The sequence below is a fragment of the Loxodonta africana genome, chromosome 2, assembly GCF_030014295.1.
Source record: "Loxodonta africana isolate mLoxAfr1 chromosome 2, mLoxAfr1.hap2, whole genome shotgun sequence".
NCBI lineage: Eukaryota > Metazoa > Chordata > Mammalia > Proboscidea > Elephantidae > Loxodonta > Loxodonta africana.
Genome location: NC_087343.1, coordinates 58,518,643 through 58,643,633, shown reverse-complemented (window position 1 = coordinate 58,643,633; position 124,991 = coordinate 58,518,643). Strand labels below are relative to the sequence as shown.

At 40.1% G+C, this 124,991-nt stretch overlaps 3 protein-coding genes and 1 pseudogene across 3 annotated transcripts; 1 reads left to right on the top strand and 3 right to left on the bottom strand.

The window, feature by feature from the left end:
- The first annotated feature begins 31,863 nt into the window (after positions 1-31,863).
- CDC20B (cell division cycle 20B) lies at positions 31,864-104,466 on the top strand. Its single transcript, XM_023545456.2, has 12 exons — positions 31,864-32,195; positions 32,474-32,536; positions 64,251-64,479; positions 66,792-66,922; positions 68,805-68,898; positions 70,690-70,806; positions 71,867-72,060; positions 73,685-73,779; positions 76,653-76,878; positions 80,404-80,529; positions 81,031-81,136; positions 103,686-104,466. The coding sequence occupies exons 1-12, from the start codon at positions 32,133-32,135 to the stop codon at positions 103,784-103,786; spliced, it is 1,545 nt and encodes a 514-aa protein (XP_023401224.2). The 5' UTR covers positions 31,864-32,132; the 3' UTR covers positions 103,787-104,466.
- GPX8 (glutathione peroxidase 8 (putative)) lies at positions 37,173-48,087 on the bottom strand. Its single transcript, XM_003408035.4, has 3 exons — positions 47,653-48,087; positions 46,800-47,061; positions 37,173-40,305 (listed from the first exon to the last, which is right to left on the bottom strand). Exons 1-3 carry the CDS (start codon positions 47,854-47,856, stop codon positions 40,142-40,144), a joined length of 630 nt encoding a protein of 209 aa, XP_003408083.1. The 5' UTR covers positions 47,857-48,087; the 3' UTR covers positions 37,173-40,141.
- A 6,389-nt stretch (positions 104,467-110,855) lies between the features above and the next one.
- On the bottom strand, positions 110,856-119,875 carry LOC100676692 (granzyme A). Its single transcript, XM_023545454.2, has 5 exons — positions 119,732-119,875; positions 116,394-116,532; positions 114,414-114,549; positions 113,950-114,222; positions 110,856-111,438 (listed from the first exon to the last, which is right to left on the bottom strand). Exons 1-5 carry the CDS (start codon positions 119,829-119,831, stop codon positions 111,277-111,279), a joined length of 810 nt encoding a protein of 269 aa, XP_023401222.2. The 5' UTR covers positions 119,832-119,875; the 3' UTR covers positions 110,856-111,276.
- Positions 116,573-119,686, bottom strand: LOC111749962 (small ribosomal subunit protein eS1-like; annotated as a pseudogene).
- Positions 119,876-124,991: the final 5,116 nt, after the last annotated feature.

Sequence of the window (124,991 nt, the reverse complement as noted above, 5' to 3'; positions counted from 1 at the left end):
GACGTGTTTGCATTTAAGTTTGGAACGTTTTGCTGATACCTATTCTTAAAAGTAAACACTCCATAGCAAGTGGCTTCACCATGATGTGTGTATACCGGGAATGAAGAGCTCTGCTAAGTAGGGAGAATGGTAAGGAAAGAATAAATGAAGACGGAGCTTGGCAGGAAGAGAGGGGTTGAGGAAATGGATCTATTTGTTAAATTTGCTTTTATGGGAATTTTTAAATCAATTCAAAATTTTAAAGGAACAATGAAGTGTGCTATCCTGTAGAAAAATTTTATGGAGTGGTAGAAAGAAATTGTGAAACTTGGAAAAGCCACATCCATAACAAGAGGAGGGCATTATTATCTGTGGTTAGTGTAGAAAATTTTTTACCCAAGAAATATTTTATCTTCTGAGCCAGGTATATAAAGTGACCCTAAAGCTAGCAACATGATGGCCCAAAATGATTTATATTAGAGGGGACATTTTTTTTTTAGCTAGATTTAAAAACCATCAACTAAATGGTACTAAATTAAATCAGAATGACAAATTAAAACCAAGAATACATTGGAACCACACTGTCAAAATGTGAAAATGTAAACTAGTTTTTGTTATACAAACAATAAAGCCCTTATTCTATTAAATGCATTACAGACATTTTGGTTATACACTTTTTGTCAGACTAGTTTATTATATAGTATTGGCAAGCGATTTTCAGTTAGTCAGTGCAACAGTGGCATCTTAAGAGATCTAACAATCTCTTAGCCTAGGTTTGTTTTTACTTAATTAGTTTTTGCAGATACCGTTACAACTGGCAGATTTTGGTTCAGTCTAAGATCTTGCCCAGAATAGTATCTATGAATTTTGTTGATTCTACCCATTTCACATTCTTCTCCTTAAAAATGTTTTAATGGACTCCTTAATTTGAGGCATGATAAAGAAAACAGATTGACCAAAGAGAATCTTCCTCCCATGGAATAAATCATGCATAACTTACAAGTAAGTATATGCAAGTATACAGCAGATGACGAGGGGCGTGCAGCCTCCGTGCATGTATGCAGATAACAACCAGTCATTTCCCACGAGGGTGATGGTGAAACACTGGGCCAGAAGAGCTTCATATATAACCTGTCTTTGATCTATCATTTTTGTTATAAAATTTTCCTCTGTTGTATCATTCTCTGGCCCGCTTCTCTATTTCCTGATAGTCTACACTGGTCCATGTCAAACTGATTAATTCTTTGTTGCTATGCAAATTGCAGGATTTGCAGTCTGTTTACAGTTGCTCTAAAGTTCAGCCTTAATACAGACTTTCTGCCTCAACCCGGGAGACTCCATTGATTATACTCTGGTGCTAGCTGCTTCTGTTCTCATTTTCTATAAGGGAAATTGATGTGATGTACGCTACCTAAATTTCCTAAAAAGAAAAAAAATTTTTTTTTTTAGGAAATTTAGGTAGCGTGATGTTTCTTTAAATGTATTCTACCTGAAAATGCTTATTAATCCTTCCGCACACCTACTGTAAAATGATCCCTAGTACAGTACTACTGGCTGCAATGAAGGAGATTTTATAAACTGCCTTGACTTTTGTTGAGGAGGGGAAAAGTCTTTAAGGCTGAATGTTGCCTTAAAAAAATTATATATATATAAAAAACATATATATATATATATATGTATATACACACACATATATATTTAAATTTAAGAGATGATGTACTTGGAAAACTACTTCTTTGGGTTTATTTATCTGAAAAGAAGTGTTTATGTTAGTATATAGTGTATCTTTCTATAAGGAGCCTTGGTGGTGCAATGGTTAAAGCGCTTGACTACTAACTGAAGGGTTAGTGGCTCAAGCCCACCAGCTGCTCTGCCAGAGAAAGATGTGGCAGTCTGCTTCTGTAAAGACTACGGCCTTGGAAACCACATGGGGCAGTTCTACTCTGTCCTATAGGGTCGCTATGAGTCAGAATTGACTCAGCGATAATGGGTTTGGATTTTGATAGGTACATTTATATGCATTAAAAAAATTAAAGAAATACTTCTGGATACACTGAGACATCTTTAACATAATAATACAATAATAATAATGCTTTGATGTACGTCGATGGCAAAGCAGTGCCTGTTATTACGAACCATAGTACATACTTTCCAATTTTTAATATAGTAGGCTTTACGGGGGTTGGGCCCACGGGATGTTGCCCCAACAGATGTTATATGGCACAGGACTGTAGAGAAAATCTGTATATTATTGCTATATTCCAGAGAGCCTTCAACTTATGAAATGTTTTTATGTTGGGGAAACATGTGGATGTTTTAGGTTCAGAAATAGAGTTGGGGGAAAAGCAGAGTTAGTTTAGGAGAGTTAACCCCATGCTAGGGAAGGCCTCCTGTCTGGTCCCAATATATCACCCCTAAATCTTTTCAAGGAGGCCTGGTGGTGCAGTGTTTAAAGCACTCATCTGCTAACTGAAAGATGAGGGGTTTGAACCTACCAGCCACTCCTCAAAAGACAAATATGGCAGTCTGCTTCCTTAAATATTACAGCCTTGAAACCCTATGGGGCAGTTCTACTCTGTCCTATAGGGTTACCATGAGTCAGAATTGACTTGACGGCATCAGGTTTGGCTTTTTTGTTTGTTTGTTTTGATTTATTAAGCTACTTACACTAAAAAAATAAGATTCCGAAATTTGCTGTAAATTCTGAGAATTGTTCTCACTATGGAATGCAGCATCATCTTAGTTACCTACTGCTGCTGTAACAGAAATACCACAAGTGGGTGGCTTTAACAAACAGAACTTTATTTTCTCAGGTTTAAGATGGCAAGACTTCGTGTCAGGTACTTTGGACATGTTGTTAGGAGGGACCAGTACCTGGAGAAGGATATCATGCTTGGTAAAGGGTCAGCAAAAAAGAAGAAAACCCTCAACAAGATGGATTGACACAGTGGCTGCAACAATGGGTTCAAGCATAGTAGCTATTATGAGGATGGTAAAGTACTGTGCAGTGTTTCATTCTGTTGGTCATAGGGCTGCTATCAGTCAGAAGAGACTTGATGGCACGTAACAACAACATAGGAGGCCAGCTCTAGGGGAAGGGTTTCTCTCTCTGTCGTCTCTGGGGGAAGGTCCTTGTCTCTTCTGAGTTTCTGCTCCTGGGCGATCTCCATGTGGCTTGGCATGTGTCTTCCCCCATCTCTGCTTCTCTCACATGCTTGTTTAATCTCTTATAACTCAAAAGAGATTGACTCAAGACACACCCTACACTAATCCCATCTCATTAACATAACAAAGACAACCCACTCCCAAATGGGATTACTACCACAGGCATAGAGGTTAGAATTCGCAATCCATATTTTTGGGGGACACAGTTCAATCCATATCAAGCATTTTATTAAATTTTCTCGTGTTATAAAATCAATGACTGCAAGCAAAAAGGGTAACATAAAACACCCATCCTCCTCCCAATTAGATGAATATCCTCCCAGAGTCATATCTATATGCATTCAAGCACATGTTTAAAAGAAAGAATCACACACTATTGTGTACCTAGTGTTTCTCCTGCTTAACCATGCCTATGATTCTTTTATAATTTTTATTTCTGAAATATTTGAATGAGTTCATTTCATTATATAGATGTGGAATAATTTATTCAGTCATCACCCTCTGGTTGGACATTTAACAAATCTGCCCTGAATCATTACTCTTTTCTACCAGTCGCTGTTAAGTCGATTCTGACTCCTAGTGACCCCATGTGTGTCAGACTAGAGCTGTGCTCCACAGGGGTTTCAATGGCTGACTTTTTGACAGTAGCTCATCAGGATTTTCTTCTGAGCTCTTTCTGGGTGGACTCAAACATCCAACCTTTCATTTAGCAGCCAAGCGTGTTAACCATTTGTACCACCCAGGAACTCCAAAACATTATTTCAAAAGTGAACAAAATGATAAGAAATTAAAGGAAGTAAGGCATTTCTCCCAAAAGTCAGTCTTTTGGGTCTTTATAAGTTCTATAATCTAAGATAAATATTGAAATTTGAAGACTCAGAGGACAGGAAACAAAGCATTGAGAAATAGGAAATGAAATTATTTAACCTAAAGGAAAGAAAGCTTAAAGATGACTACCTTTATATTTGTATAAAAAGAATATCCCACAGCGCCTTGTATTTTCATTCCATCGGTTGCACAGTCTGTCCCTTTTAGTTATTGTAGTGTATATCCTGTCTTTCCTCCTAGTCTGAGAGCTCCCAGAAGGCAGAGATTATCTTATTTATCTATTTTTCCCATAGTCGGTGCTTTTTGAGGAGTAAATGTCTGTTGCACTGAAGTTGAACATACTATGACATCTCAGATGAAGAGAGAACAGTTTAGCTCTGCCTGTAGCCACTATGCTAATTTTAATAAACTTCTAAAAGAATTGCCAGGCACGTGACTCTGTAAATACTGCTAGTATGCTGTTTATTTTCTATTCCCCTGAAGAAGAATTTAAGAGCTTTTCCTCTGTTTTACTCTAGTAAAACCGGTCCTTGTGTATAATATTACTGAAATGTAAACATAATCGTGTTGAAATTTTGACCCGTTTGCTAATTTGAACTGTCCTAAGTGTTAACTAAACACTTCTGTATTTACACAGGTATGTTTGCTTACTGAATAAGCATAATTGACAAAGTGTTTCACTTAAGTCTGATGAACTGACAATCTTGTGCAGCTGAGTTTTTCGCAGTAGTGATACAATTCAAGTTTTCTCACTAAATATCTAGGAAATAATGCTGTGGAACCTCTACAGAAAAATTAAGAATGGTATTGCCTGTGACACACACCAAATCCATTTATTCATATTTTACTGTCTCAAGCTTTGATGTTCATTGTAACATTTAACTGGCCTCTTGAGGTAACTATAAATTTTTAGGTTGCTTGAATCGGAACTTTCCACGTTTGATGACAAAATAATTTAGGTACGTTGCTAACCTAGATCTGATTCTGGTGAGGGTTGGTGGTTGTTTGTTCACAGAAAACAGAAAATGTTCTTGATTGGATCTTCATTTTTTGGTAGCAGGTAACAAAATAAAGGCTCTTATTTAGTCGGTTGTACAATTAATAAAGGCAAGCCTGTTATATCTTCTTACATGTTGTCTCGGGAAAAAAAAAGCAGAGAAGTTTATAAGCTCTGAATTTCCTTATCAATATCAAGTAAGCTGGAGTTGCGGGACTCAAATACTGTTTTTAAATAGCTCCTTTCTTTATTCCACCACTGAAGTTTGTATAAAAGTGCTCTAATATATTTAAAGTGCTTAGTAGAGTGGCTGACACATGGTTAACCCAGTAACTCGGTTGTCGTGGAATTGATTCCAACTCATGGCAACCCCAGGTGTGTCAGCCTATAAACCGTTCTTCACAGGGCTTTCAATGGCTGATTTTTCAGAAGTAGATCACCAGGCTTTTCTTCTGAGGTGCCTCTGGGTAAGCTGAAACTGCCGATCTTTACCATTCAATAAGCTTTACCTACTAGTTTTTCCCCAGCTGAGGTCTATTATTATTTTTAAAATTTTTATTGTGGTGAAATATATGTAACAAAAATTTGTCATTTCCATCATTTTTATGTGTACAATTCAGTGACATTAATTATATTCATTATGTTGTGCAACCATCACCACTATCTGTTTCCAAATTTTTTCATTACCCTTAACAGGCTATTAGCTTTTTGTCAGAGGACATTTTATGAATAGAAAAACTTACTCAAAAAGTTCATGGGTTGAGTTACAGTAAACTCCATTACCATCAAGTTGCTTCCCTATAGGATATAGTAGAACTGCCCCATAGAGTTTCCAAGGAGGATTCGAACTGCTGTCCTTTTGGTTAGCAGCTGATCTCTTAACTACTGCATCACCAGGGCTCCTGTAGCTAGAAAGGACGAAAAATAGCAGCTACGATTACCAAAGGCATTGGAATAACAGGTGCATATTATGTTGCTTAAAAAAAAAATCTATTAAGATAGTCCTACCAGGGAAAAAAAGTCCTGGAGATCTGCTTCTGTTAAGATTTAAGGCAAGAAAACGCTATGGTGCAGTTCTACTCTGTACCACATGGGGTTGTCATGTGTTGGCATCAACTTGACAGTGACTAACAACAACATAGCTCCTTAGTTAGTAAACAGAGCGAATTACTTTTTCATGTTCACAGTGCCACCTTCAGGAAAGGGAAATGTTTCTTTTAATTTAGTGCAAATGGTTTCTTATTAGAGAGAGCCGAGTCAAGTACCTAAAAATCCGGTGTAATAAAGACATTGTCTTAGTTGACTGATTGTCATGGGAATGCCCACTCTCATTTTTCTGCCTGATCGTGTTCTATCCAGAAGACAATCTGTGAGCTTTTAAATTTTGAAGTGGAGCATTAAAAAAAAAAAAAAAAGATCAGATATGAAATGCATATAGTTTCTAACTTATTTTCTTGTCTTTTGGAGGACCATATTTAGATCAACATATATAGATGATTGGAGCCCTGGTGGCTCAGTGGTTAAAGAGCTTGGCTGCTAACCAAAAGGATGACAGTTCAAATCCACCAGTCACTCCTTGGAAACCTTATGGGGCAGTTCTGCTCTGTCCTATAGGACTGCTATGAGTCGAAATCGACTCGACAGCAACGAGTAACAGGTACATAGATGATTATGCAAATTTTCTGTAACTCCAAGAGATTTAACAGTCTTCCTTGATAATTTGTTCCTTGAACCAGTCTCATTAGGAAATTTTCTATTATATTCAATAAAAAATGTAATTAAGCAGTTAGTCACTTACCTAGTTCTTAAGATAGGACCTAGTAGATGAGCAATTGGTTGAGGAGGCCAAAGTGTGTCAGATTAAATAAGCTGGAGAGGGAAGGGGAAGAGCTACTAGAGAATGTTGTCCAATATGATAGTCACCAGCCACATGTGGCTACTGACAGTTGAAATATTAAAAAAAAAAAAAAATTTTTTTTTTATAGTTGAAATATAGATAGTAAAAATTGAGATGTAAGTGTAAAATACATACAGGGCTTTGAAGACTTAATGTAAAAAAAGATTATAAAGTGTTTCGTTAATATTTTTTATATTGATTACATGTGTAAATAACATCTTGAATATATTAGATTAAATAAAATATATTATTTAAATTAAGTTCACCTATTTATTTTTACTTTTCGTAAAGTGGCTTCTAGAAAATTTAACATTACCTATGTGGCTTGCATTATATTTCTATTGGGCAGCACTGCTCTAGGGCATGTTTATCTCCTTCAGTCATACAAATTAATAATAGGGGCAGCAGCACACACAATATACCCTCTCCTCACTTATTGGCATGGTTAGTTTCCAGAGGCCAGGTCATTATACAAGATCGGAGTTATCTGAAAATGGAGAATGACTACATCAGATAACAAAATGGTGGATGACTACATCATTACACAATACCAAATTATATCATTACGTAACTGCCAAATTACATCATTGCATAACTGCCAAACCACTGAGAACCATGGACCAGCCAAGCTGACATATAACCTTAAAAGCCCGGGTTACTTTCACTTTGTACCTTGGCGTTTGTCATGGATTGAATTATGTCTCCCCAAAAATGTGTGTGTCGGTTTGTCTGGGGCATGATTCCCGGTATTGTGTGATTTTTCTGCATGTCGTAAACCCTGCCTCTATGATGTTAATGAGGGGGGCTGGGTGACAGTTGTGTTGGTGAGTTATGACTCAATCTACAAGATTGGATTGTGTCTTGAGGGAATTTCTTTTGAGATATAAAAGAGAGAAGCTTAGCAGAGAGACGGGGGACCTCATACCAACAAGAAAGCAGTGCCAGGAGCAGAGCATGTCCTTTGGATCCAGGGTCCCAGTGTGGAGAATCTCCTAGTCCAGGGAAAGTTTGATGAGAAGGCCAACAGAGAGGAAAAGCCTTCCCCTGGAGCTGATGCCCTGGATTTGGACTTCTGACCTACTTTACTATGAGGAAATAAACTTCTCTTTGTTAAAGCCATCTACTTGTGGTATTTCTGTTACAGCAGCACTAGATAACTAAGACAGCATTCATTACTGCCAGATGCACAAGATAGTCAGATAGTAGATTTTTTTTTTACTATTGTTGTAACTGCTGAATGTTGGAAAATAAGATAGTAAATGAGAAGGTGTAATGATGATAGATTTACTGAACACATACCATGTGCCTAGCACTGTGCTAAGTGCTGACAAGAAAGCACTTAGCTTTCAAGTTCCATGATTACTCCTGTTTTACCTGGAAAGTGAACCTGAGAGATTAAATAACTGCCCAACATAACCCAGCTAAATCTAAATCTGACTTCAGAGCCCACTTTCTTAATATCTATACCACACCGTCTCCTGAAATAACTTTTACTTGGAATCATAGAAATCAGGGTAATATAGAGAAGGTGTAAGGGGGATGGGGAGAGCTTGCACTTGGGAGGAGGAAGAGACAGGGGGTGGTGACATTCCTCAATAAGATGGTCCCTACATAGTTAAACATTAAGCCAAGGAAGTGGTCCCTATAGGGGTCCCTAACTTGATAGGGTCCCTAACTTGGTAATTAAATGATAAGCCAAGGAAATAATCTCTACGGGATCCCTGACTTGGCTGTTAAACACTAACAGAGAGAGATAAGAGAAAAAGGGTATAAAGCCCTAGGAAAAAGACTACTGGGGCTCTCAGACTGTCCCTCTGAGCAGCCTGCTTGATGCTCTCTTGTCAAGTGCACTTTCACTATTAACCCTCTCCTAACTAATAAAACCCCTTGCTTGCTTGGCTCTCTTTGTCTCAGTGTTTGAATACTTTCCTACACCGAAGACAAGAACCAAGGCTATTCTCCGGTAACAAAGGTAGAGATTTTAATTCAAACTTTCAGTTCTATAGTTGGAAAAAATGAGGCCAAGGGAAATTAAGTGACTTGTTCAAGTTCTCATGTAGTTGAGTCTCATATATCTCACAACCTCATTTGAGATAGGGTGAATTATGATAAATCCTAAGCAGTAGAAGAAGGGAGTCCTATGAGAGCAAACAATTGGAGGGATATGGTCTGAAAAGTCAAGAAAGGAAATGATGTTTGAATTGTGGATGTTTGAGATAAGAACCAGGTCAAGGGAGAGGGTGATAGGAGGAACAAAATACAGTATACAAAGATCCCGAGGAGAAGAGAATATGTCTCCTTTAAATACGTAAATAGAATGCAAAGGTTTGTGGGGTCCCAGGTAAGGCTGAAGAGTTAGGTAGGGGGACAGATCATACAGGGACGTTTAAGCCTTGTGAAGATTTTTCGTCTTTAGGAAGCCACGGAAGGGCTTTATGCAGAGGAGTGACATAATCTGGCTTATTTAAAAAAAAAGATCACTTTGGCGTCTGGGGTCTTAAAAGCTTGCGAGTGGCCATCTAAGATACATCAATTCATCCTATTCCACTTGGGGCAAAGAAGAATGAAGAAAACTGAAGACACTGGGAAAATGTTAGCCCAAGGGACTAAATGACCACATGAACCAGAGACTCCACCAGTCTGAGACCAGAGAAACTAGATGGTGCCCAGCTACCACCTGTGATCACCCTGACAAGGAACACAACAGAGTCACTGACACCATGGACAAGGTTGAGATTACCTAAAGAGAGTATAGAGCGAGAAGAAAATCTTCAGTAATGAGCTGGAGTTGGCTGTTAAAAATGATCAAAATTTGAACATAAGATTTATTCTGAGGAGTTATTCTATATGCATATTAAAAAAAAAAAAAAAAAAACAGAAAACCAAACCCGTTGTAGTCAAATTGATTCTGACTCATAGTGACCCTACAGGACAGAGTAGAACTGCCCCACAGAGTTTCCAAGGAGCACCTGGTGGATTCAAACTGCAGACGTTTTGGTTGGCAGCTATAGCTTTTAACCACTAATCCACCAGGGTTTCCATATGCATCCAGGGAGGCCATTTTGATTCCAGAAAAAGCAAATGGCTGGGAGAAGCTAGGTACAATGGGGCTTATAAAAAGAAGAGGAGAGAGAAATATAGAAGATCAACCATTGGTTAATCTTAACATGATTGATTGAACCCTGCCTTCCCCCTCGCCCCTTAACTGAGATCAACTGCAATCAGTTTAATTCTGACCTGACTGCTAATAATTTGGCTTTCCACCCACCTGGAGCCATGAGGTTTTTTTCAGAGGCAATAGGTGACAACTACTCTTTTCTAGCAGGGTAAGATGAATTTACATTGCTATAGAGCACCTTCTGGCAGGCTTTTGCAGTTTGGGTCAGGCTTTTTATGGTTAATATTTGGTTTCATGGGTAAGAAAAACCTTAAAATCAAAGAAAGACATCTGTTATTAATTTTCCTAGTCAACAGGCCCAGACTGGCCGATACACCGATCCGCACTTTTCCCAACTTTGCCTTCAGTGATGTCCGACTGTTGGTAGCTTAGAAATTGCCCATAAGGGCATTGTTTATACCACAGAAATTCACAAATGCTTCAAATCTGATCTCCTTCTCCTGTCACACTCCTAAGCTGGATTTATCAGCACACCACCAATAACACCAGTAAGAAGGATAAACAAGTATTGATTGTTAAGAAGAAGGGAAACCAGGAATGTGTAGTGTTGATGAAAAAAAAAAAGGAAAGTTGTCAAGCAGGAGGAGTAGTGATTAATCCCAAATATTACTGTAACATCAAGTAAGATGAAAAGTGAATCTTTCAAATTGCTGGTAGCAGCAAGGAAGCAATAGTGACAGGGTTGAAGAGTGAGCTGGAGGTAGGCAACTGAGACAGTGAGTGTAGACAAAGCTGCTGGGAAGTTTTACTTTGGGGGAGGGTAGGCTAGAACAACAGCTGGAGACTTGAACACATTTGAATGTTTATTGAAAGGACCCAAGAGAGAGGGAGAGTTGTAGATGAGGAGGGGGAAGGGATAACTAAACCCGTTGCCTTCCAGTTGGTTCCAACTGATAGCTACCCCATAGGACTGAGTGGAACTGCCCTTTAGAGTTTCCAAGGCTGTAATCTTGATAAAAGCAGAATGTCACATTTTTCTCCTATGGCGCAGCTGGTGGGTTCAAACCAACCACTGAAGTTTTGTTTAGCAGCCAAACACTTTAACCATTCGCCACCAGGGCTCCTGAAGGATTAACTACGACAGCACAAATCCTGGGAAGATAGTAAAGTTTCTGTAAAATTAACTTTAGGAGAAGAGATACTTTATGGCATAGAAGGGGAAGGAAGAAAGGATGGTGTCACATATTGGTTGCCCAGGACTCAGACTTGGATTTACTTTCCTCAAATTTACCTTTGAGTTTTTTTTTTTCCTGACATAATTTTTAGATACTTCAATGTGCTTGTGGGATTTCTGTGGATGTGACTCAGTTTTTCTTTTCTTTTCTTTTTTTTTAATTTTTATTGTGCTTTGAGTGAAAGTTTACAAATCAAGTCAGGCTCTCATACAAATAGTCCACTCCAATCCCTGTCTGAAGAGTTGGCTTTGGGAATGGCACCTGTCTTGGGCTAACAGAAGGTCTAGGAACCATGACCTCCAGGGCCGTTCTAGACTCAGTCAGACCATTAAGTCTGGTCTTTTTACGAGAATTTGAGGTCTGCATCTCACTGCTCTCCTGCTCTCTCAGGGGTTGCTGTTGTGTTCCCTGTCAGGACAGCCATCAGTTGTAGCCAGGAACCATCTAGCTCTTCTGGTCTCAGGCTTTCTGCCTCTTGGGCTCATAATTACCTTGTGTCTTTGGTGTTCTTCATTCTCCTTTGCTCCAGGTGGGTTGAGACCAATTGATGCATCTTAGATGGCTGCTTGCTAGTGTTTAAGACCCCAGACACCACTCTTCAAAGTGGAGTGCAGAATGTTTTCTTAATAGATTTTGTTATGCCAATTGACTTAGATGTCTCCTGACCTCTCCTGTATTGTGTGTTGTCTTTCCCTTCACTGAAAATAGTTCTTATCTACTATCTTATTAGTGAAAACCCCTTTCCCTCCCCCTTCTCGTAACCATCAAAGAATATTCTCTTCTCTGTTTAAACTATTTCTCCAGTTCTTATAATAGTGGTCTTATACAATGTTTGTTCTTTTGCAGCTGACTAATTTCACTCAGCATAATGGCTTCCAGTTTCCTCCATGTTATGAGATGCTTCACAGATTCCTCACTGTAGTATTCCGTTGTGTGAATATACCATAATTTATTTATCCATTTATCTGTTGATGGGCACCTTGGTTGTGTCCATCTTTTTGCTATTGTAAACAGTGCTGCAATAAACATGGGCGTGCATATATCTGTTTGTATAAAGGCTCTTATTTCTCTAGGATATATTCCAAGGAGTGGGATTGCAGGATTGTATGGTAGTTCTATTTCTAGTTTTTTAAGGAAGCGCCAGATCGATTTCCGAAGTGGTTGTACCATTTCACATTCCTACCAGCAGTGTATAAGTGTTCCAGTCTCTCCACAACCTCTCCAACATTTATTATTTTGTGTTTTTTGCATTAATGCGAGCCTTGCTGGAGTGAGATGGAATCTCATTGTAGTTTTGATTTGCATTTCTCTAATGGTTAATAATTGTGAGCATTTCCTCATGTATCTGTTAGCTACCTGAATGTCTTCTTTAGTGAAGTATCTGTTCCTATCCTTTGCCCATTTTTTAATTGGGTTATTGTCTTTTTGTAGTTGAGTTTTTGCAGTATCATACAGATTTTAGAGATCAGATGCTGATTGGAAATGTCATAGCTAAAAACTTTTTCCCAGTCTCTAAGTAATCTTTTCACTCTTTTTTGGTGAAGTCTTTGGATGAGCATAGGTGTTTGATTTTTAGGAGCTCCCAGTTATCTGGTTTCTCTTCTGCATTGTTAGTAATGTTTTGTATACTGTTTATGCCATGTATTAGGGCTCCTAGCATTGCCCCTAGTTTTTCTTCCATGATGTTTATCGTTTTATATTTTATATTTAGGTCTTTGATCCATTTTGAGTTAGTTTTTGTGCATGGTGTGAGGTATGGGTCTTGTTTCACTTTTTGCGGATGGATACCCAGTTATGCCAGCACCGTTTGTTAAAAAGACTGTCTTTTCTCCATTTAACTGATTTTGGGCCTTTGTAAGATATCAACTGCTCATATGTGAATGGGTTTGTGTCTGGATTCTCAATTCTGTTCCATTGATCTTTCATTGTAGCAGTACCAGGCTGTTTTGACTACTGTGGAAGTATAATAGGTTCTAAAGTCAGGTAGAGTGAAGCCTTCCACTTTGTTCTTTTTCAGTAATGCTTTACTTATCCAGGGCCTCTTTCCCTTCCATACGAAGTTGGTAATTTGTTTCTCTATCTCATTAAAAAATGTCTTTGGAATTTGGTTTGGAATTGCATTGTATCTATAGATCGCTTCTGGTAGAACAGACATTTTTACAATGTTAAGTCTTCCTATTCACGAGCAAGGTATGTTTTTCCACTTATGTAGGTCTCTTTTGGTTTCTTGCAGTAGTGTCTTGTAGTTTTCTATGTATAGGTCTTTTACATCTCTGGTAAGATTTATTCCTAAGTATTTTATCTTCTTGGGGTCTACTGTAAATGGTATTGATTTGGTGACTTCCTCTTCGATGTAGTTTTTGTTGGTGTAGGGGAATCCAACTGATTTCTGTATGTTTATCTTATATCCTGATACTCTGCTTAACTATTAATTTCAGTAGTTTCCCTGAGGATTCTTTAGGGTTTTCTGTGTGTAAGATCATGTCATCTGCAAATAGAGATACTTTTACTTCTTCCTTACCATTTGAATGCCCTTTATTTCTTTATCTAGCTTAATTGCTCTGGCTAGGACCTCCGGCACAATGTTCAGTTTTTCGATATCCATTTTGAGATGTAATACTCAGGTGTGGTATCTGCAGATAGGATCTGCCTAGTACAAAGGAGAGGGTAGCATTTCTCTGCTGATGACAGTATATTTCTATTATTAGAACTTAAACTTTTTTCACAGCCACATCAACATCATACTGTTAACTCATACTGCCTTGTAGTCAACTAAAACCCTGAAGTCTTTATTACATGGCGGTGCTTTTACTTTTCTTATTCTGGAGTCTCTGGGTGGTGCGAATGGTTAACGCACTAGGTGGCTAACTGAAAGGTTGGTGGTTTGAGTCCACCCAGAGGTGCCTTAGGAGAAAGGCGATCTACTTCTGAAAAATCAGCCATTGAAAACCTTATAGAGCGCGGTTCTACTCTGACACACATGGGGTTGCCCTGAATTGGAATTAACTCAATGGCAAGTGGATACAACTGGGTCTCCTCTTCCACTACAACATACTTTACTTGGAAGAGTATGGGTTTTGCCAGTTTATGAGCTTTTTTTTTTTTTTAAGTAAAAGTATGCATTTTACATTTAGCCTAAAGAAATATCACTTTGGTAGCTTCAGCACATTGGTACAAACTGTAGAGTTAATTTCTGCTGAATTAATGAATGCTACAACATTTTTTTTTTCCACACAACATATTGAGTGTTTTCAAATCTTACGAGCATTTTGGATGATTGAAAAATAACTTAAAAACAACCAACACAATTATAAACACAAATGATAAGCCCGTAAGTCTTCCTTTATAGCTAATGAGTTAGTGAAAAAAGTAATAGATGACTCATTATAATATCCTGCCTTTAATTTTTCAAAGGTAAAATTTGGGACATTGATTATCCCAAGTACCTCCTTTGATCTCAAATAATAAGAGGGCTTTTATGAGTGCTTAAGATGTTTAGTGCTTTAATAATTTTTACATGAAACGAAGTCATGATTAAATGATGCTGTGTTTCACACATAAGTATTTGAATGAACATTTATTTATTTATTTTTACCAAGCATGATGTATGGATTTAAGTTAAAAAAAAAAACTGATTTTTTTTTCATATTCAAAATAAATATTTTAAAGGTAACTTTATAGTTTTTAATAATAATTTCAAGTTTTAAAAGTATGACAACTAAAAAGAAATAAGAAGAATGGCTAATGTCCTCATGACGGAAAAACTTATTTAAATAATCAAGAGATGGGTATATTAAAAAAAGAAAGAAAAAAGGATAAAACACAAAATCTGTTCTGACATTTGTAGTTCTTAGTACCGAGAACTGTTAAGACTGAAGATCAGGTTACAGTAAAACAAATTGGAAGTGAAATGAGGTGAGAATGAATTAGTGTAGCTCTCAAGTGTCATTAGAGATGGATCAGCCTGGATTTCAGAGAGGGATGTCTTCTTCCTTCATTGAACAAAGACTAAGCCTCCCTCTTTTACTGCCTCCACATCGCCACACTCCATAGATTAATTATTAAAAGGATAAAAAAGACCAAACTTTTGTCTTTCAAATGCCGTAAGTTTTCCAGTGAGATAATGCAGAATTTAAAGCAAAAACAAATCAAGCCTTTGTTGAATATGACTTCACTGTTTCATTAGTGCTAAAATACACGTAATGAAGAGATGAAATTTAAGTGAAAATGAAAGTTTTTAGTCAGAAAATACGGAGCATTATAGATCGTTTTTGGTCCCTTGAACACCACCTTCTTTCAGTTAGTGATAAGAGAATATAATGTTTTAAATGGAATTACATTGAAAACTTCAGTCGTGAGACAGGTTTCACCTGTCTAGAATGCAAATTTTTAATGCATTTTATTGGGCTTTTTGATTCTGTTACATCTGAATTAACTGACTTTTAATGAAGGCACCCAAATAATTTCAAAATAAATCCAATAAGGTAAATGAATAATGCAAAGATTAAAGTAATAGTTTTGATCCTGTTAATATCATACTAACTCCTTGAGGCTAAATTTCTAGCCATCTTGAAATCAGACTGTGAAAGTGATACGAGAGGGAAAGTATTAAAAAATCTGATGGTTATATATATGGGACTCAGTTCCCTGCTCTTTTACTCCCTCACGAATTTTGTCACCAAAAAAAACACCAAAACCAAAACCGTTGCCGTCAAGTCGATTCTGACTCATAGTGACCCTATAAGACAGAGTAGAACTGCCCCATAGAGTTTTCCAAGGAGCGCCTGGTGGATTAGAACCGCCAACCTTTTGGTTAGCAGCCGTAGCACTTACCCACTACACCACCAGGGTTTCCAAAAGGTCATTGCTGTGTAGTCAATTCTGACTCATAGCAACCCTATAGAACAGAGTAGAATTGCCCCATAGAATTTCCAAAGAGCTCCTGGTGGATTTGAACTGCCGACCTTTTGGTTAGCAGCCATAGCACTTAACCATTATGCCACCAGGGTTTCCCCTTTTGTCACCCAGGGACATGGAAATAATATTCATGACTAGAGAGGGAAAAATGCTTATCAGTTTTCTGGATTGCATCTGGGGTTTCTGGTACTGCTACTGAAATCTGATTAGATTTAAAGAAATGAATGACTATTTCCAGTGGTAAAGATGGCACTGATAGTCCATGGCGTGATGTGGCAATAGAGATACCCAAAGTATCACCATTGGATATTCCTAATCTTATAAGAGACAAGGTTCTGGATGGCCATGTATTAGATACCTTAGAACATTTTTGTCAGACTAATGAGTATGAGATTGGCTGGTTGCTCCTAATTGTGCTAGATAAAGTGGGAAAGAAAAGGATGAACTCAGGGCTTCCCAGCACTGGTGCCACATAAGTGACCTGAAAGCTACTATGTCTACCCTGAAAGAAACTCTTTTTTAAAATCGTGCTTTAGGTGAAAGCTTACAGCTCAAGTTAATTTTTCATTCAAAAATTTATACATGTATTGTTTTAGACATTGATTGCAATCCCCGCAATGTGACAGCATGCTCCCCACTTCCTCCCCAGGTTTCCTGTGCCCATCCTTCTAGTTCCTGTCCCTTCCTGCCTTCTTGTCCTGCTTTGGGACGGGAGCTGCCCATTTGATCTAGTATATTTGGTTGAATTAAGAAGCGCATGTGTTATTTTTTGTTTTACAGACCTGTCTAATCTTGTCTGAAAAGTGGGCTTCAGGAATGGTTTCAGTTCTGGGTTAGCAGAGTGTCCGGGGGCCATTGTTTTGGGGGTTCCTCCAGTCTCTGTCAGACCGGTAAGTCTGGTTTTTTTGGTGAATCTCAATTCTGTTCTACATTTTTCTCCTGCTCTGTCTGGGACTCTTCGTTGTGAAACTCTTATCTCCTGAAGCTGCAGAGCTGAGATTTCTGAATACCAAATCCAGAGTCTCATCCTGCGAGTGGCTGGGTTACAATGCAAATCAAATACCCAACCTTACAGGTTGTCTGATGTCAAAGTGAAGGCATTGATTGGGAAGGAATGGGATCCTGAAATTTGAAATGGGGACATATGGGTCGATACTGCTGAAGCTGGGGATACAGAAACCCTAAATCCTCCCAGGCTTCTTTGCCAATAGAAGCAGCCCTTCTACCTTCTTCTGAGGAGATTAATCCTTCTTTGCCTGGGGAACCTATCATAGTCTCCCCTGAGGTGGTGGCCTTGCAAGACACTGCTGATTCTCCTCAGGACCCACCACCATTACCTGTCTTTGCTTCTAGACTCTAGTCCCAGCAGACCTCGAAGTGTGAGGTACAAAGTGTGACCCAAGAGCTACAGTCCAAAAGAACTATATGATTTTTCCAATTTATTCAGACATAAATCTGGGGAATATGCGTGAAAATGTATTGTGTGGGATAAAAAGGGAAAGAACATAAACTTTGATCAGGTCAAATTTATTGATAGAAGCCTACTAAGTGAATGTTCTGGATTCAATATTGTAGCTGAAGGGGTTAGAAAAGCCTCTAACTTGTTGACTGGCTAAAACATATCCAAAAGGTAGCCTGTACTAAATGAAGTTGAAATGTCAGAACTGTCTTGGTATACTATAGAAGAAGGTATCCAAGAGCTTAGGGAAATTGGAATGTTAGAGTAGATTTATCATGTAAAACCTGCTCGTCTACCCTGGGAGGGGCCAGAGAACACACCTTTCACAACAGCTGTGAGGAATAAATTTGTGAGGGGAGTCCCAACATACTAGAAGAGCTCTGTGATTGCTCTTCTCTGTAGGTCAGATTTTACAGTGGGAACTGCTGACACTGAATGAGATCTTAAATGCAGTGGGGATAATTGGGTCCCATGGTGGCACAGGCCAAATTACGGCACTTAATTGCCAAAGACAATATGGGTGTGGTTACCATAATGGACAGCAGAGTCCAAAACAGTAATTGGAACAGTCTGACTCAAAGACCTACGGCATTGCCTAATTGGTCATGTTATTTCTAGAAGTAAAATAGATGGGAAGTGTACTAACTTCTTACATGATCTGCATAAGCAGAAGAGTTCTAGGTCAGGTGAACATAAGACTAACTCAAATCACTAAAACAGAGTCATGACACCTCAGTCAATTCTTAGACTTGAGCCAGTTTAGAGACACAAAACCCTTAAACGAAGGGGAGGTTAGGTCTCCTCGAGGGAAAATGCTGCTATAATGCCAGACACTTAAAATATTAATATTCCTTTCAGCTTCCAAAGTGACCTCTGGTCTTTTTCTAGGTTGACTTAACATTCGGGAAAAGAAAATAGACTTTTGGGGGATTACTGAACACTGGCTCTGATCTGACACTAATCCCAGGAGACCCAAAATGTCACTGTGGCTCACCAGTCAGGGTAGGGGCTTAAGGATGCCAGTGATCCATGATGTTTTAGCTCAGGTTTGTCTCACTGTGGGTCTAGTGGATCCCCCAGCCCATCCTGTGGTTAATTCCCCTGTTCTGGGATGCATAACTATAACAGACATGCTCAGTAACTGGCAGAATCCCCACACTATTTCCCTGACCTGTAGAGTGAAAGCTATCATGGCAGGAAAGGCCAGAAGGAAGCCACTAGAACTGCCTTTACCTAGCAAAATAGTAAACCAAAACCAATGCCACATTCGTGGAGGGATTGCAGATACTAGTGCTGCCATCAATGACTTGAAGGATGCAGGAGTGGTGATTCCCACCACTTCCTCATTCAGCTTTCCTATTTGTCCTGTGCAGAAAATAGATGGGGCTTGGAGAATGACAGTGGATTATCTTAAACTTAACCTGTTGGTGACTTCAATTGCAGCTGCTCTTCCAGATGTGGTTTCATTGCTTGAGTGAGCTAAAACATCCTCTGGTATGAGGTATGCAGCTATTGATCTGGCAAATACTTTATCTCAATACTTGTTAGTAAGTATCACCAGAAGCAGTTTGCTGTCAGCTGGCAAGACCAACAATATACCTTCACTGTCCTACTTCAGAGATATATCAACTCTTCAGCCCTATATATCATAATTTAGTCTGCAGGGACCTTGATCACATTTCCTTTCCACAAGACGTCATACTGGTCCATTACATTGATGACGTTATGCTGATTGAAGCCTGTAAGCAAGAAGCAGCAACTACTGTAGATTTATAGTTAAAATATTTGCATGCTAGAAGGTGAGAAATAAATCTAACAAAAATTCAGGGGCCTTCTACCTCAGTGAAATTTATAAGGGTCTAGTGCTGTGGGGCATGTCAAGATAAGGTGAAGGCTAAGTTGTTGCATCTGGCCCTTCCTACAACCAAAAAAGAGACAGTGCTTACTGGGTCTTTTTGGATTTTGAAGGCAACATATTCCTCATTTGAGTGTGTTACTCCAGTCCATTTATCAAGTGACTCAAAAAGATGCTAGTTTTTGGTTGGGCCCAGAACAAGAGAAGACTGTGCAACAGGTCCAGGCTGTCATGCAAGCTGCTCTGCCACTTGGGCTATATGATCCAGCAGATCCAATTGAAGTTCAGTGGCAGATAGAGATGCTGTTTGGAGTCTTTGGAAGGTTCCTATAGGTGAAACACAGAGCAGACCACTAGGGTTTTGGGGCAAAGCCCTACCATCCTCTGCAGATAACTACTCTCCTCTTGAGAAACAGCTTTTGGCTTGCTACTGGGCCTGAGTAGAAATTGAATGTTTAACCATGAACCACTAAGTTACCATGTAAACTAGCTACCCATCATGAACTGGATGTTGTCTGACCCGTGGAGACATAAAGTTGGGCATGCACAACAGGACTCCATCATCAAATGGAAATGGTATCTATGAGATCAGGCTTGAGCAGGTCCTGAAGGCACAAGTAATTTACATGAGGAAGTGGCTCAAATGTTCATGGTCCTTACTCCTGCCACACTACATTTTCTCTCTCAGGCTGTACCTATGGCCTCATGAAGATTTCCCTATGATACAGTGAGGTTGGCAGTTCAGATCCACCAGCTGCTCCTTGGAAACCCTATGGGGCAGTTCTACTCTGTCCTATAGGGTTGCTATGAATTGGAATTGACTCTACAGCAAGAGTTTTTGGTACGATCGGTTGACTGTGGAAGAGAAAACTCGTGCTGGTTTACAGATTGTTCTGTGCAACATGCAGGTACCACCTGAAAGTAAACAGCTGCAGCTCTATGGTCCCTTTCTGGGAAATCTCTGAAGGACAGTGGTGAAGGGAAACCCTCCCAGTGGGCAATACTTTGAACAGTTGTTCATTTTGCTTGAAAGGAGAAATGGCATGAGATATGAGTATAACAATGCATTGAGCTGTAGTTTGGCCGGATGATCAAAGACTTGGAAGAAATATATTTGAAAAATTGGTGTCTAGGAGGTCTGAGGAAGAGACACATGGATAGACATCTCTGAATGGGCAAAAAATACGAATTCTTAACAATAGGTGACCTCAGCAGAGGATTTTAATAATTAAGTCCACAGGACGACCTGTTCTATGGATGGCAGCTAGCCTCTTTCCCTAGCCACTCCTGCCATTTCCTAATGGACTCATGAAAGAGGTGGCATGGTAGCAGGGATAGAGGTTTATTCACGGGCTCAGCAATATGGACTTCCACTCACCAAGGCCCACCAGGCAATAGCCACTGGTCCATTATGTTGATAAGACATTTGCATACCAGAGGGTACCCTGTCTGCCAGCACCAGAGACCAACACTGAGTCCCTAGTAGGGTACCATTTCCTAGGGTGATTATCCAGCTCCCCGTTGGCAGGTTGACTACACTGTCCTGCTTTCATCAAGGAAGGAGCAGTGTTTTGTTCTTACAGGAATAGACACTTATTGTGAATATGGAACTGCCGTCCCTGCACACAATGATTTTGCCAAATTTACCATCTGTGGGCTTACAGAATGCCTTATCCACCATCATGGTATTCTACACAGCATTGCCTCTGATCAAGGAACTCACTTCACAGAAAATGAAGCGCAGTAATAGGCCTATGCTTGTGGAATTCACTGGTCTTATCATGTTTCCCATCATTCTGAAGCAGCTTGCTTGATAGAATGATGGAACAGCCTTTTGAAAACTCAATTATAGTGCCAGCTAAGTGTCAATGCCTTGCAGGCTGGGGCTATGTTCTCCCGGAGGCTGTAGATGCTCTAAATTAGTATCTCATATATGGTACTGTTTCTCCCATAGCAAGAATTCATGGGCCAGGAATCAAGGGGTGGAAATGGGAGTGGCACCACTCACTATTACCCCTTGTTTTCCACTAGCAAAGTTTTTCCTTCCTGTTCCTGAGACCTTTTAAACGCTGCTGTACTAGAGGTCTTAGTTCCTCTAGAACGCTCCTACCAAGAGATGTAACAATGATTTCATTGAACTGAAAGTTAAGGCTGCCACCAGCCACTTTGAGCTCCTCTTGCCTCTGAATCGACAGGCGAAGAGTTACTATACTGACTGTGGTGATTGATCCCACTTACCAAGGGGAAATTGGAACGCTATTATATAACGGAGGTAAGGAAGATTGTGTCTGGAATACGGCGATTTCTAAGTACTACCATGCCCTATGATTAAAGTCTGGAAAACTACAACAACCCAATTCAGGCAGGACTACTAATGGCCCAGACCCTTCAGGATTGAGGGTTTGCGCCACCTCATTCGTCAAAGAACCACAGAAAATCCAGGTGCTTGCTGAGGGTAAAAGGAATACGGAATAGATTGTGGAAGAAGGTAGTTATAAATACTAGCTATGACCACATGACCAATAACAGAAATGAGAACTGTAATTCTGTAATTGTTACGAGTATTTCTTTATTTCATTATGAATATGCTTGTGTATGTGAGTGTATATAATCTTATTTCCCCTCTTATACCCCCTTATCATAAAACATGAGTTGTATTAACTTTACATCATATTTTAGTATTAATGGCTTTACATTCATAGTATCTACGTTATAGGACATCAAGGAGAAGCGTGAACATCACCCAACGGCTTTGCATTCTCTTAGTACATTTTGGAAACCCTGGTGGCGTAGAGGTTAAGAGCTTTGGCTGCTAACCAAAAGGTCAGCAGTTTGCATCCACCAGGTGCTCCTTGGAAACCCTATGGGCCAGTTCTACTCTGTTCTTTAGGGTCATGATGAGTCGGAACCAACTCCACGGCAATGGGTTAGTATATTTTAGGTTGTACACGGGATAGTTGTACACAGGATGTTAGGTGGGAAGTATGACGTTGTTACTGTCTTTATTTGGAGATTAAGTATGGTTTAAGGAAGTGTGTATGGGTGCTAAGTTGACAAGGGGTAGTCTGTGATGGTTAATTTTTTGTGTAAAGTTGGCTAGGCTCTGGTGCCCAGTTGTTTGGTCACTTCTGTAGATATTGCTGTGGAGGTATTTTGTAGATATGATTGACATTTACAATTCAGTTAAATTTAAATAAAGGAAATTACTCTTCACAATGTGGGGAACCTCATCCAATGAGTTGAAGGCCTTAAGAGCAAAAATTGAAGATTCATGATTGTAACATAAAAATCCTTCTGAGTTTACAGCTTGCTGGGCTGCCTTAGGATTTCAGAGTTGCCAGCCCCTCACAACTGAGTGAGCCAAATCTTTAAAAAATATATATATATGTATATAATATAAAGTATTATGTATATACCTATACATATCTCCTATTGGTTCTGCTGCTCTGGAGAATTCTAATGTTAGTAAAAGAAAAAATACAAGATTTGTGAGAATCTCTGAAGTATGTTTTTCTTAGAAAAGTGCTCTATTTAAAGACAACTGAAAGGATAGCACACAGTAACATTTTCAATTCAAAGGGAAGTTATAGAAAGAGAAGTAAGGTATCGGGCCAACACAGATTTTAAACTTTAAGTGTTCTCACTAGAGTAACTTTTTAATTACCTGTGGGTTTATATATTATGAGCTATATGCAGACTGAGGCACCCTGGTGGTGCAGTCGTTAAGCACTTGGCTGCTAACTGAAAGTTGGTGGTTTGAACCCACAAGCACTCTGTAGGAGAAAGATGTGGCAGTCTGCTCCCATAAAGATTACAGCCTTGGAAACCCTATGGGGCAGTTCTTCTCTGTCCTATAGGGTCACTATGGATGGGAATTGACTCAATGGCAGTGGGTTATATACAGACTCTGCTTCTCTTTCTGTTTTGGTTCCTCCTTTTTGGTGTTTCACAGCAACTTGGTCTATACAAAAAATGATGAGCAAGGAAAGAGGCAAAGAAAAGTGGAGACAAAGCTTACGTCAACTGCACTTGGAACTCTAACAAATGATGATAGGGTGATAATGGCTGAAACTATTGCTTAAAATGAGATTTTAAAAATGGAAGCATAATTTACATAGAGTAAAATATACTTTTTTAAGTGAACTGTTCTGTAAGTGCATACAGTCCTATAGCCACCACCACGATCAAGATACGGAAGAGTCCCATCATCTCAAAAAATCCCCCTTTGCTGCTTTGTAGTCAGCTCCTCCTCCCATCTCCAGCCACTGGCGACCACTGGTCTATTTTCTGTCCCTATAGTTTTGTCTATTCGAGAATGTCATATAAATGGAATTCTATGGTATGTAGCCTTTTGAGTCTGGCTTCTTTCAGTTAGCATAGTGTATTTGAGATTTGTCCATGATGTTGTATGGATCAATAGTTTGTTTCTACGTATTGCTGAGTCAAGTGTGTGAATTTACCACAGTTTATTCGTTAACCAGATGAAAGGCATTTGAGTTGATTTGGGTTGTTTTCAGGTTTTGGTTGGCTGGCTCTTACTGTTTCTCTCTCTCTACATATATATTTTTAAAATTTTTATTGTGCTGTAAGTGAAAGCTTACAAATCAAGTCAGTCTCTCACACAAAAACTTATATACATCTTGCTACATACTCCCAATTGCTCTCCCCCACTCAATTTTTTTTTCATTTGATCTTCATAACAATCTGCAAAGTAGATATTATTATTATTACTATGTTGGTGAGGAAGCTGAGGCTCTGGAGGGAAGTGTTCAATGACTTGATCAAGTTCACACAGCTAGTGAAAAGAAAAGCTAGGATTCCAAACACAGGTCTTCTGGCTCCAAAGCCTGTGTTCTCTCCACAGCTCCCTGCTACAAAGGAGGGAACGGGCAAGACAGTACATATTCCATGTCATTCTGAATTTAAAGGAGATAATAAAATTCAATAAAAATAAAATTCATTGGGGTAGAAATGGTAACATCTGTTTTGGAAGGCATTCCTTCATGAATTCCTACATGTCTTGCTGGATATGACAAGATCTTGACTGATCTTTATCTGAGCCATTTCTCAGAACTGTTTAGCAGCAAGAAACTTTGAGGAATGAGGTAATGTCTCCACCTGAGACAGAGAGCAAGGTTGCTTCTGCTTACTATAAAAGCAGTGGATTCCCCAAGTTAAGCATTCCTTTTTTTTTAATGCAACCCATCGTGTGTGCAGGCATCAGTTTGGGCCCTTAACATTTGGGGCAAGGTGAACTGATGAAGACATGATGTTCATGTTGCTTGGCCTGTGAGTAATAAAATTGTCTTTGACCCAGGAGTTTTGTATCTTCAGCCAACATCCATGAAACAGTAAGTAGGGTAAAATAAAATCCTAGACCCAAAAGTTTATATCTAAGGTATCAGTAGTTCCTAGAAAACTTGGAAAAAGAAAAAAAAATGTATAAGAGAAATCAACCATAAAATAGGTAAGAAACAACAAGTACAGGTTTTTAAGTTAATCAACTTTTTAAAACTGCCCCTCAAACACTTTACCCTCTCATTTGATAAAAAGCCATGGTGTTATGGATTGAACTGTGACCCCCAAAGTATGTGTGTCAGTTTGGCTGGGCTGTGATTCCTGTATTGTGTGACTGTTCACCATTTTGTCATCTGATGTGATTTTTCCTATGTGTTGTAAATCCTACTCTAATGATGTTGATTAGGTGGGATTAGCAGCAGTTACGGTAATGAGGCAGGACTCAATCTACAAGAATTGATTGTGTCTTGAGCCAATCTCTTTTGAGAAATAACAGAAGTGAGCAGAGAGAGGTGGGGACCTCATAACACCATGAAAGAAGCACTGGAAGCATAGCGCATCCTTCGTACCTGGGATCCCTGCAATGAGAAGGTCTAGTCCAGAGGAGGACTGATGACAAGGACCTTCCTCAGAGCCCACAGAAAAAGAAAACCTTCCCTTGGAATTGGTGCCCTGAATTTGGACTTCTAGCCTACTAGACTGTGAGAGAATAAACTCCTATTTAAAGCCATTTCTGTTATAGCAGCACTAGATAACTAAGACACATGGGTTCAGAGGCTAAGGCTCCAAATTGCTGCTTGCATGCTTCCTTGCATGCTAAGCTCTAGAACATTTTTTCATGTGTTAGATGGGTAGTATTTCAGTGGGTTTAGTGTTGTGATGATCAAACATGTTGAGAGAATGACTGGCTATTTCAGGCAAAGCTTCTCAGTTGGGTAGTACCAAACTGACGTCACTTTGGCTGGGAATTCTTGAACTGTATTGATGATATGGAAACTCTGGTGGTATAGTGGTTAAGTGCTACGGCTGATAACCAAAGGGTCGGCAGTTCAAATCCACCAGGTGCTCCTTGGAAACTATGAGGCAGCTCTACTCTGTCCTACAGGGTCGCTATGAGTCGGAATCAACTCTATGGCACTGGGTTTTGGTTTTTTGGTATTTATGGTACAGAGCTGGAAAGAATGTTAGCGCTCCCTCAGTCTACTCATTTTATATATGATCACACTTTTGAGAAAGGAGTAACTTGGCCAAAATCACATTGCAAGTTAATGGTAAATCAAGAGTCCAAGGCACTGAGTCATCTGATTCCCACTACACTGTTCTATTCTACTTCTTTAGAACTATTCTGGTTTATAGTAATTAGTCTCTGGGGTACTGTCTTACATCAATCAACTCTAAATCAGGTGGATAAATCAGAATCTAATTTATTTACAATTGGAGATACATAACTGGATAGAGTAGAAGTACTTCCCTTCCAGGGGTTGAGTCTCCCCAGACTTCAGCTTAAGTCATAAATCAAAAGGTTGCATGGTGAGCACTGAATTGGAAGACATTTAAATGTGTCCTCTCCATTGACATGGAGCCCTGGTGACACAGTGGTTAAGAGCTATGGCTGCTAGCCAAAAGGTTGGCAGTTTGAATCCACTAGCTGCTCCTTGGGAACCCTATGGGGCCGTTCTACTCTGTCCTATGGGATTGCTATGAGTCAGAATAGATTTGGTGGCAACAGGTTTGGTTCGCCATTGACATAACTCTCAAACTAGAGTAGCCATAAGGATTCTTCTTCAATTTAGCATTCCTCTTCAATTTAGTATATTTCTGTTTAAAAAACTGGGTTGGAAATATAGAATTCATTCACTCATCTAATATTTATTGACCACCTACTACGTGTCAGGAAACCCTGGTGGTGTAGTGGTTAAGAGTTCGACTGCTAACCAAGAGGTCGCAGTTCGAATCCACCAGGCACTCCTTGGAAACTCTGTGGGGCAGTTCTACTCTGTCCTATAGGGTTGCTATGAGTCAGAATCGACTAGACGACAATGGGTTTGGTTTTTGGGTCTCCGGTTTTGTGCCTTTGACAGCGTACAATCTTACCATTTTTGTATCACTCATTTTAGTCGAAAATATCTGAGTTTTCCTTCTCTGCCAGGTTTCTGCCTTACACAGGTTCCAGTTTTTGCAGGTTTTATTATATATGTAAGGAAAGTCCTTTGAGGGATTTTGGGCAGGGGATAAATACGATTGAGATAATGCTTTCTGCCTTATAATATAGCTTTATCATTGGATCTCTTGCTTTGCACAGTGTGTAACACTCACTAGACTGGAGGTTGGGTGATCAGTTAGGTTATTGTGAGTTTTTGTTGGGGAGTATCATCTTCATATGCCTGATCACATCCATTTTTAAATACAGATTTGTCCTAATTTCAATTTGATATTTTCCTTACATTGCCTTAAAATGATAGGAAATTACCTTATTTGGGTAGTGTCTGTGCCAAGGGCCACCCCAAGGAGAAAGAAAAAAAAAAAAACAGACTAAAGGAAATAAGTGGTTGGAGGTGATCTTCTGATTTTCATGCTTTGAGCTGGGCCTTCTTTACCCTCCATCTTCATTAATTGGGGTGTGGAGGTAGAAAGAATTTTTAACGACAGACCCTGTTAACTTAGAAATCAAGCAGTTATAGAAAATATGCATAGACATGAACTACTTATAATTGAAAAAATAATAAGCCGTGTAACCAGAGACCACATGCTAGTTTATTGATTACTTTTCTTTTTGATTGAGGCGTTTAACCTTTGCAAGTTAAGTTTCTAGAGCCCTGCAAATAGTCGGAACTATCAGGGATTCATTCATTTATCCCTACACTCTGTTCTGAGCAGAAGCGCTCAGAGAGTTTATCGGTTCAGGACTCGACGGTTTCCTTCCCTTTCTTTTCCCTCCACAGCTAACTTCGTCACTTCACCACAAAGGAGATACCCCGAACTCTCCCCTTCTTATTTTCCCCCTATCTAACGGAAGAGCCTTTCGGGTCGGAGTCAGGGCTCACTCTCTTCTCTCCGCCAGCGCATCTCCTCCCAGTCACTCCCAGCGAGTTTTCCCTTAGATTCCTCCAGCTCCCGCTCCTCCAAGTTCCCAACTGGCGGGGGCACGTGCCCCAAGGACCGTTGAAACAAACACCAACCGTCCCTTTGTCCAGTAGACGCGCGCGCAGGGGCGGGCGGGCTGGCGTGGGACAGGCGGGGAGCGGCGGTGGCGAACGGTGGCGGAGGGGCGCGTGGGGGGTGGGGCGCGCGGGCGGTGGGGCGCGGCCGTGGCGGACGGTGGCGGACGGTGGCGGACGGTGGCGGTGGGGCGCGCGGGAGGTGGGAACGCAGCCGCGGCGGACGGTGGCTGAAGGGCGCGCGGGCGGTGGGGCGCGGGCGGGCCGGGCGGCGCGCCGGAGCTGGGGCGCGGGAGGAGCCGCGGGACCGAGGGCGCGCGGATCGGTGGTTAGAGTTGCGGATGGGAAGAGCTCCGGTTTGGCTTTCTGGAAAAGCAGTTGAATACAGTGAAGTAGAAAAATCAAGTTGCAAAACGATAAGTATGATAAGATCTCGTGTCTGTGGAAAGATTGGCAGGGCCAAACTATGTCTGTGTACAAGTATGTAGGTCTGACGATGCTCTGGAGTAGGGAGCAGTTTGAGAGATCGGGTGAAGGGGGTTTTACCTTGTAGTTCGTATATTTCTGAGATATTTAACATTTTATGTAGAACGAGAGTGTAGTTATGTAATTGAAGGGGGTTGGGGAACTTGGATATTCTCTTGCTTCCTATCTGTAGGGGCTGGCTCAGACTCAGCCCCGGGAAGATTTGAGAGTCAAGAAAAGCTTTTCTACACTCGCCCTTGACCCTTCTTCCCTTCTTCACCTTGGCTTCCCCTCACCATCCCCACTCGTAATCCTTCCAGTATACCTTAGCCAAGGAGTCTTCCTCGTGTGCCTTCTCATTATCACACCCCTTATCTGCAAAACCTACTCTGAAAAAGGAACATTTTGAAGATAGTAAATTACTCACGGGCGCATGAACATTTGAATTAGGCATTATTCCTAAACCATATTTGATTAAAAAATTAAGATAAAATGTGCAACCAAAAGAAAATTTAGAGGGTGTCTCAGTCTTCCCAAACACAGTATACCATATTTTTTACTTAAACATTTTTTTAAAACTTTTTATTTTGAAATAATTTCAACTTTAGAACAAAGTTACAAAAAATAGTACAAAGAATTTCAATATATCCTTCATCCAGCTTCCTCAAATATTACTTTACATAACCACAGTACAAAGATCAAAACCAGGAAATGAACATTACTACTTTTCTATCAACTAATCTACATATAGTTTTTTTTAATCTACAGATATTCAAATTTCTACAATTTTCCAACTAATATTCCTTTTTTTCTGGTCCAGGATTCGATCCAGGATCTCACATTGCATTTATTCGTCACCTCTACTTCGTTTCTTCTAATCTGTGACTGTTTCTCAGCCTTCCCCCCCCCATGACCAGCAGTGGATTACCCAATATACAGGATAAGCACGGACTTACTCGTGCTTACTTAGTAATCTGTAGTTAACAGTTTCACATTTTTTCACCCCATCAAAGATTCTGCTTCTAGACATGACTGATATCTGTCTCTCTCCCAACCCCTGAGCACCTTCCTACAGAATCGAAGCCTCTTTTCAAATTTATAACCCTGACAGGGCTGGATTACCCAATAAACAAGGTAAGCACGGGTTTACTTGTGTTTACTTACTAAACAGTCGTGTAACCACCATGACATGATCCATGACCATGCTATTTTTGAAGCAGTACTAGTCAATTATTTTGTAGAATGTTCTCTAATTTGAGTTTTAATATTTCCTCATAATTAAATTCAGATTGTGCATTTCCGAGTGCATCACATCAGGAGACACATGATGTTAATATGTCTCACTAACGGTGATGTTCTCGGTGATTTCTTGGTTCAGGTTGTGTCTGCCAGGTTTCGCCAATAAAAAGTTGTGACTTTTCCTTTTCTGTTTCATCTTAGGGGCAAATATCCTCCTTATTTGCACACTAATTTTAGCACCCATGATTCTTGACTGCAACAGTTCTTACTGTGGTGTTTGCCAAAGGCTGATTTTTTTAAAATTGCCACCCTTCTGATGCTAAGTTTTAATCTGAATATCAAATGCATAATGACTTTTTAAAGGGAAGTATTTGACTAGTACTTTTCTTCTTTCTCCTTTACACTGGAAAAACGCATTTGGAGGCTGTGTGATATGCCTGGGATTAGTGGCTAAAATGGAACTTGCACATGCATTATTTACCAATAATTGCATTCTAAGTGAGTAATTCATTATTATTAACATTTGCAAGGACTTGGATCCCGAAAAATCCCAATTTTCACAGTTTTACAAGTTCATTAACAAAATTGAATTTTTAAACAAATGGTAAAAAAACATAAATGGCATGTGTAAAATAGCATTTAAAAAATAGAACAGAAGTTTAAAGTCTTGAATATTATTCCCGATGTATTGCTGAATTTGGCATTTACAGAACTGACCATTTAAATTAACAATACACTTGGCTCTTATCCAATGCTAGTTCACTTTATTTAGCCTCAGTGTTTGCTAAAGGGATTTACTGAAAGTTGGAAGGAGCACTCCCTTGAATGTACTGCAAAGAAAATAGATTTCTTGTGGGTGAAACTTAGAGATCTTTTCATCAATGGTTTATTTGACTATCAAGCATTTTGATAAATTTCATTTGAAGATTAAATTACTCCGTGCAGCAGATTTTCCCTAACCTTTATGATTTTACAGGGAAAACTGGTTTGAGATTGGGTCTTAGTCTTGATGTCAATTTTTCTTGCTCCCAATGTGGAAAAAAAAAAAAGCAGTAGAATGAGTTTTTGGCTTTTTGGGGATCACTGATTTTTTGGGGTAATATCTATGAACTCCCCCCCAAATGCACAAATTTATATAATGCATTAGAGCAAAATACAATCCAATATCAAATTGGAGGAGTTGATGGGGGGTGGGTGTACGTTGCGGGGGAAATGGGCTGCCTGGGTTGTCGAAAGTTTCCCAGGCAGTTTACCCTCCTGTCATATGGCACAACTCGCCTCTTTTGGCAGTTCAGGTGGGCCGCTAGGGCTGCACAGCCCATCTGGCACCTTGTCATTTTCCCCCAAATGTCATTTCTCCCCAAGCCCCTTCCCCTTCCTCTAATCCCCATATTATCCTCTCCTCCATTATCACTTAGTCTGCCTGGCTCCCTTGCTGGCTCTCCTCTCTTTACCAGGGCCTTCTGTCACTGGCTCTTTCTTGCAGCTCCTTCACCAACCACCTGTTTAGGGAGATTGCTCAGAAGCTCAAGTGAGAGAACCTGACCACTTCTAAAAAGCAGGGAAGAAACACGCCAGTGCTCTTCCTTTTCAGCAGCATAGAAACCCTGCCACGTTTTCCCTGCGTGCTTGAAGAAGAGCTGATGAAATGTTAGGGAAACAGGTCTAAAATCAACACACACACGATGATCGCTACCAGTGAAGAGAAAGCTGGAAAGTTACGGCACCCTTCCGATCTCTCAGAGGTAGGATGGAGATGGAAAGGGGAAATGGGGGCTCAGGAGAGGGAACCAGCACCGGGTGTAACGAAACATCTCTGTTTCCTGAATATGGAAAGGATGTGAGCTTGCAGAGCCCGCTTCTTCGCCCGCCGGCTCTCTAGCGTCCTCCCGCCCGGCCCAGCCTCGCGCCCGCCACGGCTCGCGGCAAAGCTTGGCGCTGCAGTGCGCGCCTCCGCCACACAGAGCCGGCGGCCGCGGAGGGGCGGGGCAGCGGCGCGCCGCGGGGAGCCATCCCAGGCTCTGACGTCACCAGAGCGCCGGCCAATGAGGAGCCGGGGAGGGAGATTCCAGCTCCCTAGCGTCCTGCCGCTGGCCCAGCCCTCCCGCCCGGCCCAGCCTCGCGCCCGCCACGGCTCGCGGCAAAGCTTGGCGCTGAAGTGCGCGCCTCAGCCACACAGAGCCGGCGGCCGCGGAGGGGCGGGGCCGCGGCGCGCTGGGGGAGCCCTCCCCCGGGCTCTGACGTCACCAGAGCGCCGGCCAATGAGGAGCCGGGGAGGAGGATTCCCGCTCCCGCGGCCGCCCAGCCGGCTTTTTAAACTGGACTCTGGGGACCGCTGTCCAGGAGCACGCGGAGGAGTGGAGGAGAGTGGAGGCTGGGGGTAGAATAGGAGAGCCCTAAGGGAAGGGACTCTAGGGGCTTGACGATTCAGTGTCAAGGCTGGCTTAGATCAGGGACGGGAAAACCCAGAGGCGGTGGAGGAGACACCAAGCTCCAGGCAGGCCGAACGAAGTGCGCGGAAGATGGAGTGGAAACTGGAGCGCACCGCCCCGCGGAGGGTCCGCACCGAAGAAGAGATGCTGTGGGTGAGGACGCCCTTTCCCTTACTCACCCGACTCCTTAATGGGACTGCTTGCCGCAGCCACGGTTTGTAATACCTGTTTAGGACCGGGAGGTGGGGTGAAACTCTAGACTCCGATCTTAACTTTGAGTTGTGTAAATTTAGTTACATTCTAGGTGGTGCCTGGTTGCTTTAAAAAAGTGAGTGTAGTTTAACAAGCTCAGCATCTAGAAACCTTCCACAGCTAACATGCTGATTTTCCTAAATAGTTTCTCCCTCAACATGTTATCTATGTTTTCAAAGGAGAATGTCATGCGAGTGCTCGCCAAAGACCTGAAGCAGAAGAGAAGTCAAGGTTCCTCTCAGGTGAGCATCCGGTGCTTGCTCTTGTTCTGTTTTACTTCCATCGTGAACAAACTAATCCTTGCCAAAGGAGGTATTTGTAGGGAGTATAGACTGGTCTGAAAATATGAGGATTAGAAAAAAAAAGTGCTCTCCTGTAATATCACTAATTGTGATTTCCTCCAAATATTGAAAAACATACAAATTTAAAAAAATTTTGTTTTTGAATTTGATTCCAACTCATGGTGACCTCGTGTGTGCAGAGTAGAACTACTCCATAGAGTTTTCAAGGCTTTGACCTTTCAGAAGCAGATTGCCAGGCCTTGTCTTCCGAGGCGCTTGTGGGTAGGTTCCAACCTTCAGCTAGTAGTCAAGCCCTAACTGTTTGGGCCGCCTGGGGACAATTCACAGTTTCTAATTGTACTCCAAGGTCAGCAGTTCGAATCTACCAGACGCTCCTTGGAAACCCTATGGGGCAGTTCTACTGTCTGCTACAGGGTCGCTTTGAATCCAAATCAACTCTCCGGCTGTTGGGTTTGGTCTGTTGCATTCGTAGCATTTCCCCAAAAGAAATGGAAATGGTGCCATCTTGTGGACAATGCTTAGAAGTGGAATAATCTAGGGATTTTAGTTTAGCTATTTAAAAGTTGATTCTATGTGGTATTTTTTTTCCTTGACACCAAAACCCAAGGCCTTTACCTTCTCTTGTAATCAGTGTAAAAATGAAAGAAATTTAAATGATCTTTTTTCTTAAATTTTTTTTGCATAAACAGAATTCATATGCTTTAAGTTATTATCACGATTCATCTTACCCCTCTTTAGGCTAAGTAGTCCACATTCCTTCAACTTTTATTCATAGACTCTAGTTTCAAATACATCACCATTTTTATAGCCTTTTCTAGATCTTCTCTAATTTTTTATATATTCAAGTAGTGACCTTTTAAATTGAATACATAACTGCACCTTTAGAACACAATGACTAATGCCATTTTTAGTGGGGAAAAACTAATGACATTAGTTGTTGTTAGGTGTCGTCTAGTGGATTTCAACTCATAGCAGCCCCATGTGACACTAGATTTGCACCATAGAGTTTTCTAGGCTGTAATCTTTACAGGAGCAAATCACCAGGTCTTTCTTCCACCGTGGCACTGGATGGGTTTGAACTGACACCCTTTGGTTATCAGCCGAGAGCTTAACTATTGTGCCACCAGGACTCCTTCAATGACATTTAAGTCCTTTAAATTCCCTAAATACTTTAGTATTGATTTCTTTCCAACACATTATTTCAGTTTTGTCTCATGTCCAGTTTATGTATTACCACGACACCTAGATATTTACTACCAAATACAGACAGCTGATCTTTTGGTTAGTAAATAGAAGCAACTTGAAGAGGTACAATTTATTTAACTAAGTTTGTTAAGTCATTTGTACTGCTACAACATATTTTTATTATCCAAGCTTTGAAATTGGAAAATGGAAGGGTAAGTATTCTGAAAGCTTGTAGGTTTTGATTAAAGCAAATACTGATTTTATTTCACTCAATAGTTTTGGAGGGATCAGTTTTGTTTATAACTTGTCTTTAATGTGATTATTAAGATTAAAGTTCTGGCACTATGTCTCACGTTAGAAATTTAGCCTCAGTGACTTCATACACCATGAAAAGGAGCGATGACCTGAATCAGGTAGGCAGTGTATTGTTAGCTGGCTGCTTTGGGTCAATTCAGCAGCCACGACTACGCTGCCACTTGCTTCCGGATAAATTCATCTTGTTACTGAAGAGCATTGGTTACCTGTGTGTGATGGGTTGGCAGTGTATTGTTAGCTGGTCGAATTGATAAGTGGCATCAGCTAACATGCAGCTGCTAACTTATTGCATATGCTGTGAACATCAGAGTACAATTAAATGTGCAATTTATATAAATAGATACTTTTTGCTATGAACCAGGGCACTATTTACCGTGATAGTTGTGACTGGTATTCCTGTTACCCAATTATAATGTAATGGACAGCTTTATAATGGTGAAGAAACTACTCCAATTATTTTTAGATTTTCCAAATAATAGTTTTGGGTAGATATTAAAGTATTTGTGAAATTATATATTTATTTTTTAATTTAAAATTTAGAAAATAATGACAATTTGGAATGGAAAGCCTAAAATGTTTCCTCAGATTTTCTACTGTCTTTAATATTCTTTCTGGGCTATTGGCTTCCTAATATGGCATTAGAATAGGTCTGTATAACCATGTGTGTATACCAGCTGAAGAGAAAATTGAGGTAACTTTCTACATGAGTCAGTCAGCTAAAACATTTTCCCTTGAAATATCAAGAAAATTGGGGATTTTTTTTTTTTTTTTTTGTGGGTGTGGGGCTGAATTGTTTGGAAGATTTGCTTTAATTCATTTTCTGTAAAATCATAGGCTCATCAAATGTTTGGAAGGGAGCATATTTAACTTGTGAAGTGGGAAGAACTGACCATACAACATGATTTTAAACATCTTCTCGTTTACTTGGAGGCCATTTTGGTGGTGTCACATGCGTGCTGGGTCCCAGCCATACAGCGCGCTCATGTGGACATTTGCAGTTGGCTAGTGTAACTGACTCTGATGTCTGGTCAATTAGTTGCACCCTGACTGGGGTATAGAAACCCTGGTGACATAGTGGTTAAGAGATACGGCTGCTAACCAAAAGGTCAGCAGCCTGAATCCACCAGGTGCTCCTTGGAAACTCTATGGGGGCAGTTCTACTCTGTTCTATAGGGTCACTATGAGTCAGAATTGACTTGACGACAGTGGGTTTGGTTTTTTTTGAAGTGGGGTGTGAAAACTTATCATACTATCTACCGTACTGGGTGAGAAGTTATTGGTAAAATAAGTTTTATTCTTCCCTATTTAAACACATTTCTAGAACTTGGGTTAAACAGATACTTATAGTTTGACTCTTCGTCATTTGACTATTTTTAAAACTCATCTTTGTTATTGTTGCTCTTGACCAATATCATTCCAGTTTCAGGATCATTGTGCTTAAGTGTCCCTTCTATGTAAATATTATTTTCATCTTTTTAAAAAATTTTTTTTAAAGGTTAAATTTCAACATGTTATTTTTTGTAGAATGTATTCTGTTGATAAAAAAGAAATAAAACCTACTTAATATAGAAGGCTTGGCCTTTGTGTTTAAATTTCTTTTTAAAATTAAAAATACACCAACATCCATACTCAAAGAACAAATCAAATACTGAAAGCTGCTCTTCAGCTCCATATTGTTATTGCTGTGTGCCGTCGACTCAATTTCTATTCAGACCGACCCTAAAGGATGGAGCAGAACTGCCCCATAGGGCTTCCAAGGAGCAGCTGGCAGATTTGAACTGCCAACCTTTTGGTTAGCAGCTTGAGCTCTTAACCACTTCACCACCAGGCCTCCTCCATATTATTAAGAAACGAGAAAGGGAGGCAAAGAATAGAATGAAATAAAGACAAGTTAAAGAGATCAGTGGGTAAGGAGGAAAACAAAGATATAAAAGAATCTGTTCCCATGGGAGTGGGAGGGAAAGAGAGGGGCACACATCTGGGAATTCAATAGAAAAGCAGAGAGGAAAGGGAGTTAAAAAAGACAGGGAAGAGGCTCAGCTGGTTGTGAAGCATCTGGATCCCAGGTGGTTTCTGGTGGGGCAGCCGCTGTGCTGTTCACTGGGCCTGGGCACGTAGTGCTTCCCATCACTGAGCCCTGAAAGGCTTCCAAATTCCTTCCTGTCCTTTGTACCCCCTAAAAGATAATGCCTCACTCTGCAAGGTATGGCCCATGTTTGCCTGGGGAAGGGGAAGGGAAGAGACAGGTGTTCGTTTCTAGGTGTAATGGTTATTAGACTTTTATTATTGGAAAGAGGAAATCAAGCTGAGGGCTAAGTATGGATAGAGTGTCCCCTTATCAGCTCCGCCCAAATGCATCATTTTTCTTGTGAAGGAGCACCACTAATTAACATGGTATTTTGTACATGGACCACGTGACACTTTTCAGCTAATGAAAGGCAGTATTTTGAAACATGGTTAATGTTTTTAAAGAAACTAATTTTCAGAGAAATATAATTTTTGTTTTTCTTCATGGATTTTGTTTACACGTCTTTTTTTCTTAAGTATTTTCCTGTTTGAGATCATCCGCAAATAACTGAGTTAGGTCATGAGATTTTAGTGTGATTAGGCAGTATACTGCCAGTGGCTTTTCATTACTCAGCAACTGTATATACTTATACATTTTTACATAACCTTCCATCAAAATAGTATACAGTAAAAATAAAGAGTGTGTATTTTGTTCTAGATTTTTCTCTCTGGAGATCCTTATGATAACTTGATCAAGTCTGATTTTTCCAAGAATTCTGGTGTGCTGGAGCCAGCTCGTACTGATTTGTGAGAACTGACATAAATTTTAAAAAATTTTGCAAGTCAGTTGTTAAACCACTGCAGCTGGAAACTGGCTATGTGAGAGCATTTACACCACTGAAATTGGCAAATGCAGCAAGTCAGGGCTCCCCGCCCAGAGTTGGTTGTTAAACATTTATTGGCCAAACCCAACCCACCCTGTTGCCATGGAGTCGATTCCGGCTCACATATGGTATATACACTATAATTATAAAGCATTTCAGAAATGAAGTACAACTTTCAAGGTATATTTCAGGCAAATGCATATTTATTCCAACCTGACAATCTCTACTGTGACATCTACCATGAGATGATGACCAGGAGTCAGAATGAAGTACTCCCCTCCACCCTCAAATCAAAACAAAACAAACTTCAAGTCAGTAAATTATTTGCCACAATTAAAATGCACATGATTTTATTGTTTTCCTTTGTCATGAGGACAACAGCTGAATACCCTTTTATGTGACTGACCCTTGGTATTTTTCTGTCATACCCCTCAGTTCAGGCAGCCTGTAGCAGTTTATGTCTCAGACTTTTTGATGTGGCGACAGGGAAGTCATTATGCTCAATTCAAGAAAGATGCATTTTTTTCTCAGTGTGCATTTGCCTGATGGTACTCATCTGAGACACTGAAGTTGCGGAGGCAGCGTGTCAGCAAATTGCTCCATTCCCTGCTTCAGCTGACATAGCCTAATTGTTACAGAACATGCAAATTTCCTTTCCCTCAGGCCAATACATGGGCACACTTTGAAAACCTCATCTGCTTGCCTCGTATACACAGAGGGCAAGCGAGGAGAACCAAGCACAGATGAGAGCAGGGATTCTCAGTTGAATAAGGGAACCATGATTGTGACATATAAGTGAAGAAATCCACTTAATACGGCTTTGGCGAGAACTCATGACTTTAGGCAGGATGTCCATATGAATTTTGTCCACTGGACAGTCCTGGTTGGCTCCAGGGCAGCTCCATTACGTCTGTCTGGCAGTGAGGAGACTACATTCCCTGTGCAGTGCTGGCACATACAGGTCTGCTCACACACCTAATGTAAGCATATACAAATACCCCCCCACCCCCACCCCCCAGCACTGGGATGAGCTCTTGGAACAGTGCTCTGGAAGCAATACTTGGAGGCAGTTGCCCTGGGACAAAATTTTGCTTAGAGGCCCAGAATTCAAATTGCTAATAGTTTCTCAGGGCAAAATTGCCAAGGATAGATAGGTTTGTTAGGTGGCTTCTGATAATTCACTAACAATCTAGGTTAGTCCTCAGATTTTCTCCCCTGATTACTTAAAACACTTTGGTATTTCCATTGACTTTTAGAGCTGCAAGGAGCTTTTCAATTTGACCCCCTTAACTGTACAGGTGAGGAAACTGAAGTTAAAGAAAGTTAAGTGGAAAAAAAAATGTAATAAAAATAAAAGCAGTTAAGTGACATGCCCAAAGTCATGCAGCTGGTTAGAGGTAGCACCAGGGTTGTTGACATACTGTATCATCCTTGAGGCTATTCACGGTAGGACAGAGAAGAACTGCCCCATAGGGTTTCCAAGGAGCAACTGGTAGATCTGAACTGCCAGCCTTTCAGTTAGCAGCCGTAGCTCTTAACCACTGCACCACCGGCGCTCTGTGCTACATCCCTGTAAATTCTTTGGGGCATTTCAAATATCTTGACCTCTGATTGAAACTGTCCTCCCACCCCTACCACATATCTTATTAAATAAATTCATAGCTGGGTAGCTGGACATTTCAAAGCAAATTGCTTCAGGAAATATTTTTTGTTTCTCTTAAGAGCTACAAAGCAATTACGTAGAACTGTACACTGAAGTGGTGTTAACGGAATTCACCATAAAAAAGCATCTTCACTTTCACCAATCAGATGAAAATTTGGAACCAAGTCACAGGTATTTTAAATTGGGTCTTCCTTCTTAGCCGCATTTTACATGACTGTATTGTCACATATATATTTTTTTGCTCCAGACCTATTTCATTTATGCAGTGAATATTTTGTGGGGTAACAAAGTCCCTGCACCAATTTGGCACAATTGCTTTGTTAGCCAATAACTATAAGGCTGACAAAATATAAAGGTCATGACGTTGAGAGAAAAAGTATATCGTGACTCTCCCTGAGGATGCTCAGTGATTGTCAATTTACACTGCAGGAGTCTATAATTGCAGTCATCCTCTTTTTGCATTAGAGTTTTGACTGTTTGACTCTTATGATTTCAGCCATCAGAATGATGGCAGCACTGAATTCTTTCCAGATGGCTAATCTAATCTGAATATACTAACAAAAATCAACCCATAATGACTGAATAAAGGTAAGTGATATTATTCCCAAGGCCTTTTTCCTACACTTGGGATTTTCACACAGAAATAAAGACTGTGACTCAACTGTTAATATTCCACTTGTGGAATCTGAGTTGCTTCTGGAAAATAATAGGGAGGGAAATAATGAAATTGATGAAACCAAAAAAAAAAAACCAAACCCAGTTGCCATCGAGTCGATTCCGACTCATAGCGACCCTATAGGACAGAGTTGAACTGCACCATAGAGTTGCCAAGGAGTGCCTGGTAGATTTGAACTGCTGACCCTTTGGTTAGCAGCCGTAGCACTTAATCACTATGCCACCAGGGTGAAACTGGTGAAGGCCTTTTCAAATATTAAGTGTCATTTAAAAATGATGATTTGGCCAAATGTAGTAAAATGCACTAGGAAACTCTACCAAAACAAAACAAAACTCTACATGAATCTGTAATAGATGTTTTAAATTTTTAATATTTTGTGTTCATCAAAATAGCCATTTTGTGTTTATCAAAATAGCCATTAACAGTTAGTTACTTCAAAAATTCAGTCATGTGCAGTGTTCCTGAATCCCAATAGTGGTTTAGTGTGTTAGCATTGCCATCAAGTGGAATCCTAGAAAGTGTTAAGTTGAACAATAGGGTATTGAAGCCCATTGGTGACTGTGTATCCTGAATTTTTTAGTGATCAGATGAAGTACTTAATATAATTCATTTTGAATTTTTGCCTACCCTTTATTTTTGCTTTGAGTAACATCTATATCCTGGGGACATTTATCACCACTGATGAGCAGAAGATAATTAAAACAAAACAAAACAAAACAAAACAAAACCTTCAGTGCCACATTTAACTGTCAGACCAAACCCTCATGGAGACATTTCTATTCTGACTATTGCATTAGAATGGTTCAAGGGCATTTTCATAGATCCTCCTTCTTTTTTATGATCATTTGTCTAACCAGAGCTGCTATGTCAGGCCTGATGGCTTCAATGGGCTCCTCTGGCCTCCAGAACTTCACAACTTGGCCCTCTGGGTTGACCAGATACTTCCAAAAATTCCACCTTGGTTCCTTCTTTGAAGAATCTAAAATATCAGAACATATTTTCATGAGCATAACTTTATTCTTTGTCAAGATTTTCATTTCTGTTAGCATCTCCATAAATAATACCGTTAGAGTCAAACTCGACGACTGTCATAATGTCAAGTATAAAACAAAACAAAACACCCAAATGAAGCAAAACTCAAAGTTTGAGTAACCAAATCTTGATATACTGGGTAACGTCACTGATGATTCTACTGATCTAGAATCATGAAATGAAACAAAGTTGTTTATTTTGGATTTGCTGATCTAAACAACAAAAATTCTACCTTGTCACCAGCTCAAAACTTTCGGTTTAAAAAATTTCTTTTAGAGAAAATGATGCTCTAAAATGTCCTTGGTAACAGAAATATATAGATCACTTTTCATATTAAATATATTGATATTTTTCATACTGTTTGGTAATAAAAATGTATGGATTACTTTTTATATTAAATATATTGGTTTTCTCTGTATTGTTACATATTACATAGCTGAAAACTAAGGAATTCTAAATTATCTTATTTTGAGAAATTATGATATCCTTTGGTAAATTTATGCAAGAATTATAGATTTTTTTAATCACTTATATCATATAGGACTTATGTTCACATTCTTCACTAACATGAGACTATATATGTAAATATGTGTATAAATATAAATAATATAGCTAAAATTTATCAAGTGCTTACTATGTGCCTAGTAATGTGTCCAGTGCTTTCAATGGATCCTCTTATTTAAACTTTACATCAATCTTATGAGGTTGGTATTTTTATTATCCTCATTTTGCAGATGAGAAAATGAAGGCCTAGACTCAAGGTCATATGATTAATGAGTGGTAGCTCCAGGGTAGTATCTAGGCTTTCCTACTCCAGAGCTCATGCTCTTAACCTCTAGGCTGTACTTCTTCCCCAAGGAACATGGCAGAGCAAGCAGATTTTAGGAGGAAGATGACAGATTCATTTTTGTACACGATGGGGTTCAGATTTCTCTGGGGGCACCCAAATCAGAGCAGACATCTGGGTATATGGCTTTGGAGCTTAGGAGAGCGCTCACTCAAAGAGGGTGGAATAAGAAGAGCCCAAGTGGATTATGGGAAAATTTTGTCCTGGGGATCAGCAGAGTTAAGGGTTGATGGAAAAAGAGGAACCTGCAAAGGAGAATGAAAAGGGGCCAGAAAAGAAGTCATTGGGACCCTTGCCAGCCAGGTTCAGGGGAACTGTGGAATGAAAAGCCAAATATAGGGGTCCAAGAAGGAAATGGATTCAGGGAAGCCAAGATAGCAAGTGTTAAAAACTCTTTAAAAAATAGTGATGAAGTAGGCAGAAGGAACACGCTACTTGGAGTTTTTAAAGCTGGTGATACTTTGCTTTGTAACGGGAAAAAAGCCAATAAGGAAGTATAGGTTAAAGATAATAACTAAAATAAAAAGTAGCCATTATTATATCTGCTTTACTTTGGGTATTGTGAACATTTAAATTTGTTATTTCATTACTAGAAAGTAGTACTGCTGATTTTTTTCCTAATTTTTCTAATTAGAAAAAAAAATCAAAGCCTCAACATGAGCGTCATATTATTACATTAAAGCTTTCTTAAAATCATTTTGAAAAATAGCCAATTTTTTCTACAATGGGAACTATCTTCCTAAAAATAATGCCTATTCTGGGCAGGGCTCTTTCTAGCTGATGTGACATCTTTGAGTAAATCAGAAGATGCTTCTCCAGATGGGCACATCCTCACAGCACACACCTTGGCAAGTGCAACTCGACAAGGTTTCAGGTCCCCTTTGCCTCCTCACCTGGATGCCCGTGGCTAGTGAACAACCTGCACACCTGTACATACACGGTGGTCCTGTTCGCAGCCAAATGAGCAGTTACTGTCCATTTTGGCCAGTTTTAAAAGATCTAATTTTCATTTGGCCATGGTTTCACAGTCTTTCACTCTAGAGCTCCATCTTAACTTCAGTGAAAGCTTAAATCACTATTAGTTTTTGGATTCCCCCACGTGTCTGTCAGTTTGTCTCACTGTGGGGGCTTGTGTGTTGCTGTGATGCTGGAAGCTATGCCACTGGTATTCAGATACCAGCAGGGCCACCCATGGAGGACAGGTTTCAGCTGAGCTTCCAGACTAAGACAGACTAGGAAGAAGGACCCAACAGTCTACTTCTGAAAAGCATTAGCCAGTGAAAACCTTATGAATAGCAGCGGAACACTGTCTGATATAGCGCTGGAAGATGAGCCCCCCAGGTTGGAAGGCACTCAAAGGACCGGGGAAGAGCTGCCTCCTCAAAGTAGAGTCGACCTTAATGACATGGGTGGAGTAAAGCTTTCGGGACCTTTATTTGTTGATGTGTTGCAACTCAAAGTGAGAAGAAACAGCTGCAAACATCCATTAATAATCGGAACCTGGAATGTACAAAGTATGAATCTAGGAAAACCGGAAATCGTTGAAAACGAGATGGAATGCATAAACATCGATATCCTAGGCATTAGTGAGCTGAAATGGACTGATATTGGCCATTTTGAATTGGACAATCTTATAGTCTACTATACTGAGAATGACAACTTGAAGAGCAATGGTGTTGCGTTCATCGTCAAAAAAATTTTCAAGATCTATCCTGAAGTACAATGCTGTCAGTGATAGGATAATATCCATATGCCTACAAGGAAGACAAGTTAATTCGATTATTATTCGAATTTACGCACCAACCACTAGGGCCAAAGATGAAGAAGTAGAAGATTTTTATCAGCTGCTGCAGTCTGAAATTGAATCAAACATGCAGTCAAGATGCATTGATAACTACTGGTGATTGGAACGCGAAAGTTGGAAACAAAGAAGGATCAGTAGTTGGAAAATATGGCCTTGGTGATAGAAACAATGCTGGAGATCGAATGATAGAATTTTGCAAGACCAACGACTTCTCCTTTGCAAATACCTTCTTTCACCAACATAAACGGCGACTATACACATGGACCTCACCCGATGGAACACACAGAAATCGGATTGACTACATCTGTGGAAAGAGATAATGGAAAAGCTCAATACCATCAGTCAGAACACGGCTAGGGGCCGACTGTGGAACAGACCATCAATTGCTCATATGCAAGTTCAAGCTGAAACTGAAGAAAATCGGAGCAAGTCCACGAGAGCCAAAATATGACCTTGAGTATATCCCACCTGAATTTAGAGACCATCTGAAGACTAAATTTGACGCACTGAACACTAGTGACCGAAGACCAGACGAGTTGTGGAATAATATCAAGGACATCATACATGAAGAAAGCAAGAAGTCATTGAAAAGACAGGAAAGAAATAAAAGACCAAGATAGATGTCAGAGGAGACTCTGAAACTTGCTCTCGAACATCGGGCAACTAAAGCAAAAGGAAGAAGTGATGAAGTAAAAGAACTGAACAGAAGATATCAAAAGGCGTCTTGAGAAGACAAAGTAAAGTATTATAATGATATGTGCAAAGAGCTGGAGATGGAAAACCAAAAGGGAAAAACATGCTCAGTGTTTCTCAAGCTGAAAGAACTGAAGAAAAAATTCAAGCCCTGAGTTGCAATAGTGAAGGATTCTATGGGGAAAATATTAAGCAATGCAGGAAGCATCAAAAGAAGATGGAAGGAATACACAGAGTCATTATACCAAAAAGAATTAGTCGATGTTCAACCATTTCAAGAGGTGGCACATGATAAGGAACCAATAGTACTGAAGGAAAAAGTTCAAGCTGCTCTGTAAGGCATTGGCGAAAACAAGGCTCCAGGAATTGATGGAATATCAATTGAGATGTTTCAACAAACAGATGCAGCGCTGGAGGTGCTCGCTTGTCTATGCCAGGAAATATGGAAGACAGCTTCCTGGCCAACTGACTGGAAGAGATCCATATTTATGCCTATTCCCAAGAAAGGTGATCCAGCCAAATATGGAAATTATAAAACAATACAACATCACATGCATGCAAAATTCTGCTGAAGATTGTTCAAAAGCAGCTACAGCAGTATATCGACAGGGAACTGCCAGAAATTGAGGCTGGTTTCAGAAGAGGACGTGGAACCAGGGATATCATTGCTGAGGTCAGATGGATCCTGGCTGAAAGCAGAGAATACCAGAAGGATGTTTATCTGTGTTTTACTGACTGTGCAAAGGGATTCCACTGTGTGGATCATAACAAATTATGGATAACGTTGCGAAGAATGGGAATTCCAGAACACTTAATTGTGCTCGTGAGGAACCTTTATATAGATCAAGAGGCAGTTGTTCGGACAGAACAAAGGGATACTGATTGGTTAAAATTCAGGAAAGGTGTGCGTCAGGGTTGTATTCTTTCACCATACCTATTCAATCTGTATGCTGAGCAAATAATCTGAGAAGGTGGACTATATGAAAAACAGGGCATCAGGATTGGAGGAAGACTCATTAACAACCTGTGTTATGCAGATGACACAACCTTCCTTGCTGAAAGTGGAAAGGACTTGAAGGACTTACTAATGAAGATCAAAGACCACAGCCTTCAGTATGGATTGCACCTCAGCATAAAGAAAACAAAAATCCTCACAACTGGACCAAATAGCAACATCACGATAAACGGAGAAATGATTGAAGTTGTCAAGGATTTCATTTTACTTGGATTCACAATCAACACCCATAGAAGCAGCAGTCAAGAAATTAAAAGATGCATTGCACTGGGTAAATCTGCTGCAAAGAACCTCTTTAAAATGTTGGAAAGCAAAGATGTCACCTTGAAGACTAAGGTGCGCCTGACCCAAGCCACGGTATTTCCAATCGCATCATATGCATGTGAAAGCTGGACAATGAATAAGGGAGACCGAAGAAGAATTGATGGCTGTGAATTGTGGTGTTGGCGTAGAATATCGAATATACCATGGACTGCCAAAAGAACAAACAAATCTGTCTTAGAAGAAGTACAGCCAGAATGGTCCTTAAAGGCAAGGATGGCGAGACTGGGTCTTACATACTTTGGACATGTTGTCAGGAGGGATCAGTCCCTGGAGAAGGATATCATGCTTGGCAGAGTACAGGGTCAGTGGAAAAGAGGAAGACCCTCAGTGAGGTGGACTGACACAGTGGCTGCAACAATGAGCCCAAGCATAACCATTGTAAGGATGGCTTAGGGCCGGGCAGTGTTTCGTTCTGTTGTGCACAGGGTCACTATGAGTCGGAACCGACTTGATGGCACCTAACAAGAACAAGAACAACAGGTTTGGACTACACAGGGTAAGTGGGATTTCAGAAGTTTTTTAGTGACAAAGTAGAGGAGCCTAGGAGTTCTAGTGCACGTACTCTGGCTTTTCTTTCCTCAGTGCACCCCGGAAATAAAAGGCGTGAAAACATCACTTCCATTCATGGTGTTAGGTGTTGCACGTCGGTTTTCCCTAGAAATTAAATACAATGTTTCTAGGAAGTTCTCAGCTCCTATTTTAATGAAGTATTGTTGAGCATCATAATCTGGCTGGATTGGAAACTTGATTGCCTAAAATTTTTCTTTTGGGGGTCAAAACTCAGATTATCTACAGTGAAAATAGGACTGAGAATATCAGAATAAGTTGGGAACGGGGACATTAGCTGAAGGTCTTTTAACACAGTGCCTGGCACAATAAGCAGTATATAAATACGTGACTTTTGGTATTTAATTTTAACACGGGTCTGGGTTTTTTAATTACTTTTACTATTTAATTTTAACACATTTAATTCTCCAAACAATTTTAGGAGATGGATACTGTTGGTATGCTCATTTTACAAATGAAGAAGCAGGCATGGGAAGTTAAGTAATGTGCCTAAAGCCACACAGCAAAAGCGACAGAACAGGGGTTTGAACCCAGGCAGTCTGGGGCAAAGACCTATGATCTTAACCGCTATATAACACCGCTGTTCTGCTGATTAACCTTGGAAAGTCTTAAATAGGTATCTGTAGCTAGCCTAATTGTAGACACTGCCTAACAGTGCCCCCATTGGGGAAAAAAAAAAGAGTTATATTCTGTTTCGAAATTTAGCAAAAATCTGGTAAATCTAGATATTATTCATCCTCGACGATAGTATCTCAGATGAGTAAGGCAACATAAAATTAACCACAAAGATATGCTTAACTAGTACTGTTCAGCAATATTCATGAGATGTACAGATTTAATTATGAGGAGGGACATTTCCCCAGAAGCTACTTAAATGGAGAAGACTGAGATATTTATGAAAATAGCCATAAGCACATTTCAAGTAAATTATTCAGGATGACGGTCATAAGGGATAAAACACATTGGAGTAGATTTCTTTTGACACCCAAGAAGTTAAAATATTAATTCCAGGGGTGCATGACGTCTGGAAAGTTAGTTACACAGGATAAGATTCTGGGTCTTGGATAGTTTTATAAAACTTTCCCAACAAAACATTTCAAATGGAATAGGAAAGTATGGTCCCCGTACCTTTGTTTTAAAAACGAAAAGCAACTAAAAACATTATATTGGTGAGGCAAGGTAGATATTTACCAACAAGAAATCTAAATGCAGGTTCTGCTTCAGATCCTAGAATCTTAATCTTGTGGAAGATGGGGAATGTTACTCCGTAGTTACTTCTTGCAAAAGATTCTACTTCCTTGCTTGGGCGTGGTTCCGAGTCTCCAAACTGATTGCACGGAAAAGCCAAGACGCTGAAGTGGAACGGTCCAAATTCTCTGTGCAGTTCCTGCAGTGCTAAGTAATTTCTGTCTGTGAGTTTGCAGTCACTAGCCACGTTTACAACTAGTGAAACCTCCCGGAAAAAGAAAAAAAATCCAACCGGAAAGTGAAGCAAAAGATTAAAAAAAAAAAAAAAAAAAAGTCCTGCAAGTAGTTAAAAACCTAAACCACTTTGAGAATGCAACTTCTGATGGTGATTTTATATTTTTAGGCATGGCCAATTTTATTAAAAATCATAACCAGATGCCTGAGTTAGGACCCTGAAGGATCACTGCCATAAAAAAACATCAAGTACTCATGGAAGTTTTTAAAATAAGACATAATTATATGATCATCGATAATATGCTTTTTAAAAATGTTGTTAGATTACGCAATTAATACGTTTGTTAATAAGGGCCTCCATATACACATTACTAACTATAAGCGTTTTCTAAACATATTAAAGTATTAATTCAACACACGGTAAAACACTTCAAAGAAAACAAATGAATAGTCAGTTTATCAGAAGTACATAAACTATCAGAGCTCTAAAAACTAAAGTGATATATTAGCAATATTACTCTGAAGGCTAAATTCTAATACGACCACTTAATAGCTAAAATCGATTGTATTAAGCGAATATAGAACATGGAAAAACGATAGAACAATCAGAAGATGCACTTACTTTTCCTTTAAACTTTTCCAGAGAAACGGCTCTTCCTTTTGCATCCTTCACTTCAAAAGTATAAAAGCTGTTGATTCTAGGTTTTAGGAATTTTAGTTGTAGAAGAAATAGCAATACTGTGCACAGAACCATAGACAAAAAGACTGCAAATACCTTTGCTTTGGGGCCCGAACATTTTAAAGGATATGCCGTAAGAGGCTCCATTTTGGATGATTCTAGAGGGAAGACTCAGCGAGCTGGAATTTCCAAGGAGGAGCTGAAACTTGAAACCGGTGCATTTTAACGGAAAACCAGGACGGACAGACTAGCCCTTGTCACTGCTAAGGACTAAATAGGCTCTTAGAAAGAGAATAGAGTGAAACTCCTGAAAGAAACAAAGAGATAGAAATAATTACAATTTACTTGTGATACCAATTGCAATTGTAGCTAGAAAAATCAAGTCGTTCTTGCTTCGGTTTAATATCCAACATAGAAAGTATTTGACCAGAAGATGGCGCGCTTGTAACTTGAAAGCTGTGAACTGCTTAGTGTGTATTTATCAAGCGATTGGTTGGATGTAGAGGGTGGGGTGCGGGATACCCAGGAATGGTTCCGAATGCAGATTAAATGTCACCTAATCGATGGCACTAGTTTTTTTTTTTTTTTTTTTTTTAATAATGATGCATAACCTTAGAGAATTATTATTATATGTCTGGATTAAATATGCCAAATGGGTTCAAGTAATTTATAGTGTAAAGAGCAGTGAAATACCTGAAAAACTACCCTGGACGCATGCAGCTAGGGCAACCAAATGCCCGGTGAATAGAGTAAAAATAAATAGATTAAAAACAATTCAGGCTTTAAAAAACTCTCCTCTATCTTAGCGCAAAGTCTGTGTTTTTCACATTTTTTGATCATGATCTGCAGTAAGAAATGCACTTTACAATATAACCCAATACAGACACACACACGCACACATGCACTCACACACACAATACATATAAACACAATGACTGAGAAGTTTCATGAAACAATACTTCCCCTTTAACTGTGATGCACCCTGATTCTGAGCCACTAAAATGATTTCATGACTCACCAATAGGCTGCAACTCAAAGACAGAAAAACACTGAACTCTATAATCAAGTAGGAAACTTAACAGTTAAATATAGTAATTATACCAAAACAAAAACCCAGAACACCTCACTGGGGTGCATCACCTAATTTTCTTTTTTATGTGTCTTTATTTTCCCCTGGGCTGTTGCCTGCCCTAGAGGCCTAACTGTGCTGCTGCTAAAGATCACGAACTTTAAGGATAGGTATGGGTGAGGCACTGGAGGGTTGCATATCCCACCCTGAGGCCTGAACATCCTGAAACCCATGGTTTCTTCAGTCACGGTAGAATTTGTCTTCTTTAAGACAAAGGCAACTTCTGAATTAAGATGCTTTGTTCCACTTGAGCTCGACTGTTGGTGTCATGATGTGTTTCCAGAGAGTGTTAGGAAAGTGCATGGAATGAATAAAGAAGCTGGTGCCCGTGCCCTTTCCATCCCTATTAGATTGTTGGAGCTTCAGCAGATGTGCTAGCAGGCTGTCTGGCAGTACTCCAGCAGCTACCACTGTGGTGTGTGTGGGGAGAGGGAGCCATGGTGGAGTGGTGTGGGGGATAGCTGAGCAAGGCCCACCGCTTAGGTTGCAAAGTGTGTGAGCAACAGATAAAACCAAAAAACCAAACCCAGTGCCGTCGAGTCAATTCCGACTCATAGAGGACATACCCTATAGGACAGAGTAGAACTGCCCCATAGAGTTTCCAAGGAGCACCTGGCGGATTCTAACTGCCGACCTTTTGGTTAACAGCCATAGCACTTAACCACTACACCACCAGGGTTTATTCCCAGTCTCATGGCCTGATAAGAATAGATACAATTAAAAAATGATTATGCAGAAAGAATTCCCTTTTAAACATAATTTCTAGTAGAGAACAAAAATGTGCAACTGTGATAATTCTATTCGGTGTGCTCTGGCTGAGTCGTTTAAAAACCCAAAGGCCCTGTGTTTATATTAAACATTAATACTGCTGTTGTACTTAAACTCTAGTGATTCTTGGGCCTGCAGAAGGCTCTCACCTGGGTGCTTGTCAGAAATGGAGAATCTCAGGCCCACCCCACACTTCCTGAATCAGAACCTGCATTTTAATAAGATCCCCAGATGATTCATACGCGCTTTTAAGTCTGAGAAGCCCTCCTTACACCGAAATATTTTTCCCCCTTTGGTTTACCTTTGTCTTTCACAGTGGAAATATTTCATGTCTCTCTGTCTACAATAATCCAAAACCCAGTGCTGTCTACACTAGACCCTTTAATTAACTCCTTGGGCTGTCCAAGCAAATGGCTCAGGAACTTGAGTTCTAAGAGTTAATTTGTAGTATACCTGTTGTAATATGAGCCATGTAATCCCAGCCCATTATTACTGGGCTTTCAGATGAGGAGTGGAGCAGGGTGGATACCTCTGGGAGGGAGGTTGACCACCCTCCAGGCCAGGCCCATAGGGTGATACTATTCTGATAAAATTATGGTGATAGTTCTTAGTCGTTGTTTTGTAAATACAGAGACTTTCACCAAGTGTTCCAGAGCTGAGTGGATTGGAAAGGCCAACATTATGATGTACACACTTACAAGAAACAGCTTTATGAACCAGAATGCCAGTTTTTATAATCAGAACTAAAACAATTGTGCAGGCCTGATGTTCAGGCTGGTCTGACAAAAAAATTCCCTCTCGTCATGGCCCCCAGACCTTCTCTTGCCCCGGGACAGGAATCATTCCCAAAGCCAACTCTTCAGACATGGATTGGACTGGACAATGGGTTGGAGAGGGATGCTGGTGAGGAGTGAGTTTCTTGGATCAGGTGGACACTTGAGACTATGTTGGCATCTCCTGCCTGGAGGGGAGATGAGATGGTGGAGGGGGTTAGAAGCTGGCGAAAAGGACACGAAAAGAGAGAGTGGAGGGAGAGAGCGGGCTGTCTCATTAGGGGGAGAGTAATTGGGAGTGTGTAAAAGCAACGTGTATATGGGTTTTGGTGTGAGACACTGACTTGATTTGTAAACTTTCACCTACCCCCAGTTCCCCAGTGCCATCGAGTCACTTAAAGCACAATAAAAATTATTAAAAAAAAAAATTCCCTCTCTATGAAAACTGGGAGTCCTGGTGGTGCAGTGGTTAAGAGCTTGGCTGCTAACGAAAAGGTTGGCAGTTCAAGCCCGCTAGCTTCTCCTTGAAAACCCTATGGGGCAGTTCTACTCTGTCCTATAGGGTTGCTACGAGACAGGATAGACTTGACGGTAGTGGGGTTTTTTGGTACATGAAAACTACTTTGAAAGCTTAAATAAGCCCATGATGAAATCAAATCCGGTTTGTTAATTTAATGATTCTTAAGAGTTTCAAACAACAAAAGCATGATATATAAATATCTATACTGGTCCATTAATCAAACATTCAAGACAACATTTAGGGGAACTCCTGCTTTGGACAGTGCTGGATAAACACAGATTTTGGCCCTTTAGAGACATCGTTTTTGTTCATTTGATAGATTCTTTCTCTGTTTTTTCTTTATAATTTATTTTTGTTGAGAATATACATAGCAGAACATACACCAATTCAACAATTTCTACATGTACAATTCATTGACATTGATTCTGTATATGTTTTGATATCATCCTGTCATTGTTTTCGTGTTCTGTCTATACTAAAACTATTCTTAGACTATAAATATATCAAAATTACAGATATCTTTGTATAAGAGATATTATGTTAGAAAAACCACCAGCACGCTTTCATTAGATCAAGGAAGACTTCTCAAAGGAGGGGAAAAGGAGAGATTGATGAGTTGAAGGTCAAGCTTGGGGGAAGCGACTAGATCAAGAATGGGATAAGCAGTTGATTCAGTTAATCAACCAAATCTAGGCACTGTAGAGGATACAAGTGAAGTTTAAGCACGGGAGCCAGGCTTACACAACTTCAAAATCAATTCTGGAGATAAGAGAACACACATGAAACAATTATGGAAGAATGATAAGGTAGTAAATAACCGAGTGCTAAACAAGCGACTTAAGTTTGTAGAGAGCTTTATATTATTGCACACAACCCCTTTTTAGTATATACATTATTTTCCTCACAATAATTCAATAATTCATTGAAGCAGGAAAAAGTTAATAACTCGTCCAATATCACAGAACTAGTAAGTGGAACAGGCAAGACTAGAATTTAGGACTTCCAACTTTATAACCATTTTTTTTTTCAACTACATTAAACCATTTCTTTCTAATAGGTAGAACAGGTTTACTAAGAAGAAAACATGGGAGTTGAGATTGCTCTAGTACTCTGGTGAAGGGGTTTTATTCATCAGAAGACAGTTTTATAAGAAATCATTCTAAGGGTCCAATGAGGAGTGAGAGTAGAGAACAGCAACAAAAGAGCTTGGTCATACATACTGAAGTTATCTGGAAGGGGTTCAAGAAGTCTGCAGAGCAACAAGTCAAGATGAAAGATGACAGGGTCTTAATGAAGGCAACCTGGGTCAAAGCAAAAGAAGGAGAAAATCCATTGCCGTTGAGTTGATTCCAAATCACAGCAACCCTATAGGACAGAGTAGAACTGCCCCATAGGGTTTCCAAGGAGTGATTGATAGATTAGAGTTGCTGACCTTTTGGTTAGCAGCCTGAGCTCTTAACCACTGTGCCACCAGGGCTTCAATAGAAGGAGAGGATAGATAGTTAAGACACTTGGAGCCCCCAATGGCAAGGGTTGGCCATGGAGAATAAAGGAAATGCCTACCTGAAAATGACCTTGACAGTTTTTGCTTGGGTTGTATTGCCCATTAGGATTCAGAGGCATTGGAGGTTCAAGCATGAGATGAACAATTTGGTCTTCACCATTATCTTAGATACCTAGTGCTGCTTTAACAAAAAAACCCACAAGTGGGTGGCTTTAAAAGAACAGAAATCTATTTTCTTACATTTCAGGAAGCTGGAAGTCCAAATTCAGGCCATGCTCTAGGGGGAGGTCCTTCCTTGGAGTTCCTTGGTGTTTCTTAGCACCTGTGTTCTCCCTGTGTGTGTGTCTGTGTCTATTCTGCATTTTATATCTGAAAAGTGATCAGGTTTAGGACCCATGCTACTCTGGTATGGTCTAATTAACATAAAACGAAACTGACTATTTCCAAACGGGGTTATATTTACAGGTACAGGGGTTAGGATTTCAACACATTTTCGGGGGCACAATTTAATCCATAACAATGATTAATTTGAAATAGCATTGAGACCTTAAATTTGAAATGTCTTGTGGACAGAATGCTGCTGCTTTGGGCTGGTGGTTGTAGGGTGAATGGAGGAGGAAGACATTCAGAGGCTAAGGAAGGGGGTTTGGGAGGATATGCCTGAGCCCTAACGGGGTCATCTTGTTACTTTTGTCTCTGCCATGTACTCTGGTAGTTCTAGAAAGATCCTGGTATCACCAGCATGCCTTCCTTGGCTCGTCCAGTCTTTCCCCGCCCACTGAATATTTGTGTGTCAGGTTATTTATCACCAGATACACTTGTTTCTATTTTCCCAGTTGTTTCTTTTTGTTATTTCCTGGCCTTATTTTTAACCTCTCTAGGTTCCTTTCTATTTATTTTTTGGCGCTGGTGCCCTGAATTCCTCCCGATTTAGTGTCAATATGTATGATGTGAACTCTAAGGATAAACATGCCAAACTGATGTGCTTGGAGGAGCGAGTCATTCATCCCTTTTCCCTTCTTTGTCTTATTTTTCTTATCTTCCTCTTCCTCTCTATTTATAAATACTTGAGTCATTTAAAACTATGCGACAGGCATTTCCTCAGCAGGAGAAAGACCCTGGAACAAAAGTTTAAAGGCATTAAAGATGAAATAGCACAACCTAAGGCACTGTTTCCTAAGCTGTAGGCATTTGCATGTCATCTTTTTTTGCCATGGCACCTGCATATCAGCTATTATTTACTTAACATTTTTTATTTAAATGGTATAATTTGTTTTATGCAGTTAATTTTTTTTATTAGGGAAAAGTTTATATCAGCATTGAAAAATTTGAAACATTTAAAAATGCACCTTAAAGTATATACCTATTAAAAATGTTCATCTGTACCACCCCAAACCATGTGCCCCTACTGGAGGGACCGACTGGGAACTGAACTTTACGTTTCAAAGGTCTTTATGTTGAATAAAAATTTGCTTCCTCTGATTCATTGGTTCTAGTTTTACCCTCAGGAGCAATACAGAATAAGGTTTTCTTCTTTTCAGAATTTGTTGTCGGTGTTAGTTGCGGTGAAGTGGATTACAACTCATGGCGACTCCATACGTGCAGAGTAAAACAGCTCCATAGGGTTTTCAAGGCTGTGACCTTTCAGAGGCAGATTGCCAGGTCTGTCTTCCGAGGCACCTCCAAACCAAAAAGCCATTACTGTGGAGTCCACCAATCTTTCAACTAGTTGGTGGAGTGCTTAACCGCTTGCACCACCCAGGGACTCCTTTCATCCTCCCCCCACCCAAATCACACCTCTTTGAATATTTGAAGACAGTTCCTTTTGGGGCTCTCTCCCTCTGCACTAAATACCTCGAGCTCCTTCACCTTTTAGGTGTGGCTCCACTCCTGCGTGTTTCCTGAACTCCCTCCCCACCTCCCCACCCTCGGCTTCATTGCAGTCTCTTTCCTCTGCATGGACTCAGGTTTTGGATCTTGACTCATCAGTCTCCCTTTAAAGGGACTGTTCACAGTTCTCCAGATGAGTTCTGACCTGTGCAGAGACCCTGGGGTTTCACCCCATCTCTTTCTCGACACTGTTTTAATCCTAACATGATCTAAAATTGTACTGCTTTTTTAAAAAAGTAATTTTTCATCGTACTGTTGACTCATATTTTGGTGATGGTTTTTCAATGTCTGTCCTCTCCCATGTCATGGCTGCACACTGAAAAAAAAAATCTAAATAGAAGATTTTTCATTTATCCTCATTGAATTTAATTTTTCTGATTTTGATCCTTGTTTCAGACTTTATTCTGAATTTTATTCTTTCCTTTCTGTCCTTTAATATTTCAACTATCTTTTCAATTTAGGATAATCAACAATGTATTTTTATTTTTTATTGTGATTTAAGTGAAAGTTTACAGAGCAAATTAGTTTCTCACTAAACAGGTAATATACAAATTGCTTTGTGGCATTGGTTGCCAACCCCACGATGTGTCAACGCTCTCCCTTTCTCCACCCCAGTTTCTCCATTTCCGTTTGTAGAGTTTTCCTTTCCCTTCCTGCCTTCTCATCTTTGCTTTTGGGCTGGTGTGTCCATTAATCTTATATACATGATTGAATTATGAAGCACATCGCTCATGTGTGTTATTGTTGGCCCTACAGACCTGTCTAATCTTTGGCTGAAGGGTGAACCTCAGGAGTGACTCTAACCCCAGTGCCGTCGAGTTAATTCCGACTCATAGCAACCTTATAGGACAGAGTAGAACTGCCCCATAGAGTTTCCAAGGAGCACCTGGCGGATTCAAACTGCCAACCCTTTGGTTAGCAGCTGTAGCACTTAACCACGACACCACCAGGGTTTCCAGGAGTGACTTTGGTACTGAGTTAAAAGGGTATCCGGGGGTCATACTCTTGAGATTTCTTCAGTCTCTGTCAGACCAACAAGCCTGTTTTTTTTTTTTTTTTTTGCAGGGGGGTGGGGGATTTGAGTGTTTTTCTACATTTTTCTCCCACTCTGTCTAGGACCCTCTATTGTGATCCCTGCCAGAGTGGTTGGTGCTGGTAATAGGGCACCATCTAGTTGTTCTAGGCTCAGTCTGTTCAAGGTTGTGGTAGTTGTTGTCTGTTAGTCCTTTAGACTAATCTTTCCCTTGTGTCTTTTGTCTCTTTCATTCTTCTTTGCTCCACCAGGATGGGCCCAGTAGATGCATCTTACATGGCCACTCACAGGCTTCTAAGACTCTAGTCATTACTCACCAAAGTCAGAAGTAGAACATTTTCTCTGTAGACTGTGTTTTTGCCAGTTGAGCTGGATGGTCCCCTGAGACCACGGTCCCCAGCCCTCAGCCCAGTAGCTTGGTTTCTCAGGGCTGATCATCAACAATTTTGATGTATATATCTCTTTTCGAGCCACTGAAAGAGAACAAGCTGAACAGCATAAGGCCAGGAATAAAACTATAGTGTGTCACAGAAGGACTTGTTCAGGCTAACACTGACCCACTGAGACTTGTGCCATCTAGGGCACTGGCAGCAAACTTAATTTATTACTTCTAGCTGCTTGTTCCTCCTATTGGTAAACCAGAAAAACATTTGTCTACTTAATTTTTTTTGGAGGGGCATTTTTCTCATTTGTCATGTTTTTATCCTCATAAATCACTAAGGGATCACTTCACAAGTGTTGTCTGTACTGTGGGATTTCATTTACCTGGCCCTAGAGACCTGAACTTACTTAAAATGCCCCAATGTACTCTTATGGCCTCATTTATCCCACTCTTTAGTTTCAAAAAAAAAAAAATTTTTTTTTTTTTTTTAGTTTCTGCAAAAAATGTTTATTTTAACCCATTGCCATCAAGTCAATTCCTACTCATAGCGACCCTACCGGACAGAATAGACCTGCCCCATAGGGTTTCCAAGGATGTAAATATTTAGGGAAGCAGACTGCCACATCTTTCTCCCGAAGAATGGCTGGTGGGTTTGAACTGCAGGCCTTTTGGTTAGCGGGTGAGCGCTGAAACCACTGCACCACCAGGGCTCCAGTGTTTATTTTACCCTGTCCAATTTCATAATTGTTCTTCTTAATGGAGAAAAAAGAAAGAGAATAACTTATTTCCTTGGCCCTGGATTCTTTCTTAAATCCCCTGTGCTTTTTTAACACTAATTGCCTCTAGGGGAAGAGGTTCATTGATTTATTCATTATGGGGCTCCTGGGCTTAGATGCCAATAAGATTTTCATTGGCTAATTCTTTTCATAAGTAGACCACCAGGTCCTTCTTCCTAGTTTGTCTTAGTCTGGAAGTTCAGCTGAAACCTGTCCGTCATTGGTGGCCTTGCTGGTATTTGAATACCGGTGGCATGGCTTTCAGCATCACAACAACACACAAGCCCCCACAGCACAGCAAACTGACAGACAAGTCAGGAAAGGTGTGAATCACCATACTTATTCAATCTGAATGCTGAGCAAATAATCCAAGAAGCTGGACTGTATGAAGGATGGGGCATCAGGGTTGGAGGAAGACTCATTAACAACCTGTGTTATGCAGATGATACAACTTTGCTTGCTGAAAGTGAAGAGGACTTGAAGCACTTTCTGATGAAGATCACAGACCATAGCCTTCAGTATGGATTACACCTCAAAGTAAAAAAAAAAAAAAAAAAAAATCCTCACAACTGGACCAATGAGCAACATCATGATAAACAGAGAAAAGATTGAGGCTGTCAAGGATTTCATTTTGCTTGGCTCCACAATCAACACCCATGAAAGCAGCAGTGAAGAAATCAAAAGACACATTGCACTGGGCAAATCTGTTGCAAAAGACCTCTTTGAAGTGTTGAAAAGCAAAGAAGTCACCTTGAAGACTAAGGTGTGCCTGACCCAAGCCTCGCATTTTCAATCACCTCATATGCATGTGAAAGCTGGATGATGAATACGGAAGACTGAAGAATTGACACCTTTGAATTATGGTATTGGCAAAGAATATTGAATATACCATGAACTGCCAAAAGCATGAACGAATCTGTCTTGGAACACACACAGCCAGAATGCTCCTTAGAAGCAAGGATGGCGAAACTTCGTTCTCACATATTTTGGACATGTTATCAGGAGGAAACAGTCCCCTGAAAAGGACATCATGCTTGGTAAAGTAGAGGGTCAGCAAAAAAGAGGAAGACCCTCAACAAGGTGGATTGACACAGTGGCTGCAACAACGAGGTCAAGCATAACAACAATTGTGAGGATGGTTGTCATGGATTGAATTATGTCCCCCCCAAAATGTGTGTATCAATTTGACTGGTCCATGATTTCCAGTATTGTGTGGTTGTCCTCCATTTTGTGATTGTAATTTTATGTTAAGGTGTGTTAAGGTGGGATTGTAACACTCTTACCCAGGTCACATTCCTGATCCAATTTAAAGAGAGTTTCCATGGGGTGTGGCCTGCACCACCTTTAATCTCTCAAGGGATAAAAAGGAAAGGGAAGCAAGCAGAGAGTTGGGGACCTCATACCACCAAGAAAGTAGTGCTGAGAGCAGAGCATGTTCTTTGGACCTGGGGTCCCTGCTTGGAGAAGCTCCTAGTGTGGGGGAACATTGATGAGAAGCCTGACAAAGAAAGCCTTCCTCTGGAGCTGACACCCTGAATTTGAATTTTTAGCCCATTTTACTGTGAAGAAATAAATTTCTCTTTGTTAAAGCTGTCCACTTGTGGTATTTCTGTTATGGCAGTACTGGTTGACTAAGACAATGGGGTAGGACTGGGCAATGTTGCATTCTGTTGTACATAGCGTTGCTATGAGTCAAAACCCACTTGATGGCACCTAACAACAACAACAGGTGCCAATAAAGATGCTATGTATGCCCTGAGGTTGGTAAGATAAAAATTCCTGGTCTTAAGTAGTTTAATATAGGAGGAGAGAAATAAAAATAATCAGAAAAGTGGAATATGAGCAGAGGTGCTAAAAGCACAGGGACTGCATGGATTTGCCAGAGCTCAAACCTAGGAAGGGCTGCTCTGGTTGGTTGTAAAATTTGTGTACTGCATTCCACAGAGGTTCTGTTCACAGAGACCACAATCTGTATAGCTGTATGCAGTGTCCTGAATCCTGGATCCACTGTTTATTAGTTCTCTATCCTTGCTCAAGTTACTTAAGCCCATTAAAACTTCGTTTAGTTGCTGTTGAATCTATTTCAACTCATTGCGACCCCATGTGTTACAGAGAGGGGCTGCTCCATAGGGTTTTCTTAGTTGTAATCTTAATGGAAGCAGATCGCGAGGACTTTTCTTCTTTGGTATAGCTGGGTGGGCTTGAATTGCCAACCTTTAGGTTAACAGTAGAGTGCAAACTATTTGCACCACTGAGGGACCTTCCAACTCTGTAGAATGAGAGAAATATCGTCTATTTCATAAGGCTGTGATGAGGTTTAAATAAATAATCACCTAATGTACTTATCCCAGTGCCTGGCACATATTAAGTGCTTGAAAATGTCATTATTAATAATAAAAGAGTTTTTATTAAATTTATTTAATTACCATTAAATTAACATGGTAATGCTCTATGGAAGCACAAGGAGGGCTGTGCATTAGTTTTTTACGGTTGCTATAAGAAGTTGTCACAAACTGGGCAGCTTAAAAAACACACACATTTATCCTCTTACAGTTATGGATGTCAAAAGCCCAAAATGGGTATTACTGGGCCATAACCATGGTGTAGGCAGGTCTGCAATCCCTGCAGACTCTCTAGGAAAGAATTCATTCCTTTCCTCTTTCGGCTTCTGGTGGCTGCCAACGTTCTTTGGCCTATGGCTTCATCACTCCAATCTCTGCCTCTGTGGCACATTGTCTGTTCCTCTTTTGTGTACAATTCAAAAAAAAAAAAGAAGAAAAAAAAAACCAAACCCGTTGCCATAAAGTCGATTCCGACTCGTAGTGACGCTATAGGACGGAATAGAACTGCCCCATTGAGTTTCCAAAGAGTGGCTGCTGGATTCCAACTGCCAACCTTTTGGTTAGCAGCCAAATGCTTAACCACTACACGACCAGGGCTCTCTTTTGTGTATAGTCACATAATTCCATTTAGGGCTCTCTCAGATATTCCAGGATAATCTCCCCCTCACAAAATCTTTAATTTATTCACATCTACGAAGCCTCTTTTGCCGTATATGGTAACAATCACAGGCTCCAGGAATTCCGACCTGGATATCTTTGGAGGCCATTATTTGGGGGCACTGCAGGCCGCTTAACCCAGTTTGGAATGGGGTGGGAGAGGGAATGTCAGAGACACCTTCCCAAAGGAGCTGATTGCGAAACCCAGTTGTGAAGGTGAGCTAGGAGTTACCCTTGCATCCCAGATGGGGAAGCAGTATGAAGAGAGTGACAGCGAGAGAAACCAAGACATGCCAAGACATGGTGAGATTGTTAAAGTAAAAATTTTTTAAAATAGTATTTTGTTGTATTTTTGGTGGAAGCATACATAGCAAAATGACTTCCTATTCAACAGTTTCTACATGTATTACTCAGTGGCATTGGTTACATTCTTCACATTGTATCAATATTCTCATTATTTCTCTTCCCATTAACCAAATCTCACATCCCCCCAACATTTCATGTTAACGTGAAGTTTCTTTTTTTTAATTGTGCTTTTGATGGTGTACTTAGCAAATTAGTTTCTCATTAAACAATCAATACACATATTGTTTTGTGACATTGGTTGGCAAAAGTAAAATTTCTTGACTATTTTCCTTAGCTGTCACACCATTGAATTTATTCTTGCTCATTTTTCCTTTCTTAAACTCAGAATTACTTTACTTTCTAAAGTTTATTTAAGTTTTGGAACTCCAAGGATAACTTTGAGCAGGTGTCTCCTTCCTCTGTCACGTTTGTTGCAAATGACCTATGTCTTTTAAGTGTGGTAGATCCTCCCTTTCTTGGCACCTAGAAGGATAAGGGCTACTTAGTACTACAGGGGCTGTGAATATAGCTCCTGGTCTGAATGTGGGCCACAGTGCTCTGCTCAGTCCTGCAGTGTTTTAAAAAACGGAAACCTGTTGAGAACTTTAGAAAAGTCCGGAAATTAATACAAAAAAATCTAAATTCCCAACTTCTGTTGAAAATGAGACAATGTGTCCCCATTGACTTGTGTTCTGGCTCAGGCTGAAACGACAGTGTTCCAGTTCACAAGGTTCCCACTGCCAGTTTCCCTGTCTCTAGGACAGAATCTCCGCGGCCATTAGGTGGCACTGTGGTTTTCCTTAAGGAGCTCTAGTGGTGCAGCCATTAAGAGCTTGGCTGCTAACCAAAACTTTGGCAGTTCTAACACACCAGCTGCTCTGCAGGAGGAAGATGTGGCAGTATACTTCCGTAAAGGTTACAGTCTAGGAAACCCTATGGGCCCTGTCCTATAGGGTTGCTATATGTCAGAATTGACAGCACCCAACAACCAAAAACCCATTGCTGTGGAGTGGATTCCAACCCATAGTGACCCACAGCGACCTTAGAGGACAGAGTAGAACTGCCCCATAGAGTTTCCAGGGAGTGGCTGGTGGATCTGAACTGCTGACCTTTTGGTTAGCAGCTGTATCACTTAATCACTGCACTATCAGGGCTCCAAACAACAGCACTGTTAAAAAATGGACACAAAGATGGCAGTGTTTTTTTTTTTTTCCCCCATGTGGTGGTTTTCCTTAGAGGAGAGAAACCAAAAGTGGGAAGAGGAAAGCCCAAGTAGGTCATGTTTCTCATTCCAGGCCTGCTCCACTCAACACCTTACCTTCTCTTCCTAGTCTAGGCTTTCGTGTCTTGACTCATATTTGTGGAGCTGTATCCTTCCTGCTTTTTAGCTTCTCCCTTCCTACTCAAAAACCAAGAACAAGGGCAGAACAATGAAAACGCAAAGACAATTGACGAAAAACAACATTGTTTACAACTGTGGTCTCAGGCCTCTGGCTTCTCTTTTTCTGGGGAAAGTGCAGTTTCTGGAATAACAGAGGGCAGCAGCGAGAAGAGAGAACTCCTTTCGCATCTGGGGTCAGAGTAAACCCATACTGACTGTCAGCAGATGGTGCGGGAAGATCACCTCCAGGTGTACTTACTAAAGAACAATCAAACCCAATATTTACTGCCTCAACATTCTAGCATATTTCTTTCCTATTTTTCATTTGTGTACAGGAAACAGGATTGGAATACTGTTTTATAGTCTCTACTTTTCACTTGGCAATATATATAAGCATTTTCATAGTCATCATTGAATATTATGTCATCATTTTAGCAATGCTAATGTTAAGATGGAAACCCTGGTGGTGTAGTGGTTAAGAGCTACAGCTGCTAATCAAAAGGTCGGCAGTTTGAATCCATCAGGTGCTTCTTGGAAATCCTACTCTGTCCTCTAGGGTCGCTACGAGTCTGAACTGATGGCAATGGGTTTAATGTTGAGTGTTTTCTTATATAGATGGTACGTAGTTTACCCAGTCAATTATCCATTGTCAAGTGTTTAGTTCCCTCCTTGATCTTTTTGCCCCTATAACCAGTACTGAGGGGGCCCTGGTGGTACAAATGGTTAAGTGCTAGACTGCTAACCAAAAGGCTGGCTGTTTGAACCCACCCAGAGACCGTTCAGTTTTCACCTGATGAGACCTGGCAATTGGCTTCCATAAAGATTGTTGTTGTTGTAGTGTTCTGTTGAGTGTTACAGCCTAGAAAATCCTATAGGGCAGTCCTACTCTGTCACATGGGGTTGCTATGAGTCGAAAATGACTTGTTGGTACTCAACAACAATGACGACAACAACAAAAACAACAAAAAGCAGTGCTGCAATACACACTCTCATGCACTCAGTAGAAAGCATGGACTCTGGAGTCAGAGTCATGGGTTTAGAGTTTAGCATCTCCACTTACTCTGTGTCCTTAACCTTTAAACCTCATTTTCTTCATTGGTAAATTGGGAATAAATCACAGACCTGCATCAGAAGGTTTATTTATTTATTTACTTTATTGTGCTTTAGGTGAAAGTTTACAGAGCAAATTAGTTTCTCATTAAACAATTAATACACGTATTATTTTGTGACATTGGTTGCCGACCCTATGATATGTCAATACCCTCCCCATCTCGACCTTGGGTTCCCCATTTCCATTTGTCCAGCTTTCCTGTCCCCTCCTGTCTTCTTGTTCTTGCCCCTGGGCTGGTGTGCCCATTTAATCTCTTATACATGATTGACTATGTGTGTTATTTTTTGTTTTATAGACCTGTCAAATCTTTGGCTAAAGGTTGAACCTCAGGGGTGACTTCAGTACTCACTTAAAAGGGTGTCAGCAGCCCTACTCCCAGGGTTTCTCCAGCCTCTGTCAGGCTAGTACATCTGGTCTTTTATTGTGACTTTGAATTTTGCTCTACACTTTTCTCCTGCTCTGTCGGGGACTCTCTGTTGTGATCCTTCTCAGACCGGTGGTAGCCCGGCACTATCTACTTGTGCTGGACTCAGTCTGGTGGAGGCTGTGGTAGTTGTGGTCCATTAGTCCTTTGGACTAATCTTTCTCTTGTGTCTTTGGTTTCTGTCATTCTCCTTGCTCAAGATGCCATGGGATCCTAAGGTGTTTTTGAGAATTAAGTACAAATGTGTGTAAAACCTGTAGCACATGGGCTCGTACATGGTAAATGCTCCATAAATGCTGGCTGTTCTTGTCCATCTTTGCCTACATCTTTGATTTCTTCCTTAAATTCTTAGAGGTGACATTGCTGGTCAATAGAGGTTATGCACATATTTGAAGGCTTTTGACGCACATTGCCAAATCGTCCTTTCTAGATACTAGTTTATACCCCATCAGTAGTATACGCAAGTGTCTGTTTTTAGTACCTTCAACACTGGGGATTATTGTTTAAAAAAACATTGCTAGTAGCTCCATGTTTTAAATTTGCATTTCTTTGCTTACTAGTGAGGTTGAATGTTTTCCATAGGTTTATTGGGCATTTTATGTTTCCTTTGTGAATTGACTTTTTATGCCCAGTTTTATATTGGGTTAGTAAACTCTTCTTTATTTCTCTAAGAATCTTTATAAAAGGATATTAAGCAAACGTATTTGCCATTTATGTCAAAAATAATTCATTTCCAGTTTATCACTTGCATTTGAATTTCACAAAGCTGCGTGCCATGTATTTAGCAAGTGACTTAAATCCTCTAGGTCTCAGTTTCCCCACTGGGAAATGAAGGGGTTGGATGGGAAAATTGCTGTCTCTTTCCAGATTTGAAATGTTACGATTTTACATAAACATATTGAATGTTTGGTATACACTGTTATTTATCACACCACGTTTTACATGAACATAAGATAGTAAGAAAATAGTATCATTATATGTAGTTATTATTATATATTAGTTATACAATTATTATTCTCTAAGCTACTTTTTAAGCTACTTTGGGAAACCCTGGTGGCATAGTGGTTAAGTGCTACGGCTGCTAACCAAAAGGTTGGCAATTCGAATCCACCAGGCGCTCCTTGGAAACTCTATGGGGCAGTTCTACTCTGTTCTCTAGGGTCGCTATGAGTCGGAATCGACTCGACGGCAGTGGATTTGGTTTTTTGGGTTTTTGGGTGGGTTAAGCTACTTTGGTATGACATTAGACCTTTGAGCAGATAGGCTCTCAGTAGGTAATGCTGTTTGAAGGAGTTATATGTGACATACACACACACATATCATATGATACACACACTTATTAAATTTAATAAAATTCTCCTAAGTCACAAGAATTAAAAATCTCATATATTTGTTATTTGTGTCGTACTAGGTGAGTCGTTTATTATTCTCCTCTAAGGAATTTTTACTTTTGCATCATTGAGGCTACTAGAACCTCTACCAGTGGTTCTTTTTGTTGTTAAACAGGTATTTGACGCAACGAATACTACATATTCTAACTTTAAGAGCGACTTTTTGAAGAGGCTGTCAGCTGAGGTTCCTGTTGCCAGTAGCCCAATTACCACAAGATGGCAGCAAAGCCAAACCAAGGATATGGCAGCCTATTCCTTTGGGGAAGGGTATTCAACCACCGACCTCCCAGAATCTCCTGAATCAGTGCTGAAGATGACTGTTGAGAAAGAGACCTTGATTCAAGGTGAGGTGTTAGGAATATAATGCCACAGCCTTTTTCCGAGATGTTAAAAAGGGATGTATTCCTGAGACAATCTGTCTGGTAGAACTGTTCAGTGTCACGTTTAGTCGATTACTTTTCTACTTTTCTTTTTTTCCTCCTTTTGAATAAGAAACTTCCAAAGAGGTGTGTGTGTGTGTGTGTGTGTGTGTGTGTGTGTGTGTGTGTGAAATAAAGACAAAAGAAAGTTTGTTGTGTTTCATGTACATTCCTGAGACCTCCATGGCAGATAATTGCTTTTATAAAGATAGGTAAGTATATATGGATATACGTATGCACTTCCTTGGTTTGCAAAGTATAGAATTTTTTGCTTGTGGGCAGGGATGGGGAATGGGCACAGAACCCCGGCCTGATGAGCAGGGATGGAGGACCATCCTGACAGAGCCTTGACATACAAGCTCTCTTTCTGAAATATGTAATTCTCACTTGGGCACAAACAACCTTTTTATTCCCATTCTTCAGGTGTAAAACTTCCCATCCTTCAGGTGCAAAACCTGATGTAAGGCATGTCATCTTGTGATTTAATTCCCATTCTTCTCTTTAAAAATGCCAGGCAATTCTTCTCTTTAAATATCCCTGGCAGCCTAATTCCTTGACTATTCGCGTGTTTAGCTAAGACAATTACTATTCACAGTAGTCTACTTCAGTGATAGGAGACACAAGGCCTTGCAGTTCTGCAGCTTGAAATGGAGCCCTGAATCAGTTTTAAACCAGTACAATTCCCAGGTAGCAATAAGTAGCCATACTGAAAGTAGCTGACTGGAGCCATGGGAGATCAGGGTTATATGAAAGATCATTGTTATGGCTATCTTCCGAAAGAAATCTTTTTATCTCATTGTAATTAAGGGGCGGTTTTCATGCTGATTGTTTTAGAGGAATTTCTGGCTAAAATTAGGGGTTCCCTTTTCCTTTCTTGGCCCTATATTAATTTTTTGGTCCTCTTTATAAGGCATTACATGAAAAATTCAGAATTCCAAAAGGCAGACATCAGTCAAAAGTTTTACAAGAAAGTATCTCATTTTCTACTGAAGTTGGTAAAAAAAAAAAAAAAATTATTGGGTATTAATCAGGTACATTAGTTTCTCAGGGCTTTGCTGGTGGGGTTTCTTTCTTTTTATTTCAGAAGAGTGAGTACTAAAGATCCTTCCATCCTAAAAGATGTTCACTTGCAGCCATGCTTCGTGGACAAAACCTGAGAGGCCCCTGCTTCCTTAGGCTGGTAGACCTGTTCTCTTTGCTTGTAATTGGGATGGTTGTCAGTACTAACATCCAATTGCATCCTTTTCTTTCTCACTTGAAGTTCTGAGAGTTGGTTTTTCTGCTTTATATTCTTCTAGAAGTGTCACACACACACACACACACACACAAGCCAGCATGTATACTTTCTGAAGACAAAGAGCAAGATCTAAAACTTTGGAGAACATCTCATGTTTTCATCCCCCTTTCTTGATGGAAGGCATATCTCTTAGCTTTCGAATAGCTCAGGGCTTGATGTGCTAGGCCCCAGGAACACCGGTGACAGGTTATCAAGCCCATTCTGTCCAAATTAAGAAGTGATTGTCACATGGCAAAAGGCCAAGAGTTTCCAGTGGTCTCCAGGTTCCTCTGATGCTTGAGTGATATGCAGATAGTGGGGTTTCAGACGATGATTCCACAAGGTTTTCAGTGCAGTTAAAGGTCTGGCAAAGGATGCAAAACCATTGAAGGGCGTTCTCAATGATGAGAAGAGAGTAGATGTGAATAATGATGATGTGAACACCATTGACTCTCCTGGTATTTTAACTTGGAAAGTACTCCATTGATGTCACCTCAAACTACTCTTACAACATCTTTCTGCAATAAGAAGGTGGAGAGGCAATGTGATTTGCTCTTGATCTTATAGTGAAAGTCAAGGATTGATAAAGCAAGCTTTCCCAAATGATTTCCTGGTAACATGAAGGTAGTGCGGGCAAGCTAGATGCTGGTCGCTCCCTCATTTAAAACATTTGCAACAGTTTGTATCCAGCTGTACTTCAAACGCACAAATCTGGTCTGTGCATGCAGACAAAACACTTCTGCCGCTGCCGCATTTACTTTCTAGTCTAGAGGTCACTGAACCAGTTTCTTTACTTACGAACCCAGCGCTCAGGGCAAGCCCCCATTCCACAAGGATTTTGGAGAGACAAGGCCTGAGCCTTCATAGTCTGCTCACTGGACAAGATGCCACAGGCAAACCTCCAATCAGAGTGTTATCTTGTTTCAAAAACCAAATTGAAAGCTAAATTTTTCTCTTGTAGAATCCTACGAAGAGCCCTTGAAGACCCCCATCAAAGGGAGCTTTGAAACAAATAACTCTGTTCTCCATTTTTGCAAGACACCTCATTCACTGGACAGAAGCTGGAAGAAAAACGTTGCCTCCAAAGGCCAGGTTGGTAAAGACAGAAAACTGAATCTCAGGCAAACTGAGTGCCAAATGTCAGGAAAGAGCTAGCTTAGCTGCCTTGCCAAATCAATAAGGAAAAGATGAATTCCTGATAGAAATAAACGAGTGAGTGAAGGACGTGAATAGAGGCATGCCATAAAAGAATGAAAATGTCTGATGAATGCAAGAGAAACTAACAATCGAAAAATAAAAATGAGAATAGACCTGAAACACTGTTTTTATCAAAGAGGTAAAGATTGGAAATATAGCTATACGTGCTGTGGCATCCTTCGTCTCAACCACAAGATCTTTTGCTGTGGTTGTTTCTAGCTATTTGGTGACTTGTTCTGTCCTTTGTGGTCTCTCAGGATAAGTTCAATTCTTCTTCTGTAAGATCATCTTTTAAACATGTCTCTTAAGTCTTTGTTGTTCTTGTTGTTTATTTCCTGACTAGGTGTGTTTAGTTTTTTTTTTTTAGGTACGTCTTATTGGTAACAGCTTTAGGATCTTAGGGTCCTGCCTTAAATTCTTTTGTCGTATTAAGTATCAGAAGCATATTTTCCGATTTATCAGATCCAGTGGAGAGCTTCTGAAGGGATCAATATTTCGTTTTGAAAGTTGTGAGCTGGAAAATGCATAAATTCTCAGTTTAGGCAATTACTTATTCAGTGTGTGCCTCCTTCTGTGTTTGGCATATATATCGTGCTAGAGGAACAATACAATATTATGAAAATAAATTTTAATTCTTTTACCCTTTTAAAACCCTATGGGGCAGTTCTACTCTATTCTATAGGGTTGCTATGAGTTGGAATTGACTGAGACATACGATCCGAGCTGCGGTGATCCAGTGATTATTGTACACTTAAGATCAAATATATTGTGAAGGAGAAAAAAAAATCTGCGCTTTAATCACTCTCTAGTACGCTTTTAGAAAATTACAATAAGTACTTTTCTTTCCACTTATTATTAATATTCCTATCTGTTTGTGATTGAGATTGGATGTAAGAATGTCAGAAGTGCCCTTTATATATTGGCCCATAGAAAGAGTAATCAGATTTTTATGTGCGTTATACTTTAGGCAAGTTATCTAGGCTCTCTGTGACTCGGTGTCCCCAGTTCTAAATAGGTAGAGTTGCTAAAAAAGACCTTTTAGATGATTAGTCCAATCCCACATGTTACAGATGAGGAATATTGAGACCCAGAGAAAATTCTAGAAGCCAACTGAGGGAACATCTCTGGGTGGAGAGCTGAGAGACAGTCTTTGAAAGGAATTTTTCTTGCAGCAAGCGATCTTAGTAATACTCAGCTTTATTATTTTGGGGAGGCCTTATAATTTCAGAGCGTAGTAGAAATATCACGAGGTTTTCAATTCTTGCAGATTTTGAGGATTTTACTGGCTTATGGTTGGTTTCCAGAGCCCTGGTGGTATAGTGGTTAAGAGCTCAGCTGCTAACCAAAAGGTTGGCAGTTTGAATCCACCAGCTGCTTCTTAGTGCCCCTGTGGGGCAGTTCTACTCTGCCTTATAGGGAGGGTACCTATGAGTCAGAATTGACTTGATGCAACAGGTTTTTTTTTTGTTTTGGTTTATGGTTGGTTTCCAGGCTAAAAGGATTTTTAGGTGAGAAGATTAAAAAAGGATTTTATTTTAGCTGGGTAATACCTGCTCTATGTTGGAAAGATTAGGGAAAACATAGATAGAATGCCCAGCACTGCTTGGTACAGAGTGGCTACTTACTACATAGCAGCAATTATCGTGTTGGTCTTGACTAGGTGGAATCTTTAACGTTCTAAGTGAATTATCCGTTTTAACTCTAAATCACGCATCACATCTGAAATGTACACTCTTCTAAAGAAGTGTTCTCTTTATGTGTATGTGTTTGTTTGCAGAAATGTTTAAATCAGCTACTTTCCATCCAGAAACAGGCTCACCAGGATAAGGGAAAAATGCAGCTCTGTGAGCAATCACATTGTGTTTGGAAAGGTATGGGGCAAAGGTTTCCTGTTTGTCCTTCTCTCCCTGCCTCCTTTATTTCTGTCTTATTTTAAACAGATTAATCTTTGCATTTATCAGACTAAACCAACATAATTGTAAAATTTAGATAATTCTCACGGTCCTCTGCCCTAACCATTCCCACACTCACTACTTCCTAGAGGCATCTACCGTTACCTCTTCCAGCTATTTCCTCTGGTATTTACATTTATTTTCTAAATAATATTTGTAAATTGCCTTTTTTTGTTGTTGTTGTTGCAATTTTAGACTTTACCAAGGCATAGAAAGTCCTGCCTCATTTCCCCTTTTCAGTCTCTTGAGATTGTTACATCCCACCTGTTTTAGTAACATTAGTAGTCAATGGTCACACTATATTACTGTGTAACTATTATTCATGCCAAATAGTACACTGTAACTACACCAGTTTTCTAGTATAACTCTTTGTTTTTCCTGGAATTAAAAGTTGCTTTATTATTATTATTTTTTAAAGTTGCTTTATTTTTTATTTGCCTAGATAGCTATGAAACTGTTAATGTTTTCCATAAATTGCCTCTTAGAACTTCGTACATATTTATTCTTCATGCCTGTTTCTCAGCTGTAACAGAGAATGCTAATAGAGAAGGTACTTCTACTATTCCAATATTCTAAGATATTTTTCACTGGAAGAAACTGACCTGAATAATTCTAATTAATTACCTTATTAAGGCTACCTTATCCCTTCTAGTTATGTCATGTAGTGCCAGTTTGGCAAATGGCCAAAATAAGGAAACAATGTTAGAAAATCTACATTTAAAGAGAGGAAATATTGCTGAAATTGTCAACCACCTTTATTCTAAGAGCTAATTATTTGGAAATCTGAATGATTTGAATGTTTCTATTGCAACATTTCAATTAAATCATCACTTGAAAGAGTTAAGAGTTGGTGAGAATGGTGCTTTTTTTTTTTTTTTTTAAATTTTAGCCCTCAGTGATCTTTTTTTTTTGTAGTGCTCAGCTGAGTATTTCTAGTAATCTTGTAGTTCTGCACACAACTGCTGATTTTCACAGCTATCACGAAGGCAGGAATTTATGGGAACCTCTCTTGCTTTTATCAGAAGCCCTCTGATGATAGACCACAAGCCACTTGGGTGGGCTTGGTTCCTGTTGTTCACGTTATGACCTGTTTGATCACAAGTAGAGTGGTTGGAGAGATGAAAAGGCAGTGGCCTGTGGTTTGCACTTAGCAGGGTCTTTTGATGAGAACCTAAAATTCAGCAGAAGATATAATCCTGACCTCAGATAGTCATGGGTAAAGCTAGCCAAAAGTAGAACTCTGTGTGCTTTGGTATAGAGACTGTGAGGAAAGAGCCACAATCAATAAATCAACAACAAACATTTACTGCTAAAGATTCAGAGTAGGGCTTAGGTCTACCAAGTAAGTGTTGGTGTGACAGACATATGGGCAAAAATCACTTTGGTTTTAAAATCTCAAATGACATATTAAATATTCAAAGCACGATGTAGTACGTGTGTGTGTTCTTCACAAGATCTGTCACCTACATTTAGGTCTGGCACATATATATTTTTTATTAGAAAATGCCATTGAATAATTTTTCAATATTCTTGTTTAAATTATTACCAAAGTCCTCTTTTTCCCTTTCTTCCCCTGCTCTTTGTAAATCAGTTTTTTCGCGGTGATCATGTTCTTTTCCATTCAGATATCTCTTCGTACCTGCAAGGATAAATATTATGTTTCCAGGATCACAGAGATATGTGGAACTGTTTTTAGTTTGCTTCTTGTAGGCTGCAGAGATGGAGTCAGAGATGAAGGCTTCCATCTTAAAAGGTTCAGTGATATAAACTATTCCATACTCCAACCAGAAGTGAAGATTCATCTCACTGGTCTTCGAAATGACTACTGTAAGTTATTGTTTAGATAGTGAATTGGAAAGTAGAAATGTTGAAATATACCCTGTGCTCTGGCATGAATTTGAAATTTGATTCTGGAAGAACCAGATGGTCCTTTGTCCAAATGATGTACTGTGCAAATACGATTTATATAGCTGGTTTTTTCTTCTGCAATTTTCATGTTCAGGGATGGGTGGTGGTGTTGGTGGTGGGTTTGAGAACTATACATTTTGTTTTACTATGTTAAAATGAATTGCACTGATGGTGGCCTATTCGTATGCATACATGTTTGAACATGGGTAAATCTGATCATTCAAACAACCATGATGAGTCTGCTTTTATATGCCTAGAATTGCGTTAGGGAATGCTGGCCACACAAAATAAATTCCTGCTGCTTGCAGAGCTTGTAATGTAGTTGGAAGGGCAAATATGCCAAGGCAGAGCACGAATAATGAATTGTGGGGTATAACTGTAAGGAGCTCAGCAAACTCTGCAGTTGTCAGAAAGACTTCATGGAGTTATTCAGACTTGAGCTAGGTCTTTATAGATGGGTAGTACTTGGGGGAGGGTGGAAGGGAGAAGGAAAAGCATTTCTGGTGTTGTTAACAGCACAAACACTTCTCGGTGTCATAAATGAGCCAGTGACCACCTCTTCTAGGTATACTTGAGTTGGGTATTATTTTTGGTTAGAAGCGATGGTGACATTTACCAAAGAGATAGCCTAGGTCCAAGAATATCTCCATAAAAATCACATGCTTTTAATTTTTAGTGATCTTTTGGGTGAATTCCATGTATCCTAATAAATGATTGATGAAGTTGCTAAGTTCTATAAATGCCTTTAAATAAGTATATTTGGGCATAAAGGACAAGCATTATTGCTTATTATTAGACTGGGAGTTCTGCCACCAGATTCTATTTCAGTTTTCAGTTTTGAACTTCTGGCAATCTGCTTGGACCCTTAATTCTATTTTCCAACTGACTGTGGGAAGGTATTAACTTTTCTCCTGTACTTATTTGAAAATATTTTAATTTGACTGTATTATGGGCCTAATTTGAAGTGCTTTTCTTATAGATCTGAATATCTTAGACTGGAATTTTCAAAATCTTGTTGCTATAGCCCTTGGATCTTCTGTGTATATCTGGAATGGGGAAAACAGCAAGATTGAAAACATAGACTTAAGTCTCACTTGTAACTATATATCATCTGTGTCTTGGATAAAAGAAGGGACCTGCTTGGCAGTTGGCACCAGCGAGGGAGAAGTGCAAGTACTGGACAGTTTTTTTTTTTCTTCTTTTCTCATAATGTGCTCTCTGAAATTACTGGGCTAAAATCAACTTTTAATAACAGGTTAATATAAAATAGAAACTAGATCTGGTATTTGAAGCCATGGGGAATGAGAGGATACACCATTCTGGCTCTTTATGAATGAGATATAAAGATACTCTGTTTAAGTTTTCCCCCGCTATCTTTCTTCATTTTTTTTCCCTGTCTTTTTTATCCTCTTTTATTTTAATCTTTTCTCTCAAACTACAGTTGGGCTTGTAGAAGCTCCAGTTTTGGAACTTTGGACAGAGGAAGATAATCTTCTAGTTCTCCTTTCGCATCTCAAACCATGATCAGGAGTAGAGTTCTATAAAATGAGGGAATTTTGTTCTGACGAGGCCTCTGAGCTGGAGATTTTTCAAGTTCCCTTCGATCTAATTTCTCAGATTATTATTATTATTGTTATTACATATTAAAGCAATAGTGTAAACAATATTTCCCATATGTTAGGTGGCTTTAGAGGGCCACAGATAACTCTCACTGTACCTCATCTCTGCAATGATTATTGGATACCGTGAAGGTTATGTCACAATTTCTTGCTTCACAAGGTTTTCATTTCTCATATGAGTCAGAATATCATTTCTAGCTGGCAGGAAAGCAGTATCTTAGCAGTAAATGAAATTTCCAATTCTATGAAATGTCCAGGCACCCAAATTTTACTAATATATTTGTTGGTAATTGTAGGTGGGCCTCCAGGTTTGGTATTACCACAATTTGGAAGGAGCCAGAGGCAGGGATGTATTATCCAATAAGCAGGGTATCCACGGGCTTACTTACTAATGTGTAGTACAGATTTTCACCTGTTTTTCACCACATCAAAGATGTGGTGAAAGAAATCCACGTAAAATTGTGCACTACAGCTTAGTAAGTAACCACAAGCAAGCCTGTGTGTACCTTGCATACTGGCTAATCCACTGCTGCCTAGAGATGTGATCAGGAGAAAGGCCTGGTGAAAAATCAGCCTTTGAAAACCCTATGGAGCACAGTTCTACTCTGACACACATCGGGTCGCCATGAGTCAGAATTAACTTGACAGCAGCTGGTGGCTTTAGAGGTATGATAGTGGTTCCCAGCCCTTGGCTGCAAATTGGAATTGCCTGGGGAGCTTTACAATAAATACCAGGATACCACCCCCACCATTAAATCAGAATTTCTGGCAGCCATAGTGTTTTAGATGCTCCCCAAACCAAAAAACAAAAAACAAACAAAAAACCAAACCTGTTGCCGTCAAGTCAATTCCGACTCACGGCAACCCTATAGGACAGGGTAGAGCTGCCCTATGGGGTTTCCAAGTAGTGCCTGGTGAATTTGAACTGACGATTCAGACTGATGACCTTTTGTTTAGCAGTCAAACTCTTAACCACTACACTACCAGGGTTTCCTATGCCACCAAGGTGAGTCTAATATGCAGTCAGAATTGAGAACTGCTGGTTCAAGTTAATGGTTCTGAACTTTCCCTTAATACAAGGTCTGGCTATATCAACATTAATTGGCTATCACCTTTGAGAAGACAGTGAGATGTGAAAATACCAATATGCATAACTCTGCCCATTTTTTTTTTTTCAGTTATGGGATGTAGTAACTAAAAATCAGCTGAGAAATATGCTTGGCCATTTATCGGTCGTTGGGGCTCTAAGCTGGAATCACTGTTTCCTTAGCAGGTAAGAAGTATCTTATTGGAGACACTTATGTTTGTATCAGCTATTGACTACTGGTGCTGAGTGGGCAGAACAATAATATTAAAACAAGGACCAAAGCCAAAATGAAACAAAATAGGACATTAGACCTAGTACCCATTATGATCCTACCCTCTCAGGTGTCTGGCTCTTCTGCTGACCTAAGTGTGCCAGGAGGCACACAAACCACCGTGCCTCCAACACCTGCCAGGACTGGAATGTGAGGCTCAAGAATCACTGAATTGTCCAGATAAAATGTGAAACTCTTTCCAAGCAAAAATCTCTCTCTCACCAAGTAATTACCTGTTAAAGGGATATTTTGCTGAAATCAAGTATTTATTGCTATCAGTACCGATAATTTTAGAATATATTAAGCTTTCTAGGCACATTTCCAATTCAATCTTTTAAATTATCTAGTTCCAACCAAACCTAACCGGTTGCTGTGGAGTCGATTCCGAGTCATAGCAACCCTATAGGGCAGGGTAGAACTGCCCCCTAGAGTTTCCAAGGAGCGGGGTTGGTAGATTCCAACTGCAGACCTTTTGGTTAGCAGCCTGAGCTCTTAACCACTGTGCCACCAGGGCTCCTTATCTAGTTAAGTGCATTGGTGTGCATCAGGATCACCTGGAGGCTTGTTAAAACACAGTTAGCTGGGCCCCACCTTGGCAGTTTCTGTTTCAGTAGGTCTGGGATGGGCCTGACAATTTGCATCTCTAATCTCCCAAGTCATGTTGATGTTGCTGATCCAGGCGCCACACTTTGAGAATAACTGATTTAGTTTAACTTCTTCCTTTTGGAGAAGAGGAAACAGAAACGTCAAGGGTACAAAGGTCCCCAAGAGAACTCAGGTCTAAAATTGGTCTAAGTATGTATTGTTTTTAATAACAGCCATTCATCTTTATACTATGTTTCTTTAGGTAGATTTAAGTTAAATTCCAAAGCCTTTTTTATAGCTTCTTTAGCCCAAATGTAAGTTTGATATTTTAGTACTACCTGTGGTTATAGGTCAAACTTACCGTTTAAGCAAAAAGGCCTATAAAGGTCTAAGTATTCACCCTGGGAAGTTGTTGCAGTCAAGTCAATTCTGTGCTGGAGTTCATTTCCAGTCTGCACTGTTAAGTTTTGTTCCATTTTCCATGAGGAATATAAAGAGGTCCTTTCTTATAATAATAACAGCTAACTTTTTATGGACTACTGTGTGCACTGTTATACTCTTTACGTGTATAATCTCATTTTAATCACTGTAATAACACTATTACGTGGTTTCCTGCTCCATGTTTTTTCCATATAAGTAAACTAAGACATTAGCCTGAGATCACACAGTTAGTAAGGGGAAGAGTCAGGATTTGAATGCAGGTGGTCTAGCTCCAGAGCCCATACAGTTTTTTGACTTTTAAATTTTTATTGTGCTTTAGGTGAAAGTTTACAGAGCAAATTAGTTTCCCATTTGTTAGTTTGTACATAAAGTGCTTCATGACCTTGGTTGCATTTCCTATAATGTATCAGCACTCTCTGCATTTCTGGCCTGGGTTCCCCATTTCTTTTCTTCCAGATTTTCAACCCCTTCCTGCCTTCTCATCTTTGCTTTTGGGCAAATGTTGCCCTTTTGATCTGTGTAGCTGATTGTTCTAAGGAGCATGTTCTTCTTGTTTATATTATGGGCCTGTTTATTGTTTGGCTGAAAGGGGGTCTCTAGGAATGGCTTCAGTTCCAGGTCAGAGGGGTGTCTTAGGGCCATAGCCTCAGGGGTTCCTCCAGTCTCTGTCAGACCAGTAAGTCTGGTCTTTTTTATGAATTTAACTTTTTTGTTCTACGTTTTTCTCCTGCTCTGTCTGGGTTCCTCTGCTGTGATTCTAGCCAATGCAGTCGGTAGTAGCAGCTGGGCACCATCTAGTTCTTCTGGTCTCAGGAGGCTGTGGTTCACGTGGTCTATTAGTTCTTTGGACAAATTGTTCCCTTGAGTCTTTGGTTTTCTTCACTCTCCTTTGCTTCGTAGGGGAAGAGACCAATAGTTATATCTTAGATGGCCGCTTGCAAGCTTTTAATACCCCAGATGTCCAGAGCCCATATTGTTAACCAGGATGCTCTTCAGTGTTGTGCCTCAGTAATTTTTAAAAATATGATCCTGGACTTTGAGAAACTTCAGAAATACTTTTATTGTAGCAAGTTATTTACATGATTCTTGGAGAAAATTAAATTAGTTCAGAATGAGTTCCTTGTCTTTGAAAGAGTGATACAATTCTCATCATTAAGAGTGGATAGAGACATTATCCACTGATTTTGGGTCATATTGCAGTTGCTGGTACGTTCAGATAATTTTATACTCTTTTTACATATTAGTAGCATTAGCAAGACTAGTAGTGAATCTACAGATTAACAGGAATTAATCTGTTAGAAAAAGGAAATGATAAAGTTTTATGTCTAACATTTTACTATAAATATATACTGAAACCATTTAACTGAGTTAATATAAAATATGCTGAGTTTCAGGAAGCTGGTATTTCCTAGGTCTAATATACAAACCACTACCTGGAAAAATCCAGTAATCTAAATTTATCTTTCTCATGGCTGCCTGAATCATATTAAAATTATTAGATATATCTGTCCAAGGATATCCTCACAGTCTTTTATCTGAAACTCTGTCAGACAAATCTATTTAACTCGTGGACAGAATCACCCAGAGAGAATACTCCGTCCTTTTTAACCCCAGGAATTTCCACCTGGGTTTTGAATCTGTCAGAAGGGATCTTTCAGTAGTTTTGCTTTGATCTGTGATTTCCCCCATGTTCTCAAGTGCTTATGTAGTCAGATGACTAAATTTTTCTGTCATGTAAACCTGCCCTTTACCTCTTGTGTAGTGGATCGAGGCTGGGGCGTGTTTATCACCACGATGTTCGGGTAGCCCAGCATCATGTTGGAACACTTCACCACAAGCAAGCTGTGTGTGCTCTGAAGTGGTCACCGGATGGCAAGCTGCTTTCTAGTGGCTGTAGTGACGGATTGTTGACTATATGGCCCCAGGATCCTGGTGCGAATGCACAGGGTCAACCACTAAAAGTCATATCCCAGTCTACAGCAGTCAAGGTAAGAAATGCAACAGCTTTCTAGGTGTCCTTTTACTTAGAGACTACTGTGTATCCTTCACATACAAAAATGAAACCATTAAGCCAATATTTTGAGATTTTTCTTCCCCCAGAATTTGTTTAGGGTTTTGCCATTGCTCACCTGAAAGGCAATCCTCGTTATACTCCTCTTGAGTCAGAGTTTTTTGGCTGTAAGTGACTGAACCAAAGTCAAGCTTGAGCTTAAACAAAAAAATAAATTTATTTTCTCATGCAATTGGGGAGTGCTAGGGTATGTACAGCTGTTTCAGTCTTGGCTGGATCTAGGACCTTGAATAATGTCATCAGATCCCTGTCTTTTTCATCATCTCTTGGATCTGCTTGTCTCTGTTTAGTTTCATTCTTCAGTCAGACTCCATTTTGTGGACAAGATGGTTCTTGGCAGCCTCAGATTCACATTCTCCCAGATGGGAGATGAGTAAGAGACCATCTTTCTTTACAACTCTAGGATCAAAGTCCCAGGGAGGATGCTGCTCTGTCTTTGGTCAAATTCTCATCTCTGAATTGTTAACTATGGGCACAGAAATGGGCACTCTGACTGGTCAGGCCTGGATTCCATTGCCAGAAGTTGGAGGAGAGTGCTGTGAAGCTAAACCAATATCCCACTATGTTCTACACAATAATTTCCTAATATATTAAATTCTTATTTCTAGTAAAACATATCCTTACTTTCCTTCTTGCTTTTGGTGTCAAATATATATATGTCTTGGCCCCAACATAGTCCCAGAATATTTATCACTAATAATGCAAAGAAATGATTCTGCTTTATTAATGATAAGCAAATTTATGAACAATGTAAGAACTTAAAAGTTATCACAGAGTTTCCTAATAGAGGATGGAATACGTAGTGCTGCTGCTACCGCGTAGTGCTGGCCCAATAGCTTTGGCTTGTGGTTTTTAATGTACATAGGACATTGAGAATGATTTTAGGTCCAAATTTCCACTATTAGTAATTGAAAAAAATCTAGGGAAAATGTACATAAGATACTTGAAGTCATTACTCTTCTGACAGTAATCTTGTTTTTAATACACCCTGAGATCAGCACATGGTTATGTCTAAAAAAAAAGCACAGAAAAAACCAAAAAACCAACAGATAAAAACCTAAACCAAGCAAAACAAGTTAACTTCTTAGATGCCTTGTTGTCAGCAGTTGAATGAATTGAACTACTAAATGAAAGTCCTTTTCAGTAAGACAGAGTTTCTGGAAACTGGTGCAAACCAAGTCTCAGGGAAGCTAAAACTTGGGGAATCACAAGAACAGTCACTAGGGCAATGACTCTCCACATTCTGCCACATAATCTGTTTTGTACTTACTGCAATTTCACTAGCTATAAAATAACATTTTAAACTCCAAGTAATCTTAGTTCAGGATAAAATTAGTGTACTCATTTGATGCAGGTGATGTAAAAAGTTACAACTCTTTATATAAAACTTCATGTCAACACTTTTAAGTGTGCTATAGATGAAAGTTTATAGAGCAAATTAGTTTCTCATTAAACAAAACACATGCTGTTTTGTGACATTGGTTGCCTATGTCAACACTTTTTAAAAAAAGTTATTTGTTGTTGGTGAGAATATATACAGCAGAACATACACCAATTCAACAATTTCTACATTTATAATTCAGTGACATTGATTATGTTCAAGTTGTGTATCCATTCCCACCCTCCTTTTCTGAGTTATTTCTCCCTCCATTAACATAAACTCATTGCCCTCTTTGTTTTCTATCTGTTGAGCTGTTTTCCATTTGATCCCATATAGACAGTTTTTAAAAGAGCACTATAGGGTAATGCTATTCAGCTATATGCATCCCCTCCCTAATGGAATCAGCTTTGTTATTCCCCAAAGCATGCTGGAGATGAATTCGGGATGGACTCGGACTAAGGTACAAGGCCGAGGGTGGCATGACTAGGCCAGTGGCCAAGGCCACGGAATGCCTTAGCAACAAGAAGGAAAACATCTGGGCCTGGACGTGAAGTCCCTGGGTACGCTGACTACCCAAGGGTGTGGGAGAAAAATGATGAGCCTTGGTCCCAGCTGGAATGGTATACAAGCTTGGGTCCCTTGCTAGGTGGTTGCGGAAAACACTCCAGCCGGCCGCCACCGGAGAGCAACTACTTACCCGTGTCAGTAAGTTTCCCTGAACGCATGAATCTGGAAAGGGCTACGTGTCAGTTCTTCGGATTATCTGCCAGGATGCACAGTGAGGGTCTTTCCTTGCTGGGGCTGTCCCCCAACAAGCACAATGCTCGAGCCAGTATGTCAACAATTTTGAACCTTGGAATTTACCTAAAAAATAGTTTGTAAGAAACAAAAGACACTCAAGAATACGTTTAGTACAGTGTTTTTTACAACAGCAAGCAACAACAAACAAAACACAAAAACCAAAAATTCACGCCCTGCCATGCCAGTTCAACCTAATGCAAACCAGACCAAACCAAAACAATAAAACCAACCTAAATCTAGCAACAGAAAAACCAAAATTAATTAGAATACAACAACATGATGGAATATTATGGAATCATTAAAAGTGGTAATTCTGAAAAGTATGTTAAACATGAAAATTATTTATATAATAATTAAAATTGAAAACAAAACAGTATATACATATTTTTCCATATAGAAGATAATATACAAAAATGAGAGTAGTTACTGTGATGATTGACAAGGATGTACGGATTAAAAAAAAAAAACAAAACCATTGCTGTTGAGTCGATTCTGACTCATAGCGACTCTATAGAACAGAGTAGAACTGCTCCATAGGGCTTCCAAGGAGTGGGTGGTGGATTCGAACTGCTGACCTTTTGGTTAGCAGCCAAGCTCTTAACTACTGCACCACCAGGACTCCACAGAAAAATATAATTGAAATATTTATTAAAATGTTCTTTAAAGTTATTGTTATTAGTCATTTCAATTATCAGTATAAATATGCAGTTATACTAAGTTCTATTTTTCAGAGTTAATTGTAGTAACATATATATATATATAAAAGGCAATTTTATTTTCTGAGATGCCTGGGAGTTTTTGAGTTGTAAGCAATTGCATAAAACTTTCTCTTTTATTCTTTTATATGATGACCACCTAGAACTTAAGGACATAGGTAGGTAAACCAAAGAAAGACTGCATTTCATAACCAGATTCTAGGCGTGCATGTGAGCTACTCTAGCAGCAGTTTTTTGCCCTGTAGGATGTGTTGAACATAGTTTCCAGCCATATTATTATGTGACTTTTCTATATTAAAAATACAAACAATTGTTGTCATAATTTGAGGAAGAGTTTTGTTAGGTACCATCACTTTTGGAAGTGATTTCTAGACCCCGAGAAGTAATCCCTGGAGGATACTGTTGCTCCTGCCTTTGGATCGGAGGCTCCAAGTGACCCACCATTGGTGCAGACCTCTGGGATTCCTGCTCACCTGGGTACATCACATTCAGGAGTTCATCTCCTCCAAGGGTGACCTGCTCTTTTATTCTTGGAACTTTAAAGGCCATGGATTGGTGCCCCTGGAAGTCTTCAGTACTTGCTGTTGGAGGAGGAATGAAAGATGGACACTTACATATCTTGGATCTAAACACTGGGGAGAGCATCCAGTCTCCAAGCACAAATTCACAGGTACGCATCTCCTCTGAAGTTCACTGCCATTTTGATTCTTCTAGAATCCTGTGAAAATATTTTGTGATATAGCGTAGAACCCAAACACACCTGACCTTGCCTACTGAATCCATAAGGAATTTCAGTTCTCAAGAACTTCTTTTTATAAAACCTTTTCATCTATGATTTCGAGGTTTATTTAAGTTGTGTTTCCTTTCTTTCCTTCTTTCTTTTCACAATTTCCTCCTTTCTTACCATTGCTTTGACTGTGAAACTTGAGAGCAGCCTGGGCATTCCTGGCTAATGATCACAGTCTACTTAAATTTGTAAGTTTATTGCACCTAAGCCTGGAGCATACTTAATGCTCTGTTTTCTTGGGGTGAGCTTCCCTAGAACTAGTATTAATTCCTAAAACACCTTAACCCCAGCTGTGGACTGGAGAATGGGTGGTGAACAGTTCAAAGTATATTCACAATGAATCAGAAATTCCCACAGTTCTGCATTTTTTGGTCATTACTGCAGATTTGCTCCCTTATCTGGCTACCTAAGACAAAGGAGATAGTGACTGGCCAAGGTGCTCCCAAGAATGACATAACCGTGTGGACCTGTCCCACTCTGGCCAGGTCGGGTGAGCTTTTTGGTAAGTAATGGGTGCGTAAAAGTAAATGGGTGCCGAATACCTATGGCAAAGTAATCTTTCATTGTCAGGAAGAGCTGAGAATGCAAGATTTTACCCCTGTGGCTCTTTGAAGTATATATTTCATCAGAGGAAAAAGGCCTACACCCACCCCACCTCAGGGAGGGCATAGACTAGTGTTTCTGAGTTTGACTAAGTTTGTTTATCATTTAAAATCTCCAAGTCTGTTCCTCTTTGCATATGTGTACGGATGATGCAGTGATGCTCTTGGGCAGTTTTTGAACTCTGGAGTTGGCATCATAACCCATCTTACCTCATTCTGAGGAAAATCAGCAGTGCTGGAATGTGTGGGAGACAAGAAAGTGTGGAAGGGAGAGACATTGTTATATGTGGAGAGACCACGAAAGATCCCAAGACTTCTGGTGAGCATTGGCCCTTTCAAGGCAGGCTGCTGTTCTTTTTCAACCTAATCTTACAAACTTTTGTTGAGTACTTCTTGAGAGTAAGCCCCCATGTTGGAGAACAAGACCCAGACACTGTCTTCAAGGGACTTGAATCCTCTTGGGTGCAATCTGAAATGCTCAAGGTGGTGCACCCAGCCCTGGGAAAGAGAAAGACGAAGGTGTGGTTGATGATGAAGGAACAGTACACTGGCATCGGATCTCTTGTAGAACCCTGACTACGCAGTCTGCGTTCTTCCTCTCTCCACTCAGTCTTCCCTCCTGGCCAGTCCCTGGACTGTTTTTATTCAGCATTTGTTTATGAAGCACCTACTATGTGCCAGACAATGTTCTGCTGCTATTCATAAGGTTTTCACTGGCTAATTCTTTTCAGAAGTAGACTGCCAGGTCCTTCTTCCTAGTCTGTCTTAGTCTGGAAGCTCAGCTGAAACCTGTCCTCCCATGGGTGACCGTGCTGGTATCTGAATACCGGTGGCATAGCTTCCAGCATCACAGCAGCATGCAAGTCCCTGTAGTACAACAAACTGATGACATGTGGGGGGATGTTTACCTGTGTTTTATTGACTATGCAAAGGCATTTGACTGCGTGGATCATAACAAGTTATGGATAACATTACGAAGAATGGGAATTCCGGAACACTTAATTGTGCTCAGGAGGAACCTGTACATATATCAAGAGGCAGTTGTTCAGACAGAATGAGGGGATACCAAGTGGTTTAAAGTCAGGGACGTTGTGTGTCAGGGTTGTATCCTTTCACCATACCTATTCAATCCATATGCTGAGCAAATAATCCGAGAAGCTGGACTATATGAAGAAGAACGGGGCATCAGGATTGGAGGAAGACTCATTAACAACCTGCGTTATGCAGATGACACAACCTTGCTTGCTGAAAGTGAAGAGGACTTGAAGCACTTACTAATGAAGATGAAAGACCACAGCCTTCAGTATGGATTGCACCTCAACATAAAGAAAACAAAAATCCTCACAAGTGGACCAATAAGCAACATCATGATAAATGGAGAAAAGATTGAAGTTGTCAAGGATTTCATTTTACTTGGATCCACAATCAACAGCCATGGAAACAGCAGTCAGGAAATCAAAAGATGCATAGCACGGGGCAAATCTGCTGCAAGAGACCTCTTTAAAGTGTTGAAAAGCAAAGATGTCACCTTGAAGGCTAAAGTGCGCCTGATCCAAGCCATGGTATTTTCAATCCCATCATATGCATGTGAAAGCTGGACGATGAATAAGGAAGATTGAAGAAGAATAGATGCCTTTGAATTGTGGTGTTGGCGAAGAATATTGGCTATACCATGGACTGCAAAAAGAATGAACAAATCTGTCTTAGAAGAAGTACAACCAGAATGCTCCTTAGCAGCAAGGATGCTGAGACTGCATCTTACATACTGTGGACATGTTGTCAGGAGGGATCAGTCCCCGGAGAAGGACATCATGCTTGATAAAGTACAGGGTTAGCAGAAAAGAGGAAGACCCTCAACGAGGTGGTTTGACACAGTGGCTGCAACAATGGACTCAAGCATAACAACGATTGTAAGGATGGCACAGGACTGGGCAGTGTTTTGTTCTGTTGTGCATAGGGTCGCTATGGGTCGGAACCAACTTGACGGCACCTAACAACAACAACAACAACGGTGTGCCAGCCACCGTTTGGGGTACTGGAGATGCACAGATGAGCAAAACAGACGATGTTCTTGGCCTCATGGAACCTATGCTTTTGTGTAAGGAGACCAACAAAAATCCAAGTAAACCAACCAGTTGCCGTCAAGTCGATTCTGATTTATGGCGACCCCATGCATGTCAGAGTAGAATAGTGTTCCATGGGATTTTCAATGGCTAATTTTTTGGAGGTAGATTGTCAGGCCCTCCTTCAAGGTGCCTCTGGGTGGACTTGAACCTCCATTCTTTCAGTTAGTGGCTGAGTGTGTTAACTGTTTGTACCACCTGGGTACCCCTTGGCAATAAAAAGACACTTTAGTCAGAAAGACTTCTCACCGCTGGTCATCCTCATATATCCTGGTCACCCTTTACATCCTTTAGCTGTTACACTATGTGCTTTGGTAAATAAGAATACAGGCAACTCTTGACAGACTACTTCAGGGGCCAGTATGAGTGTAGGAGGAAGACGAATTGATCCTTTGCATATTTTTATCATAAGACATGTAATTCTCTTCCCTTTTCCAGATTAGAGGAAAAAAAAAATTTTTTTTTTTTATTCCGAAGTTCTTTTATCTATCTATTTTAAAGATATTTTATTGTGTTTTTGGTGAAGGTTTACGTAACAGTTTAGGTTCCCATTCACCAGTTTCTACACAAGTTGTTCAGTGACATTGGTTACATCCTTCACAATGCCTGAACGTTCTCATTTCTGTTTGTTCTGGTTGTTCCGTTTCCATTAATCTAGTTTCCCTGGCTGCTTACATTCTCATCTTTGTTTTAAAGTAATTGTTGACAGTTTGGTCTGACTGTTTGGTCTCACATAGATGATTTTTAAAAGGGTAAAGTACTTATGGGTAATATTCATTTTTTATATACATGATTTTATTTATTTTGTTGTTGTTGAGAATATGCCCAGCAAAACATATGCCAATTCAACAGTTCCACATGTACTATTTAGTGACATGGATTGCATTTTTTGAGTTGCATAACCATTCTCACCCTCTTTTTCTGAGTTCTTTCCCTGTTAACATAAATTCAGTATCCCCTAAGGTTCCTATCTAATCTTTCAAGTTGCTATTATCAGTTTGGTCCCGTATAGGTAGTTCTTAAAACATCATAACACTCAAGGCATACGTTTTCTACTAGTTAAGCTAAACTATTATTTGGTTTTAAGAAGATTTCAGGGGATGTTTTTGGTTTAATGTTTAAAGCTATTTCAGGGCAGTAGTTTCAGGGGTTTACCCAACCTTCATGGCTCCAGGAATCCTAGAGTGCAAGAGAATTCGAAATTCTGTTCTGCATTTCCCCCTTTTTGATCAGGATTCTTCTGTGGACTCTTTGATCAAAATTTTCAGTAATGGTAGCTGGGTACCATCTGGTTCTGTTCTCACAGCAAAGGAGACAGTTGTTCATGGAGGCAATTAGCTACACGTTCCATATCTTCCTCCTTTTTTCTGACCCTCGTTCTTCCTCTGATGTTCCAGGTGAATAGATGCCGATTGTTGTGCCTTGGATAGCCACTTGTAAGCTTTTAAGACCTCAGCCACTACACATTGAACTAGAAGGTAGAACAGAAGCACTAAATGTTATTAGGTCAGTTAACTGGGATGTCCTATGAAATCATGACCCTAAACCTTCAGACCAAGAAACCAATTCCATGAAGTTTTTAGGTTGTACATAAGCAGCCTCAGCAAGTACTCGTTTTTTTTTTGTCATCATTCTAAGTGTATCACTCACACAACTTTTGCCCGTTCAACTTTTTACAGGTGTATAGCTTGTTGACAGCAGTTACAATAATCGGCTGTGCAACCCTTCCCTTAATCAGTGAGATTTTTCCATCACAGTTAATCTCACCTTTTTCCCTCCCTCCTGCCCCTGGTAACCACTAATAATCTTTGGTCTCCATATATTTGCCTTTTCTTTTTATATAAGTGAGGTCATACAATATTTGTCCTTTTGTGATTGACTTATTTCACTCTACATAATGTCTTCCAGCTCCATCCATATTATAGCATGTATCAGAACTTCATTTCTCCTACTGGCTGAGTAGTATTCCATTGTATGTATGGGCCATATTTTGTTTACCCATTCATCTATTGATGGGCATTTGGGTTGTTGCTACCTTTTGGCTATTATGAACAGTGAACATTGTTGTACTTTGTAAACATTCGTATACAAGTCTCTGAATCTCTGCTTTCAAGTCTTTTGGGTATATAACTAGGAGTGAAATTGCTGGATCTTATGGTAGTTCTATTTTTAGTTTTCTGAGGCACTGCCACACTGTTTTCCACAATGGCTGTGCCATTTTGCAGTCCCACCAGCATTGGTAAGTGTTCCAATTTCCCCACATTCACACCAACGTTTATTATTTTCTGTCTTTTTTTTTTTTTTTTATCTTAGCTGTTCTAGTGGGAGTGAGATGCTATCTCATTGTTGTTTTGATCTGCATTTCTTTGATGGCTAATGATGCTGAGCATCTTTTCATGTTGAGCATCTTTTTATGTGTTTGGTGGCTATTCGAAGGAATAAGCCCTCTTAGATGAAATGTCTGTTCCTTTGCCCATTTTATGTTTGGGTGATTTGCCTTTAGTTGTTAAGTTGTCAAAGTTTTATATATATTTTGGTTATTAAATCCTTGTCAGATATATGATTTCAGAAAATAGTCTTCCCATTGATAACTTGCCTTTTCACTTTTTGGTAAACAAATGTTTTTAATTTTTAAGCAATCCCATTTATTTAGTCTTTTGCTGTTGGTGCTTTTGTTAGTATGTTCGATAGTCCATTTTTAAAGGCTAGGTTTGACAGTGTTGCCTCTGTATTTTTTTCTAAGATTTTTTGATTTTGCACATTTAGGTCCTTAATCCATTTTGAATTTGTGTTTTGTATATGGTGTGAGGCATGGGTCCTGTTTCATTTTTCTGAGTGAGGAAATCCAATTTTCCCAGCACCATTTGTTGAAGAGACTCTTCTTTCCCCATCAAATAGACTTAGTACCTTTGTCAAAAATCAGTTGACCGTAGATATGTGAGTTTATTTCTGAACCCTAAATTCAATTTTATTGGTCTTTGTGTCTATTGTTATACCACTACCAGGCTGTTTCGATTACTTTAGCTGTATAGTATGTTTTAAAATCAGGAAGTGTGAGTCCTCCTAATTTGTTCTCCTTCAGCATTACTTTAGCTATTTGGGGCCTCTTGCCATTCCATATAAAGTTGAGGATTAGTTTTTCTATTTCTGTAAAGAAGGCTATTGGAATTTTGATTGGGATTGCGTTGAATCTACAGATTCCTTTGGGTAGTATTGACATCTAAGCAATACTAAGTCTTCTAATCCATCACATGGAACATCTTTCCACTTAAGTCTTCTTTAATCTCTTTCAGCAGTGTTTTATAGTTTTTATTGTAAAGATCCTTCACATCCCTGGTTAGATTCATTCCTAGGTATTGTATTTTCTAAGATGCTATTGAAATGGAATGGTTAACCTAATTTCCCTTTCAGATTTCTCATTGCTGCTATACAGAAACCCATCTGATTTTTGTTTGTTGACCTCGTACCCTGCAACTTTGCTAACTTCCTCCATTAGCTTTACAAGTTTTCTTGCGGGCCCTTTGGGATTTTCTATTTATAAGATTGTATCATCTGCAAATAGAGATAATTTCACTTCTTTTTCAATCTGGATACCTCCTTTTCTTTTTCTTGTCTTATTGCTCTGGTTAGGACTTCTAATACAATATTGAATAGAAGTAGTAAGAGTAAGCACCCTTGTCTCATTCTCGATTTCAAAGGGAAAGCTGTCAGTCTTTCTCCATTATGTATAATGTTGACTGTTGGCTTTTTGTATATGCCCTGAATCATATTGAGGGGTTTCCCTTCTATTCCAAACTTCTTTAGGGTTTTCATCAAGAAAGGGTGTTGAATTTTAACAAATGCATTTTCTGCATCTGATGGCATGGGTTTTTTTTTTGGGGGGGGGGATAGAGATGATCATGTGGTTCTTCTCTTTATTCTAGATATTCATTATTTTTTGAGCCAATTTGTTATTTAGCTACAAGGTGACCTCAAGGTTTGAAGAGTATCTCAGGGCAATAGTCTCGGAGAGTCCTCTAGTCTCAATCAGTCCATCAGTCCTGTAGGTCCTTTTTTTTTTTCTTTTTAAGGAATTTGAGGTTCTATTCCATGTTTAGAGAAATATTTTTAATCAAGCCTTTAAACTGGTTCTTTACAAAACTATAATTACAGCAGCTAGGTAGGACCTTTTGCAACATTCAGTGTAGGGACATGTAGTGGGTATTTGACAAATTTGTTGATGCTGGGAATATATTAAGGATGCATTTGTCAGTTTCTCTTACTTCTCTGATCTTAACAAGCTATAACTTACTTTAGTTTTAATTCCTTGTGAATTTTGTTTTCCTTTGGTACTAGACAGAATTCCAAAACCTTTTCTCCTTCTCTCAAAATGTTTATGGTTGGAGAAGATGCAGCTATCTTTTGGCTGCTGGGACCTAATTTTCCTTTCTAACCCAGTAGTTTCTTCTATATGCAGCATTCCCCAAAAGTGTTCAGCAGCAACAGAAACATGTCATGGGGTCAGACAAACTTGGCAATTCTGGGTTAAACAAGTATTTTTTTCCCCCCTGAGGATAACTCAATGCATTTGATATGTTAATGAATATTGTGAATCTCCAAGAGTAGATTACAGTGTTCAGTATTTCCCAAACACATTTGGGAAAGCTTATATAGGAGCATCTGAAGGACTTGTTCCATAAACACACTTTAGGCAACTGCTGTATGGCATGGGATTGCTTAGATATTTAATATAATTTCCATGTGTTTTCATTGTGAGTCAGTGTCAGGGCAGATCTTTCAACATACACTCTGGTCACTGAGATCTGGTTCAGGGTCTTTCAGACTAGAGGTTTGATCCATTGGATTATGAATGTAATGGATCTAGATGAGCATTAAAAAAAATGAAACAGAGTAGCATAGAATGGAAAATATCAGAATGAAGCAATATAATAAAGATAGGCATTATTTTGTAAAACTTTTGGTTATACAGTACGTGCGTGTATATATGGGGTTAGTACGTGCATGTATATATGGGGTTAGTATATAAATGTAGTTCTTACTGTGGGTTGTGGTTAAAAAATACGGAAAAAAGCTACTCTAGATGACGGTCTCACCTTTACTCTGCCTCACCCTGTTAACCACAGTTATGATTCTCTGGGGGAAAATTTCAGTTAAAGAGGCTTTACCCACCTAACTACAGAAGAAAGATACCATATGATTGTCCTGCACTTCTAAAAGAGCCATAATTTCTAAGCTTTAAAGCAGGAGTAGGTAACTTTCTAGGCTCAAAGCCATATCTGGCCTTTGACTTGGTTTCATGAGTTCATAGCGCATGTATCAATATGTGGTCTCATTTATGATGGTAGCTGCATAAAGAAAATGAAATTTTCAATGCTTTCAGTGACAGTATTCTCAGAAATTAGGGATGTAAACCCTACAAGAGGACCATTGTCTAAGATAAAGTTGGTAGGATCCCCCACTATCTAGTGATTTAAGATTGTCATTGAAGTGAGAGGAAAATTGCAAGAATGCTTTTGCTTCCAATCCAAACACCATTTTTCAAACAAGTCTGATTTTTAGGTCCAGATATTTTTCAAAGCCTTCTTTGAAAAAATTTCTGTTGTATCTTTATTTGCCCCTCATTTATTCCTTTTTGTCTTTCTCTTCCTCCTCCCTCTTCATCTTAACACATCATAGTAAAGAATGAAACCATTTGTATTATCTATTATACTTATTGAATAGATTTTTCTTTCTTAGATTTAATTTTAAAAACATTAAGTGTAATGTTCCATGTTTATCCTTTAAAAAAAGTAAATCAGGCTTCTTTTTATTTACATGATTTTTAATGCTTTTAAAGAAAAATAATGGATAATGGCCTTCAATAGAAAAAGAGATTTTTCTTCACTGGGTTTTGAGCATGTTCTAAGTAGTTAAACATTTCAATGGATTTTAGTTCTGGTTCTGCCATTAATAAGCTGTGTGATCTTGGGCAAGATATTTGACATCCATAAATCTTTTTCTTCACCTATACAATTGTTGTTAGGTGCCATTGAGTCAGTTCTAATTCACAGCGATTCTATATGCAACAGAACAAAACGCTACCCAGTCCTGCGCCATCCTCACAATCGTTGTTCTGCTTGAGCCGGTCATTGCAGCCACTGTGTCAATCCACCTTGTTGAGAATCTTCCTCTTTTTCACTGACTCTACTCTACTGAGCATGATGTTCTTCTCCAGGGACTGGTCCCTCCTGATAACATGTTCAAAGTATGTGAGACAGTCTCACCATCCTTGCTTATAATGAGCATTCTGGTTGTACTTCTTCCAAGACGGATTTGTTCATTCTTCTGGCAGTCCATGGAATATGCAACATTCTTCATGAACACTATAATTCAAAGGCGTCAATTCTTCAGTCTTCCTTATTTATTGTCCAGCTGTCACATGCACATGAGGCAATCGAAAACACCATGGCTTGGGTCAGGCACACCTTAGTCTTCAAGGTGACATCTTTGCTTTTTAATACTTTTAAGAGGTCTCTTGCAGCAGATTTGCCCAATGCAATGTGTCATTGGATTTCTTGACTGCTGCTTCTATGGGTGTTGATTGTGGATCCAAGTAAAATGAAATCCTTGACAACTTCAATCTTTTCTCCGTTTATCATGATGTTGCTCATTTGTCCAGTTGTGAGGATTTTTGTTTTCTTTATGTTGAGGTGTAACCCATCCTGAAGGGTATAGTTTTTGCTTTCCATCAGTAAGTGCTTCAAGTCCTCTTCCCCTTCAGCAAGCAAGGTTGTGTCATCTGCATAACACAGGTTGTTAACGAGTCTTCCTCCAATCCTGATTTCCTGTTCTTCTTCAGATAGTCCAGCTTCTTGGGTTATTTTCTCAGCATACAGATTGAATAAGTATGGTGAAAGCATACAACCCTGACACATGCCTTTTTTGACTTTAAACCATGCAGTATCCCCTTGTTCTGTTTGAATGACTTCTGTTGGTCTAAGTACAGGTTCCTTGTGAGCACAATTAAATGTTCTGCAATTCCCATTCTTTGCGATGTTATCCATAATTTGTTATGATTCACATAGTTAAATGCCTTTGCATAGTCAATTAAACATGGGTAAACATCTTTCTGGTATTCTCTGCTTTCAGTTAGGATCCATCTGACAATGGATATGATATCCCTTATTCCACGTCCTCTTCTGAATACATTTGAATTTCCAGCAGTTCCCTGTTGATGTACTACTGCAACCTCTTTTGAATGATCTTCAGCAAAGTTTTACTTGTGTGTGTTATTAATGATGTTGTTCAATAATTTCTGTAGTCGTTGGTATACCTTTCTTTGGAGTGGATACAAATATGGATCTCTTCCAGTCAGCTGGCCAGGTAGCTGTCTTCTAAATTTCTTGGCATAGATGAGTGAGCACTTCCAGTGCTGTATCCATTTGTTGAAACATCTCAGTTGGTATTCTGCCAATTCCTGGAGCCTTATTTTTCACCAATGCCTTTAGTGCAGTCTGGGCTTCTTCCTTCAGTACCGTTGGTTCTTGATTATATGCTACCTCCTGAAATGGCTGAATGTCGACCAATTCTTTGTGGTACAGTGACTGTGTATTCTGTCTGTTTTCTTTTGATTGTAAACTTTTTTGATGCACCAATGCATCCAGGGCCAATTTCATGTCCCCTTGGGGCCACCTTTCACAGTTGTGTGTATGTGTGCACTGACACACACAAGCGAGCATTGGAAGTGATAGATGTAGATGGAAAAAGCCCCTGGGTGTTTTGAATCTGTCTCCCTGGGGAGTGGAGTAGTATATATGTTCTCCTTGCTGCTGAGAATCATTGTACCAGAGTACGAGATCATTTCTGAAATTACAGCTCTCAATAGAATTGTAAGCAGTACTGGTCCTATGAGGAGGTAACCACTCACCTAGTTTGATTTTAGTTGTGCCCCTAAGGACCTACCCATTCAAACACTTATCTGGCCTACACTCCTGCCCCACCCCAACTCTAGCCTTCTTTCAAGAAGTCAGATTCTTCTGTTTTGGCCTGCAGTTTTGGTCATTAAAGTCACTGGTGGGTTAGGCTAGGTTCTACAAAGTCTCTTTCAAGGAATAATTGGCCCCCCCACCCCTTTTTTAAAGATTAATATTTTATTGTGTTTTCGGTAAAAGTTTATATGGCAAATTAGGTTCCCATTTGACAATTTCTACACAAATTGTTCAGGGACTTAAGTTACATTTTTCACAACGGGTCAACATTCTCTTTAATTGCATTCTGGTTGTTCCATTTCCAGTGCTCTAGTTTCCCTGCTGCCTTATCTTCTCATCTTAGATTTAGAGTAATTGTTGGCCTTTTGGTCTTATATAAGGAGCCCTGGTAGTGCAGTGGTTAAAGAACCTGGCTGCTAACCAAAAGGTTGGTGGATCAAACCCAGCAGCTGCTCTGCAGGAGAAAAATGTGGCAGTCTGCTTCTGTAAATATTACAGCCTTGGAAACCCTATGGGGCAGTTCTACTCTGTCCCACAGGGTCATTATAGGTCAGAATCGACTTGACAGCAGTGGATTTGGTTTGGTTTGGTTGGTCTCATATAGATGACTTTTAATGGGGCACCATAGTCATGGATAATATTCCTTATTTTGTGTGCCCATCTGTTATTTAGCTAAAAGTTGACACCAGGGGCTAGTTTCAGTTCAAGGTTTAAAAGGTATCTCAGGGTGATAGCCTCAGGGAGTCCTCTAGTCTCAACTGGTCTAGGAAGTCTGGACTTTTTAAGAATTTGAATTCTCTTCCACACTTTTCTTATGTTCTATTGGGGTCCATTTATTGTGGCCTTGATCAGAATGGTCACTACTGGTAAAGGCACCATCTAGTTCTGCTGGTCTCAGGGTAGATGAGGCCACGGTTCATGTAGGCTGTTAGCCCTGTAGACTAGTTTCTTCTCTGAATCACTAATTCCTTTTGATGCTGAAGTCAAAAGAGCTCTGTGACCAAATAAGTGTGATAAATGTTGCACATTATAGCTTCTTCTCCTAAACATTTAATGTATATGTTGTCCTGAAATAAACTGTGAAATAAGGAAACCTGTTTAATTTACTTAACCTGGAGTTTTGCAAATTAATCTGACCATCAAATACTCTTTTAATTTTTAACACCTGTTAGCTTCATGTAGAACTATTAACTATTGTGCCAAAGAACGTTTTTTTGGGAAATGATGAGTTAGAAAGGAGGGGGGGTATTGCTTCCAGAATTTCATCAGTAAGACTTGTGAATGCTTTGTGGGAGAGCTTTTGGGTACTTTTCCACTGAGATACTGTCTTAATTATCTAATGCTGCTGTAACAGAAATACCACAAGTGGATAAAGAAAAGAAAAGAAAAAAAATAGTTTATTTTCTCACAGTCTAGGAGGCCAGAAGTCTGAATTCAGGGTGCCAGCTTCAGGGGAAGGCTTTCTGTCTCTGTCAGCTCTGGGGGAAGGTCCTTGTTATCAATCTTCTCCTGGTCTAGGAGATTCTCAGCTCAGGAACCCTGGGTCCAAAGGACTTGCTCTTCTTTCTTGGTGGCATGAGGTCCCTCTCCTCTCCACTCACTTCTTTCTTTTATATCTCAAAAGAGATTTTATTTCTCAAGATACAACCTAATCCTGTAGATTGTGTCCTGCCCCATTTTATTTTTTTATTGTGCTTTAGGTGAAAGTTTACAGCTCAAGTTAATTTCTCATACGAAAACTTACTATACACATATTGTTATGTGACATTAGTTGCAACCCCTATAGTGTGACAGCAAACTCCGCCTTTCCACCCTGGGTTTCTTGTGTTCTTTAAACCAGTTCCTGTCCCTTCTGCCTTCTCATCCTGCCTCTGGACAGGAGCCACCCGTTTGGTCTTCTGTATCTGATTGAACTAAAAAGCACACTCTTGACGAGTATTATTTTATCTTTTATAGTCCAGTCTAATCTTTGTCTGAAGAGTGGGCTTCAGGAATGGCTTTAGTTCTGGGTTAACAGAGCGTCTGGGGCCCTGGCTTTGGGGGTTCCTCCGATCTCAGTCAGACCATTAAGTCTGGTCTTTTTACATGAATTTGAGTTCTCCACATTTTTGTCCCACTTTGTTAGGGACTCTGTGTTGTATTTCCTGTGAGGGTGGTCATTGATGGTAGCCAGGCACCATCGACTTCTGATCTCAGGCTGATGGAACCTCTGGTTTATGTGGACCTTTTGTCTCTTGGACTAATATTTTCCTTGTGTCTTTGGTGTTCTTCATTCTCCTTTGTTCCAGGTGGGATGAGACAAATTGATGCATCTTAGATGGCCATTAACAAGCTTCTAAGATGCCAGATACCACTCACCAAAGTGGGATGTAGGACATTTTCTTAATCAACTTTGTTATGCCAGTTGGCCTAGATGTCCCCCAAAACCAAGGTCCCCAGGCCCCAGCCCCAGCTACGCTGTACCTCAAAGTGTTTGGTTGTGTTCAGGAAACTTCTTAGCTTTTGCTTTGGTCCAGTTGTGCTGACTTCCTGTGTATTGTGTGTTGTCCTTCCCTTCACTTAAGATGATTCTTGTCTACTATCTAGTTAGTGAATTCCTCTCTCCCTCCCTCTGCATCCTCATAACCATCACAGAATGTTTTCTTCTGTGTTTAAACCTTTTCTTGAGTTCTTATAATAGTGGTCTCATACAATATTTGTCCTTTTGCGACTGACTAATTTCACTCAGCATAATACCTCCCAGATTCATCCATGTTGTGCGGTATTTTCGTGGGTTCGTCATTGTTCTTTATTGTTGCATAGAATTCCATTGTTTGTATGTACCATAATTTGTTTATCCATTTGTCTGTTGATGGACACCTAGGTTGTTACCATCTTCTTGCTATTGTGAACAGTGTTGTAGTGAACATGGGTGTGCATATATCTATTCATGTGACAGCTCTTATTTCTCTAGGATATATTCCAAGGAGTGGAATTGCTGGATTGTACAGTTCTATTTCTAGCTTTTCAAGGAAGTGTCAAATTGATTTCCAAAGTAGCTGTACCATTTTACAGTCTGACCAGCAGTGCATAAGTGTTCTAGTCTCTCTACAACCTCTCCAACATTTATTATTTTGTGGTTTTTGGATTAGTGCCATCCTTGTTGGAGTGAGATGGTATCCGTTAGCCACCTGAATGTCTTCTTTGGTGAAGTATCTGTTCATATCCTTTGACCATTTTTTAAATTGAATTATTTGTCTTTTTGTTGTTGAGGTTTTGCAGTATCTTGTAGATTTTAGAGATTAGTCCCTGATTGGATTTGTCATAGCCAATTTTTTTTCCCCAGCCTGTAGGTTGTCTTTTTGCTCTTTTGGTGAAGTCTTTTGATGAACGTAAGTGTTTGGTTTTTAGGAGCTCCCAGTTATCTAGTTTCTCTTCTGGTGTTTGTGCATTGTTAGTTATTATTTGTATTCTGTTTATGCCATGTATTAGGGGTCCTAGTGTTGTCCCTACTTTTTCTTCCATAATCTTTATTGTTTCAGATTTTATATTTAGGTTTTTGATCCGTTTTGAGTTAGTTTTTATGCGTGGTGTGAGTTATGGGTCTTGTTTCATTTTTGTGCAGATGGATATCCAATTATGCCAGCACCATTTGTAAAAGAGACTGTCTTTTCCCCATTTAGTGGACTTTGGGCCTTTGTCAAATAAAAGCTGCTCATAGGTGGATGAATTTGCGTCTGGGTTCTCAATTCTGTTCCATTGGTCTATGTATCTGTTGTTGTACCAGTACCAGGCTGTTTTGACTACTGTGGTGATATAATAGGTTGTAAAATCAGGTAATGTGAGGCCTCCCACTTTGTTCTTCTTCTTCAGTAATGCTTTACTTATGCAAGGCCTCTTCCTTTTCCTTATGAAGGTGGTGATTTGTTTCTCCATCTCGTTAAAAAATGCCATTGGAATTTGGATCAGGATTGCATTGCATCTGTAGATTGCTTTGTGTAGAACTGACATTTTCACAGTGTTGAGTCTTCCTATCCATGAGCACTTAAGTGAGACTCTTTTGGTTTCTTGCGGTAGTGTCTTGAAGTTTTCTTTGTATAGGTCTTTTACTTCTCTGGTTAAGTTTATTCCTAAGTATTTTATCTTCTTGGGGGCTATTGTAAATGGTATTGGCTTGGTGATCTCATTTTTGAAGTTCTCTTAGTTGGTGTAGAGGAATCCAATTGATTTTTGTATGTTTATCTTGTATCCTGATACTTTGCTGAAAACTTCTCTTAGTTTCTGTAGTTTTCTTGTGGGTTTTTTGGGGTTTTCTGTGTTTAAGATCATATCATCTGCAAATAGGAATACTTTTACTGCTTCCTTACCAATTTGGATGCCTTTTATTTCTTTTTCTTGGCATATTGCTCTGGCTAGGACCTCCAGCACAATGTTGAATATGATTGGTGATGAAGGGCATCCTTGTCTGGTTCCTGTTCTAAAGGGGAATGCTTTCCGATTCTCTTTGTTTAGGTTGATGTTGGCTGTTGGCTTTGTATAAATGCTCTTTATTATGTTGAGGAATTTCCCTTCTATTCCTATTTCACTGAGAGTTTTTATCAGGAATGGGTATTGGACTTTGTCAAATGCCTTTTCTGCATCAATTGATAAGATCACATGGTTCTTATCTTTTGTTTTATTTATGTGATGGATTACATTGATTGTTTTTCTAATGTTGAATCATCCCTGCATACCTGGTATGAATCCCACTTGGGCACGGTGAATTATTTTTCGATATGCTGTTGAATTCTATTGACTAGAATTTTGCTGAGGATTTTTGCGTCTATTTTCATGAGAAACATTGGTCTATAATTTTCTTTTTTTTATGGTCTTTGCAGGGTTTTGGTATCAGGGTTATGCTGGCTTTATAGAATGAGTTTGGGAGTAGTCCATCCTTTTCTATGCTCTGAAATACCACTAGTAGTAGTGGTGTTAACTCTTCTCTGAAAGCTTGGTAGAATTCTCCAGCGAAGCTGTCAGGTCCAGGGCTTTTTTTTTTGTTGTTGGAGTTTTCTTTTTTTTTTTTTTTAATTTCCTTTTCAATATCTTCTTTTGTTATGATTTTATGTAGTTTTTCTACCTTGGTTTATGATCATTTAGGTAGGTAATGTGTTTCTAGAAATTTGTCCATTTCTTCTAGGTTTTCAAATTTGTTGGAGTACAATTTTTTATAGTATTCTGTTTTGATCCTTTTTTATTTCAGTTGGGTCTATTGTGATATCACCGATCTCATTTCTTATTTGGGTTATTTGCTTTCTCTCTTGTTTTTGTTTTTTGTCAGTTTAGCCAGTAGTTTATCAATTTTGTTGGTCTTTTCAAAGAACCAGCTTTTGGTCTTGTTAACTCTTTCAATTGTTTTTCTATTCTCTATTTCATTTATTTCTGCTCTAAAACAACAACAACAAAAACCTCATTGCTGCAGAGTCAATTCTGTTCCATAGTGACCCTATAGAACAGAATAGAACTGCCCCATAGAGTTTCCAAGGACTACCTGGGGATTCTAATTGCTCACCTTTTGGTTAGCGGCCATAGCTCTTAACCACTATGCCCCTAGGGTTTCCGTTTCTGCTCTAATCTTTATTATTTCCTTTTTTCTGGTGTCCAAGGGCTACTTTTGCTGCTTTCTATTTGTTTGAGTTGTAGGGTTAATGTTTTGATTTTGGCCCTTTCTTCTTTTTGAATGTGTGCATTTATTGCTATAAAGTGACCTCTAAGCACTGCTTTTGCTGTGTCCCAAAGTTTCTGGTAAGATGTGTTTTCATTCTCATTTGATTCTATGAATTTCTTTATTCCATTCTTGATTTCTTCTAGAACCCAGTAGTTTTGAGCCAGATGTTGTTCAGTTTCCATGTATTTAATTTTTTTTCCCTTGCTGCTTCTGTTATCGATTTCTACTTTTATGGCTTTATGGTCAGAAAATATGCTTTGCAATATTTCGATGTTTTGGATTCTGTTAAGGCTTGCTTTGCAGCCTAATATGTATATGGTCTATTCCGGAGAATCTTCCATGTATGTTGGGAAAGAAAGTATACTTGGCTCCTGTTGGGTGGAGCGTTCTGTATATGTCTGTGAGCCAAGTTGGCTGATCATGGCATTTAGATCTGTGGTGACTTTATTGAGCTCCTTTCTAGATGTTCTATCTTTCACTGAAAGTGGTGAGTTGAAGCCTTCTGCTATTATTGTGGAGCTGTCTATTTCTCTTTTCAATGTCATTAGAGTTTGTTTTATGTATTTTGGAGCCCTGTCGCTGGGTGTGTAAATATTTATTATTGTTATGTCTTCCTGGTGCATTGACCCTTTAATTATTATGTAGTGCCCTTCTTTATCCTTTGTGGTGGATTTTACTTTAAAGTCTATTTTGTCAGAGATTAATATTGCTACTCCTGCTCTTTTTTGGTTGTTGTTTGCTTGATATATTTTTCTTCCATTCTCTGAGCTTTAGTTTGTGTCTTTGAGTCTGAGGTGTGTCTCTTGTAGGCACCATACAGGCAGATTCTGTTTTTTAATCCATTCTGCCAGTCCCTGTCTCTCTATTGGTATATTTAGTCCATTTACACTCAGTGTGATTATCGATAGGTATGAGTTTAGTGCTGTCATTTTGATTTTTTTTTGTGATGCTGACAGTTTCCTTGTTCCACTTAATTTTCTGTGCTGAGTCATTTTTCTTTGTGTATTTTCTTTTCATTTTTTTGCATTATTGTTGATTTTGTATTTGCTGAGTCTATGGTTTTCTTCTTTTTTATTTTGATGGGTAGATTTGTTAATTTCATTTGTCATTACCTTAAAATTTGCTTCTATTTTTCTAAGCTTAAACCAAGACTTTATTTCTTGATATTGCCTTAACTACCTCTCCATATGAAAGTTCTATGACTGCACTATTTAGTCCCTCTTTTTTTGTTTTAATGTTGTCTTCGTTTAGTATTGACTGCTCTGTTTCCCTATTTTCAGTCTTTTAGCTTTGACTTATTCTTGTGACTTCCCTATCTGGGTTGATGTCTGGTTGTTCTGTCCTGTGTCCTAGTCTTGGGTTGTTATCTGATATTGTTGGTCTTCTAGCCAGAGGACTCCCTTTAGTATTTCTTGTAATTTTGGTTTGGTTTTTACAATTCCCATAATATGTGTTTATCTGAAAATGCCCTAATTCCTCCTTTATATTCGAGAGACAGTTTTCCTAGATATATAATTCTTGGCTGGCAATTTTTCTCCTTTAAGGCTTTATGTATGTCATTTCATTGCCTTCTTACCTGCATGGTTTCTGCTGAGCAACCAGACCTTAGTCTTATTGATTCTCCTTTGTAGGTGAGCTTTTGTTTATCCTTAGCCACTCTTAAAAATTCTCTTTATCTTTGGTTTTGGCAAGTTTGATTATAATATATCTTAGTAACTTTCTTTTAGGGTCTACCTTGTGTGGGGTTTGATGAGTTTCTTCGATAGATATCTTCTTGTCTTTCACGGTATCAGGGAAGTTTTCTGCCAGCAAATCTTCAACAAGTCTCTCTGTATTTTCTGTTATCCCCCCCTGTTCTGGTACTTGTCACTCATACATTGTTCCTCTGGATAGTATCCCACATAATTCTTAGAGTTTCTTCATTTTTAAAAATTCTTTTATCTGATGTTTCCTCAAATAAATTCGTGTCAAGTGCTTTATCTTTAATCTCACTAATTCTGACTTCCATTGCCTAAATTCTGCTCCTATGACCTTCTATTGAGCTGTCTAATTCTGAAATTTTATTGCTAATCTCTTGGATTTCTATTTGCTCACTCCCTATGGGTTCTAGCAGCCTGTAAATTTGTTGTTCTGATCTTGTATTGCTTTCCTGAATTCCTCTATTGCTTTGTCTGTGTGTTCCTTGGCCTTGTCTGATCTCCTTCCTGAACTCTTGAAGAGCTCTGTATATTAATCTTTTGAATTCTACCTCTGGTAATTCCAAAACCTTTTCTTCCTGTGGGAGGTTTCCTGGTTCTTTGTTTTGGTCACATGCTGGAGCTCTTTTGATCTCCTTCTGTATGTGATTTGATATTGACTGTTGTCTCCAAGCCACCAATAAATTATTATATTTATTTATTGTATGTTTCCCCCATGTGTCTGTCAGTTTGTCGTACTGTGGGGGCTTGCATGTTGGTGTGATGCTGGAAGCTATACCACTGGTATTCAGATACCAGCAGGGTCACCCATGGAGGACAGGTTTCAGCTGAGATTCCAGACTAAGACAGACTAGGAAGAAGGACCCAAAAGTCTACTTCTGAAAAGCATTAGCCGGTGAAAACCTTATGAATAGATCAAAGACCACAGCCTTCAGTATGGATTGCACCTCAACATAAAGAAAACAAAAATCTTCACAACTGGACCAATAAGCAACATCATGATAAACGGGAAAAAGATTGAAGTTGTCAAGGATTTCGTTTTACTTGGATCCACAATCAACAGCCATGGAAGCAGCAGTCAAGAAATCAAAAGACGCACTGCATTGGGTAAATCTGCTGCAAAGGACCTCTTTAAAGTGTTGAAGAGCAAAGGTGTCACCTTGAAGACTAAGGTTTGCTTGACCCAAGCCATGGTATTTTCAGTCGCATCATATGCATGTGAAAGCTGGACAATGAATAAGGAAGACTGAAGAAGAATCGATGCCTTTGAATTGTGGTGTTGACGTAGAATATGGAATATACCATGGACTGCCAAAAGAACGAACAAACCTGTCTTCGAAGAAGTACAACCAGAATGCTCCTTAGCAGCAAGGATGGTGAGACTGCATCTTACATACTTTGGACATGTTGTCAGGAGGGATCAGTCCATGGAGAAGGACACCATGCTTGGCAAAGTACAGGGTCAATGGAAAAGAGGAGGACCCTCAATGAGGTGGATTGACACAGTGGCTGCAACAATGAGCTCAAGCATAACAACGATTGTAAGGATGGTGCAGGACCAGGCAGTGTTTTGTTCTGTTGCGCATAGGGTTGCTATGAGTCGGAACCGACTTGATGGCACCTGTTGTAGGGGAAAAAACATTTCCAAGTTTAGTAAGGCAAAAAGACAGTTTTTTTCAGCCTATATTCAGAAGGACAAAATTCAGAAGCAGACAAAGCATGTTGCCAGAGGTATGTCTGCCTGAGTCTGAGGAAATATTACAGAGTAAGCAAGAATGGGAAAATGGACAAGCATGCTACCACAGGCATGTCTGCCAAGTCCAGAGAATATTACAGAATAGGCAGGAGTGGAAAAACGGACAAGCATGCTGCCACAGCCATGTCTGCCCGAATCCAAGGAAGGTTACAGAGTCGTTAGTATATATTAACATTACAAAAGGGCAAAAGCATTGAAAGCTTCACCCTTTCACAGATTGGCTAGAAACATTTTGAATTGTCTTTTTGAACAATCATTGGTACAGGTTTCAGTAATGACAGTCAGGAGGGCCTTCATTGGTCTAACAAATTTCTATTCACTAAATGTTAATAGAAAAAGATAAGAGTGGAAAGTCTTTTGTGTTCTGGCTTATGTGAAAATTTCGCTACAAGACATTTTCCAGGTTATCCTATCTGTTGTCTTTATACTTCAGGGCCCAGTTGATGTGTCCTTTTGAGTCCTTGTGAGCCCAGCTCCAGCTGGTTCACATTCTCTATGCTTAAGGACAGGGAATAATGACTCTAATATTATTTCCTAAATCACACCTAACAACAACAACAACATTGTATGTTTGCTTACTGTGTCCTAGCTTTTTGTTTTGTTTTGATATGCCTAAATAGGCTGTGCGTGTGAGCTACTTTGGTTGTTGCCATCTTTGAAGTTCTCATGTCCTGTCACCAGGTGGTTAGCACCACTACCAGGTGTGTTAGCCCGGGAGTCCATTTACTTGTCTTGTGTGGATTCAGCTCAGGTGTCCAGGTTGTTGGTCACTGAGTGTGTGGTGCAAACTATCACCTAGGTGGACAGGGCTATGTAAGGGTGATTGGAACAGGCACAGGTGTCTGGCTGCAGTAGGGGGCTATTTACTGAGAAAGGTAGGGGGTTGATGGCTGCCCCTGAGTGCCTACCTGGAAGGCATGTCCCTGTCCCCTAGAGCGCATAGGTGGGTGAGCTTTCCAGCCGGACTTTGGGTACCCGATGCTGTTGACTGTAAGGATTGGGAGGCACCACTTATTCTCAGACCCCTGTTGTGGGTAGTTAGGTGGAATGGGTGAGAGCACCAGTTCTCAGGCCCCTGATGTGTCTGGACAGGACCCTGCTTAATGGGCAGGGTGATGTCAAATATCACTAATCTGCAACTCCCCCTTGGCTGCTGGAGTTGAAAATAGGCTTCAGGTATATACCCTGTTGTTCTATGCTAATGAGGGCCTATGCTGTTGAATCAGCCCACACAGGTCTAGGCAGGAGTGAAGGACATTCAAAGTCCATGGACCCCCGGACTTTGCCTAGGCAAAGGGGCAAGGTCTGCCCTGAGTTCCTGGCTTAGGGGGTGTGGTGACTTTTTAAGGTTGTGAGACTGGTTTGGGCACAGTTAGTCCTGAGTATCAGGCTTAGGGGAGTTGGCTGTTCTTTTTTTTCCCCCCTGAAGCTGCAAGGCTAGTCTGGGCAGATAGCTCCTATTTCTGGTTTAGAGGGTGTGGCAATTGTTGAATACTGCCAAACTGGTGGTATCAGAACAGAGTGAGGAGCGGAATGGGTGAGGGGAAAGTGGCACTTCTCCATTATGAAAGCCCTAGAGGGGGAGGGGTTTTTTTGATCTCATGCAGTAGGTTAGACATTTGCACTTAACTTTTGTAGATCTAGCACCACTTTCCCCTGGCTTCAGAGGTTTGTGCAGACTCTCCATTGTCCGGCCTCTCCTGACGTAGTGAAACACACCCCGAGCACTACTGCTTGCCTCAGCCCCTGTGCGCCAGCTGGTCCAGCCTGCAGGGTGTCTCTCCCTCCCCCTGCCTCTCAGTCTGACTCCTTAACTTTGTCTTTGATGACCAGGGTTCTTAGATTGTCATATATAATCGATTCACTTGTTTTTTTCGGGTTTTTGTTGTAAGAGGGACCACAGGAAGCTGAGTTGGAATTGACTTGACAGCAACAGGTTTGGTTTTTTGGGTTTTTGTTGTAGGAGGGACCACAGGAAGCATCTGACTATTCTGCTATCTTGGCCCCAACTCCTTCATGTCCTGCCTCATTAATATAACTGCTTCTAATCCTGCTTCATTAACATTATAGAGGTTAGGATTTACAACACATAGGATAATAACGGAAACCCTGGTGACATAGTGGTTAAGTGCTACGGCTGCTAACCAAAGGGTCGGCAGTTCAAATCCACCAGGTGCTCCTTGGAAACTCCATGGGGCAGTTCTGCTCTGTCCTATAGGGTTGCTATGAGTTGGAATCAACTTGACGGCACTGGGTTTGGTTTTGGGTTTGAAGGATAATAACATCAGATCATAAAATTGTGGAAAACCACTCAATAGTGGGAATCATGGCCTAGCCAAGTTCATACCCATTTTTCAGGGACATAATTCAATCCATAACAGATACAACAGATACGTACATAGTTAATTTGGTTAATTTCTTGGAACATGGGTCCGTTAGGGGATGAGAATGGTTAGCTAACTTTTGGAAGAGGGGAAGAGGAGGGGTGAAGTGAGTGGCAGAAGCACAGTGATGACAATTCTTGGGTGTTGGTGGATTAGAGAACTAATAATGGTAAGAGGCATAAAGGGTATGACAGGCCAGAAATACCCCATCCCCCTGAAGTTATTCACCTCAAATCTCTGGAGCCTGTGAATGTGACCTTATGTGGAAAAAGGATCCTTTGTAGATGTCATTAAGATAAGATTCTTGAGACGAAGTCATCCTGGATTACCTGGGTTGGCCCTAGATCCAATGAGAAGTGTCCTTGTAAGAGACACACAGAGGAGGAAGCCATGTGACCACAGAGACAGAGACTGGAGTGAGTTCATCAGTCAAAGAATGCTAACAGCTGCCAGAAGCTAGAAGGGGCAGAGAATGGATTCTTCCCTAGAGCTGACATCTTGATTTTGGACTTCAGGGTGCCAGAACTGTGAGAGAATAATTTTCTGATGTTTCAAGCCACCTGGTTGTTGCAATTTTTTATGGCAGCCACAGGAAACTTATACTGAAGGAGGAAACATCGAAGCAAAACCTCAGCCACCTTAGAGTGCTGCCCAGAGTCAACCCTGAATGGTGTTTACCTCCACAAAGGCACAGTAGCATTCTTTGTGGCAGGCATCGAGAAGGCCTTTATCCTGGATGTGGTTGTGGCCCCCTTTAGGTTGCTTCCCAGACCTTAGCAGCAACCCTGTAATGATGAATATGAACTGTGTCTTTCTTCCCACAGGCCACAGTGGCAGAGTGCTGCACCTGGCGTTGAGTCCAGACCACACCCGAATTTTTTCAGCTGCAGCTGATGGGACAGCCTCTGTGTGGAAATGCTGCTAGTCACCCAGACCCTCTATGCTTCAGTTTCCTCCTTTCTAAGTGAGAACAATTGTATTAGACTTGTCTTCTCCATGGGCTTGTTATGAGTATCAAACAAGATGAAGAACCTTTCTTGATGTGAATGCCTGTTTTCCTGACCTTTTTTCTCAGATTAGTTTGCTTCTCTTCCATTCATTGCATTTTTTCAGAGATTTTGTCTCTCACCCTCTTTTCTTTTCGCTCTACTTAGCTCTTCTCCTTCCTCTTTCTCCTCTTCTTTCTCCTCCTCCTCCACTTCTTCTTCCTTCTCACTATCTTATTTTTTTAGAGACCCATTTCATTGCTTTAGCCAGAATATTTATAGCAAAGATCCTTACATACTTCTTTCCCACCGTGACTTTTCTCCAAAGCTCCAAACTCACATTTCTGATTTGCTTCTGAATATTTCCCTTATGAAACCATTCTCATTTTTAGCTCAAACTCGATACAGGGAAAATACAACTCATTCATTATGTCAGTGGAGTCCATGGGAGGTGCAAGTGGTTAAGTACTTGGCTGCTAACTAGAATGTTGGCATATTGAGCCCACTCAGAGGTGCGTCAGAAGTAAAACCTGGCGATCTGCTTCCAAAACCCCATGGAGTGCAGTTCCACTTTGCAACACGTAGGGCCACCATGAATTAGAATCAACTTGATGGCAACTGGTTTTTATATGCTAAGAAGTATGCTAAATGCATGTTATTTCCTCTCAAAATCAGCTCTCCTATTGTTGTTGTTGTTAGGTGCTGTTGAGTCAGTTCTGACTCATAGTGTCCCTATGTACAATGGAATGAAACACTGCCCAGTCCTGCGCCATCATCACAATCATCGGTATGTTGAGCCCATTGTTGCAGCCACTGTGTCAATCCATCTGGTTGAGGGTCTTCCTCTTTTCACTGACCCTCTAATTTACCAAGCATAATACCCATCCCCAGGGACTGATCCCTTCTGGTAACATGTCCAAAGTATGTGAGACATAGTCTTACCATCCTTGCTTCTAAGGAATATTCTGGTTGCACCTCTTTTAAGACACGTTTGTTTGTTCTTTTGGCAGTCCACGGTATATTCAGTATTCTTTGCCAACATCACAATTCAAAGGCATCAATTCTTCTTCAGTATTCCTTATTTATCACCTAACTTTCGCATGCATATGAAGCAATTGAAAACATCATGCCTTGGGTCAAGCACACCTTAGTCTTCAAGGTGACTTCTTTGCTTTTCAACAGTTTAAAGGGGTCTTTTGCAGCCAATTTACGGATGTAATGTGTCTTTTGATTTCTTGACTGCTGCTTCCATGACTGTTAATTGTGGGTTCAAGTAAAATGAAATCCTTGACAACTTCAATCTTTTCCCTTTTTATCATGATGTTGCTTATTGGTCCAGTTGTGAGGATTTTTGTTTTCTTTTTGTTGAGGTGTAATCCATACTGAAGGCTGTGTTTTTTGATCTTTGTCAGTGAGTACTTCAAGTTCTTTTCACTTTCAGCAAGTAAAGTTGTGTCATCTGCATAATGCAGGTTGATGAGTCTTTCTCCAATCCTGGTGCCACATTCTTCGTATAGTCCAGCTTCTCAGATTATTTGCTCAGCATACGGATTGAGTAGGTATGGTGAAAGGATACAATCCTGATGCATACCTTTCTTAACTTTAAACTACATAGTAGTCCCTTGTTCTGTTCTAAGGACTGGCTCTTGATCTATGTACAGGTTCCTCATGAGCACAACTAAGTGTTCAGTAATTTCCATTCTTCACGATGTTATCCATATTTGTTGTGATCCACGCAGTTGACTGCCTTTGCATAGTCAATAAAACACAGGTAAACATCTTTCTGGGATTCTCTGCTTTCAGTCAGGATCCATCTGACATCAGCAATGATATCCCTTGTTTCATATCCTCTTCAGAAACTCTTGAATTTCTGGCAGTTCCCTACCTATATACTGCTGCAGCCATTTAATATTTTCCCAGTAGAATCATTCAATATTGCAATTCGAGGCTTGAATTTTTTCTTCAGTCCTTTCAGCTTGAGAAATGCTGCCAAGCGTGTTCTTCCCTTTTGGTTTTCTATCTCCAGCTCTTTGCACATATCATTATAATACTTTGTCTTCTCAAGGCACCCCTTGAAATCTTCTGTTCAGTTCTTTTACTTCATCATTTCTTCCATTTGCTTTAGCTACTGGATGTTCCAGATCAAGCTTCAGAGTCTCTGCTGACATCCATTTTGCTCTTTTCTTTCTTTCCTGTCTTTTTAATGACCTCTTGCTTTCTTTATGTATGATGTCCTTGCACAACTCATCTGGTCTTCAGTCATTAGTGTTCAGTGCTAATGATTTCTAAATTCAAGTGGGATATATTCAAAGTCATACTTTGGTTCTCATGGACTTGTTCTAATTTTCTTCAGTTTCAACTTGAACTTCCATAGGAGCAATTGATGGTCTGTTCTGCAGTCAGCCCTGGCCTTGTTCTGACTGATGATATTGAGCTTTTCCATTGTCTCTTTTCACAGATGTAGTCGATTTGATTCCTGCGTGTTCCATCTGTCGAGGTCCACGTGTATAGCTGCCATGTATGTTGGTGAAAAAAGTGTTTGCAATGAAGAAGTCATTGGTCTTCAAAAATTCTATCATGAGATCTCCAGCATCATTTGTATTACCAAGGCCATATTTTCCAACTATGGTCCTTCTTCTCTGTTTCCAATTTTTGCATTCCAATCACCCAAACCAAAAAAAAAAAAAACCCAGTGCCGTCGAGTCGATTCCGACTCATAGCGACCCTATAGGACAGAGTAGAACTGCCCCATGGAGTTTCCAAGGAGCACCTGGTGGATTTGAACTGCCGACCCTTTGGTTAGCAGCTGTGGCACTTAACCACTATGCCCTCAGAGTTTCCAAGACACAGGGGTAATTCTAATCACCAGTAATCATTGATGCATCTGATTGCATGTTTGATCCATTTCAGACTGCAGAAGTTGATAAAAATCTTCAACTTCTTCATCTTTGACCTTAGTGGTTGGTGGGTAAATTTGAATAATAGTCGTACTAACTGCTCTTCCTTATGGGCATATGCTTATTGTCCTATCACTGACAGCATTATACTTTAGGATACATCTCGAAATGTTCTTTTTGATGATAAATACAATACCATTCCTCTTTGTCATTCCTGGCATAGTAGACCATATGATTACCCTATTCAAAATGGCCACTACCGGGCCATTTCAGCTTTCTAATGCCTAGGATATTGATCTTTATGTGTTCTATTCCATTTTTGATGATTTCCAATTTTCCTAGATTCATACTTCCTACATTCCAGGTTCTGATTATTAATGGATTTTTGTAGCTGTTTCTTCTCATTTTGAGTCATACCACATGAGCAAGTGAAGGTCCTGAAAGCTTGACTCCATCCGTGTCATTAAGGTCGACTCTATTTTGAGGAGGCAGCTCTTCCCCAGTCGTATTTTGAGTGCTTTCCAACCTGAAGGGGTCATCTTCTGGCACTATATTAGACAATGTTCTGCTGCTATTCATAGGGTGTTCACTGACTAATTCTTTTCAGAAGTAGACTGCTGGGTCCTTCTTCCTAGTCTGTCTTAGTCTGGAAGCTCAGCTGAAACCTGTCCTACATGGGTGACCATGCAGGTGTTTGCATACCAGTGGCATAGCTTCCAGCATCTCAGCAACACACAAGCCCCCACAGTACAATAAACTGACAGATGAGTGGGAGAGCTCTTCTCTAAGACTCTTTTTCCTCTTAATGGCTCCATCCTTATCCTGGCCATTTGGTCACTTGGGAGCCTCTGGATTATCCTGTTCCAATGGTTCCTCAGTTCACCCCTTGCTGTCTTTCCTTGTGCCACATCCTGGTCATTTCCGAATACCTGATGACTGGTCTGGTGTAATTTGTTTCTGACTGGTTCTTTAGTCTTGGTTTAGTCTTCTTCGTTTCTACACCACTGCCAGGTTCAACTTCTGATTGCACTGTGCTGATCCCATCAGTCTTCTGCTCATAAACTCCCAAAACCCGTTGCTGTCGAGTTGATTCTGACTCTTAGCGACCCCGTAGGACAGAGTAGAGCTGCGCCATAGTGTTTCCAAGGAACGGCTGGTGGATTTGAACTGCAGACATTTTATGGTTAGCAGCCGAACTCTTAACCACTGAGCCATCAGGGCTCCCACTATTACCTAAACCCCTTGGACTCCACCTTGTGTCCTGAGCCCAGGATCTGAAATTAGGGGACTTGATGTCCTTGCCCTGGCTCTGTGAGAAACTCTGTGACCTTGAGTGCATCCCAATACCTGCAAGAATAAGAACTTGAATTTAGTCAATTTGGAACTTCAATAAGGTTTCTTCAAACTCCATTTTCCCACTGTTCTGTCGTCTTAATATTATTTCCCACCCATCTCCTACTTTAACGCTTATCTACATCTTGTGACTTCCTGCTTTGGTACCTTTGTTGGAGTTTTTCTTCTGGCCTGGAATTCCTGCTCCTCTCCCCCTCTTCCTTGCACATCTGAGCAAGTCCTAACCTCTCCAAGAAGTGTTTTGAAATTATGTCACCTGGGTTTGGATTCTCAGCATTAGTCGGTTTCACCTATTTGATATTAATATACTACTGTAATTGTTTTTGAGATCTTTTATTACTATGTAAATAGTAATTATTTGATTATTTTAGGGTTAACACACTTATTTCTTCCATGAACAATTAGATTGGGATCTCATGGAGCTGAGTGAGCACACCTTATACTTTTTGGTGCTCCTTGGGATGTTTTGCATATGCTTTTTTTTAGATAGCAAATATTGATTTGTTTGTCTTGTCATAAAACAATGTCTTTTACCAATATAACGCCACCCCCATACTCTGCAAAAAAAGGAAAAGAAAAAAAATCCATAAAACGAAAACCTTGCTAATTGAAAAATCAAATTGGATATACAAGGTCCAAATCCCTGTTCATTTGTCAACACATTCTCTTCCTTGCCTTTCCTTATTTTTTTAACATAGAAAATCTGCTTGATAGTTCTAGTAATTCTTAGAAACTTTCAGGCCACCAAAAGCTACAAATGTGATGCGTTCCTGCAGTGTACACTCTTCTTTAAGCTAATGCTTTTAAATTTGATCTTCTTAATTAGCCAGGTATAAACTGTAAGAAAATGTTTAGCAGGAAGCTGGATGATTAGGCTACTTCCTCTATACCCCACCACTCTGTGGGCACCTGTATCTTCTCATTTTCATGACACCATATTGTGACCAAAGACCAATTAATGCTCTCAATTAATACGGGTGTGTGAACAAGAAGCTTTCATTAAAAAGAGAGCAATATATCTTTCACTTGCTTTTAGTTTTGGTGCGAAGTCTGGGATATAGTTTTAGAGAAGAAACAAGTGAACTTCCAGATAATACAAAAAAACAGAATTCTTTGTCAAACTGATTTTTAAGTTTTGTAATTAAATTTTTTTTGTTATGTAATAATTCACATGTAATAAAGCACATGAGTCTTACATGTATAGTTTGATGAATTTTTATTTATGAATGGATAACTGTCACCAGCATCCACATTCTGATATAAACAATTTCCGGTACCTAAAAGGCTCCCTTGTGCCCCCTCCCAGTCAACATCCTTCCACTTTCTGACCTCTGTCTCCATGGATTAATTTTGTCTAATGCTGACCTTCATATAAATGAAATCATACAGTATATATATTCTTTTGTTCCTGGCTTCCTTCATTCAACATTAAGTTTGAAAGATTAATTCATGTTGTTCTTTTTCATTGCTCTGTAGTATTCCATTGTATGAATGTACAATTCCTTACCCATTTTATTGTGGATGGATATTTGAGCTATTTCCAATTTTGACTTTTAGGAATAAAGCTGCTATGCACATTCTTGAACGTGTACTTGGTGGACAAAAACAACCATTTTTGTTTGGTATATAGCCAAGAGTGTAACTCCCAGACCATGGGATGTGTGTATATACTGCCAGCTTTCAAAAGAGGTTGTTCCAATTTACACTCCTATCAGCAATGTATGAGGAACGCATACCACTGATTTTTAAGTGGAGTTCAAAATCTGTAATAAGCATTGCCAGCAGGGAGTATGCCATCCTTCTATTCAAGTTAAAATCCTAACTTGGAATTAGGGGTTATAGAAAAAGAAAAAAAGAAAAACCAGAAATCATCCCAGTCACGCTCTTCTTAGCCTCTCTTTTAAATATGAGCGCCAGACCTTATTTTCTAATGCAGGGAATCACAGTAGAATCATCACCCAAACCAAACCTGTTTGCCATCAAGTCGACTCTGACTCACAGCGACGCTACAGGACAGAGCAGAACTGCCCCATAGGGCTTCCAAGGAGCAGCTGGTGGATTCCAACTGCCAACCTTTTGGTTAGCGTTATTATGAAGCTTATTAAAGAATACTGCTGCCTGGTTGTACCGAACACCAATTAAAAAGAATCTCTAGAGGTGGGGCCTAGGTCTTGGTAATTTTAAAGAGCCTGGTAAGTCTAACGGACGGGCATAGTTGAAAACCAGTATGCTGGTATTTTGATCAGTCTTTAAGCCATGCTTCTTTCTTTGTTTAAAGAAAATGTCTTTTTCTCACAGCATTGCTGTATGCTCTTCATTTGGGACAATATATACATTTGTGTTCTAAAAGGGCTGATGGAAATTGAAGGGATCAGTTCACACAGTGACACCTTGAAGTGGCTGCTGCATTGATGATTATCCACTAAGTTCAAAATGCTGAATAAGCTCTGTAGGGATTTTTCCAAAGAAACCTTTCTGGTCACAATTCAGCACTTAGACTCCTTACTGTGGGATGGCAGCCACTGTAACCACGTGTTGATTGAACCTATCCAGGCTCAGAGACATGGAGAACCAAGAAATCACCTGGATAATCCAAGGCTTATGTACAATATAGGAGACTGACTTTTTGGTGTATGATTTTCTTGGCTGGCCAACTGCTTTATTTGTATTCTTCAGAATTTTGATTTCTATTCCTCACCTGTCTTTGGGAAATACTGTAAAGCATTTCTATTTCTCCCATTAACTCATGTTCTTGGATATAAATATGAGCAGCAGGGGTTGACACAGAACAATGGGCTTTGAAGGGCAGACTTATTTTCTTTCAACCCAAATGCTCCAGATGGGTTGTTTCTGTTTCCTGTAGAATTGCAGAGCCCTTCACTGTACATGTTGCTGGACAGGCCTGATTTTAATGTCACATCTGCTGACTCCCACTGAGAAAGTGAAATGAATAATTTGGGCAAAATTCCCATGTTAGTTGACACATGGATGACACTGGTGACATTGGTCCCCTAATCTCTTCTTTGCATTATTCATGAGCTTGCTGTATTATTCTGCTTCACTTTGCAAGTGGAGATTTGCTTACTAAAGTTACAGGAGAGAAGTGGATATAGCCAAACGAATTGATTTTATTTATTTATAGTAAAGTAAAGAAATGACAGCAAATGAGATACAGTTATCTAAGCTGTCCCCTTGATTGTCTCAGTTATCCATGTGAGGTATTTCTCTGAGAGAAGTGTATAGACGCCAGGTCCTCGAGGGTCTCCGCATTTCTTTGAAAGGCCAAAGGAAGTGATGCCTCTGAAAATACCTTCACATATCAAAGGGCTTCCAGAATCTCCCTATGGGAAAACAAGAAGGGTGGTAGGGATCAGTGTGGAACATGACCATTCATGAAATGAAAGAAATTCTATGTCATTCAATATGGAGTTAAGACCAATCTTGAGTGAAGTGAAAATGAGTGCTTAAAAAAACCGAAATGTTTGGAAAGATTTTATTATTTTTAATTGGCTCACTCAGTTGATTTATGAACCAGTGAAAATTGAAATGAGACTTCTACTCTAGCTTATGGTGTCAGTTAATTTGGAGACTGATTATCTGATCCCCTGCTTTCAGAAAGAAAACACTCCTGTTAAATGCTTAATAACTCAAAGGATAAAATAGTCAAATGCAGATGGGATGTTGAGGCAAAGAGCGAAAACCATGAAACTGTTTTCTGGCTCCTCCAGCAGATAATTGTCTTCCCTTCTCCCAAAGAAACAAAACCAAAGCAACCTTTCCCTCCCCTTCACCCATCTCAAGTAGATAGAAATTGCTCTCCCAGATCGCCTCTGAGCCTCTGGTGTTAGATGGAAGCTCCAGGAAACCAGGGGTTACGCTTAGATTCTCACTGAGTTCATAGGACTGAGGTGTTGGCTAGGGGTAAGTTGCTGACTGGGTCATCCAGTGTGTGACCTTGTATTCCCTCCTGGAACTCTAGAATCAGCATATTTAAATGAGTTTGAAGTCTAGAGTCTTCTGTGTGGCTTCAGGGAAGACTATCAATATTAGAAGGCCCCTGGAGAGGCATGTATGTAGAACTCTTCAAATGCAAGACTCTGAGGGACCCAATTCCACCTTACCAGTGGGAAGACACCAATGATCCTTCTGTTTCACACAAAAGTTGGCCTTATGAGTGTATGAAGTAAGGGACCATGTGAGAATCTGGGTCCTCCCTGGACAAGCGTATTTCCCTTGCCTGTTAGAGTGCCTTGGATTTTCAGAATTAGTCCTTTAGGTTTAATTCATCAACAGCCAATTCCAAGGAGTCTTGGGCATTGAGAGAAAGGAAAAGGATTGCTAAGCTTTGATGGTAGAGAAGTGGCTGGCAGGAGAGGGACCAGCATTGTGGGATGCTGCTGTGGCCTTAAGATGTTGCATGTGGTTCCAAGAACATGAAGCTTCTGCATTCCTAGTTGCCCGGAGTGGTGGAGGAGTAGAAGGGATGGCAAAGAAGAGAAAGTGGGAGAGTGCTGAAGTCAGACTCCCTCTTTACTTGGGATTTGCTAAGACTTGATCCTGAAGGACCTCAATCTCTGATAACTTCCTAGCCATGCACATTGCATACCCCTTCTCTTCAGGAGAGGCTGTAAATCGTCCTCCAGAGGGGTGAAAAATCAGATGCCAGTACTCATAGCTTAAAACAGTGTAAAGTATTTTTTCTACTCCTGCCTTTAAGCAGGTCCCTACCCACTCTTCTTCAGGGGACTCATATGGAAGCTTGCACATTCTATGGAGTGGGTCATCCCTGAAAGTTGTTTTTTGGGGGTTAAGCTTGACTCTGGAAACCTATGGGATCCAGCTCCAGATTCTCAGCCTGGCTTGGGATGACAAGCATTTCAGACTTGCCCTGGTTAAGCAGGGGAGAAATTTGATAGGGGGTGGGGGATTTGGATAGAAAAAAGGGCACTGAAGGCCTTATAGGAGCCCTGACTTTAGTTCTCCTGAGTCTTACATATCTTCATGTTTAGATCTATATATGTTAATAAGAAAAATGAGAAAAAAAGAGAAACACTGCTTCTCAGTGGTGTCATGGATTGAACTGTGTCCCCCCAAAATATGTGTCAACTTGGCTAGGCCATGATTCCCAGTATTGTGTGATTGTCTACCATTTTGTCATCTGATGTGATTATCCTATATGTTGTAAATCCTACCTTTCATGTTAATAAGGCAGGATTAGAGGCAGCTATGTTAATTTTTTAATTTTTTTTTATGTTAATGAGGCAGGACTCAATCTACAAGATTAGGTTGTGTCTTAAACCAAGCTCTTTTGAGATATAAAAGATAGACATGCGGACCTCATACCACCAAGAAACATGAGCCAGGAGAATAGTGGGTCCTTTGGACCCAGGGTCCCTGCACTGAGAAGCTCCTTGGAAGATCGATGACAAGGACCTTCACCCAGAGCCGACAAAGAGAGAAAGCTTTCACCTGGAGCTGGCACCCTGCATTCAAACTTCTAGCTTCCTGGACTAAAAAAAAAAAGAGAATAAACTTCTGTTTGTTGAAGCCATCCACTTGTATTTCTGTTATAGCAGCACTAGATAACTAAAACAGTGGTTTCTAGTATAAAATCTAGAAGATGTAGTGGGTCAACCCACACATTAGCAGTGAACTTTTTATTTTTGATGAACAATTCACTTGAGCGGAGGATATTAAGTTATTTGACTGGGGTTTTATCAATAACTCTTTCAAAAAGCACTAGGACCCTGTATAAGCCAACACCATGATAAGGCAAAGCATTACATTATGTTTTCTGTGTCTGCATGACTCAGTCCTACAGCAGCTAAAATATCAGATCTTCTTTTACTTACATTACATGTGTCTTTTCTACCTCGGGGGTCTCCGGCACAAATCATATTCAGTCCAATCACAGCCTTATATTCATAGGGCTTTTCATCATTGCAGATTTTTCTGCTTATGACAGTGATATTGACTTCTCTTAGGGTATCTGAAGGCTGAGGAGAATTATTCTCAGTCTTCCCCCACCCTGCAACTCGACACACTGTTCCTGCCTCCACATCCTCCCCATTTTTAGGTAGGGGAAGGATTGCCACGTTTTTATTAAGTGTTGCATTTTTGTTCAGCTGTTGGGAGACAAGAATAAAGAGAATGAAATAAATAAAATATCCACATTTCTACTTACATTCTAGCCCCACCCTCAGGGATCCCATTATTTGAGTCTGTAGCTGATAGGGGCACCAAGGAAAATTTCCATTTAGGTGGTGAGATTGTAGGAGATCCTTGGTTTTTAAGAAGACAATCAAAAGGTACATACCTGTAGAAGTTTAAGATCATCCTTATATGTTTTCCGGTCATAGCAGGGATACGGAATCTCTTTCTTACAGGACATTATTTGTTTTTCTGGCTCATTCTTTCTTATTGTGTGAGCTCCAAGAATGACTTGAGAAGGACTGAAACAGATACAGCACCACTTAGCTGAGCTTACTGTTTTAACCGGGGGATGAACATATTATGTGCTGATCGATTGTTGTGAAGTTAATTGTTTCTAGCTCAGAAAAAACAAAAACTATGTGCTTTAAAGAATAAAAGAGTAAGATGCTTACAAATTTTATCATTATTACCAGTTTATTTACAATAAACCAAGCTAAGTTCATTGAAAAACAATTGAACTCCATTGTAGCTAAGCCAAGTCTTTCGAGTCTCTGTTGGGGTTTTCGGGCTGCGATAGAGAATTATGCTGCAGATTACTGGAAAACAAAGGTCTCAGTGGTCTGGAGACAGAAGAAAAAGACACCTGGGAACGCATGATATTTGTAGAGTAATGGACCAAAGGGATTGTTGGAAGAGAGCAACAAACTTAACCTTAAAAGGGAAAACTTTCAGAAGGAGACTGCCCAGTAAAGACTCTAGTTGCATGGCCTTGAGGTCATGTATGTTGGGGGGATGGTGGCCTGAAGTAGGGACCCAGGAGTTTCCCCTTATCTTATTCCATGCTAATGGTTCATTTTGGTAGACAAAATCAAAATACTCTCTGGGAAAATTAAAAACCCAAACTAAACCAAACCCACTGCTGTTGAGTCGTTTCCAACTCATAGCAACCCTACAGGACAGAGTAAAACTGCCCGATAGAGTTTCCAAGGAGTGCCTGGCAGATTCAAACTGCTGACCCCTTGGTTAGCAGCCGTAGCACTTAACCACTGCACCACCAGGGTTTCTTGGAAACCAGGGAAGAATTAAAGCTATCATCTTTCACATCCTAGTATGAAATGCATCAACCAACTATTCACGCTCTGTTTTTCCAGAGCATCAGCTGAGTTCAGTCTCGCTTAAGACTTTAGAACAGTGCTTTCCAGTAGGGCATACTTTGGTGATGAAATATTCTATAAATCTGCACTGTCCACCATGGCAGCCACTTGCCACACATGGCTACTGAGCACTTGAAATGGCATTAGGATGACTGAGGAGCTAAATTTGTAGTTTTATTTAACTTTAATTCGTTTACATTTATATAGTCACATGTGGCTGTTGGCTATGATATTGGATGGCCTAGGATTAGAGGTTTGATTCTAATCCTGGGCCATCCAATGTGGGTGGAGAAAAGACCAGGCCTGGAAGAGAGCCGAAGGGAATGGTTGACAGGGCTTAACAAATAGCTGAAGGAGTAAGAGATACTTCCTAAGGGGATAGGAAGGCATTCCAAACAAGCAACTTGACAGTTGTGCCCAGGCCTCTGAGGGGGCACTGAAAGTCTTTGCCTACCATGATGTGGTGAATTCTATGGGTCACGCAGTCATGACCAGAAGCAAAACCTCACAGCACCTATACAGAGGCTCTCGCGGAGACAAACAGAAAGAGTTGTAGATGCTGCTTCCTCACTGGCCTCTTTGGGACAGAGTCTGAGCTTAACTCCCTGCTGAGTTAAGGCAAAAGGTTTGTGCTCAACTGCTAACCTAAAGGTTGGGAGTTCAAACCAACTCAGTGGCACCAAGGAAGAAAGTCTTGTCAATCTACTTCTGTAAAGATTATAACCAAGAAAACCTATGGAACAGTTCTACTCTTAACACTTGGGATCACCATGATTTGGAATCAACACGGTGGCAATGGGTTTTTGGTTCACTTTGGGAGTAGGGCAAAGTCCCAGAGATTTAAGGGATGTGAAAATACACATGAGCCTCCTGTGGTTTTAGTGGGATAAATAAACCCAGTGCCATCGAGTTGATTCCTATCTCTTTTTATTAATATCACCAAAAATTAGAATATACACACAAATATTTTTTAAAACCAAAGCTCTTACCAGGGACAGTGAGCTGCAGTCAACACCCAGTCTTTTGCAATCAAAGCCCCACCACAGATTTTTGTTCCATTAAGGAAGACCATGTAGGGTCTTGAATGAGGATGCACTTCATTTCCTCCAATGATTTTAGCACAGAAATCTGTTAAATAGAAAAAAGCAATTCAGGTCAGTACTCACCCAAAGAGCTCTACATAAAGTTGTGTTTCTAAGGCCAGCCACAATTCTCCCAGGTGGAGAGGAAGCATGGGTGAAAGCATTTTTTCCTGTTTTTACTTCATGTAGACCTTAGACACCTGAATGAAAATCCCACTCTTGTTGGACCTTCTGAGACAGTCCTGCAGTTTAACCTACAGAAGCTGTGTCAATGGCCATCCCAAGGATTATTAGGCTGGAAATCTATCGCAAATCACCATCTTCAGGCCTCAAGCCTGGCAAAGGACAGAGAGCTGTGCCTTGGTCTACACCGGTAATGGTTGTTACAGGAGATGCTGGTGGTGATGGAAACCGTGAGCACCCCAACCACTGTCTTGTGTCATAGTATTAATCTGGGGAGGAGAGTGCTTTAAGAAGCCTGAGAACTTCCCTTTTCAACCAAAGTTCTTGCAAAAAACACCTTATGAGCTGATAATAGCACCTTTTAGCTGTGACCCAAGCCATGAGTTCTTTGGTCATTGTGAGACTTCTGGTTATTGAACTTCACACTGTCCTCATTCATAAATTGAGAGAATAACATCTGTTGCTCCTGAGGCTACCTTTGAATCTCCAGAGTGAACCTCATGGTTTAATCTAAGGTCTTTTGCAATGAGGTAGGGGAGGGGGAAGATGCTATAGAGAATTCTGCCTCAGTAAAAATTTCCTTGATGATACACTAAGAGTATAGGCCCATCATTAAAGAATAATAAGACCCAAACACAAGGCAAAGGATATACATGCCAGCTGAGAGAACCTTGTTCCACTGTGATATGATCTCAGCTCTTCACCTTCCTAGACCAAATGTCCTGCGTTCTCCTAAAAGATCTAACTGTAGGCCAAGGCTCATAGTTCCTTGAATAAGTCACAGTGCTTGCTATCCCATAATGAAAGCTAACTCACTACCAAATTCTCGGAAAGGTAAACAATATAGATATAGAAACCTTTCATGAGGTTGATGAGGGTGAGGTAAGGGGGAAGAGAGTGACTACGTGGGATCTCATTTCCAGAAGGGTGTTGGGAAGGCAAAATTCTAGGCTCTAGAAATAAAAGGGGCAAGGAAACTAAGAGAACTTCACCCAAATCTCAATTTTTCCTTGGGTGAATCACATGTAGACAGATGACCCCAAAGGTGCATATTTGGACCTTCTCTGCAGAAACTATAAACTCAATAAACTCAGTTTTCAATAGAATATTCTCTTTTGCAGAGTCCTATCTTTGGTGAGCACATATACCAGCTTCAGAAATAAGCCCATCTTTCCTGTAACCAACCACTCCTAGAAGGGTCTGGGGCAGGGTTTAGAGCATGTGGGAAGCCTTTAAAAAACTAACAATTCCTGGTGCCTATCAGAATCCCTCTAGGGCTGGGGCTGGGATGTCACCATCTCTTAAAACTCTCCAGATTATTCTAATGTGTGGCAGGGTTGAGACCACTGGGCCAGAGTATCAGCCTTTGCATTTGTGTGTCTGTTTCCTTTATGGGCCCACAGTGCTCTCTTTGACCATAGGAAGCACAGTGGAAAACTCCATGAGTTTTCCCAATTCAAACTTGGGCTTCTTCAGCATTTTTACTTTTCTAACAAACACATCATGGAGAGGATAAATAGATTGGCAAGCCTTTTCTATGTCTTTCCCAATGCTGTCTTGAATCAATTTATTGACCACTTCTTTCAAGTCATTTGTCTGCACCTCTCGGGTCATGATTTCCATCATTTTCTTCTGGATTTGGCAGACTTGTCGATGCTGAGCATAAAATGTTTTCTGAATCTGATTGTTGCATTTTTTAGTAAAACCAGCACAGAGCAGATGAAGCAAATAACCATCGGTAGTCCTGACATCAACATGAGCTTCAGTCATGGTCTGCCATTTTTCATCCATGGAGCACATTTTGTCATGGGTAAGATCAATGCCATGGAAGTTGGTCAGGCAGTTTTTGCCCTGAACAGCTTCAGTAATTAGCTTGAATTTTCTAAATGAACTTCATTGTTCTGCAGGTCAGCAAGGCTCACTTCAAAAACATGACCCTTGAGGCCCTCAGATGCAATTTTTGTTCCCTGAGTTCTTGTGACTAGTGTTCTCCCAATATTATATTGAACATAGCTGGTGCTTTCACATCATATCATTCTTTCTGAGAAAATGAATCAACCACTTTTTTCTTGGCTCCTTTTTTACCACCTTTTGTAAGGCACTTATTCTTGCTGACTGCCATGGTGCTGCTCAGAGAGCCAAAAGGGCTATTTTTAGATTTTTTCCCCGCATATTCAGGTACAAGATAACCCAGTGAACTTCCTCAGTAATTTCTGGCAAGACAGGTTGTTGTGTTAATCTCTGCTCACCCTTCCCACTTCCACAAGCTGACAGATCCCAGAGAAAAACCATGGCTAGCTCCACATTGCTTGTCAACCCAATTTAGCCCAGTCCCAGAGTGATCCTCATTTCTTAGGAGGTTCAACAAGGAAAACATAGAACTACCCTTTCAGTGATAATGCCATGAATTTTACAGCATTTCAAATCAATGCATGCGGAGCTTACATAAACCCAGGAATGTTAGTAACCATTTAGTACACAAAGATGTAACTTAATAAAAGAAATACTATAGAGCTCCCAAAGAGTTGTTATGGGAACTTTCCCTAATGTATTCCCATAGAGACTGTAGCTTAGAGAGATCATTATAAAAATTTGAGTCATTCCTGGTTCATTTTAGTGTGGAGGTCGTGTCTGTCTTGTCTTTAAAATGTGTCTGCATTTTCTGCTGCAAAAAAGGCTTAACCGAGTCATGCACTGCTATTCCTTTCCTAAATGTACCATTCGTTTTCTCAACAAAAGGACCCTTTTAAATTTCTTTGCTTGTGTTTTTACACAATCTTTTTGGTCAATTTTCAAGCTACAAATTGGTAGCAATAAACACAGGTGGTTCTATGATCCACTGCAAAGACATTGTAAAGAAGAAATCGTAAGGAAGAAAGGAGAATGTTTTTCCTTCGAAAATAAAGATACATGTTTAGAAGCCAAGAAAGAATCCTAAACGTATTAAGGCTCGGGGAAAAAAAGAATCTTCTCTTAGTAGACTTAATATTGCCGAATATTCTTTGACACTGTGCTCCAGTTTGCTCAATGGTTATAATGGAAATGACGAAAAGCAGTCTTACCTTCAGGAATTAGCAGGAGAAAAATGACAATCGAAAGAACGGATGCCAGAAATGTGCAGGAGCTCCTCATTGTGGCTGGTGTACTCACATCAGTCAACATGAAAATCTGTTTTTTGTTCTTGACTGCTGCTAACCTATATATAGAGAGCACAGAAGATGTGGTTTCCTTTCCTTTCTTTCTTTGCAGTTTCATAGTTAGCGTTCAAAATTGAAACACAAGTGAGAACTGTGAATAATCGCTCATTACCAGCAAGCAAGCTTGCTTCTGCCAGGAGGTAGAGGTGGAATCTTGTAAGTCAACAGGCTGGTGGGGGTATGGGGACTTTGTTGCCCTCAGAACATGGTACCCAAGAAGAGTATCCATGAATGGAAGCTCTTTTAAGACTTAAATTAGAGCTTTAAAAAGGTCCAAAAAATTGGTCACCAACCAAATTTCTTTCTAGCTATCTTCTTGAGTTAAAAAACCAAAAACCAAACCCAGTGCCATTGAATCGATTCCGCCTGGGATTAATAGGGCAAGCATGAGTGGAGAAGCAGGAGGGAGCCTTATTTACTATTAAGTTCCTGCCTTGATTCTCCATCCCCGCTTTGTGGAGAATGCTCCTGACTGGAGTGTATGGCAGGTATAGGGTCACAGGCTGGTATGGCCCCTTCTCAACTTTCTTTTTATTGCTGTTGAAACAACTGTATACACAGCAAAACATATACCAATTCAATAATTTCTACGTGTACAATTCAGTGACATTTATTACATTCTTCAAACTGTACACCATTCTTACCCTCCTTTTCCAAATTGTTTCTCCCCTATTGAAATAAACTCACTACTCCCTAAGCTTCCTATATAACCTTTCAAGTTGCTGTTGTCAATTTGATACTGTATAGATAGTTCTTTAAAAGTTGTTTGATACCATATAGATAGTTCTTGACAACAATGCTCAAGGCAAACATTCTTTACTAATTAAGCTAAACTATGTTTGGTTTAAAGAAGACTTCAGGGGATATTTTTTAACGATGATTTAAGGTTTAAAGATTATCTCAGGGTGAAAGCTTTGGGGGGTTCATCCAGCCTCGAGGACTCCAGAAAGTCTGGATTCCTTGAGAATTTGAAATTATGTGCCACATTTTCCCCGTTTTGATCATGATTATTCTATAGACTCTTTGATCAATATGTTCAGTATTAGTAACTACTGCTTCCCAGCCTTCTGATTGTTTGATTTTACAACTTTAGGCGAGGCAGGGCCAAGATGACTGACTAGGCAGAAGCTTCCGCTGAAAGCTCTTGCAACAAAGACTCAAAAAAACAAGTGAATCAATTACGTACATGACAATCTACAAACCCTGACCATAAAACACGGAACTCAGGAATTGACCTGAGTGACTGGGGAGCGAGAGACTGTGCTGAAGCAGCGGCTAGTTCCGGATCCCGGTGCGCTGCACCTTACCCCTGAGCCCTTGGTGCAGTGCTTTGGTGCCAGTGTGGTGGGGCTGATGATGGCTTCCTGAGACAAGGCAAGCACAGGATGCAGCCTTAAGCCCCTGGGACGGCCTCGGCAGGGACCCAGCCAGTGCACACAGGCTACACACTGACCTGACTGACAGGGGAACAAGAGGCCGCGCGGAAACAGGAACTAGTTCTGGAGCCTGGTGCGTGCAGTGCCCCAGCTCAGATCCCTTGGTGCTGGGCTTTGGAGCGAGTGCGGCGGAGCTGATGGTAGCTTCCTGAGACGAGACAAATAAGGGACACAGCCCTAACACCCTGGGGGGAATCTTGGAGGGGACCCAACCCGCCACACAGGCTACATACCCCTTTGGAATCTCAGATAAAACAGCCCTCGCCACACAAGATAAGTGATTTTGTTTATTCTACCACACTACTCTCTCCTATCTATCTGATCCCTCCCCTCCCTGCCCCAGCTGGCTTCATTAACATTCGAATTCCTTGGGTCAGAGAGAGAAGTGCTCTGCTTTTTTTTTTTTTTTTTCCCCCAACCCATTCTCCTGGCCTGGGAAAAGCAGTAATTAACAATCAGAGGAAAAATTCTTTTCTGACTTCCCTAAACTGGAAGATCAGAACAGAAGCAGCTCCATCCAGGCATAAGAGATCCACAGTCTTTGGCTTTCACCCCTACATGGAACCAGGTGGCTATTATAATGCAAAGGCAATTCTGTTAGAGGTCTGACTGTATTTGTTTCAGCAGAGCAGAGGACAGGTAGGTTTTGGAGGTCTGATGCCACTCTACCTATTAAACAGAGCCCTCACTGACCCACAGCAGGGAACTGAGGGCTGAGGCTCCATCCACACCACCTAGCCACCTCCTAAAGGGGTCTGAGGATAGTGGTGCCTACCAGTCTTCAGAGATACAAGCATTGGGTGCCTAAGGTTCAGCTGCAGAGCCCACCCACCAGAGCGCTCTAGAGAACAGAGACGCTCCTTCCTCACTGGCACTTGGGGGAAGGTTGTCAGCACCCTGCCCTCTTTGGAGCATGACCCCTGCAGCTACTAGAAACCGGTGCATACAAGCATCACCACTACTCCTCTAAGATAGCAGGTGAGAGCCTACACCACACACTAGGTGACCCACTATCAGGACACCTGAGCTGATTCTGTTCAAGAACAGTGAATGGGGTCATAGGCTCATATACCTGGTAATAGCTCTAACCATCTGGTAACAGGACATAAGTGATTTAAAGGCTCCAGCAATCAAGGTAGTTCACTCTAGCAGCCCATCTGGGTATATTGAAACAAATCAAAACAAGAAGATCAGACTTAGTGAGCAAATATAAAATAAATCATTACAATAAATTATAGATGGCTTGGAGACAGCAGTTGATATCAAATCACATAAAGAAGCAGACCATGATTGCTTCTACAAACCCCCAAATCAGAGGATCAAGACCTTTCCCAGATGAAGATATATTCCTGGAATTGCCAGATGTAGAATATAAAAGACTAATATACAGAATGCTTCAAGACATCAGGGATGACATCAGAAATGAAATAAGGAAATGTACAGAAAAAGCCAAGGAACACACAGATAAAGCAGTTGAAGAAATCAAAAAGATTATTCAAGAACATAAGGAAAAATTTAATAAGCTGCAAGAATCCGTAGACAGACACCATTCAGAAATTCAAAAGATTAACAATAAAATTATAGACTTAGACAACGCAATAGGAAGTCAGAGGAGAAGAATTGAGGAATTGGAATGCAGAATTGGGGAGATGGAACTAATATATTTGAAGAAAAATCAGATAAAAGAATTAAAAAAATGAAGAAACCCTAAGAATCATGTGGGACTCTATCAAGAAGAATAACTTGTGTGTGATTGGAATTCCAGAACAGGGAGGGATAACAGGAAATACAGAGAGAATTGTTGAAGATCTGTTGGCAGAAAACTTCCCTGACATTGTGAAAGATGAAAGGATATCTATCCAAGATGCTCATCGAACCCCATACAAGGTAGATCCCAAAAGAAAATCACCAAGACATATTATCGTCAAACTTGCTAAAACCAAAGATAAAGAGAAAATTTTAAAAGCAGCCAGGGATAAACGATAAGCCACCTACAAAGAAGAATCAATAAGAATAAGTTCAGGACAACCCTAGGAGCCCTAATATAAGGCATAAACAGAACACAAAACATTACCAAAAATGATGAAGAGAAACCTGATAACTGGGAGCTCCTAAAAATCAAACACCTATGCTCATCTAAAGACTTCACCAAAAGAGTAAAAAGACCACCTACAGACTGGGAATGAATTTTCAGCTATGACATCTCCGACCAGGGCCTGATCTCTAAAATCTACATGATTCTGTCAAAACTCAACCACAAAAAGACAAACAACCCAATCAAGAAGTGGGCAAAGGATATGAACACACATTTCACTAAAGAAGATATTCAGGCAGCTAACAGATACATGAGAAAATGCTCTCGATCATTAGCCATTAGAGGAATGCAAATTAAAACTACGATGAGATTCCATCTCACACCAACAAGGCTGGTATTAATCCAAAAAACACAAAATAATAAATGTTGGAGAGGCTGCGGAGAGATTGGAACTCTTATACACTGCTGGTGGAAATGTAAAATGGTACAACCACTTTGGAAATCTATCTGGCGTTATCTTAAACAGTTAGAAATAGAACTACCATTCAACCCAGAAATCCCACTCCTCGGAATATACCCCAGAGATACAAGAGCCTTCATACAAACAGATATATGCACACCCATGTTTATTGCAGCTCTGTTTACAATAGCAAAAAGCTGGAAGCAACCAAGGTGTCTGTCAACGGATGAATGGGTAAATAAATTGTGGTATATTCACACAATGGAATACTACGCATCGATAAAGAACAGTGACGAAATCTCTGAAACATTTCATAACATGGAGGAACCTGGAAGGCATTATGCTGAGCGAAATGAGTCAGAGGCAAAAGGACAAATATTGTAGAAGACCACTATTATAAGATCTTGAGAAATAGAAAAAACTGAGAAGAACACATACTTTTGTGGTTACGAAGGGGGGAGGGAGGGAGGGAAGGAGAGGGTTTTTTATTGATCAATCAGTAGATAAGAACTGCTTTGGGTGAAGGGAAAGACAACACTCAATACAAGGAAGGTCAGCCCAATTGGACTGGACTAAAAGCAAAGAGGTTTCCGGGATAAAATGAATGCTTCAAAGGTCAGCGGAGCAGGGGCTGGGGTCTGGGGAACATGGTTTGAGGGGACTTCTAAGTCAATGGGCAAAATAATTCTATTATGAAAACATTCTGCATCCCAATGTGAAATGTGGCGTCTGGGGTCCTAAATGCTAACAAGCAGCCATCTAAGATACATCAATTGGTCTCAACCCACCTGGAGCAAAGGAAAATGAAGAACGCCAAGGTCACACAACAACTAAGAACCCAAGAGACAGAAAGGGCCACATGAACCAGAGACCTACATCATCCTGAGACCAGAAGAACTAGTTGGTGCCTGGCCACAATTGATGACTGCCCAGCCAGGGAGCACAACAGAGAACTCCTGAGGGAGCAGGAGATCAGTGGGATACAGACCCCAAAATCTCATAAAAAGACCATACTTAATGGTCTGACTGCGACTAGAGGAATCCCGGCGGCAATGCTCCCCAGACCTTCTGTTGGCACAGGACAGGAACCATCCCCGAAGACAACTCATCAGACATAAAAGGGACTGGTCAGCGGCGGGGAGAGAGATGCTGATGAAGAGTGAGCTAATTAAATCAGGTGGACACTGGAGAGTG

Excerpts from the sequence above, each read along its gene's own strand:
- CDC20B (XM_023545456.2), top strand. The coding sequence starts at position 32,133 with ATGGAGTGGAAACTGGAGCGCACCGCCCCGCGGAGGGTCCGCACCGAA. Across the intron at positions 72,061-73,684 it reads CCAGCGAGGGAGAAGTGCAA|TTATGGGATGTAGTAACTAA; the intron begins GTACTGGACAGT and ends TTTTTTTTTCAG. Across the intron at positions 76,879-80,403 it reads CCCAGTCTACAGCAGTCAAG|GCCATGGATTGGTGCCCCTG; the intron begins GTAAGAAATGCA and ends GGAACTTTAAAG.
- GPX8 (XM_003408035.4), bottom strand. The coding sequence starts at position 47,856 with ATGGAGCCTCTTACGGCATATCCTTTAAAATGTTCGGGCCCCAAAGCA. Across the intron at positions 47,062-47,652 it reads TGGAAAAGTTTAAAGGAAAA|GTTTCACTAGTTGTAAACGT; the intron begins GTAAGTGCATCT and ends TTTTTCCGGGAG. Across the intron at positions 40,306-46,799 it reads TGCATTTAGATTTCTTGTTG|ATTCTTCAAAGAAGGAACCA; the intron begins GTAAATATCTAC and ends CTGATATTTTAG.
- LOC100676692 (XM_023545454.2), bottom strand. The coding sequence starts at position 119,831 with ATGTTGACTGATGTGAGTACACCAGCCACAATGAGGAGCTCCTGCACA. Across the intron at positions 114,550-116,393 it reads ACTGCAGCTCACTGTCCCTG|TCCTTCTCAAGTCATTCTTG; the intron begins GTAAGAGCTTTG and ends TATCTGTTTCAG. Across the intron at positions 111,439-113,949 it reads GTAGAAAAGACACATGTAAT|GGAGATTCTGGAAGCCCTTT; the intron begins GTAAGTAAAAGA and ends GTTTTCCCATAG.